We start from the raw sequence: 144,179 nt of genomic DNA on the forward strand, positions 1-144,179 counted from the left end.
TTTCTTCTTCTACAAAATCTGCATCACGGGGATGTCCTGCCTTGAATGTTGCCTAGACGTAAAACTTGCACACAAGCTTTTAATTTGGTTAACATATATTCATTCATTTTGGGAAACATGTTTGATCCATTATCCCTTCTTTGCTTCCTTAACCTCTCACAAATCTCATCATAATATGGTCGCTTCCCTGTTCTTGCATCTTCATCATAAATGTTTGTCAAGAAAATTTTAACTTTGGGAGAAAAACGAATTGTTGGACGGGTTTTCTTTAAATCCTTTATCAACAGCATCTTCTATGAAACATGCGGTACAAAATTGCTCAATTACTGTCTTGTATTCACTACCAATTGTGGTGCATTTGTCAACCCACATTTGCTTTACAACAAGTGTTCATGGCAATTTAACATACTGATGTGATCCTTTCAATATGTGCCTTTCAAGACCACTAGAAGAAACAAATTCCTTTTGACATCTTGGCTATGGACGGGCAAACCCACTGCTGTTCACACTTTCTGGTTCATCCTAATGACAAAAAAGCACTTTGGTCATCATGCACTTCAGTATTGTTTCATGATTGTTTTACTTATGTTGAAAAGCTGTATTTATATAAAATGTACAAATCCTACGTTTTCTTGTACATTCAATAAATTATAAATTGAAAGCGTGTCAGACACTAATTTTATGTGTAAATAATGTGATTCGTGGTGAAGCATATTGATATCAAACAAGCTGGGGTATGCAAAGATAACCTCTGTTTTAATGTTAAGAGCTGGAGTCAAATCAAATCAGATTGCAATATTTTTCTCATGCATATTTGCTTATTATGGCCTTCGTTTGTGTAAAAGGAAAACGGGCAATAAAGGGTCTAATTGGCCTACAACCGAAAATTAATCATGAAGTGCTGAATGATTTGATTTTGAATTTTGAAACTTCAATTCATTACAAAAGAGAAAACATAAAGACTTCTGATAATTATTGCAATGAACTGACAGAAAAATTGTTTGAAATTTACCAATATTCAGATTATGGCAAATTTTGTACTTTTTGGTCACCTTCTTGTCAAATTTTGGCCAAGAAACAACTTCATATTTAGCGAATACATTCACTGTTACATAGTTTACCATAATTATGTGAAATTATGGAACCTTACGTCCACATATTGGACCTTCAATAAGATGTATTTGAAAAAATATCTGCAAACGTTTAGAAAAAAAAGTCCGGAAAACTTATTTCTATGAAATATTTGAAATTGAAAGACGGTAATTTCTGTAAAAATCAAGGAAAGGAAACGAAACATTATCTGTAACTCATTAATATACAAATCACTTCAATATCTTAAGGCATTTAGAAAAAAAAAATCTCGAAAACTGGTCAAACAGTAATTTTACAAAATGTAAAGGGGCACAACTTCTTAAAAAACATCAACGAACCAGAACAAATTTCAACCTTGAACTGTAACTCATCAATATACACCTGTATACAAAAACAAATCAGTTCAATATCTCAAAGACATTTAGAACAAAAGTCAGGAAAACTTATGATGGACGGGTCAAAAACATTACTGATGATATCATCTGCAACTTTGTTGCTTGGGGTATAAATAAACAGTTGTTTCTTTGGTGTGGACGTAATTTTCTGGAATATGTTTGAATTTTTGTGAATATGTCTGACGAAAAAAAAAACCACACAATTTTCCATTCCATGCAGTTTTTGTTAAATGACGGAAAACTGTGGCACCATTATGATTTCATTACAATGAAATTATTTCTCATAATGTTTATATATTTTACTTTGTTATGAACAGCTTTTATGTTATTACAACAAAGTTAGTATTTAAAGCAATGTCCAGACTTGTAATACATTCTAATTGATTATTTAACACAGAGCTACAGTATGAATTATTGAAAACTTTTATGCTGAGAACATTCGGTATTTCACTGCTATCCATGTAATAAATGGAGGTATCTAGGAATAAAAGTTTCTTATAATAGTATTACTTCTTCATAGCGACATAAGTACGGTATAATCATAAATTATATTCATTTAAAATGTACAGTTTACGTTGGAAGTTGGAAGTTATATTTAAGGTGTTTCATGAACTTCGTGGCAAAATGCTTGACAAAATCAGAGAACAATTATTGATAATGAACAAAGCAAATTTAATATGCTTAAGCAGTGCCCTTATTGAAAAATAACCTATATCATTACCACCACAGTGTATAATAAGTGCTCTAGGTGTACCAAAACAGTGTATTGTAGTACTAAGAAATGGTACAACTGAAGTCCAGTGCAATCCTGGCATGTCAACTCAAACTATTTTAAAACCATGATTTTCTAGACCAAGGTGGTGCCCTGTGGCTCTCTTATTTGTGTGATGCTCAGCCTTTGCAAGAACCGAAGAACCAATTATCCAAATAGGTTGTTGTCCTGAAAATTGTTTCTCAATATTAACTCAAATTCAAATGATGCATCCTTATATAATTCAAGTAAGTATCAGACTTCCATCTTCCCACTTTTTTCAATATCATCATCAGATTTTCAAATCATTGCAAAAGAAGTTGCAGCACCATTGCGAAATGAATGAGTATTGTATTCCCTTTCATCACAATTTAAATACCTTAAATATGCCTTTAACATAACCGATACCTGATAACGAGTAAGCGTTTCACCATTCAAATGAAGAAACAGTGGACCCTTGCCAATAGATCTAGCCTTTAAATAATGTTTTAAGTTTTCTATTGGACAAATAACACCTCTTGAAAAAACTAAGAATAACTAATTCAGTCTTCAACCCAAACTGGTCAGTTTTTGATGAAGGTAAAAACAAAGAAACAGTAACAAAAGCAAATGAGCAACTTGGACTCTGCTTTTCTAGAAACACCCGTCGAGTTACTCATAAAAAAGTCCGGGGTAGACGAAAGAGAAAAGGAAAACTACGACAAGTTGAATAAATCAGTTTTCATGGCGCAGATGGATACACCGTAACGATCCACAAGTTCATGATGACGGCCATATAACTTTTGTAGTGATGACTTCAATCTTGTAGCAACATAACCCTGCTGCAGAAGCCTATTTGTTAGAATTCTAGCGATAAAAAAGTATGCGTAGTCTCGGCAAGCTCTGGCATAACATATGAGTTGTGATATGAATACTCCAGCAAGTAAAGGAGCACAATTTGTTCCCATTGGAATTCAGACCGTTTGTTGAAAAACGCGTCCACCACACTGGACAAAGATTGTTGTCGATTAAAAATTCCAGAATTTTGTAAACATCTTCCTCTGTATATTTGGAAGATGATTTGGAATTATTTCTCTACCAAGAACTGTATATTTGTATCTAAGTGTACCATCTTTTTTGGAAAAACAACGATGTATAATGTTTTTAAGTCGGGATTTTAACTGAGTATGTGGAATAGAAGGAAGGATACAGTGTTGACAAATCATAGGTTTTAATGCTATTATATTCTGATAATAGTCTTGAACCGATTGTCTCCAAAAGATTGTTGTGGTAGGATTGGAGACAAAAAACAATGTTGTTTTGGGCTTTGTCTGGTGGTACGACAACATATTTGTCATGTATAGTCGACAACGTTTTTGCTACATCAGGGTCCTTGAAAACTGTTGTAGCATTGGCAGTCATTGACCTACTTTAAACTTTCATCCGTTTCAAAATTAAAGACCTCACGGTCATTAACCACTCTGACAAAGAATCAATGTCTTCTTTTTCTCGTTTTATCCATTTCCTTGCGTAGTCCTCCACGGCTTCCATAAGAACTTTTAAAGTTACAATTCCAATTTATGGAGCTCGGTTCACGATACTTTGGGCATTTAGAGAGGATATTACGCAGAGATTCGTTTTCGGTGATGGACAAATCTCCCGTAACGACGTGACCGGAAGGACATATTTGAATGAAGAGTTTTTGCAAGAACAGTCGAAATTCTGCAATAGCCTTTTATAATTGAAAATTGTAGATGCAATGGGTGACGTATAGGAATATGAAATAATTGGTATAGATTTGTCTTTGAAATATGGGAGAATTTGTTGGTAACATTTGTGTGATGGAGGATGTTAACCAAATTAACTGCATCTATACCTTTGTTGACAAATGGTAGTGGAAGAAATGATCGTTTTTCTTCATCTTGACTTTTCACACAAATTAGTTTAAAGAATCTGTGTAAATTAATATATAAAATGATAGCAACATGTCTGTATAATGATGAGCATCAATCATCTTTAATAACCTTAGCAGCAGTGTATAGGATGACAAACATGCAGAAAATAAAGCACCGTCTTATACTACATTACATTTGCATTTGCAAATTATACAGGTACTGTTGATCAGTTTTTTTTATGTGGCACATGTATTTTGTACGCTAAAACAGAAGCGACTATTTTATGGCTAAGCTAGCCAAGAAATATTTTCACATTAAAGAGTATTCGTCCTTCTAAGAGACTGCCAGTTTTATTCAATTTTCAACTGCGTGTTGGAAAAAAATGGAGAAAAAAAATTATTAATTTTGTTTTTATAATTTCCTCGTTAGTTGGAAGTACGAACGATAGGAAATCAGTTTTTTTCTGATTGCATGTAGACTAATATCATAACGGTAGAATTTCAAGATAATCGTATATATTCATATATGGAAAATGGAAAAAACAACATGATAGTCAACATATTTCAGCAAAGTACGAAAAAAACTCTCTTCCTCGTAGTGGCCAACGCATTTATGCGTTGCTATTTGTGGTCAACAATCATGTATAACCATCACAGTTTAGCGTAATCATAAACGCACTTCGGTTTACTACCATCGCATTTCCGCGCGACTGTCTTACATTAATTAATATTAATTAACAAAATATTTGTGAAATTTGATACAGACAATATTGAGTGAAACATCTCAACAAGTGTGTCAGAGCAAGTTCAGATATTTTTTTTGCAAAGTCAGTCAATCTCTTATATGTACATGGCAGGAAAATCAGATTTTAGTTCAATTTGAACTAAGTAAAAATCATAAGTTTATAAAATTAGTGCTTTTTTTATTTTGTATAAAATGTAAGCTCACTGTATATAAGCATGCACAAGTTTTTGTGCAAGGTTTTATAATATTCTTTAATTGAATATACTTACTGAATATTATTTGAAGTCAAATCCATGGTCAGTTACATCCCCATGAAGTAACAGTCTCTGTAAAAATCAGGCAATAGTTGAAACAAAAAGAACACCACTTTGAAGTATGATTTTGACTTTTTGCACCAACAGAATATCACCAAAAATTCAGTGATGCTGAGATCAAAATAGTGTTTTTAATTAGTGAAAGCATCCTAGATTGGAAATATTTTTTTATTTCACATTTTGCCTGATTCTTACAATGACTTACAATTAATTATTCACTCATAACTCACCCCATTATTCACATCTTTGTAAGTAACCCAGTCTCCACTTAAAACCAACACTTTACTCACTGCTGAAACGACCTTTCCTCGCTTTAGGGTGTACTGTGATAGCCTAAAATATGGTATCTGCAATTCTATCATAGCATTTAGTATGACATCATCATTTTGGCTTTCCTCTATAGAATGGCCGCAAAAATAGCGGAAATTAATATGTTTATAGTATTTGTAACATTTGGCATAAGAAGCAATGAATAAAGGTAAAATGATTTATTATATCTTTGAAATACACAAACTTGAGAATAAGCTCTTGAATTATAAGGATGCTTTATTTATTTTTGACCAATTCATGCTCACATAACCAACTTTGGGGCAGTTTTACCTGATAATGAAGTATAAACTGTCACTAAGTAAAACAAATTAAAAACAACCCTTACATATTTGTGGATCTTATTAAGAATTAAGAAGATGCAAAGCTTGATCAAAATTCAAAATAATCCATATAATTTAATTTCTTTTTAATTCCAGTCATATTTAAGATTTATCCCTTCAACTTTAGCCTTATTAATTGTGAAATTATTTGAAATCACAACTTTGGATCAATAGACATTCATGACTTCACAGTACCAATGTAGTTTATGGAAATATTTGCCCTGAAAAGAACCATCAATTTAACGTGATTTTACATACAGTCTAAATAAGTACAATAGACTATAAGAAACTTTTCACACAACTTTAATTATGAACGTTTGCTGATTTTATGAGATATTTGATGTTCATACTAGAATAAATTATCATCTTAAAAGATTTTCAAAGAAGTGAAAGAAAGTAATATTCACTATTAATTTTAACTTCAATGAAAATGATTAGGATACGCATACAGACAAAGTTTGTTTGTTGTTGGGGTTTAACGTCCGAGCAGCAATATTTCAGCTATATTCAGACAATGAACATGAAATGGATGATAAAATGAACATGAAATGAAAAAAAAAAGAATGGGTCACAAGGATAATAGGGTCGACAAATTTTGATTGCCACTGGAAAAAAGGGGATGGGTAAGGTCGGGCAATTTAGCCTCCTGTGGCGGAGCGCAAAGGTTCCTACTCCTATCGAATACCACAGCAGGGTTCTTTAACGTGCGAGGAACGTGGCATCTTTCCCAACACGGTGCACCACTATGGTTTGCGGTCAGGTTTTCCGTATTATAGCCTGACAACCCCAGCATGTAACACGCCAGGGGTACCCCATTCCACCACCTGGGGCACACATCCCAGTTGCTCTGTGGGCAGAGCGCCTAGCCCCCGGCTAGGTTTCTGAGCACTATTTAGTCGCCTTTTACGACAAGCTTAGCGCTGCTGCATGCCTATTCTTTTAACACCCGGACCTGCCATACAGACAAAGAAAGGCATTTCCACTCAAGAGGGGGATATTATGTGATGAGAATGATATATCATGATGATTAATTATAACTACCAATCATTTTTAAGGTAGCAGAGTTAGAAACGAATAGAACAAAATAGCACATAATGCTTATCCAATGGAAATTTGCGTGTGTTTTTTTTTTGTATGAAGCATGACAAATTGGAATCACCTTGTCCGTTCATCTGTCTGAATTTTTGTCACAATTTTGTGGCTCCAAATTTTTGGATTGAATTCATACTTAGTGCGTGGCTTCATATAGATTTGCCTTATATTGTAAGCATTATTGTAATTGGGAACTGCTCAATATTTCCTAGTACCATGGCAGTAGCCAGAAGTAGAAAGATAAATAAGAAACTAATGATAATACAGATAAAATTTATTTTTTCGGAGGTCTTTTCAATATAAGCAGAAGTTATTTTACCCCTATACATCTCCTGAATATTTTTGGGACAGGTTTAAAGAATATTTTAATAGTAACATCAATATGTGTAAGGAGCAGAAAAACTTCGAAGCCTTGCATGCAATAGATCTAAAAAGACTGATGCAAAAGGAGAGAGGAACATGGTAAGACATTTTTAAACTAGAAAGTTTCATTTTATTTCCTTTTAATCAGCATTTAGATTAGTTGGTTCTCATTCGAGCAATATAGCGAGGTTATTAATAGAACAAACACTCTATATAAGCAGTCAAAATGTATTGGTTATACATTTATATGTGTTATACAGTCACCGACTGGACACAATTTTCTGTTATGATGTCAAAGACAATAACAGGGCACGGACTTGACAAAACCTTATACGGTCTCAGTCATGTATTCTTTGCCCCATGGGCTTCTATAGTGTACCTTGAATTTAATGATTTTTTTTTAAATAGACAACAAGAAGTTTCAATCTAACTTTTGACCGTGTTTTTCAATTAAGGAAATGTCAAAAATAATTGTTAGGTCCATTTTCGAAAATAAGTTACGAACTTTGTTTGTCTGTTTTCCATGTCTGGTCTTTGTTCCTGGATTATATTATTTTGATTACCGCTATAACCTTGGTTTCCTAGATTACTCTTTCACACCACTTGGTCGATACCTCTGCTAGTGGATTTTGCACCCCCCCCCAGGGTATCATCAAACCAGTAATACAGTTTTCAAATTAATGGTCTTAACATGAGGAATGAAAGAAAAACTGGCTCGGACGTTGCCCAGTAAAAAAATCTGAACCTGACAACAGATTGGACACACTATTGTGTTTTAAGAATGTGGTGTCCCCAGATGGGAATCTTCGCACGCTCACATCTGGTATGGAATGTGCCCCGACCAATTCAACTGAAAGTACCCAATCACACGTTCAGTCTGCAGACCATCTACTCCAGTACAAAAATTCTGACTATTTCAAAATGATCAAACCATGTTCCATCATTTTAAATATATAAATTGACTACAACGATGACGAACCACATTGTACCATATCAAAATGTGGTATTAAAAATTGCAAAACATGCAACATTCTTATAACCAACTCTTACTTCTCCAGTTCATTTACAAACAAAACCTTCTATAATATATGGCTTAGAATGCAACATATGTGGTTTAGTATACGTTGGAGAAACACAAGAACGATTAAACAAAATTATGTGCGGTCATCGTTCGGGAATTCACACCACCAAATTCCCGACAGTTTATTAACATTTTAATCAACAAGATCATTCAATACTCTCTATGAAATTTCGTATTTTAGAAAAAAAATACCATCCTACGAACAGTCCTTTTCTAAGTAAAAACTATCGTAGGAAAAGAGAGGAGTACTGGATACGCAGACTTGATACTGCAATACCTTACGGATGCAATGACAACATCAAAAGTATAGGAATCCTTTCAAGCCAATATAACAATAGCATAAATGTGATGAATTTAGTTGACGAAAATCCATGACGGGAAAGGAGTCATGGTCATCGCCGCTATTTGTCACCAAAGTTACATAATGTGTCCATAGATGGCCTCCTTCCATCATACAAAAACCTTTTGGACTTCTTCACTTTAGAACCAAACTTTATTCTGTACATCTCACTCTACTAACTTCCTTTACCAAACAAGTCTCACTCCTGTTCTTGACCCCACCTCATCATTATATCGACTTGTTGCCATAATTATGGAGATTGGTTTCCACTAAAACAGTTTGTTTAAAAAGTAATGATGAAGAAAAACGATTATGTCTTCCACTAGATGCATAGATGCAATTAATTTGGCAAACGTCCTTCATCACAAAAACGTTACAAAAAATAATTCCCCCATATTTCAAAGACAAATCCAAACCAATTATTTCATATTCCCATACTTCATCCATTGCATCCAAAATTTTCAATTATAAAAGACTATTGGAAAACCTCAAGATTGAGGACTTCGAGGCTAAACCACCTGATGGTTCTTGCAAAAAACTCTCCATACAAATATGATCCTTTTGGTCCCGGCGTTACAGGAGATTTAACCATCATCGAAAACGGATCTCTGCGTAATATCCATTATAAGGATCCGTGAACCATGCTCCATAAATTGGAATTATAACTTAAAAATTCTTATGGATGCCGTGGAGGGCTATGCAAGAAAATGCGTAAAACGAGAACAAGAATACATTAATTCTCTGTCAGAGTGGTTAAAGGCCATGAGATCTTTAATGTTGAAACGAATGAATTTTTTAAAAATAGGTCAATGAGTGCTAAGGCTACATCAGTTTTCAAAGACCCAGATGTAGCAAAAACAATGTCTACCATACATAACAAATATTTGTCGTTCCAAAAGACAAACGTTTTACATTCTATGATTATTATCAGAGGTAGACGAAGAAAATAATAGCAGTGATAAGATCTATACTGCTACTACCCTCTCCAAAGAAGAGATTGTCGAAAACCATAAATCTGTGCTATCCTCTTTTGGTCTCTCACGATGATTGTGATTTACCGTCTATGTACTGGATTCCTAAAATCCACAAGAATCCATACAAACAACATTTCATAGCTGGATCTGCAAAATGTACTACTAAACCTCTTTCAAAGCTTTTAACTTCTAAACTCACAACTGTCAAAGAGGGTCTGCAGTCCTACCGCAACACTTGTTACTCCCGTAGTGGTAATAATTCAATGTGGATTCTGAAAAATTCGAACGATCTTTTGGAGACAATCAGTACAAGACTATTGTCTAAATATAGTAGCATTAAAACTTATGATTTTTAAACACTGTATACTTCTATTCCCCATACTCAGTTAAAATCCCGACTTAAAAACATTATACATCGTTGTTTTTCGAAAAAAAATGGTTCACCTAGATACAAATATATAGTTCGTGGTAGAGATTCCTCATACTTTGTAAGAAATAATTTCAAATCAATTTCGAAATATACAAGGGAAGATATTTACATAATGTTGGAACGTTTTTGAGATGTTTTTCAAAAACGGCCGACATTTCAATGGGAACAAATTGTGCTCCTTTACTTGCTGACCTATTCTTTCATTCTTATGAGGCTGACTTATAGCTGATCTGATCCGAAAGAAAGAATATCGTTTGGCTAGATCCTTTAATCTCAGTTTCCGCGTTATATATGACTTATTATCTTTACGCAATCCTAATTTCGGTAATTTGATACATTGCATCTACCCAAAAGAACTTGAGATAAAGGATATTACAGACACTGTGATGTCAGCCTCATATCCTAACCTATACTTAACATCCATGTAAAGGAAAACTATTGACCAACCTTTACGACAAACTTGATGACTTTTCACTCAGAATTGTCAACATTCCTCTCATCTCTGGCAACATCCCTTCATCACCTGTGTATGGAGTGTTCACATCACAACTCATACGTTATGTCAGAGCTTGCCGATAATACGCAGACTTTTTTTTATCGCGCTATAACTCTAAGAAAAAGGCTTCTTGAACAGGGTTATGTTGCTACAAAATTGAAGTCATCACTACAGAAGTTTTATGGTCGTCATCATGAACTCGTGGATTTTTATGGTGTATCCATCTGCACCATGAAAACTAATCTATTCAACGGGTCATAGTTTTCTTTCCTCGTTTGTCTACCCCGACTTGACTTTTTATGAGCAACTCGGTGGGTGTTTCACATGTTTTGAACATGATGGTGTTTCACAGTATGGGGCGAATTTGATTGGCAGGAAATTACTTGTCGGTGAGGTCTACTCGTTGATCAGTAGTTTCCTCAATTTGACATGGATAGGTTAATGCTGAATTTACCACATTTCTTATTCGTTTTTTTTTTGTCCTTTTAAAGCTCTTAAATAGGGACTTCATTTTTTATTCGAAAAGGTGTCTACACTATATTGTATGACACATACATTTTTTTACACAATTGTAAAAAAAAATAACAGATTACGATTATAGCCATGATACAGAAATCTTGAATATACATAAAGCATAAATGATAATTGAACTTTTTTTTGTTGAGGCTCTGTACCCAAATATAGATATTATTGTGCATGCAATTTTACTGAGAGTAGTATTAGACTTTTAATATGGTTCTACCTGGGTACACACCAATAATGCCAATTAAAAAGGACAAATAAAGTACTTTCAGACAATTTGTTAAAAAAAATTCTCACAAGTAAACAAATACCCGTAAAGAGACCAAGTTTGCAATCTTTCAAGAGATTTAAACAAATAGCGGAAACTCAAATGATGCAATCTAGTACTGTTAATCTAATGTTATTGTGAATGTAAATAGTATACCAAAGTGACAATAACCAGAAAGCATAAACAACTTAGTTTCTTTTAAGGCATTAGAGATTTAATATTTTCTTGTTTTGTAAAATATACTTAGGCCCAGGCTTTTGTGCTACCGCTTATGTTACATTCTAGACCTCATTATCTTATTTTTTCTTTGGTCAAATTTCATTCTATTATGACAATGGAAAATCATGACCGTTAATATGGTAAGTGGAAGTTAATTTCATGAGAAAATGCAGTAAAATTAATTTTTGGTTCTTCTTTACTTCAAGTAATTGATTTACAGTTCAATTACTGATTCCATGTTAAACATGGATAAGTATGTTCAATATATGTCAAACATGTGTTTTTGATATACGTTTAACATATGTCTGTGTACACCATATGATAGATATATGTTTTGACATGCGTTAAACATATGTCTGACATACGTTTTGTTTACGCGTTTAACATGTGTCTAACATATACGTTAAACATACGTTTGATAGACGTCTGACATATGCTATTTTGAGACGTACGTTAGACATGCGTCTAACAATATTTGCATATAATGATTGAGTTTCAGTCCGGATGAATGCACCCCCGCCTCCGAAACGTATATGAAAGCCTATAAATTGGCATCGTATTATATTCAAAATTGTCACTCAGCAGAAACTAACCGCATCGATAGCTCAAATATTCACCATTCTCATAAATACTTTAAGGCACGCGCAGATGATGTATAAAAATTATTACATATTTCTTCAAACAAAATTAGGTGTCACAAATGTTTTTACGGGACTCATAAAAGTGAACGAAACTTTCAATCTCAATCGAGTTTTTCATAAGTTAATGCAAAAAAAAAAAAAAAAAAAAAAAAAAACACACACTGAAAGAGAAATTACTTGCTTTGACACATTTCCAAACCAAATGGTTATATCTAAGACTTTACACTATTGGTTGTCTTGCATTTTATGTGAAAGAAAACAATCAGAAAGAACGTTAACTCCATCGTATTCATTTGCATTTCAAGATACTGTGTAACTTTAGCATGATACATGTAGAATAAAAAAAACAAAATCAAATAAAAATGTGTTTTTGTACTATTCATATCACTTAAATTTATAGAAACGTAGAGAAAAGAACAATTATTTGAATTCCTTTTGAATGTATATTTATGAGGACAAGTTTTTCCGATGCGTATAAAGGGATTTAGTCACACTTTGCATTGACATCGCTTTGCAACTACACCATATCGAAGGTCATCTAATTCTAGTTCTAATTGAGATATTATACTTTTATATAATGTATGCTACATATAAGATTGTAGCCGACAACCTTTGCCTGTATGCAGTTATTTTCGCATTGTTTTCTGCCAATATGATATTAAAGTTGAAGCTGAAACAGTTTATTGAAAGGTTCATTTCTACTTAATAATTAGTACCGCATTTCATGTTTGTGAGGATGTAAGCCACAATAAAAATTAAATACTTGGCAATGCAATCAGAGAATCACCAGTGGTCGATAACCTGGCCAATAGACGAACAAGTTGCATTGCTTAGTACTGATACAACAAAAGCAAACAGCTGATCCTGTTCAGAACGACTATGTTGTTTTTCTAAGCTATTGGGATGTTCATTTTCCATTGCGAAACCTCTTGTTTCTGAGCGATTTATTAGAAATTTAACACGGACTTTTGTTGAGCAACTATGTTAAATTAGCTATTGCATGCCATGCTTTAACCAGCCTACTGAGGTTGCCAGTGGCTCTCGACCTTTTTTTTATTGCGTTTGTTTAGCTTCCGACAAAGGTATTCGTATTTGTGTGTTTGTTCAACTAAAGGGGGACCATCTTAAGTACTCTTACAATACCCATTTACACACTTTGGAAAAATTCAATCTTGTATGTACCTAAAAAAACCCCCACAATTTTGCTTATTGACCGATGAAAATGAAAAACGTTTAAGATATTATTGCTAGTAATCATTCACCAAAGTTTGAAGTATATCGATCAAAAAATTTCTTCAATTTCAATACACAAAGGTTAACGCTTTAATACCTTTTCCCGCGTTTCTGCGTTTCAAAAATAGCAATAAAGGGGCGAATCAACCACGATCATACGTTCTAAAAAAATATAGTTAAATTTGTTCTTTTGACGAAAACATAAGATTTAAAAAAAAAATACCGGTCGTTGGATGTGGAACCCCCCCCCCCCCCCACCCAAAAAAAAAAAAAAAATGTTTTTTTTTTTTTACAAAATGATGCGTTTGTAAACTCTAGAGAATTTTGGGAAGGTAACTGAAATTGAATTAAGGTTAGATTTAACTTGATATAAATATAATTTTAAAATATTGTTACTAATTTTTTGTGGTTTTTGCAGTTTTAAAACATTCTGACCAAGCAATTCTGAGTGTACGATAAAAGACCTTTTCAAAAAATATATAATATAGCCGTGTATTAGGTAGGTGCATCAAAAACCTCAAACGGCCTTGTTCGGATTTCGCCCTAAGGATCGGTTACCGTTTTTACACTTAGAACAGAAACATAGACCTATAATTTTATGATTAAATAATTATTTAATCTAATTACAGGTCTATGACAGAATGTAAAAAATATTACATGAAAACAATGATCATTTTGAACGATGAGTGACTGTGCCGTGATCGAGGAACATGAACAACGATCGAGTGATTGTAGGAGTATGATTAGGACCAGCTCTAACTGTATAATTGGAAATTCAATGTAAATTTTGAAATCAAAACTTATTTCTAATCAGATTTGCTAATTGTCTTTAGTCACAGGGTTTCCATTTTTAATCACAGACTTGCTGTTCTTAATAACGTCACATAGAATAGAATTATTAAGTGTCAGGAAATGTCCAAGTGTTTCTATGTGTGTGTTAGTAATGTTAACCCTATGAAGGTACCCGTTATATTTAACATGGGCCTAAAAGTATATAGAATGCGCCAGGTAGGAATGCTTTTATTGATTAATATTCTTTTACCTTTTTTAAACAGAGTTTATTATATATGTTTAAAATTACAAGTAAACTAACCAGTTATAACCTAACAATGCATAATTAATCCTATTGACAATAGCCATCAAAAACAAAGCAATAACCTAAATCTCATGCATTAACAGAATACATAATTCCCACCTATGAAAGTAATAAAAAATATTATAAAATAACTTACTTAAAGGTATATAAAATGTGGCAGGTAGGAATGCCTACCGAGTGCGGCGTTTGCTCCTTTTATATGATTCTAATGCCACGTCCCATCAGAATATTTTACAAACATGTTCACAGATGGGATGGCATTGTCATTATGAAGCACATAAAAAGTATACAACAAAACACACAGGCGACACTTTAAATCATTATTTTTTAAACAAAATCCAATTTTAAATCCAAAGCACGAATTTATACAATCATATAATCAATTAAATAGTCGAATAACTTGCGACTAAAATTCTCTGTTCCCTTTCTGATCCCTTATCTGCCAAAAACCCAATATGTCAGGTCATAATTAAGACTTGTTTATGAAAAAGAAACATTACCTAAACAATCTGACCTTATGATTGATGTCGTAAAGGCTAACAGCGAAAAAAAAAAAAAAACAAAACAAAAACAAAAGCAAAACAAAAAAAAAACCCCCAAAACAACCTAAAGACATCTAATGTAAACAATTTAATTATAAGACTGATGTTGCATAAGTTAATAAGATAACCCTTAAATAAAGTGTAAATTAACTATGTACATCAATCAAATATACTGATGCGGGATAATGTAGAGTATCGACTTTTATTGAAATAGTGTTAGTATACCCCAATTCTATGCTGAAATATTTTTGAATCAATCTCAAAAGTTACAATATTACATAGGGGTGTGAAAGTTTAGAGCGGCTTTTCATATTTCTTTGTCACGACCTACGACAGTTTCTTTCAGGACATGTCTGGGAATAGGGCGAAATGTGACCTGACCCAGGACAGCCTGTCAGGATCCATCAGACATCTACTGTCAGAAAGAGTTTTCCTGACATAGTCTGACAGAATTTAAGAGAGATTAGATGCGATCGTAACTGTATCTTAGCATTACATCTACTCCATTATTCCAGACAACTATTTCGTCGTCGTTTTTTGGTGTATGCGGAATTGAAGTAACTTATTTGACTGTTTTGCGTAGTCATTGAATTTCGGTATCTTTTTGTTGATTTATTATTCACCGTACTTATGCGATTATCACGGCCCACTTAGACTCCATCCTGTACTGCATACTAGATACATTTGTATATACTAGGTTATTATAATTTGATTTCTTGCGAGATGCTTCACAAATATAGTATATTTCATGTTACGTTAATATCATTTTTGTTCCTGTCCAAAAAGGACATATGTCGGGGAAGACAAAAAATGCCAAGGACACACACACACACAACAAATGAAGAACAGACAAAAAATATCACTGAGAACATCGAATAGCACAACCCCTAACTAAAATCAGGACACAAAGCTAATTCTTGGTTTGCAATTTATAGAGTTTTATAATGTTCTCAAATCCTACCACTAACTTATGCATAGAAAAATGCTACTACATTTGACAGTGCACTAGTGTGTGGCCTTTACAAAGGAACTAAATACAGTTAAACGTCATATATTTAATAAAAGCAATCGATATAACATCGTCTTCCATCCCTCTTTTATTTGTTGTTTTAGTTCAAGTGCTTGCAAGTAATTTATATTTTTGTTACCGGATTACACTGTTTCCTGCTATAGCAATGCTTATTTCAAGAGCTTATGTTGTGACTTTCCAAGTAACTGGCTATGTCTGTATGCTTTCATTCCTTTGCGATTTGTAACGGTGTCTCGTTTTTTTTTCCATTCAGAATATCAACTTTAGCTCCACTGAGAGTAAGTCTTTTAACACAACAGAAACTACCGACGTAACAAGCGACGTGGAGCAGAGTATTACCGTCAATTCCTTGTTGGTTTACACAGGCCTCCTTTTCGATAAGAAATTCTATAGTGTGATAATGTGCTCCTTCACTTTCTGCTATTAGACCTGCCACCCCGAACCTTGTGAGGGCATTTGCATCTGCTCTTTTATTTAGAAGTATTTGTAAGATATCTTTATAACTTTCACGACATGCATCATACATTTCTTTATTAACATATGCTCCGAAACGCAAAAGTAATTTTGTACAATTCATATTTTGTTTTTAAAAATAAGCTGTAAATATAGGTGTTTATCCATATAAGATTGTCTTACTTGTTAATCTTTTGGTCTTTGATTTATGAATTTGGGATCATTCTCAGATGTAAAATTAACATTGTAACCTTGTTGTTGACATGCATTTAAATATTCAAATTGCCTGAAGATAGAGAATGACACGCACTCTTTTTCAAGACAAATATCATTTAAATTTTCAACAGACAACTTGATGTCGCTGGTTAATTAACATAGGTTATTTCTGTCTTGTTCATTTTGAAATCTGCACCATGTTTTAATTCATTAGCCATATTAAATGTATAACAAAACATAGTCTGATATTAATCAGTAAACAAAAGAAATGGATGTGGTTTATTTAATAATAAGTAGGAGATATTGTGGTACCTTTTCCCGAGCAATTATAAAAGGCGTGTTGCCGTCGTTTGATGTTGCTTTTACATCTGCTTCTTGGCGAATACGTTAAGGTAAGTTACTATTTCCCAGTTTCCAGAATCAAAAGCTGCTAATAATGCAGTTATTCCCTTATCATTGACATGATTTATGTTTGGATGTGAAGTTCTCGAAAGAGGTTTCCCATTGCATAAGCAATTATAAGTGGAGTGTTGCCATCTTTAGATGTTACATCAATATCTGCTCCATTCCGAATAAGGTAAGTTATTATTTCCCAGTTTCCAGAATCACAAGCTGCTAATAATGCAGTTATTCCCTTATCATTCGCATGATTTATGTTTTGATGTGAAGTTCTCGAAAGCAGTAGATAACAAATATCAAAGTTTCCCATTGCACAAGCAATTATAAGTGGAGTGTTGCCATCTTTAGATGTTACATCAATATCTGCTCCATTCCGAATAAGGCAAGTTACTATTTCCCAGTTTCCAGAATCACAAGCTGCTAATAATGCAGTTATTCCCTTATCATTCGCATGATTTATTTTTGGATGTGAAGTTTCCGAAAGCAATAGCTCACAAATATCAAGGTTCCCCATTGCACAAGCAGATATAAGTGGAGTGTTGCCATCTTTAGATGTTACATCAATATCTGCTCCATTCCGAATAAGGTAAGTTACTATTTTCCAGTTTCCAGAATCACAAGCTGCTAATAATGCAGTTATTCCCTTATCATTGGCATGATTTATGTTTTGAAATGAAGTTTCCGAAAGCAATAGCTCACAAATATCAAGGTTCCCCATTGCACAAGCAGATATAAGTGGAGTGTTGCCATCTTTAGATGTTACATCAATATCTGCTCCATTCCGAATAAGGTAAGTTACTATTTCCCAGTTTCCAGAATCACAAGCTGCTAATAATGCAGTTATTCCCTTATCATTGGCATGATTTATGTTTTGATATGAAGTTCCCGAAAGCAGTAGCTCACAAATATCAAGGTTTCCCATCGCACAAGCAGATATAAGTGGTGTATTGCCGTCAGTGGACGTAACACCGATATTAGCTCCTCTTGCAATTAGTACCAACACCATTTCTCGGTTTGAATTTTCACAAGCGATATGTAGTGGTGAATTGCCTTTTTCATCTAGATTGTCGATAAAAGATGATTTTGGTGCAAGTAAAAGCCAATCTACAACACTTGCCATTCCGTGTTTTGTGCATTGTATTAATAGCAAAGGTCCTTTCTGTATCTCACTGTCAGATTTTGGTATTAACAACCGCACAGCCCTTTGATACCCATTTTTCAGAGCTATATCAAGCGCTTTATTGATATTTGCTCCATTTTTTATAAGATATTGAATGATACCTCCAAATCCACATTCACATGCAACGGCTAAAGGAAGATCGCCATCTAATGTTTCAATATTCACATCAGCTTTCGTTTCAACCATCGATCGTACATTATCAAAGTTTTTAAATAAACATTCTCTGTACAATGGTGGAAGAAACCCATCATTTATCTTCTTATCAAAAACGTGAAATGATTGAACCGTTCTTTTACATTTTGCAACTGATTTCATTTTCGTAACAATGTCTTCATAACCCTTGCTATCTGCAATGGCCATGGGACATTTATTATTTTTGTTTTTTATTTCGATCGATGCATTTCGGCATAATAACAATTCTACAATGTCTTCATAGCCATTACTAACAGCAAGGTGTAAAGGCGTTTCACCCTGCAAATTCACCATATCGACCTCTGCTCTATAGTTGAGTAACAATTCGGCAATTTCCAAGAACCCTTTAGAGCATGCCAGATGAAGAGATGTGTTACCATCATTATCAACCACGTGTAAGTCAGTGCTTTCATGGCTTACAATTCTTTTACAGAGTTCCCATATTCTATATTTAACAGATTTAATTAGAAATGTCCCTTTTGTTAAACTACTTGCATCTCTGACAACAGCTTCAAAGACATTCGGGATTTCCATTTCATTTAGTAATGTAAGAAAGGTTTTCATGTCGACAGTTTCAAAATTAAAGTTCGCTCCTTTATCTAAAAAGTACTGAACTACTTTTTCTTGTTTTGCAAGAAATGAAGCATTTAATATGCACTGACCATATTTGTTTGTCTTAGTAAAATCTGCTCCATTATCTATAAGCAATTTAATAATATCAATGGAACCATTGATAGCGGCTGTGAACAAAGGTGTTTCTCCGAAATTCCCGATGTGATTTACCGACGCCCCTGCATTTATGAGAAGTTTTACTACTGTGGCGTGCCCCCCGCGACAAGCAGCAGTAATTGGAATGAACCAGCCATTCTTTGCATTGATATTGGCGCCATGTTTTATGAAGAAAGTAACACAATCATCATATCCGTTTAGACAGGAAATAATGAATGGATTCATGCCATTGTCATTATTAATTTCCGACGCATTCCTTATCTCACTGCTTTCCATTTTGTTTAGAATATTCAAAAACTTTGACCTATATACTTCTACTGACATATGTTTATAGTCAAGCCAGTCATGTATTTTATCCTTCAAAACATCTTTTTTCACTCGTTTAAAAAACTCGTTTTCGTATTCAGAAGGAATTACAATTACAAAGGGATCTTGATTTTCTGCGACATATATTTCTAGTATAGTACGTTCACAAAGGAATCTTGTTTTGGCATGTCGTAAGATTGTGATGAGCTTGTTTTGACCGAAGTAACCACATAGAAAATCTAACACCTTATCATGAGCAACTTTTAAAAAAGTGTTTTCTCTTGTCAAATAAGTCCCACAACAGGCGTTCATTTTATCAACTAATTTATGCCGGGATGTGTCTCTACTAAGACGACAGGCGTCTAGTACACAGGTAAGCTTATAACTTAGTTCAGTGTCATTTTCTAATAGGTTGGAAGTATCAATTGTTCCGTTCTCAATAACGCATAGCAACAGTGCACAATACTTTACTTTATCAAATTCTTTCATTTTGTCTAGTTCTTTACACAATGTTTCATATGGACTGTGAAGGAACTCAGTAATATTGAATTCTGTTGATTGTGCGTGCAGTGAACAAACAAGTGGAGAGAAGCTGGTGCTCTCAGTAATTTGGAGCAAAAGCTTTTCATCTACATTCGGGTATTTTCTTGCTATAGCCATTTTATCTGTATCTGTGTAACGTTCCGAAAGATTTATTACTGACTGGAATAATGTTAAGTCTTTTTTAAATGCAAGTTCGTTGAAAACATCTAACCTACATGTGGCCAGGATTTTCGTCCTTCTATTCTGTAAGATGTTTACTAACGTATCATTAATTTGAAGCAAATGTTCGACCACTTCTTTCCTTATTCTGTACTTTCCCAATATGTCATCAATTAAAAATGTCTGCAATGTGTTTTCCTTGTATTTGTTAACTATATCAGACACTGATCGACAAGGAATTGTGTCGTAGTGTTCGTTTCTTTTAAGAATAAGGGCCAAATGTTGGATAGATACAGTCTTTCCAATTCCGGATACCCCTGTCACAAGAATGGCATGTCGACTCAGCACAGTTTCATATATTTCTTTGAACACCTCAGGTTCCACATAAAGCATGTCTTTCTCCATCCAAGATTGAGATTCAACTTTGTCAAAATCTGAAATAATTGAAATTGAAAATGGAATTAAACATATCTTCATTTTTCTAATGAAGAGCAGCATCTGGGACAAACGTTACATGCTAACCACACAACATGAAAACCATTGTCTTTTCAATTCTATTTCATCGTCGAATGTTAGTTAGTCTTAACAGTATTGTGCTGAGGATCGACAGATTCCGATTAAACGTTTTTAGCTTTTGCGTTTTCGTTACACTTGTTACCATAATTATAAGGAACACAAGTTTTTCTGACAGCAGATCGGACACTTTGTTGTCTTGTAAGAATGTGGTGTCCCCAGATGGGAATCTAAGCACACTCACATCTGGTATGGAAATTGCCCCGACCAATTCAACTAAAAGTACCCAATCACACGTTCAGTCTGCAGACCATCTATTCCGGTACAAATATTCTGACTATTTCAAAATTATCAAACCATGTTCCATCACTTTAAATGATATATTTGACTACAACGATGACGAACAACATTGTACCATATCAAAATATGGTATTAAAAATTGCAAAACATGCAACATTCTTATAACCGACTCTTACTTCTCCAGTTCATTTACAAACAAAACCTTCCATACAAGAAGTCACGATGACTTAGGTTGCAAATCAATACATAATCAACTTAATATATGGAATAGAATGCAACTTACATGGTTTAGTATATGTCGGAGTTAAACAAAAGAATGTGCGGTCATCGTTCGGGAAATAGCACCACCAAATTTCCGACAGTTTATCAACATTTTAATTAACAAGATCATTCAATCATCTCTATGAAAAAATACCATCCTTCCATTTCTTCCAATACCGTTTGTCAACAAAGGTATAGATGCAATTAATTTGGCTAACATCGTCCATCCTCAAACATGATGACTTCTCAATCAAAAGTGTCAACTTTCCTTTCATCTGTGGCAATATCCCTTCAACACCTGCGTATGAAGTGTTCATATGACAACTCATACGTGATGCCAGAGCTTGCCGAAACTATGCAGACTTTTTGTATCGTGCTGGAACTCTAACAAATATGCTTCTGACACAGGGTTAAGTTGCTACAAGGTTGAAGTCATTACTACAGAACTTTTGTGGTCGTCGTCATGAACTCGTGGATCGTTTTTGTGTATCCATCTGCGCCATGAAAACTGATTTATTTAACGGGTCATAGTATTCCTTACCTGGTTTGTCTGCCCCGGACTTAACGTTTTATGAGCAACTCGGCGGATGTTTCTAGAAAAGCAGAGGGCGCTTACCCTAGCGGTGCACCTGGTCCATGCCCCCATTTGTTAGTGGAGTCCGAGTTGCTCATTTGCTTTTGTTACTTTGTATGTATGATTTTAGTTACTTTATGTTCTTTGTTGTGTATGTCTGTTTTCCATATCTGGTCTTTGTCCTTGAATTCTTTCGATTACCGCTGTAACTTTGGTTCCCTTGATTACTCTTTTAGGTGAACACATTTTAAACATATTTGATTTTTATATCCTTACGCATAGTTTGTTTGAAGTATGACGTATGTTTGGATTTGAGCATGAAGGATCAAGTATTTCTGAAATTTTACACCTTATAAAAAATTTTAGAAAAAATAGTTCAGTATACTTTATTACCCATAACCTTACCTGGACATGTAATGATACTACCGCTATGATAATATTATAAAGTATCAGAATCTTTAAGAATCAATCTTAACAAATGAAGCACTATATTTATGAAAGAAAATATCAAGCTATTATTTAAACTCCCACATTTTTTTTTTATCTCATAAACTATTTTGCCTTGTACCTGTTAAATGCTGAGAGGCACTTGGAGTATTTTCTTTGAGTGAGGACTACAACAGAAATAAACTATTATTGATGAAACAAAATGCATCGATTTAAAATAGAAGGCATACCATAGCAAATTTTACTGATCTACTTACTATAAGTTAAGTAATGTTTTTAATCAAAAACTCAAAATGACAACACGAAACAAAGATAAATATACTCTGCAAAGCATATATTGAGTGAGGACTTAGGGGGCAGTACATCTTTGTATAAATTTAGATTAGTTTCTGAGGTTTTGTATTTTAAATTGGTTTTCATATTTGAGATAATTCGAAAAAAGTGTTTTAAAGAGATGAAAGACCAATGCTTTTATGACCAATGCCATCTTACTTTGTTTGAATTAAAGAGGGCATACATCCCATCAAAGTTGCCTTAGATAAATGTTGTAAAGGCTTTTTGTAACAGCAACGCTTAGTATAATACGTTCCATCACGGAACTCAAATATCATATTCAGTTTCTATATCCCCCATTATAGGAAAGTGGTTAAAAAGCACGCGATATTTTAACCATAGGATGATGATAAGACAATTGGGTGATATTTCCTGCCATGTAATTTTCCAAATTTTCTTGATTTTAAATTGTGTGTGCATTCATTATGGTTAAATCAAGACTTCAACATGTTTGCTTAAATTCGAATATTAAAAATAATATTTTTACAACCTCGGATATAGATGTTATTCAAATCAACCATTACTAAAAAAGTATATACATTTAATTGTAGTATTTTCAAAAGTTGTACATATTTGAATCATACGAACATTTCATACTAAAACCGAAAATTAGTAGAAAATGTATAACGAATATTTCTTGTTTTATATCATAATTTGACCATGTCTTTAGATTTTGCTGACTATGAATTACCCTCTTGTTTCGGTATTTTCATGCAGACAGTTGAAAAAAGAAGAATTTGACAAGAATCAAATGGGCTCTTCTTTGGTCCTTTATTCATACAAAAGTCATTAAACCAATCACCCAGTATTGTGTTACGGCGCATTTTGGTACAATGTCAAGAAATCAACAGGTTCTTACATACGTTGCAGAAAAAAGCCGTGAGATTTCTGCGCATCTTATGGCCCCTTAATCCTTAAACGTTTTGTCAATAATCCGTGAAAATAATTAAAGCCTGACTTTTAACATTAAAAATAGCGGCATATGAACAGCGTTCTTTAATTATGTATATATAATTGCGCTATACTTACTTCTAATTGTTTTATTCTTTGTTCAAACGATTGTAAGTACTGTACGATTCTACGCAGCTCAGCTTCTAGGTTTTTCTCACTGGCATCAGTATCGTGTTTTAATGTTTTGATACATTTGGCAAGAATCTTAGTTTTCTCTGTACAATTCTGTAATAAATCCAATCCCAGAGGCGTTCCCTTGAGAAAATCTTTGCCTTCAATAATGAAAAACAAAAGAATTGCATTATCTTAATAAAGCCCTATAGTACAATGCTTATATGTTTTTATTATTGTAGCTCTTAGATATTTATCGATTTTTTTCCCATCAAAAGTATAACAAAAATACCAATTATAATGCAAATTTCAGTATCCTGTACTCGTATTACAAGTAATGACCTCTCATCAGTATTAAACCAAATACCGAGAGATAGTTAATGAAAGAAGCACACATAGATTGGATACAAGAAGTAGTGTGAGTATAATCTGAAAGGTAAATTAAAGGAACCAGGATTAGATCGGTAAATTAAAAAAAGGATAATCAAACAAGGAAGAAAGACAGCCTAACAAAGAACACGAACTGACAAAAAACAACCCAACAAAAACAAAAGAGAAACTAAAACAAATCCAAACATAACACCCTGCCCTCCCCCCCCCCAAAAAAAAAACCAAAACCAAAACAAAACAAAACAAAACCGCACATAGATACAAAGTAAATAGGCCACCGGACTCTTCTTCAAACTAGAAGCATAAACCGTGAACTTGTAGCTTTAAGGTTTCTCTTTTTTCCTAGAAACAACTGCCGTGTTGGACCAGGTGCACCGGTAGGGTAAGCGTCCTCTGAAACACCCGCCGAGTTGCTCATAAAAGGTCAAGTCCGGGGTAGACGAAAGAGGAAAGGAAAAATATGACACGTTGAATAAATCAGTTTTCATGGCGCAGATGGATCCAGCATAACGATCCACGAGTTCATGATTACGACAATAAAACTTTTGTAGTGATGACTTCAATCTTTTAGCAACGCAAACCTGCTCCAGAAGACTATTTGTAAGAGTTCTAGCGCGATACAAAAAGTCTGCGTAGTTTTGGCAAGCCCTGGCATCACGTATGAGTTGTGATATAAACACTGCATACGCAGGTGCTGAAGGGATGTTGCCACAGATGAAAGGAAAGTTGACAATTTTGAATGGAAAGTCATCACGTTTGTCGTAAAGTTTGGTCTATAATTTTCCTTTACCATTTCTAAGTGTCGGTCAAGATACGAGGCTGACCTTACAGTGTCTGTAGTATCCTTTATCTCAAGTTCTTTTGGGGTAGATGAGATGAATCAAATCCCCAAAATTAGGATTGTTTAAAGATAATACGTCATCTTTATAGCGGAAACTCAGATTAAAGGATCTAGCTAAACGATATTCTTTCTTTTGGATCATATCAGCTATAAAGTCAGTCTCATAAGAGTGAAGGAATAGGTCAGCTAGTAAAGGAGTATAATTTGTTCCTATTGGAATGCCGACCGTTTGTTGAAAAACGCGTCTACACTGGACAAATATGTTGTCGATTATAAATTCCAGCATTTTATAAACATCATCTTCTGTATATTTGGAGGATGATTTGGAATTATTTCTTACAAAGTATGAGGAATCTCTACTAAGAACTACATATTTATATCTAGGTGTACCATCTTTTTTGGAAAAACAACGACGTATAATGTTTTTAAGTCGGGATATTGACTGAGTATGTGGAATAGAAGTATACAGTGTTGAAAAATCATAGGTTTTAATGCTATTATATTCTGATAATAGTCTTTAACTGATTGTCTCCAAAAGATCTTTCGGATTTTTCAGGATCCACATTGAATTAAAACCATTACGGTAGTAACAAGTGTTGTGGTAGGACTGCAAACTCTCTTTGATAGCTTTGAGTATAGAAGTTAAAAGTTTTGAAAGAGGTTTGGTGGTGCATTTTGTAGATCCAGCTATGTAACGTTGTTTGCATGGATTCTTGTGGAGTTTAGGAATCCAGTACGGTAAATCACAGTCATCGACCTTTGTAGAGAGACCAAAAGAGGATAGCACTGATTTATGCAGGATGATTAATTGACCTTTGTACGGTATTATGATCGTGTGTAAGAGCAAACTGAGGAATAATTTTTTACCCGTTGTCTGTCCACTATTCATTTTCGTAAGTCACAGATCCCTCGTGATGATTACACAAACATCAACACTTTTTCCGGACTGTTAAACCCCATAAATACTGACACTTTGTGTAACTCAGTATGATATGCTGTATTAAGTTAGTGATGTTGGTAATATTTATTACATAATTTTTTCTTCAGTCTTCAGTTTTTTAACTGAAGTTTTTGTAGGTTTCTTACTGATTATGTTTTCCTCAATGCAGTTTACTCCATTCATAGTATTATGTCAATAAAAAAAAATAATACAAGTACTGTGAATGAAAACGAGCAGCGAGTGATTAACGATAAGTTTCGGATGAACAATAATAAAATGCACTGTCGAATAAAACACCTGATATAACTGACATAAAATGTAATTTTCACATTATCATTATTAATTAACTTATTTTAACAATTAACACCCCAAAACTATCATTTGACCTGGCCACCAAAAATATGAATATTTTCATCTTTCAACTATCAACGACATTTTCTAAGAATTTGTTGTTTTTCACACTGTATCAGAGTATTTTTATATTTGATCAGTTAAAAAATGAAATGAAACACACGGCGCTTATTTTTTCTTTTGTTTTGGTTGTTAACCTTGATCTATATTACCATTTGATTTCCATTTATGTAATTCTCCAATAATATTCATCCGTTCGTCGACAGAAAACACAAATGACGCAATAAATGACTCCATCAATATGAATGATTCATTGTATTTTTTCAGATCCCATTCCGTAAAATCACAATGTGCCCAACGATTACGAACTTGATCTCTAACCTGAAAATTAAATACATATATAGTAGCTAGGCTGAAATTGCTTTAAATACATGCACACCTGTTGAATGTTGTGAAAATTTATAGTGTTTTTTTAAATCCTTTTCACCTCAGTTAATTAAAGGCTTGTTTGAAGTGATTTTTTTACAATGAAAGCAAAGAAACGATGCCTGATTTAAATAAAACAATGATTTTTAAATAACTCATGAAGTGAAATATTTTCATAAAAGTGGTGCAATTTGTCATAATGTGATTTTTAACATACTTTTCCCGATTCCGATTTGATTTTACTTTCACGATTTTGTCATTGCTGTCAGTTGGTTGACGAATCGCTACAAAGTTTACACGCATTTCCCATTTTCTTGATTTGTTCGCACCTTCTGATGCAAAACAAAAGCGTTTTGCGTTTGATTTTGACAAATTTTTTATTTGTAAAGACGAAACTGCCGAGAAACTTTGAAAGCATCAACATCGTTGATAGTTTGTTTCGTTCATCTGCTTTACGCAAAGATTCCATGTATTATGCTCTTGTCGATTTTAAGGAGTCTGATGTTTCCTAGGAGCCATACACAGTGCAGTACCACCACTCATGTGTTATATAGATGGCGTATTATCTTTAAACAATCCTAATTTCTGAGATTTGATACATCGCATCTACCCAACAGAACTTGAGATAAAGATTACTACAGACACTGTGAAGTCAGCCTCATATCTTGACCTACACTTAGAAATCGATGGTAAAGGAAAACTATTGACCAAACGTGATGATTTTTCGTTCAGAATTGTCAACTTTCCTTTCATCTGTGGCAATATCCCTTCGGCTCCTGCGTAGGGAGTTTCATATCACACATCATACGTTATGCCAGAGCTTGCCGAAACTACGCAGACTTTTTTTTATCGCGATAGAACTCTAACAAATTGGCTTCTGGAACAGGGTTATGTTGCTACAAGATTGAAGTCATCACTACAGAAGTATTATGGTCGTTATCATGGACTCGTGGATCGTTATGGTGTATCCAACAGCACCATGAAAACTGATTTATTCAACGGGTCATAGTTTTCCTTCCCTCGTTTGTCTACCCCGGACTTGACTTTTTATGAGCAACTCGGCGGATGTTTCTAGAAAAGCAGAGGACGCTTACACCCTTCCGGTGCACCTAGTCCATGCTCCAAGTTTTTAGTGGAGTCCGAGTTGCTCATTTACTTTTGTTACTTTATATGTATGATTTTAGTTACTTTATGTTCTTTGTTGTGTATGTCTGTTTTCCATGTCTGGTCTTTGTCCCTGGATTACATTCTTTTGATTACCCTATAACCTTGGTTCCCTTGATTACTCTTTAAAAGATACACTACAATTGTTAATGTGTCGAGTAATTGCAACTATTTGTAATTAGGTTGATTTTATAAGTCCATGAGGCACTGCATACAAAAATGCGTACAGAATTGAGTTTCATGTGTTCGTGTGGTACAATATAATATGTTAAAATTATACCGGAACATTCGAAATGGACCCTTAATTTCACGTGGATTTTAATTTTATACTGATATCACTCATTAAGTCACTCATGTCAAGGATAAAAGGAAACTGTTGACTTTTGAAGTGCTATTCGAATTTCAATTGGTTCCGGTTAAGTCGTAATGATAAAGGAAAAGTATTACTTGTGTTATAAATGAGCTCCAAATTTGATCTCTATAACAGTTTTGAATATATACATCTGTCCTGTAATAAGTAAAAAAAAACAAACAAAAAACAAATAACAAACAACAAAACAAACAAAACAAAAGAAAAAAATATTCCCAAATAATTTTCTATCCAACAGGAACATTTTGAAATATTTAATACATACTATAGATAATTTAAGGGTGTTTCACCAGTCTTGTCTGAACAGAGCGTCACGGAAGATGTCTTATAACACGCGTACATTGCTGATAAGTCTCGAAATAATGATGTTTCTTAAGGAGGGTTTTGTTTTGTTTCTTTTTTTTCCAAAACAAAAACATCAAACAACGATTACAATGGCACACACACACACACAAACACACAGACAGACAGACATGTCACATGTCATGTCATATTCGATAAAACAGATCGATCTCTGTTTCCGCTATACAGATGACGTACTATCTTTGAAGAATCCTAATTTCGGGGATTTGATACATCGCATCTACCCAAAAGAACTTGACATAAAGGATACTACAGACACTGTGAAGTTAGCATCATATCGTGACCTACACTTCGCAATCGATGGTAAAGGAAAGCTATTGACCAAACTTTACGACAAACGTGATGACTTTTCCTTCAGAATTGTCAACTTTCCTTTCATCTGTGGCAACATGCCTTCGGCATCTTCGTATGGAGTGTTCATATCACAACTTATACGTTATGCCAGAGCTCACCGAAACAACGCAGACTTTTTGTATCGCTAAAACTCTAACAAATAGACCTCTGGAACAGGGTTATGTTGCAACAAGATTGAAGTCATCACTACCGAAGTTTTATGGTCGTCATCATGAACTCCTGGATCGTTATGGTGTATCGATTTGCGCCATGACTTGACTTTTCATGATCAACACGGCGGGTGTTTCTAGAAAAGTAGAGGACGCTTACCCTACCGGTGCTCCTGGTCCATGTTCCCAGTTTAGTGGAGTCCGAGTTGCTCATTTACTTTTGTTATTTTGTATGTATGATTTAATTACTTATGTTCTTTGTTGTATATATAAATGTTTTCCCTGTCTGGTCTTAGTCCCTTGATTAAATTCTTTGGATTAACGCTATAGCCTTGGTTCCCTTGATTACTCTTTCTTACATGTACATTTACATTAATATGTATTTGCTTTAATAAACAGGTTCGATATACACACTGTCCATTTATGTTTCGATATAAAATAACTTTCATTTCCATTGTACATCATACGTTGCGAAAAACATTTTCATTGGTCTGGGCAAGGAGTTAAACATATATCAAAATGTGACATTGTTAAAATGCACGGAATCGTTCGTTTACCGTGCGTTTACACATGCTGGGAGCGTTTGTTTATCATTTAAACGCACGATAGAAGCGTTCGTTTATCGTGCGTGCGTGTGGTGAGCGTTTAGCGTACGTTTGGGTATCGTGCGTTCGGTAAACTTAAACGTGTCAAGAAGTGTACATTAATTTGTTTATAAAACGCTTGACGTAATGATTTTGATACATATAATTGATGTCAAATGAAAAGTATTGTTTTACATTTTTTTTTTAAAATACATTCTTAATGTTTTCAATGGTTTGGAAATTGTAGATTTACTAGACAAAAATAGACATTGTCCTGTGTAAGGAAATTCCAAATATTTCTTCCTGCCGACCTGATTCAACTGCAAATACCTCCTTACATTATATGATACAATTCATGGAACGGAAGGAAATGTTATATATTTGGTATTTGTTTACACAATATGACTCAAGTCAAAAATGGTCACCATATATCATGCAGAGAACGTCGGCATTAACAGTCACTATATAAAACTTTGATAATAAGTCAGTCTATGAATAGTAAATAGTTTGATATATGTTTGGACATAAGATAAAATACGTTTAATCGCACGATACAGTGTGCGTTTAAGCGCACGATTAACAAACGCTCCTAGCGTGCGTGCACGATAGACGAACGCTCACAACGTGCGTTTAAATGCATGATAGGTGAACGATGACAAATAATAACATTAACAAATAATGACGGAAAACAAAAATAGGATATTGAATTAATGAAAATATATAATTTTGTAATAGCAAATAATATAAAAATAACAGTTTAATCAAGGAAATAGTCAAAGTACAAAACTAAACGAACGCTTCTAACGTGCATTTAAACAAACGCTAGTATCGTGCGTTTAAACGAACTCTCCCATTGTGGGTTTAAACGAACACCCCCGTCATGCGTTGAAACGGACGCTCCTAGTTTTTGATGTTAATGACCATCCTATTCTGTTTGAATGTCTCCAACGTTCCTACGGATACAGGACATGCATTAGCACGGATACATTCTTATGTAAATATGTCAAACCATGAATATCGGCAATGCTCAATCATCCGAGAAAACTCTCTCCTTTTGACTTCCGCAGGGTTCAGTGTTGGGACCGAAACAAAATACTGTATGTTATCGAAGCCGATCGGGCAGATATGTAAAATGAACTATCACTGTTTCGCCGACGGAACCCAAGCGTACCTAGTGATAAAATCTATGGTTAACTAGACTGACATCGCTATTCGCATGAAGGCTTGTCTCACTGATATTAGTGCGTTGATGAAGTCAAATATGCTCAAACTAAATCAACATAAGACTGCTTTGATAATGTTTACAACGCACAAAGGAATTTCAGAAATTTACTATAAGCTTTGATGGTCTTCAGTTTAAAACCTTTAGTTTTTCTTTGACAAAATCGCAACATGGGAAGTCAAGTAAGTTTAATTTCAAAGTCATGTATTACTCAAATATAGAAGATAGGACGCATTCTATCATACATAACAGACGATGCCTTCAAAACATTAGTAAATTTACCTGTGACTTCATGCCTATGGGAATGCATTATTATATTGAATAAATGCAAGCCATAAATCTGTGCTATCCTCTTTTGGTCTCTCTACCAAGGATGATGATTGTGATTTCCCGTCTATGTACTGGATTCCTAAACTTCACAGGAATCCATACAAACAACGTTTCATAGCTGGATCTGCAAAATGTACCACCAAACTTCTTTCAAAACTTTTAACTTCTATACTCGCAACTGTCAAAGAGGGTCTGCAGTCCTAATACAACACTTGTTTCACCCGTAGTGTGATTAATTCAATATGGATTTTGAAAAAAATCGAAAGATCTTTTGGAGACAATCAGTTCAAGACTATTATCTGAATATAATAGCATTAAAACCTATGATTTTTCAACACTGTATACTTCTATTCCCCATACTCAGTTAAAATCCCGACTTAAAAACATTATACATCGTTGTTTTTCCAAAACAAGGTGGTACACCTAGATACAAATATATAGTTCTTGGTAGAGATTCCTCATACATTGTAAGAAATAATTCCAAATCATCTTCCAAATATACAGAGGAAGATGTTTACAAAATGCTGGAATTTTTAATCGACAACATATTTGTCCAGTGTGGTGGACGTGTTTTTAACAAACGGTCAGCATTCCAATGTGAACAAATTGTGCTCCTTTACTTGCTGACCTATTTCTTCACTCTTATGAGGCTGACTCTATAGCTGATTTGATCAGAAGGAAAGAATATCGTTTGGCTAGATCCTTCAATCTCAGTTTCCGCTATATAGATGACGTATTATCTTTAAACAATTTAAACCCTAATTTCGGGGATTTGATACATCGCATCTACCCAAAAGAACTTAAAGATAAAGGATACTACAGACACTGTGAAGTCAGCCTCATATCTTGACCTACACTTAGAAATCGATGGTAAAAAAAAGCTATTGACCAAACGTTACGACAAACGTGATGACTTTTCATTCAAAATTGTCAGCTTTCCTTTAATCTGTGGCAAAATCCCTTCGGCTCCTGGGTATGGAGTGTTCATATCACAACTCATACATTATGTCAGAGCTTGCCCAAACTACGCAGACTTTTTGTATCGCGCTAGAACTCTAACAAATAGGCTTCAGGAACAGGGTTATGTTGCTACAAGATTAAAGTCATCACTACAGAAGTTTTATTGTCGTCATCATGAACTCGTGGATCGTTATGATGTATCAATCAGCATCATGAAAACTGATTTATTCAACGGGTTATAGTTTACCTTTCCTCGTTTGTCTATCCCGGACTTGAATTTTTATGAGCAACTCGGCGGGTGTTTCTAGAAAAGCAGAGGACGCTTACCCTACCGGTGCACCTTGTCCATGCTCCCAGTTTTTAGTGGAGTCCGAGTTGCTCATTTACTTTTGTTACTTTGTACGTATGATTTTAGTTACTTTATGTTCTTTGTTGTGTATGTCTGTTTTTCATGTCTGGTCTTTGTCCCTGGATTACATTCTTTTGATTACCGCTATAACCTTGGTTCCCTTGATTACTTCTTCCAATGTGGAATGACTAGCACTTCGATTACTTGAAAAAAAAGAATTGACAGAATATCCAGATACGGATCTCCGCTCCTTTACTGCAGCTTTAGTTAAATTTTTCAAATAATACCAGTCAAATATGTCCACAACTGTACAAGCATGCTGCAGACACGCAAGCTGTTAACGAACATGATATATCCCAAGATCGCCTAAGGTGTTGTGTTTTTAACGATATAAATATTGCCATGCCATCTCGAATATGAACAATTTTGGTTAGTTCACATCCTGGCAGATTTGTAACAATTTCTCAATCCTTCTAAGGTTTATGAAGTAAATCAGTCATGCAATAAAGCTGTAGGTACAAATGGAGTCGATTGGAAATGACAATACAGACTCCACCTTTACGTTGTATATGTTTGCAAGTACCACGGCACGCCTCAAAACTAGTTCAGAGTTTATATGGACATCGAGTTTTCCCCGGATTGACATTTCAGCTTCATTTTTTTAGTCATGTCCTCAAATGTTTTAGCTTCGACCTCTAAATAAGCCAGTGAAAACTTCAGAATTGTCCTCAGAGAGAGGACACCTTCAATGAATGACTCAACCATTTTTTTTCTATATTCGATCAAAATGCTCAACCAGGACATTTTCTTGCTTTTCGTATAGACTCATTCCTGATGTCTTTGTTTCCTGATGGGAATTCACGCGGTTGTGTATCCATCCAGATCTTCCGTGCATTTTTGAGCTAAACTATATTTTCAAGCATTTTTTCAATAGCTGTCAAAAACATGTCCCAGTACTTATAAGTTGGAGATTGTTGGTAGCCCCATAATTTAAATCGGATTTGAAAAAAAAGGTCAATGTGAGTTTCATACAATAACATACATAACAATATCATAACTTCATAAATCAGTGTCAGACCACCAACTGCTCAGTTATATTGCTTAAAAGCAATCGGTCAACCAGCGTAAACGTCAGAGGCAACTAAAAGGTCCCGCAGTCCACCATCGGCCCACAATCTACCAAGTGTTGTAATAAAACATGATGAATATATTTACACAGCAATTTATATAGCTTTACGAGACATTCATTCCGACTACTTCTGTTTGGTAACGTAATATTCATATCCAAACATTATTTACTATATTTTAGTATTTTTGTGTTATTTATTTGACAAGGGAAATTAATAAGTAGCGTACATTATCATGCTAACTTAACGGAGATAACTAAGTTTAAAGCCTTTTGTTTTAATTACATAGTAATTTGTTTGGAACAGACTTCAACCAGCTTATCACAGACTGACACCACCTTAACATTTTTGGCACATGTCTGGAATAGACTGAACACGACTAAAATAGTTACGGCCAATAACAGTCTTTACAGCTACTGAACGACTGAATTAATCTAAAAAAGAATTGTTTAGACAGGTCAAACTTGTTCAGACCGATATAGCTGTTTGAGATTTAACTTTTAAGTACTAGTTTAGCTGGAACAAAGTATATCTAATGTCTTTTACAAGTTGATTACTTTTTCCGTGAGTGAATATATTATATGTTGGCCTTTATGTAAAGTTTTCAGATATAAACTTCACAACCATCAGATCCAAATCTGATTGGATTTAGAAGAAAAAAGTGTTGCTCGACGTTAACAGTTTTGTGATTGCATTGTATGTATTTTTTAGGTTTATTGTTCTTATAATTGTTAAGTGAAATATTCATTAAATGATGTATCCATATGTACCATGAAAAGTGATTTATTCAACGGGTCATGGTTTTTTTTCTTCGTTTGTCGGACTTGACTTTTTTCATGAGTAACTCGGCGAGTGTTTCTAGAAAAGCAGAGGAACCTTACCTTACCGGTTGACCTTGTCCCTGGATAACATTATGTTGATTACCGCTATAACCTTGGTTCCCTTGATTACTCTTCAACTTTATCGGGCACCTCAGATAATGACGGTAGACCTGGTCAATTCTGCCAGTTTTTGATGTAGTTTGAGTCGCTCATTTACTTGTGTTACTTTGTATGCATTATATTTGCTTTATTCTCTATGTTGTGTTTGTCTGGTTTCAAAATCTGATCTTTGTCATCAGATAACACTATTTTGATGTCTGCTGGATAATTCTGAATGTGAATTTTTCTCATTTCTTTCAATATTTATACCGCTTAATCGGTGTTGGAAAAATGTTCTCATCACTAGTGACTTTTTTTGTTCTCAGAGTTCGATTAGCTTAGACATCGATTTTCTTGGACTCCATCTTGAATCGACTCGATTGCCATTGTATTTATATTTCCGTAAAATGAGAAAGGTTTGGTGTTTTCTGATCTTAAATAAGACATAGGAAGGGACTCAGGAAAATTTGAAGTGAACAAAAATCGTCTGGTTTCTTTTGTTTGGAATCTTTGCATTTGTGTGACGTCAACATGTCTCCTATGAAACGGAATCATAACGTGTCGCGCTGTTTGTTTTCATGTTTTGGTAAATTTGACGATCCGGGCATTAGAGAAACGGAATATATACACAAAGCTTGTTGATTATAAATTTCGGACATCTGGTGATCAAAACTATAACATACATTTCACTCGATGTCAGAAATACCTTAACAAACTCGTTATCATTGTATATTCTATATTTAAGGAACCTTCCAGCTAGTTTGAAATGTATCAATATGTGCTTCAAGTCATTCGACCAAAAAGTAGGAATGTTTAGTTTCATGTTTAAATAAAACATAATTATACATGTTGCAATTAATAAACATGAAAAGTTTTAATTGAATAAGAACATCTAATGTACACGTATATGAATGAAGTAAATCAACTATGACAATGATGGAAATAAAACAAGACAAAACAACCATGTTATATCAAATGTCTAGTTTAGAGTGATATAAAGTGATTTGTAAAACACGTCACACTTGGAATTGCCATGATGGTAATGACGTACATAATGCGGAATATATTACACGCACACATGTTAATGTTGATCCTAACGAACACAGTTTATACTTGAAATATTTGTAAATTTCAATTGGTTCCAGTTTAGTGGTTATGTTGGAGTCATAGCAAGGACAAATATTTTTTGTGTGTGTTAGCAATATGTTCTTTATCATTAACTCCGGTTGTAACTGGTATTTCATCGTTGACTTGTGAGAATAAAAACAATTCCCCCGCAGGACAACCTGGGAATGACTTTGGTTTAAAGTGGGTGTGTGCGTTTTCAACAAGGACATACCGACAGTAAAAATGATATCACATGAATAAAAACATATTCAATTCAAAAATCTAAAAAGAAAACAAATGAACATAAAAGGAGAAGTTATGTATTTGTAATTAGCTGCATGCACCCCCCCCCCCCCCACACACACACATAGAGATCTTAGCAAATGTTAACTTCATTTAGTGCAGTCGCTAAATTAAGCTATTCCAAACCAATATTCTCCTGGATACGCTCTTAAACTATATTTGAAAGGATTGTATGTCAAAACTACAACGCATATTAGACAGTTTGATACAATGGAGTATTTATCCGCAAGAAGCACAGAAAAAGGTTCAAATTATCAAAATTTTGGAAAGAGAAACACTATCTGCTAATAAAGACTGTGCGATTACAAATCAGTTCGTAAGAATTATAAAACCCCATAATCATTCAAACATTAATAAATATCAACACATGATGAAAACAGAAGTAAAACATGAAGCACTAAAATATTTGTGTCCTCTTGAAAATATATACAGTTTAAGGTTCTCTTCACAAACAAACTATTGAAGGGAATGTGTAAATGTTACGTTATATACCCAAACAAATTTAACGAAATGGTAAAATGTTTTACCCATGAGTGTTTCTACATGTAATAACGATAGACGGTAAACTTGAAAATCACTAAATCGTCATACTTTCAATTGAAATCAACTAACATATATGTTCGAAAATATAAATTATTGTGATGCATTTTCATTAACTGAATTTCACATTCAATATACAACATCATATTTACTGTGTAACATTACCATACTTTCAGATTGATATAATTATTATCCGATGAATTGCTGTAGACATTATCTCTTTCACATTTGTCAGAGCGATCGCATGACTTATAAACATGTTGTGATGGTATATTTGTTGGCATGAGAGTATAAGGATTATCGTACCCATCTGTCGTCAATGGAACATCATTTCTAGAGGAATGTCGTCGTCGCTACTTAGATGGTCCTGTATTTCATTTTTGATAGTGTTGATATTTATATCATAAATCAAAGTTTCAAAAACAGTTTTGTCGACTTCCAAAGAAAAAAAAACCTCGTTCATATAGGCTAAAACTGTGACCTCTTCCAATAGTGAACCTCTAAGGTCATCATTTAATTCGAAGATATTTACATTTGTTTTCCATTGAAGAATGTTGTCCATTATATTAGATTCTGAAGGTGTTTCAGCTTGTTCTGGTTGACAAAAATCAACGTTATTATGAAAATCGTAGCATTTGTCTGTTGTATGCATATCATCATCATCTTGTCTTTCATTACTAGAAGACCGATTTAGAGTGCCTTCAATTTCATCCACAGATTCATTTCTAGTTATCAAATGTATTTCATCACTTATCGATAAAAGTTGTCCAGGGGGATTTCTGGTCTCTATAGCTATGGAACTTCCAATCTGGCTTTCGATGAAATCCTCAATGTCGCTATATTCATTAATTAGTTGATTGTCCCTACTTCCGGCCTCCCTTGGAGACGCCCTTCGACTGACTATGGTTGGAGGGTTGGTCAGGACGCGATAATCTAATGTACCTATTTCATCGTAATTATACACGTTTTCCCTTCTCTCATTAGTCACCATATCTCTATGTTTTATCGGATGCAAACAACACGACATTGCTGTAACTATGATAACTACAACTCCAACAAAGCTCAAGACGACACTAGCAAAGGAGTACTTGTTGATAATTATATGCTCCTCTAAAATAATAATATATGATGTGTAATAATGTAAATGTAGATTGTGTATCATTTTATTATGTTTTCCTTTTTGTAAACTTTATTTTCATTTGTATTTGAATGCTTTGATACACCGAAAGTCATTTCTGACTATTAAAATCCCTCAAAGAATAGTAATTGATAAAACCTTGATGAACTAATCATCGATAATGCATAAAGTAGATTGAAAGTGAACACAACGCAAGAAATACAGATACCAAAAATTCCTTACATGGGACAGAGGCAAAATAGTATTGCAGTATTTTGGCGTGATGAAAACCCTCCCCATGTTTTAAAATGGCTACGGTGGAAATGAGTATTACACCATTAAACAAAATACAAAATTAGGTTAAAAGGTCTGGATATTTGTTTAATACTCAATGCATATTCCGGACTCAGCCTATTACTGCTACCAATTAGGGTTGATGAGTTGTTTAGGCTAAACAATTTCATTAATCTCGCCTACCGATAATGCCACGTGCAGGTCCGGGGGTTAAAAGAATAGGCCTGCAGAAGCGCTAAATAGTGCCCAGAAACCTATCCGGGTCTAGGGCTCTCTGCCCACAGAGCAAATGGAATGTGTGCCTCAGGTGGTTGAATGGGTAACCCCTGGCGTGTTACATGCTGGGGTTGTCAGGCTATAATACGGAAAACCTGACCGCAAACCATAGTGGTGCACCGTGTTGGGAAAGATGCCACGTTCCTCGTCTGTTAAAGAACCCTACCGTGGTATTCTCCCGGAGTAGGAACCATAGGGCTCCGCCACAGGAGGCTAAATTGCCAGACCTCACCCACCTCTCCCTATTTCCAGTGGCAATCAAAATTGGTCGGTCAACCCCATTGTCCTTATGTCCGATCCCTTTTTCATTTCATCATCGTATCATATTCATGTTATCATTAATTTCGTGTTCATCGTCTGAAATATTGCTGCTCGGACGTTAAACCCCAAGAAACAAACAAACAAACCTATCGATAATTTTCTAAAAATTGATATATGTAATTATGTTATATATTATTCTGTGCATTATGTGTATTCCGTACTTTAAAATACCTTATCCGTAGTTTCTCGGAACCAGCGACCATTTCATTTTTATTTCGCAAAACATCTGATATTTCAGTTCATAGATAAAAGTGGAGCGTAACAAAGTCAGGAGACATTTGGTCTAGTATTAAAAAATGTCACAATCCAAAATCTTCAGTGTAACAATCCTTCCCAGTATAAATGTCATAGTAAATATGAAAACTAAGTTATTATAATTTAGAATGACACTGTCGTAACTGAGATATAACTCAAGGTATGCAAATAGTTGCTTTTGAAGGGAACAAAGTATATATCATACCAAATTGTGTATTGTGCATATATGGTTTGATATAATGCAACGGAAGAAATATCGTTATAACAGTTATCCACAGGGATTATTTTGACAAAGCAATGCCGGAGACACCATTTTGTATATATATAAATATATATATATATATATAACCTTGGTTCCCTTGATTACTCATCCAGAATAAATAAAATTATGAACATTTATATATATATATAAATGTTCATAATTTTATTTATTCTGGATGAGTAATCAAGGGAACCAAGGTTATAGCGGTAATCATACGAATTAAATCCAGGGACAAAGACCAGACATGGAAAACAGACATACACAACAAAGAACATAAAGTAACTAAAATCATACATACAAAGTAACAAAAGCAAATGAGCAACTCCACTAAAAACTGTGAGCATTGACCATGTGCACCGGTAGGGTAAGCGTCCCCTGCTTTTCTAGAAACACCCGCCGAGTTGCTCTTAAAAAGTCAAGTCCGGGGTAGACAAACGAGGAAAGGAAGACTATGACCCGTTGAATAAATCAGTTTTCATGTTGCAGATGGATACACCATAACGATCCACGATATATATATATATATATAGGTCTGAAAAATTCGAAACGATGTTAGAACTGTCAAATTTGCGATGCAAATTCATGGTCGTTTCCTCCGCGGGACTCGAACTCGTACTGCTGTGACACCTATGGCAACACCGACTGCACAAAGTCCAACGCCCTAGCTTGGCGATATTAAAATGTAGCTTTCGCTGGCCGGGTCATTCCTCCTCGTAGGATAAATTGATGAATGACGCGGCCAGCGAAAGCTATATTTTCACACACATGCCATAACCGATCAAGCAGTCAAAGGGATCGGTTTATACATTGTTATTTTGACTAATATGTGAGAATAAATTAGAAATCGGCAAAAATTTGTCAACTTTTTTCTCTATATATTGATTGACCACTGCCATATTGTAAAATATTTTAGGTAAAGGTCAATGATAATCGGTACTGCTGGAGTAGTACCAATAATTTCTGATGGTACGTCATGCAGTATCGTACCTTAAATTCTTGTCAAAAATTGAAAAAGGGTGATTTTTCTCGGTAACTGAATTAGACAGTTAGAAATTAGAAAGATATGTGATCACTACCCCTGATTTGGGGTGTTTTGCCTTTGTGGTTTGAGTATAACAAACCCGATGTCTGTATAGCATAAGCCAAAGATATAAAAATTGTGTTCCCGAGATCTTTTGTTTCTAAATTTGGACAAAAATAACACCTGTCCACAGGAGAAATAAAGGTCATGTAATTATACTTCAAGATAGAAATATCGTTCGTAGACCCAAAATTACTAAAGAAAAAGAATCTCGATAAAACTTGGTTTTATTTGCTTGTTTGTGGTATCTATTAACACATTATTTGTGACTAGAACACGCCGGCAATCTTCATGTCAATCTTCGTGTGCGTTTTGCGTTTTAATTGTTTTGCTTACATCATAGTGTGTGTGTGTGTGTGTGTGTGTGTGTGTGTGTGTGTGTGTTACATTCAATTCACAATTGGTGCGTCATGCGTTGCTACTAAAGTATCTACTATCATTAATTACAGTATGAACCACATCTTGTCCATGTTGGTATTCAAAGTGTTTCTCACATGAAAGTATTTTACAGACATCTTTGTTATATGTGGGGAAAAAAATGCAATTATTGTTACTCATATTCCTGCAAATCTCCGCTTCAGTAATATTAAGTGTGTTTAAATAGAAATGTTATACTTGACTGCCATAATAAAAATGCATGTACAAGTAATAATACGTAAATTTACAAGGAATTCGTTCCTTGGATTGTTGTATTGGTGATTAAAGAAATGATTGGTCCAAATGTGCAAACTGACTAGTCAAGTGATGTTTAAGGCTTATTTAATTATCTTGAAAAGGAAAGGAAAACAACAAAGAATAATACAACAAAGAATAATAAAAGGTAATCAAGCAGTAGAGTGGGCAGTATCAGAGGGCAGTAGCTACTCTAGTAACCAAATGTGATCTGACTAAAATTAACAAGCTCAAATCTTACTATGTTGTCCTATTTGTTTTAAACTCTGTTCATTGATTAAAACTCCACTAAAACAGATGGGCTCGATTTTTGTATTTGTGGAATTTTCGTAGTTATATTCTTTTTAAGATAAAAAACGTGTTTAGCATACACTTGAGTCGTTAAACGTAAAACCACATACATTCATGAATTAAGATATATGTAAGAGTAGTCAAGGGAACCAAGATTCTGACGGAAATCAAAAGAAATGAAATCAAAGACAAAAACTAGGCATGAAAAATATACAAAAACAACAAAGAACATAATGTAACTATAATAAATAAACAAAGTATCAAAAGTAAATGAACAACTTGGACTCAAATAAAAACTGGGAGCATGAACCAGGTGCACCGGTCGAGTAAGTGTCCTCTATTTTTTATATGTACCAGCTGAGTTGCTCATAAAAAGTCAAGGCCTGGATGAACGTTCCTAAGCAAGTAATGGGTATGTGGAAACACAAGATTTCGTAAACCATGTCGACTTAGTTCTTCATGTCCTGTCACCGTTATAGTGTTTCGTTTTTCAGGTGAATATTAGCCAAAAGACCTTTTGCAACAAAAATTGCAGAAATCCCCCCTTCTGTCGATTTTACAATAAGTAACACGTAAGTGAAGGTAACAAAAATGCGCTTATCCGATTCATAATCAAGTAAAGTCCAACATAAATCTGACAAGAAAGATATCACACCATCGGAGCAGCTGGAAACACAATGGTCCAGACTCTGTTTTAGGCATTTCATACGAAATGGTTGGTAAAATTTAAGTTTTAAAGGGCGCTAAACCCCCTCTTCATGCAGGAGATGGAAAAAATATTGCTCCAGAGGTAAGAATTAATTTTAATATTAAAATTGAAGGCTTCAATTTTATCAGAAGTTTTAGTGCGAAGATGTCCACTGTTGTCATATTCGAGATATAGGTAAAATGATGCAGAACAAGTTATTTCTATAGTCTCAAGAATCTCGAGCTCTGGGGGATATATATATACACGGTAACCAGTTACCAAAAGAAAGGCTGTTGATAGACATAAATATATCTGTATGTAAAAGTTCAGGATTTTGCTTCTTTTAAATTTGTATTTTCACGAGATTCTGAAGAAATTTTGTCTCGTATGATTACAAGAACAAATTGGACAGGAGACGAGCACAGTAAGTGCTCATTGGAATGCCAACTTGTTAAAATGTGACAGATATGTTATTAATGAGGATATCAAGCATATCGTAAATCTGCTTTTCGACACTTTTGCAATGTTTAAAAAAAAGTGTGGTATTGTAAATAAAAATTTAATTTTATAAAACAGCAAAAGATTTAAAGTCCTTTCAGTTGAGTTTTCAATACATCATGTGTTAACGTAGTGTAAAGAGTTAAGAATCAAACGTTTGAAAAGACCTTATTTCCGAAAAGCTACGGGGGTTAAGGTTTTGAAAGAGTAATCAAGGGAACTAAGGTTATAGCAGTAATCAGAAGAATGTAACCCAGGGACAAAGACCAGACAAGGAAAAAAAATATACACAACAAAGAACATAAAGTAACTAAAATCATACATACAAAGTTACAAAAGCGAATGATCAACTCGGACTCCACTAAAATCTGGGAATATGGACCATGTACACCTGTAGGGTAAGCGTCCTCTGCTTTTCCAGAAACATCCGCCGAGTTCCTCATAAAGTCACGTCCGGGGTAGACAAACTAGGAAAAGAAAACTATGACCCGTTGAATAAATCAGTTTTCATGGTGCAGAAGTACTCTTTTGAACTTTGAAGTATCCTCATATGACATATGATTTTAGTTACTTTATGTTCTTTGTTGTGTATGTCTGTTTTCCATGTCGGGTCTTTGTCCCTGGATTACATTCTTTTGATTACCGCTATAACCTTGGTTCCCTTGATTACTCTTGCAGAAACGGGACTATAAATGGCATGGAAGATGTTGAACGTTTTCCTTGCAATTACTATTTCGTCACAATGAATACATATAAAATAATTTGTATTAATATGTACACATCGTTTTTTATCAAGTGTCGTTCGGTTCCATCAATTTTCTTGACATACATTTAATAAGTGATGGTCATAGTGAGAAAAGTCATGTCAGTGTCATTAGCATATTAATTTGGAACCGAATTTATTTATGCAGCGCCGAGTATAGATAGGAGGTGTTTTATGCATTTGCGCCTGCCTCAGTCTTTGTATTTCTTGTTACGTTTTCACCTTTAGTTTATTTTTATATTACTTGAGTATATAAATGAAAATTCGTTCGCCATACCTTTGCATAATAATTTTATTTGGTCAGTTGCCGCCTGCCCTGCGAAATAAGGGTTTCCGCGTTGTTCATTGAAGTGCAATGTTTGTCATCCCGGTGAAATCGTTGTTTCTTTGACATATACACCATACACATTTTCGTTTAATGTAAAAACTTACTAGTTTCACCAAAATAATTTATCTTGATTTTTTTTATTTCTCTTTATTCAGAAATACCGACCGATCGAATAATTATAGATATTATTTTAATAACGGTAAAAATATTTTCGAACTTAAATACGTGAACACATAAAAATGTCTCTATAACTTAAATAGAGATGGGGTTGTATTTAAGTATTTGTCAACATTAAAAACAAACAGAGAGAGGAGGTGATTCATGCCTGTCAAATACGAACCGAATTTATTTTTTCATTTTTTTTATTTTTTTTTATTTATGTATTTATTTATGTATTTATGTATTTATTTATTTATTATATTTATTTTCCAATGAGGAGAAATATTGCATGCCGAAAACGTACAAAATGTATAATTTATTTTCTAAGCGACATCGACACGGAGGCCGCCATATTGTTTACAGTTTCCAAGGCAAAAAGTAGTTACCACGTTATTCTAAAAATCACTGCCCAACATCGATTTACAGTATTGGACAGGCAATATTGACAGAAAATGCGTCCTTTGCAGGATACAAAGATATTAAAGCCTAAAAACATTAACGCGGGTCATTCCTCATCGTAGGATTAATCTAGGACTATAACTTTGTATACGATCTATGGTAGTACGGGACAGTTCATCTAGGTGTTATAATGTAGAATAGAGGGCCAAATTAATGATGCATGTCACAACAAATCAATATTATACAAACGTCTCTGAATGTGACGACTATATTCGCTACACTGCTCGATCGGATAAAATTGATTCAGTGGAGATAATGTAAACTTAAAGAAGGGTCTGAAAAATTCCCAACGATGTTAGAGCGGTGCGTCGTTCCATCCGCGGGACTCGAACTCGAACCGCTGTGACATTTATGACATCTACCACCTAAGACGTTTGTATAATATTGATTTGTTGTGACATGCAACATCGTTACCACGTCTTGTGTACATAAATTATTTGGTAAAATTTTCATTATTGTTTATCACATTATGTGTTCTTTTTCAATTGTTTGTTAATTTTTACTCACTATATCCTTTCAGGTTAGTTGTAGATTTGAAACCAAACAAACCGAAAGAATATAAAAAAAACTTGCCTTAAAACATATACACCAAACCTTATCCCTGTGAAGCAAAAGAACTGTTAATCAACCGAATAACATCATGTATATCTTCAGAAGATATTAAGCAATGTTTATTATTATTTTTATAAATGGTACATTAATAACAGTCTTTTGAAAGATATATAGAACTTCAAGGTTTTTCATATAATGTCTGTCTTCCCTGACATCATAATGAGTTTAATATTATATGATATCAAATTTACTTCATGTCGTAATTATCATAATATTTATCTGGTTTCTAAAAACACATTTCCTTGAACATTGCAGTGAACAGTTTCACAATGTCCAAATAAATTAAAGGCTAAAAATTAATTCATAATAATTTTTATTTGCAATTGAATGATAGAAAACCATACAAATATTACAAAAGCAAATTACTCCAACATCAGCAAATTAAAAAAAGTTCCTCGGCACATTTCATAAAATTACCAGTATTCCAGCCCTAAATATAAAAATATAAAATCAAAAATGCATTCAGGCCAGTCGATTCCTGTTATTAATGTGGAAATAAATTTGGAATAATGCATAAACCAATTAATTCACTTGAACATACTGAAACAGACAAAATTAAGTCAATTTCCATTGTTTTGTTTTGTTTTTTTTTTTCTTGTTTTTTTTGTTTTGTTTGTTTGTTTTTTGTTTTGGTTTAATTATGAATATTACAGGCAAAGATTTTAAACAACGAGATAATTCCAATGGTAAGAAGGGAAAGCGTTATTAACCTCAAGGCTATGGCTCCAGAACCAAGATCATTTGAAAAACACAAAGTAAAATTATAGTTTTTTTTAACATTGTTTGTTACGAAATGCACTATAAAAGACACAATTTCAAAATATAAAAGTAAAACCAAAAACATGAGGTAAAGATGGGAGTGTTGCCAATCATTACGTTATATGTAAGTTTATCGTTTAATTTGTTCAATAAGTTCACCTTTTTTGTTCAATGTTTTTCATCGATTCATGTTTTTAATAATATACATGTATTTATTTTGGTTTTGACCGTTTTCGTCACGTATTATGATGTTTTTAACGTTGTCCCTTGGATTTCGATTTATAAAAATATATAAAACCCAAAATATTCGCGTCGACTTATATTAGGAAAAAAAAGACGTTTCATATTTATAGTCTTCACTTGAGAAGTTGAAAGAGTAAAGTCAATTTATTTATCGGTATATAACAAAAGTCAACATACTTGACAGCGAATCAGTTTTCTATGTAGACGTTGTCGATGAAGTAGTTGAAGTAGATGTTGATAGTGTACTTGTTGAGATAGTTGTTGATTGTTCAGTTGTATCAAAGTTATAGATAAGTTATGTATCACAACAGTCTTTATAATCTGTTCCACAACTAGCTACAGAACAGACTGTAACACGGTCGCCATATTCACAATCTATAACAGATGCAGTACACTTTCTTTACATTTATTGCTTATATACATCGCAAAAAAACTTTTTTTTCAAAAATGATATCAAACGTAATCAAGGGAATCAAGGTTATAGCGGTAATCAAAAGAATGCAATCCAGGGACAAAGACCAGACATGGAAAACAGATATACACAACAAAGAACATAGAGTAACTAAATTCATACATACAAAGTAACAAAAGTACATGAGCAACTCGGACTCCACTAAAAACTGGGAGCATGGACCAGGTGCACCGGTAGGGAAAGCGTCCTCTGCTTTTCTAGAAACACCCGCCGAGTTGCTCATAAAAAGTCAAGTCCCGGGTAGACAAACTAGCAAAGGTGAACTATGACCCATTGAATAAATCAGTTTTCATGGTGCTGATGGATACATCATAACGATCCATGATGACGACCATAAAACTTCTGTAGTGATGCCTTCAATCTTGTAGCAACATAACCCTGTTCCAGAAGCCTATTTGTTAGAGTTCTAGCGCGATACAAAAAGTCTGCGTAGTTTCGGCAAGCTCTGGCATAACGTATGAGTTGTGATATGAACATTCCATACGCAGGAGGCGAAGGGATGTTGCCACAGATGAAAGGAAAGTTTACAATTCTGAATGAAAAGTCATCACGTTTGTCGTAAAGTGTGGTCAATGGTTTCCCTTACCATCGATTTCTAATTGTAGGTCCTGTTCTTTATCGTTAATACTTTATCTTGATACTTAAGAGGTAGTCAGTAAGAATCATGCAAATTATGTAATATGTGAAAAACCCCAAAATAGGCTACACATTTTAATGTCTTATTAAAGCTGCATTAGCTGCCAAATTTATTCAGTTTTGATTCTACTTAATTTTGCTGATTCAATTAAATAAGTCTGTAGCAATGCAATTGAAGAAATAAATGTCGATAATACTTACGGAATATTGTGAAAACAACGTTTTTCCAATCAGAGCAGATTGAAAGCTCTGATCTATTTTTTATTCGTTTGGCCATAACTTCCGACGCTTGCCGACAGGACATTCACCTGGGTTAAAATACACTAATCTTTGCAACAAAAATAACAATAACGGATACACAGGTGAGCATGTGTCTTGTTTTCATTTCATTTCATCTTCTTCTTGTTAAGTTTCAAATAAGTAATTACCATAGTTGAGCCCCATTACACACAATACGTAAATTTCAAAATACATTTGCGTTATATTCGAGCTTTTACGGCTTAAGTCCGTCGGTCTTCCTTATCGTTGATGAACCACTTTTAATGAGATTTGTTATAAACAAAGCGGCCATTAAAGCACATTCGCGGATTAAGGCCACCATAATTCACATGCATACGAATTTATCTAGGTCAATGTTTTGTCTTTGAAGAAAACAAATATATAGACACATATTTTATGTATTTAAATTCATTTTATTTGTGGATATCTGATGAAGATATACAGATAAACTACAATTTAGTATAAATAATTCAAAGTTAAGGTATATTTCAGCAGAAACAAAAAATTACGAAAATGACAGCTAATGCAGATTTAAGTTGCTGAATAGGTCTTTATGATGTAATGTATAATTTTTCATTCAAATTTATGTGTTCTATGGTGATAAATTTCATTGAAAATCCGGCAGTCGCTATTGTAATTTAGTATCATTTACAGAGTTATCGCCCTTAATTTTGAGTTCTACAGTACATTCTATAAAATTAACATATTAAGGATTCAACGAAAAGCCAAATATTATTTTGTGTTTACTTAAGTATTTCACACAAAATATCAAAAATAAAAATGTATAGGCTTTCCAATCATGAATCACATTTTGCATGATTCTTAGCTGGAGGGCTACTTAAAAAAGATAACAATATGTAAAGATGTAAATAACTTCATACTGTCCTATTAGCTCCGTGTTTACCGAAGCACACGACTGACAACAACCACTTAGCACATTTTCGTCATAACACGTTCTAGAATTGTTTGGAACTAAAGTATTACAGTTCTTCCCACCAAACGTATAGAGAGGGTTGTCCCCAAAGAAGTACGTTTCTAACGAAAATATCACAATTTAAAATACATGCTTGGATGGACGACTAATGCAAGCAAGATAGATGTACCAAAGAAAAATCATTTTTGCAAAATGGTAAATATCATTGCCAAATATATGGTAATGGCTTTTTTAAGATACACACAAAAATCCGAGTTCGCATTAAAGTGGCCCAAAATCTATTTTCTTTTTCGACAATATGTTTTTCTTTGTTTTATATATATAAACGTCTCAGAATAAGACGACTCTATTCGCTACACTGCTCCATCGGATCAAATTGATACAGGGAAGATATTGTAAACTTATAGAGGGATCTGAAAAAATTCCCAACGACGTTAGAACTGTGCAGGTACGGGTGTCGAAAGAATAGGCCCGCAACAGCGCTAAGCTTGTCGTAAAAGGCGACTCCATTGTCCTTTTGTCCTATCCCATTTTTCATTTCATCATCATTTCATGTTCATTTTATCATCCACTTCATGTTCATTGCCTGAATATAGCTGAAATATTGCTGCTATGGCGTTGAACGCCAACAAACAAATCAATTTTTGCGAAGCAAATTTTTGTCGTTTCCACCGCTGGACTCGAAGTCCTACCGTTGAGACATCTATGGCAACACCGCCTGCACTAATTCCAGCGCCCTACACCACTCGAACAGCTAGGCTATATAAACATATAGCTTTCGCTGGCCGGGATCATTCCTCCTCGTAGGATTAATCTACGGCTGTAACTTAGTACACAATATATAGTAGTACGGGACAGTTCATCTAGATCCGATGGAGCAGTGTAGCGAATAGAGTCGTCACATTCTGAGACGTTATAAATGTTAAACTGTCAAATTTGCAAATTATATAAAAAATATAGCTTTCGCTTTTTTATATAGCCTAGCTGGCCGAGTGGTCTAGAGCGCTGGACTTAGTGCTCAAAGCCTAAATAACTCACCTGGTTCAATTGTTTGCCTTTCAATGGTAATAACTCTAATTTGACCCAAAAGACTTAGGTAGGACATATCATAATGGTTGTTTGATCAACTGAAAGTTTCTTTCCTTCTATTATAATTTTCAAGATATTAGCTGACAATTGCTACAAACATCATAAAGGGTAATAATTCTCTAATAAGAGACATGTTTGATCCAATGCAGACTTTGTAGGCATTATCATATGGATCATTTCAGAAATTGAAAGTTTCTATCATAGTTTTAAAGATATTGGCTAAAATTAAACTGTTAAAAAATTGCTGTTTGCCGTTTAAGGGCACTAACTTTAACAAGGGGTCGTCCCTTAAGTTTGGTCCAATGTACACTATTGTAGGCATTATCATACGGATCAATTAACCCACCATTTTGTGTGAAGTGCCTATACAAAATCAGGACCATTGCGGTACCAGCTGCTCCGATGGTGTAATATCTATTTTGCCAGATTTATTCTGGACTTGATTTCATTATGAATAGGATTAGTGTTCGGTATTTTTGTTTTACCCTCATTCAGAAATTAAAAGATATTGGCTAAAGACTGTTTAAAAACATCATTTTTGTTCCTTTTCTGAATAACAAATCTAACAAAGAGTCGTATGACATGTTTGATCAAATGCAGACTTTTGTAGGCCTTTTCATAAGGCTAATTTCGTCAATGGAAAGAATTTGGCTGAACCTAACGGTTTTGAGAAAAAATAATCTTACTTAAGCCGGAAGGAGACTAATAACATCAAAAACAGTGAAAAAGACGTTGATTGATTGATTGATTGTTGGTGTTTAACGCCAGAGCAGCAATATTTCAGCTTATTCAGGCGATAAACATGAAATGTCATAATTTGACTAAACCAAAAGGTTTGGGAAATATATGCGAATAACTTCTGTCCTTTGTTCTACTTAATTAACAGCAGCCATGTTTTTGGGCCGATAAAAAATTCCACATCAGTTCTCTGCAGAATTAGCCGGGTAACATTTATACTTGGTTTGGTTCTTGATTCAGTTGTTTCAGAGAGGAAAAGTTTAGAAAAAAATTTTGACGACAACAGACGATAAGTGATGGCCTATGGTTCCTACTCCGGGAGAATACCACAGTAGGGTTCTTTAACGTGCGAGGAACGTGGCATCTTTCCCAACACGGTGCACCACTATGGTTTGCGGTCAGTTTTTCCGTATTATAGCCTGACAACCCCAGTATGTAACACACCAGGGGTACCCCATTCCACCACCTGGGGCACACAACCCATTTGCTCTGTGGGCAGAGCGCCCTAGCCCCCGGCTAAGGTTCTGAGCACTATTAAGTCGCCTTTTACGACAAGCTTAGCGCTGCTGCAGGCCTATTCTTTTCACACCGGGACCTGCACTGGGCTAAAACTAAACAAAGCAATACATTGATTTTTATTGAAACCTGTTCAATACTTTAAAAACCTTAGGTTGGAAGTAACTAAAATATATATACAACAACTGAAAAATTATTGTGTAGTCAGGTATTTTTTATTTCTTAAGATTCATTGAGACAGGCTTCAATGTCAATTTGATCGGGGCACGAAAACCACGAAATTCAATACCTAATTAAAAATCGCTCTACATCGTATGCTTAATACTGAATGAACTGTATTTTCTATATACAAAATAGATCATGAAAATATTTATTGTGTACAGAAGCGTTTCTTCTACATTGATGTTAATACGAAAAGGAAACGGAACTAACTTCGTTCCCATCTGTACATGTACAATAAACATTGATGGCGAATGGCGAAAAAACACAGATGTAGGTAATGATTCTGTCTTTTACATACAATTATTCAATATTATCAGTTTTTTTATTCTTATGTGGTCTAGCAGTTTTAGGTTAACGAAAGACGAACTAAGTATTTTCAGACAAACCTTACGAACCATTTAACTAAGACCCTCCCTTCAATAATGAGTTCATTTCATCGAATCGTTAACAGTACAAGAAATAATTAGATAGAAATAAACTCTCACACGGTACACCAAATACATTTTTCATCTTTAAAATCATGATGAATAAATGGTTTTTGAAAAAAAAAACATATATCAATAGTTGATTAGTTTGACTTAAAAATTAAAAAAGGAATCTATCAAATGAAAGAAAAAATATTCATAAATAATAATATTGTAATAAATACAATAAAATACACCTTCAAACTGAAGAATCGGTGACATACCACGCTTTGTACCTACGAATCAATGTGAATTATTTCACAAAAAAACCCAAACAAAACAATCAAAAACAAAAACAAAACAAAACAAAACAAAAACATTGAGTTCGTTATAAGCTACATTATGACAGACTTTAAATTGGAAATCAAATTCAACAAATATAATAACATACGTAAAATTGTATAAGTATATAATCAAATATGCATTGTTATTTTCACACAATAACATGTACCACAGAACACAATGTTCACCATAATGATTACAATAATGGGTAGTATGTTAAGTATTTTTGATTTGTTTTTCATATTACAAATTGCAAAGCACATGTAATAGTTTTATCATATATATGTTATATCATTATTCTAACCCCAAAACAGGAAGTGTTTGGTGCATTTTGGTCCCGATAATAGTCATTCGACTAATTCAGTGGAGGTCTTCAGCTGGTAAATCAATGACTTCTAGTAGTCTTGCCTACTTGGGTAATAATGTCACTCATGTATGACGCATGTACCATAAAACACAAGTGAAACAGGTGTATCAAATGTGTAATACGCATGTTTCTTGCCACTCATGGGAAACATGCGTGGCTCACATACGTTAACATGCGTGTGCTACGAATGTGAAACGCAATTGTCAGAAAACAGAGGTATCACGCTTATGTTCGGAATACGCATGTGAAACATGTGAAATGTACATGTGTTATGCATGTGTTTGAAAACGCATATAATACATGTGTTAGGAAACGTATGTAATACATGCGAAATTTACATGTGTTACACATGTGATTAATGTATAAATGAGTGCTAGTCATTGTTTCAAGTTGTTATGAAATTGATGCTTAAATATTGTTAAAATAAATTCCGCAGTCTGTCCAATCCCATGATAAATGCTCATTTGCATTTAGATTTTTGTCTGTAGACCACAGACTGTGATAAGTTATTAATGGTATTAGTACATGCATGTCTTAATACAGGTGAAAAATGCAGGTGAAAATGCATGTACAGTATTCAGACGACCTAACAGACGAAAAAAAAATCTAATTACAGACAGTCTGTTTGTATAGGTTAATGGAAAACAAGCCTATATATATAAAGGTCTGAAAAATTCCCAACGATGTTAGAACTGTCAAATTTGCGATGCACATTTTTTGGTCGTTCCCTCCGGGGGACTCGAACTTGTATCGCTGTGACATCTATGGCAACATCGCCTGCACGAAGTCCAGCGCCTTAGACCACTCTGCCCGCTAGGCTATAGCTTTCGCTGGCCGGGTAGGATTAATCTAAGGCTGCAACGTATATTAGTACACAATGTATGGTAGTACAGGACAGTTCATTTAGATGTTATTATGCAGGATAGGGGATCAAATTAATGATGCATGTCACAACAAATCAATATTTTACAAACTTCTAAGAATGTAACGACTATTCGTTAAATGTGCTCACACTTATTGGGTTAAACAAGTTGCAAAATAAGTGTAAAAATTACATGATTAAATTAATGTAATTAAAAAAAAAAACCCTGAATCTGAATTAATTTGATGTTTATATGCACAAAATAAATGAATGAAATGTGTTGTGATGCAGGGGGGTATCAGAACACCTGCACCCTAATACATTCCATTCATTTAGTTTACGCATATAAATATCCAATTTCAATTCAATACCAGGCTGTAACAACTGAAAGAACAAAACAACTTTGCAAATAAATGAAAAACAAATCAAATATTTGAACAACCAGGCATGAAAAATTGGAATATTGACACTGCTATCTTTTAGAAAAAATTGTCATATGTATTGATTGCAATCTTAATTCAAGTAAAGAAGCATGAATTCTATATTTATAAGGAGTCTCTGTCATGGGCTGTTAATACGGCGAATTTCGTCTATACTACCCCGTCAGATAGTAATGATATGATAAAGTACTGAAGTCAAATTCAAGTAAAAAAACGTCCGTTTCAGAAATGGTATAACTAAATACCAAAAAAAAAAAAAAAATCTTCCACACCTTTTGTAATGGGTTTCTCTGCCCTATACTATAATACCCCTGTACAAAGCAACACCTAGATAAGCTGTATTGTACTTCCATCCATCGTGTACTAAGTTGCAACCCTAGATTTATACTACGAGGAGGAATGACCCGTCAGTGAAAGCTTTATCTTTTAATATTCTAGCTTGCCGAGTGTTATAGCGCCCTGGACTTAGCGCAGGCGGTCATGTCGTAAATGCACATTGACAGGTCTTACATCGTTGGGATTTTTCCAGACCCATATCATAAATGTATATATGTATATATAATAAAGTCTTAAGCAAGGTTGCAAATTTGCGAGGCAAAGTTGGTCGCTCCCTCAGCGGGATTCGAATTATTTCTCTTGTCTGACAACTATGGCAACAACGCTTGCACCAAGTCCAACGCTCTAGACTACTTGACCAACTAGGCTATAAAATATAGATTTCGTTAACCAAGTGATTCTTCCTCGTAATTTAATCAAGAGCACAAACATTAGCACATGATGTAAATGAATGGGACAACCTCTGATGGTATCTTGTAAGATAGTAGAGAATCTGCAACATTATACAAATACAACCACCTCAAGTATATTATACATAAAATCAGTCTAATGGGATGTAGCAACTCAACCATCTTACTTGCTATTGCATTACTATGTAGAAACATAGCATACGTATAGAATTTTAATACAAATACAATGGATGCATGTGTGTATATAATCAAGTCTAAGCTACACCCCAACTCTATGTATGTACGAGCTCGAGATCTGCGGAGGGAACGACCAAAACCTTGCTTCGCAAATTTGACATTTCTTACATCGTTGGCAATGTTTTCAAACCCTTCTATGCTTGCGTTATCTTCCCTGGATGGATCATTTGATCCGATAGAGCAGTGTAGAGAATTGAGTCGTCGCATTCTGAGACGTATATTTATACTAGAAATGTAAAGCATCACATAAAAGTGTACATTAAATTTTGAGTAGGCAGTTCTTTTAAATATTAATTGATATATTGACTAAAAATGAGGAAATTATTTGTTTCCGTTTGAAAGTTTGAATGTCAATATACTGTAGTACTTTGTAGCCTTGGGATTAGTTACGATGCACAAAAAACTCAGTTTTCTTTTTCTGATTGTTTATTGGATCGTTGGTAAGTCCATTATAATTGCATTAATGAAATAAGTATATTACATATTACCTTTAAGACAAGGGTGAAATGATCAATCTTGTACTTTCAATTAACGAGAAATGTGAATAAAGTTATTACGAAATGATGAAGAAAATGTCAAGGTAAAATTTTATCTGTACCTGAAAAATAAGGATTGAGTATTTGAATTCTACAGTATACTTTAATCGGTTTACACAAAAAAAAAGACTACAAAAAAAAAAATTAAAAAAAATAGTTGTCCTTTGTGATCCCTATGCCTACGCTGCAGTTTTGGACAGTCACTTGAAATTATTCTGTTATGATGAAGTACTTTATTCGTTATGTAAATACACATAATCGTTAGATTTATGTTAGTTTATTAAGTACTCCTCAATCTGAGAATCAGGCAAAATGTGTATAGAGTGTGACACATGAAGAAAAAATACACAGATTATTTATTGCATTAAACAAGTATTTATACCTCACAACCTCAAGAAATTACTGTCAAAGTATTTATAAAGTTTGCATTTTTATGATATTGATAGGTCAAATTTAGTTGAAAAGCAATATGGAAAAATGGCGGGAAGATTTGCCCGAAGTTTTTACTTATATAAGCAGTCAAAAATATCTATGACACCAATGCTTCAGTATAAATTTAAATAGTTTAATATTTGCTTTCTTGATGTATTTGAATATATTTGAGGCAAAAAAGATCAAATTGAGAATTACGATGTGCCACCCCTTGCCCGATTCTTACACAGAATGGTACTTGATAACATTACTTATAAAAATATCTTACTACATCTTTTTTTTTTATTGTTGATAGACTTTTAACCTGTTTGATATTTAGAATTGGAAGAAAAATTCTGACATACAACCAATGTATTTTAAATTTGTATTTTAAATGTGAAAAACGAAAGATTTATCTTCAGAATCATTAAAAACAGACAGGACAGAAAAAAAACACGCGTAAGGATTAATTTCTCTATATAACGTTATTGAATTTCATTTGGTTACTTATTTCGTCCTTGTTTATGTTTTTAAATGTTCGGAAACTATAAACTGCCCGATATAGTCATTAAAACTGTGAGGCAAAACCATTGGTCTGTGACGTGAAGTTTTAACAGTATGACCAGTCTGACATTATGATTAGTATTGTCTTGAATCGGAAACTTTGAGGTTGTGATGTGTCTTTATTTATTACGAAAGACCAGAAATGACACATCATTCTAATATTCAAAGTTTAATTAGCGTATAGATTTTTCATTTGAATAAAAGCAGGACAGAACAACTATTATTTTTATTATACTGGTGAAAATAGTTTTGAGTCTGTCAAATGAGTATTCAATGATGTCAACAAATTTCTGTTTTACGGATCATCTATTTAGAACACTTTTTATTATAGAATCAGAACCATTCAAACCAACAATCGTTTATGTAAATGATGGAGTAAATACTACACTCAACTGTGACGTAGATAATTATAGTGCTTCATCATGGTTTGGACCCTGTTTATCACACAATAACAGATGTTCCCCCAAAATTCCATATTATGATGGTTTGATAAGGGATCCGATGATTTCGAGTTCAATCAGTCTTCAAACGTCCAAAGGACAAGAAGAAGGAAGCTATAATCTACATATATCAAACGTTACTTCTAAAAACAAAGGCGATTATAAATGCTTAGGATTTAAAGGAAAATCAATACAAATTAAGAGATACGAACTGAAATTAAAAGGTAAGCATTTCCATTGGTATTGGTTTTTGATTTTTCTTTGGATTCTGCAATGGATTTTTCGCCTGTTCTTGAGCGATCCAGATCATCAGTAAATCTCTAAGCATACGACCCAATTGTCAACGTCACCTTTATTTTGCAGATCACTGCATTTACTAATGAAACATTTGTTGGGGATATTATCAATGACATTTCTGGTAGAGTTATTTTCTTAGGGTAACAAGTCGGGTGATGTCTTCAAGAAATTGCCAAAACCTTTTGCTGGTAGGTTGTTTTGTAGTGCGTACTGTGGCATTTTTATGTCGTATAGCTAAGATATATCTTATTATGATAAAATATTTATGTTCGTCGTCTTCGATAAGTATCAAACAGTGTCCAGGGTTGTCGTTGATATATTATATCGTATTAGACAATGCATGAAAGGTAAATGGTCGACTTTTATTATAAGACTATTTAAAAATATTTTTCTAAAAAGAACTTTATTTATGAATGCAATGTGAAATTTGATAGTACTTAGCAAGCATACGAAGCTATTAAACATTTTTGTTAAACAAAACCGAATATGATTGTGTCACAAAGATTTCCGGTTCTTCTCTGGGTTCAGTCTTTGAAAATAGTTTTGTAAATGTTTCTCTCATTACCATGCATCACATGTGTTTTAAAAGTATTTTGAGATGTAATCAGGAATGAAATATAAAAGAACGAATCTGTTTTCCTGCTTTTCGAGCAACGTCCAATAAAGCTACCATATTGTTGTTGTTTATTTTTTATTTGGTCTTACAATTTTACTTTAATTATAATCATTATTCCGTATTCAAACGTTTTAGTTAAACCATCAAACATATCAATTGACAACATCAGTTTTGACGGAAGTATTATCGGTACAGAGGGGAAAGATTTGGAACTTGTATGTTCAGTCATCAGTGGTGTACCGAAAGAGAACATGTCATGGTACAGAGGATTGTCTCTGGTCAAAACAGGAGGCCCTGGAAACATTTCTTACTCTTTTGTTCCTAAACGCGATGATCACGGTCGGACGTTTTCCTGTGCGGTTCAGAATGAAGTATTGAAAAAGCCGTTGAACAAAAAGGTTACTCTAAATATAAAATGTAGGTATTAACAGTGAATTTCCAATGCAGAATACAGTATTTAAAACACTACATGAGTCTTATATATATATATTTTTTTTAAATGTTGTTAACGGTATTTATGAAAAGGGTAAATAGAAAACATTGGTAGAAGATAAAAAAAAGAACTAAAGCTTACATTTTTACATATGATCATCTGGGCAAGATACACGACATCCGACCGAACCAAACCCCTTTTTGACTTAAAAATAGGCTTGGTTTCGACCAATAATCACTTTACCAAGGTACAAAATACACTTGAATTAATATCAAAGGACTTTAAAGAGTGTCTGGTTTTGTCAGCTTTCCGAAAAATTCAGGGATCTGCTTAAACAGAGGTTGGTGTACTTGCATTTGTGTGTCAGATAGTTAAAAAAAATACATCTATATTTTTATAACACTTTACAGACCTTCCAGTCGTTCAAACTCCCGCTAGAACCCAATCAGTTTCTATAGGAAACAACTTCACCTTACAGTGTCTGTCAGAGGGCAATCCACCTGCTTACTTGATGCGCATTCGAAACAAACGGACCATACTGAAAAGTTGTAACCATTTTACATGTAGCTTGACGCTGATTAGTTCACGTAAAAACAGTGGCAACTATACCTGTGAAGCGCAAAATGAATTAGGAATTGTAAATGAAACTGCATCAGTTAAAGTATTATGTAAGTATATAAGCAATGATCGTATATTGTATCAGCAATATAAGATAATTGGAAAACGTAAAAGTGGTACTGAACCCCATGCGGTAATTATGGGACTATGAATTTAAGCTACCACATATGTATACTTTCATAATTTTGGTGCTTGCCATCTGGCAATTAATACAAAGTACATGGTTTTCACCAAAAAGGGGTCGAGTGCTTAAATGTTAGCATTTTAGTTTAACTTTCACTCGGTCAGTAACAGGTCAAAAACGTAAGATATCTTAATTAGATATGAAACCTACTTATTGCTTATATTAATTAAACTCTTTCGTGAAGCCACATCGTTATTTAAATAACATTTTCATTTTGTTATCTTTAAGAATAATGCTACTACTACATCAATAAAAGTTAACAAATTTCGAAAAAATACATTTTCAATTACAATTGATTGAAATGATTGCTAACACTAAACTTTTTTTTATCGTGAAAAGGTTACAATCAATGTACATATTCATTACATGACACAGTTAATAAAAAGTAAAACGCAGATGGACAATAATTTCCGACAGAGAAGGAAAATGGGTAATTTAGTATTTTTTTTTCAATTTTAATTGTTATCTCTTTTCTGGCTAGTTAATCACTCTAATTTTGAAAACTATGGTTTCAGTGTTAGTATTCGTTCTTTCAAAGTCATTTTGAATAGTTTTTACCAATTTCATATAAATTTTTTCTCCTGAAGATCCACTTTGATGACACAGCCCAAGAGTTAAGTGTTAATGATGTAAAGATACACCAATACCACTTAGTCATGAATCAACTTATTTGAATATAAAACTTTCAGATTATTTTTCAGAATAAACGAACGTTTGAATCCTTAAAAAGGAAATAATATCTTGGTCTGCATTTTATTTTCTGTTACTGGATTATGAAAAATAATCAATAACATTTATCTTTGCTTTAAAGTGTTATCACTATACTCGCTGAGGGAGTATTGGATTTTGAGTTTATTTTAAACTGTATACCCTAATCCAACAAAAATTGTCCTTAAATGATGTTTGTTGTTTTTCTGAACTTTTGAAATATTTTTGTCCATATATTAAATTTGAGTTTCATAGTCTTCATTTATTTCATATGATACTGATAATGAAAAAAGAACAATAACTCAGTTTAAGATGAATTGAAAATCTGTGTAATATGCTAACATTGGTAAATACCTATAACCATTGCTTAATATTATAAAGATCGCCAATGATCCGTAGAAACATAAATATGAAACCTACTTAACGAAGTTTGAAGCACTATACTGTTTGTGCATAGCCCAATAAGTGATGGGTCATATGGAAACACGCTTGTTCCCCGCGGAATATACGGATAACTATTTTTAATACTTTAATATAAAATATCTAGATATATGGACATTATTTTCTTTTCTAACATGTTATCTAATCTCATTTAATTTTACGAGTTATACAATTTAATAATCCAAAATGTAATATTCTAAATAAAATCACTGTTTAGTTTTGTGGTAGGGATAGGTTTTTCACATTAACTGCCAGAAGACATTAGTTAATTTGATAAGGTTTGGATTCAACGTACAACATAAACGCTAGCGCATAGTTTAGGATAATCAAACTGCCATTTTAATGATTATTAATAATCAATAATGGTAAAAAATGATAAAAAAAACCCAAAATACCTGGATTTGCGGCAGTGGTATATGTTAAAGCAAACATTTTATACTTTGCAGTCATTGGAATTTGGCAAACAGGTCAATTCTCGTTCAATTTTAAGAATGTGTTATCGAAAATTTCACAGGGAGTGGGGTCACCTAGGGCATATGTTGCCAATGGACTAAAAGTTGAATAAAGTACTTTAAGATAATTTTTTTCATCAATACAAAACGAAACTTGTTAAATCATAAAAAATGATGGTATATATATAGAAAGGTCTGAAAAATTCCCAACGATGTTAGAACAATTTTTGGTCGTTCCCTCCGCGGGACTCGAACTCGTACCGCTGTGACATCTATGGCAACACCGCCTGCACAAAGTCCAGCGCCCTAGATCACTCGGCCAGCTAGGCTATATCAGAATATAGCTTTCGCTGGCCGGGTCATTCCTCCTCGTAGGAATAATCTAGGGCTGTAACTTAGTACACGATGTATGGTAGTACGGGACAGTTCATTTAGATGTTATTATGTAGGATAGAGGATCAAATTAATGATGCATGTCACAACAAATCAATATATATACAACGTCTCAGAATGTGACGACTCTATTCTCTACACTGCTCCATCGGATCAAATTGATACTTAGTACACGATGATTGGTAGTACGGGATAGTTCATCTAGATGTTATTACGTAGGATAGAGGATCAAATTTATGATACATGTAACAACAAATCAATATTATACAACGTCTCAGAACCATGTACTACCATACATCGTGTACACCCCTAGATTAATCCTACGAGGAGGATTCACCCGGCCAGCGAAAGCTATATTTTTTATATAGCCTAGCTAGCCGAGTGGTCTAGGGCGCTGGACTTAGTGCAGGCGGTGTTGCCATAGATGTCACAGCGGTACGAGTTCGAGTCCCGCGGAGGGAACGACAAAAATTTGCTTCGCAAATTTGACAGTTCTAACATCGTTGGGAATTTTTCAGACCCTTATATATATATATATATATATACTCGTTTAATTAAGAATTTTTCCTCTTTATGCAAGAAGTTACTGTTGATGTGAGTTTCATAAAAAAATGTCATTTCAACAACTATTATTTCAATGTTTATTCTCTTTTGGTTGATTTAAAGATCCGCCAGATGTTACAATTTCGACAACAAACAATCGTGAATTACGTTGCAATGCGGACGGGGAACCAAAGAACACAAGTTTTGTTGCATGGAAACATTTTTCCGAGCAGGAAACCTTACTAAGATTGTTCAAAGGTTCAGAAAATCTTAGTCTTTGCTCTTCCTGCAAAACATACGAGGTTAATGGAGTGTACGTATGTGAAGTGACTAACGGCATTCCTGGTTCTGTTGGCAATAAGGTCACATTCGGAAAAAAAATTGTTAAACTGCAAGGTAAGCACACATTTTTAAAGGAAGGTACATTTTGACATTTTTTCTGATTAATTATAATTTTCATTCAGTTTTCAAATGCAGATGGGCAACGTAAGTAATTTTAATTTTTTCCTAAAGTATCCCCGCTAGTTGTAAAGACTTTTATAAAATAAAAATAATCGTATCTTTTTTATACTGCTTTTTTTTAAGGAATTCCTGAAATTTTGCCTTCAACAAAAGAATTACAATATGGGAAATACATGGAATTTGCAGCAGTTACGATCTATATTTACAGCATTCCTGAAATAACTAGTAAAAAGATATTAAGAAATGATACAGTAATTGATGAACCTTTACTATTAGTAACACAAACTAACGTGAGTGTCGATATTCATGGGAAGACTGTCATGATCACCGGATATACAATTAGCAAGCTCATAACGTCTGTGCAAGAAAGTGACTTTACCAATTATACATTTGTAATATCAAATGCTAAGGGGTCTGTTCATTGTACAGTTATCTTAAAAGCAAAAGGCAAGTAATACCTAAAGTAGTAATTTTGTTACACTTTGCTGCGTTTTGTGTTATTCCAAATATTGCAAGAACAGAAAAAGGCTTATATCTAAGGATTACTTACTTGAAATGTCGTATTAATATTCTCTACTAAGTTGAACCTTGAAATTTACACAACTATTTCAATTTTCTATAAACATATTTAGTAGAACGGAAACGTACTTATGTTTCAATCGAAATTGTTACATGCATTAGACCGTATAAAGGAAATATTGTTTCACATTTAATATTTTTGATCTCTACTTTAAAAGTAACTTTCCAAAATTCAATTTGAATTATGTATTTGGATCCTTCCTGCAAAGGAAAAAAGCCGTTTTTATAGATTAACTATATAAAAAAATAATAGTAGGTACATGTATCTAGATTATTTAATCGTACATTTTTATCTTGGTTATTTTCTCATCATATTTGGTAGGAAACTACTGAATTAGGTGTTGCCGAAAATCTATGAAATAAAAAAATCCTAGTATGCAAACAACTTTGTCTTCGGAATAACAGTATTATTTGATGAATTGTGTTTAATATCGGAAATTAAAATTACTCAAAGATGAGTAATGTAAAAGATCGAAATACAGTTGGTTCATGTTTGAACTTTGAAACCATGGGGGATGGTTCTGTCATTATTAAAATAAAGTTACAGATTAAGATACAAATCATAGACAACAGCCTCAAAATTATCTTTTATCCAAACTGATGTGAGTAACTATATTTAGTACATCTCTTTCATCGTATTGACATAAAAAAATAATTATAATAAACGTACCTCTGCGTATAACCTTGTCCTTATATAATTTCTAAAGTTAAGTCACGCTTTTCGTCAGATGTCATACTCATTATTTGCATATTTTCATAAACTAGATAACAGCTTAATTATAATTGTATTTCTATAGTATCAAAAATAATATTTAATCACTACCATACCTTACAATGAAGTCGGTAGCGTCGGAGACACACACATTGCAGTAATGATAAGTAGAAACCTTAACGGCGGATCAGAAAATACTTTTGTCGTAGAATATTATAGCGAATCAATTATGAAGCTTTGCCGTCATCAATAATACGTTTGGCGGCACTGTAACATATCGAATACATAACCTTGAATATGACACTGAATATTGTATTCAAATATATTAATGAATTTCTATTGTAATTCGACAACGAAATGTTCTATAAAACGAATGGTTAGTCTACAAATCAAACATTTAGTAGGAAAAGAGTGTCTGCGATGTCCTGTAATTTAAAGAGGTAGGGGGTTCTTAAACCCGAAGGCTGATAATCATTTTGACGGAAAAGTCGTATGTAAATGGAAGTTTTAGCACAGACATAGAGGGGATGTTCTAAGAAGTCTCCCAGAATCTCTTTGTTCGGGACACCGTAATTAGTTAAATGAGACTTACTAATGATCAAATATATTGACAATATATTACAAAGCGTGGTCCGATTTACAGACCAGTTAAAATTTTGAACTTCTTGACTGTAAGTTTCGCTCTAGTCACATCTGGGATAAGCGACCTTTCTGTGAAGCGTATTAAACTGTCTACCTTTGGGGTATATATTTCCTTGGACATATTAAATATGAAATTGACAATTGATTCATTGTTCGGAAGAGAGGTCTAAGTGATGGTTTCCATGTCTGGTGGCCGATTGTGATAGTTTGTGATAAATAAATGGAGACATTTGCATGTTATAAGGTGACAATATAAAGCAACTAAATCATAGGCACATTGTCGAATCGAATAAGTATTCAAGTAACAACTTTAAAATTGTGCATAAAAAAGTGAGTCTTATTTGACCATCAGTGGTTTTTACTTTCAAAAGCTCATGGTTCTGAATTATTTTTTCCCCAATTCAAATGAAAATCCAACAGAAAAAATTTAAAAGGTCCGCATTAGTTAAATGTAAAATATGGCAAGTCCAGCCCTAGGCACATGAAAATTTAGTGGTCATTTATAAGAGGTTGAAGGATAATTGAATTTCACCTCAGTGCCTTTTAATATTTCCCAAACGTATGATTTGTACCAAACGAATACACATTTACAGAACCCGTTAATTTTATATTTTAGCGAAAAAACTGGTCTGAATTATGGCCGATGCGATTTTCGTCAATCCTGAAAATTGTGAATTTTCCATGAAATTTCACTCTGGAAGCCTTGTACGTGTATAACTCCCAGTAAAGCTATTTTGAATTGTTTTCTGCCAATTTAGGTAAAACAAGATTAAACTGCTAACATCTTTCTTTTTAATTTGTTATTCAATATAATACAGATCCTCTCAAACTTCACCATAATAGTGATTTTCAAGTTTATGACCACCTAAAGATCTGCTACATTGCTGCATTGCTAATTCCTAAATGACTTATCTGTCTATTAATGTAAACTCCTTTTAGATACCCAAGTCGCGTACACCCTATGTGGTAAAGCCCAACTTCTTTCACTCTTTTCCAAAAAATGCGTCTACAAGAAATCGCCCGTCCGTGACTTTGCGGAGTAATGAATAGTGCCTTATGTTTTAATAAGTCTTAATACTTTTCGGATCATTTTAACTCCTTAATTTTAATCATTTCAGTTTAAGCTCATACAAGCTTTTTAACTATATAAATATCGTTACTTACCTCTCCACTGTGAATTGATATGGTCGTATTATTATCTGAGCTTTTCCTTAAACTGTTTTGATCACTGTAAACTGTTATATTAATTTCATTTTGTTGGGTTGAATTCAGTCTTAAAGTATTAGAATGCATTGCATATACATAATTTATTTGTATCGACATATGTAAAGCAATCACCGTGGTCTCAGAGTAGTATGCTCTTATCGAGTGCTGGGAGTCAAGTCCCAAACCGAGTCACACCGAAGACTTTAAAATAAGTCTTCTCCGACAAACACGTAGTATTTAGGTTAAATCTTCATGTCAGGAATACTCAGAGTCACAATAATGTGTCCGAATGGGATGATATGCCTAGCTGTATGCTGTTGTTTCTGTTAGCTAACACAATAGTGATCAAGCTTAGCGCGCCCCATGTAAAACGATGTTCCAACTATTGTTCGATATTTTTTATAGTTTTATTTGGTAAGGTATTGATTCTAACAATATATCAATAAATAACATAGCATTAATTTCAGATGATTTCAAGGCCACAAAAACACCAGAGGACACATGGAATGGTACAATTAGTCGAGAGGCTTCGATTGCTTTATCGTTAGGATCAGGTGTTTTTGGAACGTTAATAATAGCAATGTTGTATCGTTGCTATATATTTCTAAAGAACAGATTAAACTCACATACAGTCTCTCAGACTGCAAACACAAACAATGAAGTCCAGTATGACGAAATAAACGAAATAGAGCTACGTGGTGATTCTGACTCCATCCGACAAAGGCTAGAAGATCATACCCTTTTCATGGAGTCAAGAGCAGCAGAGCAATCAAGTATTGTAATTCCATCCCATGTGGAAGACACAAGAGAATGTAGCACGAGGGATCTCAATGCTGACGATAGAGAATACATTAAAGAGGGGAACGAATGGGATCATGAGTGTTCTAGTTCAAATAGTGAGACATATAGCTATGAATCATCCAATAGCTACATAAATATAAAATCGAACGTACGAAGTACGTACGAATCTCTAATCGTACAAAATCGTAGGGAAAATGACACGGGAAGCTATGATCAGGTTACTAGGGAATCACAAAATAGCGCAGACTATCACAACTTACGTCTGTGAAAAAAAACTTGTTCCAGCTATTTCTCTGATTAAGACCCCCGCAAACCTTTTATTTTGTTTGAGGTTTATACACATTTTCTCTGCATTTTCATCATTTGCTCTGTCAAATTTGTATAATAATTTTATCAATGACCAAGGATTATTTACCAATATAATGTTTTTTGTTTGTACATATCAATATATCATCTGTTTTGTTTTGATTACTGTTTTTACTGTGCCACAGACATAGAAAGCAGACATACATTCCACTCTAGTTCGTGATGGCATTTGACCTTGGAGTCAAAGGTCAAGGTCAAAAGTCGTCATATCTTGAACATTACACTCTACCTTGATGTGATACGCTTAAATGCCAAAGGTCAGATATCTAAGTAAAAAGACCAACAAAAAAGTTATGGCAGAAAATATTATGTAAAAAAGTGGATTATTACCATTTTATAATTACAACTTGTGTTAATTACGCGGCCAACAAAGGAAAACTGACTGGCTATATAGCTTACCAAACTCATGTACAATAGCAATCCAAGATAATACTTTACTCAGCGCAATAGAAGTCCTTCGAATAAAGGAACGAAATTGAACACTTTACGGAAAGATTTATTCTCACTATGCGGTTGGTAATCTTCACAATTGACATTTTTCGGCCGTTTACATAAATAAAAATAAAAATACCTACACAAGTATGTTTTAGTGATACACATCAAACTCCAAGATATGCGAAGTCATTCAGTAGGTCAATCAAACACAATTCAGAGGTATGGCTGTCAAATTACAAAGTTCGTTGATTAACCTACACTCGAAAACCATTATAAAAATTCGCACCCCACGAACAATAATACTTGTACAGTTTTACTTGTTCTTCATTTATTATGTGTACTCTCCCTATCTAGTCGTTCTTCTTCAATTATAGCATTTGATTACGTTCAAATCCGGGTTCCCTTCATTTTCTTTTAAAAGTATTCTTAGATATTAAGTACCACTCCGGATAAGAATCTTGCAAATGTGATTCACATTTTCATTCTTTGATATTTTGCTTACAATGTTATAGAAAACAGAAATCAGCTCGTTGTGTTTCATATAACCCTTGTTCTTAGGAGATGAAAAACATATAGAATGTAGTGTAGAATTCAAAATTAAGGGTGTTAACTCTGTAATTGACACTAAAATACAATAAAAACTATTGGATTTTCAGTGTTGATTACCTCCTAAGAGCAGACACATTGGAATGATTTATTATACAATTCATATATAGACCTTTTAGGTAACTCTATACAAACATTAAAAGGTGTAGGTTTTTGGGGCGTATTACATATTAAAGAATTTGCATGATCCTTAAAAAGAGTACTTCTTAAATATGGTTTCTATTATGTAAATAAATTTGAAATTAAATAACTCTTTATATAGAAACATGTTCAATACACCCAGAATTACAAGAGCAGAAATGAGGCAATTTTTTCAATGTATAAGTGTGTAATGATGTTTTGGGGCCAGCTGCAGCCTGCCTCGTAGAATTGAGGGATTCCTTGTAATTCATTGAAGACCCTTTGGTGGCCCTAAGCTGACATTTCTTTTTATCACGGTGGGGTTGTTGTCTTTTTTACATATTCACGGTACTCATTCTCATTATTCAATTGTGTTATCTCAAACGGCGCATGCACAGCTGGATGAGTCAATCCCTCAGAAAATGCTTGTAACACCTGCAATTCTCATTCGCACACTAAAGAGCGTCCAGTGAAAAGATACAAAAAAGCAAGATAAACAAACAAAATAAAACTTATATACAGCTAAAACAAAAACGAAATACCCGAAAAGAAGAAACAAAAGCCGACATTGCTTAATCTATCACTCTATGTTTTATCTTTGAAACATTCAATTTTCTTGTTTAAAAAATGTGTATTTAATTTTAACATGCCACTGTTATCAAACCCCGATTGCTTCTTTTTCGTTTTCTTTTTTTTTTTTTTGTCATTATCAGCAAATTGACTAAATGATACTTATATCTGATGAAAGTAAGCAAAGTTTGATAAAAAAAAATATGGTAAATGGTAGGTTTGCAATAAAGATTCATAAAAGCTGACTCATTTGTCCATTTCGCTTGATTAATAACATCTTGTGTAGATAAACCAAGCCTTTTGCTTCATGTGGAAGCCGAACAGGTAAAACTGACCTTTGAAAAATGTAGACACATGTATTCCTGATTGTTCATGTTTTTTTCACCACCTTGTCACAGTAGATGTAACTCTGGGAATATGTTGTTTTACATAACTGAGAAGCCATCCTTGGCTAGTGCGATTGTTTCTCTGAATGGTTTAGTTTGTAGGGTGTAATCATTGCTGCAATTGACGACACACTACCCATATTCGCTTCTTGTGCAACTCTGAAGCTGTTTTATAAACCTGCAGCAGGATTATCTCCCCCGAAATTTTCACGTCATTAGATCAAGGACTCTGCCATTATCAATGGATATGGGTCCCCCTTGACAATAGAATATTTGAATATATTAAGTCTTGTTTCAAAATCTCCAATTACATTGGATACCATAGCTGAGCCTGCCATGCTTAACAACATTTCTATTTTTCTTCGAGGAGATCTTTGCGGCTGATTTTGTTAGCACGTTCAAATCCCCGATCTATATCTGTTGGTTTATAGCCACGCGATAACAAATGACCACGGAGTTCATCTAGACTTTTGTTGGTGGTATCGTCAGAAGAACAAATACGCCGAATTCGAAGTGCCTGACTCTATGGTATGCTTTTAGTACAATGTTTTGGATTACAACTATTGGGAGATAAGTATTGGTGACTATCAGTTGGTTTGCTGGGAAGATCCATCGACATTTCCCCGTCTTTTACAAACGTAGTAGTATCCAAAAATGTGATTTTAGTGTCAGAAATATCATGGGTGAATTTGATTGATGGATGAACATTATTGGCATGTGTGATAAAATTGTCTAAAATTTGTTTCGACTCAGTCCATTTCATGTCAACATCATCGATGAATCGAAACCAAGAGAGGGGTTTCGATAAAGATGTTGAGATTATTTGATTTTCTAATTTACCCCTGAAGATGTTAGCATACGAAGGAGCCATTTTGTTCCCATAGCTGTACCATTGATTTGGATATATATATATATATATATATATATATATATATATATATATATATATATATATATATATATATATATATATATATATATATATATATATATATATACGTTGACTTCCTGTTTGTTTCCAGATGGATGGCTGTTTGTACCCCCTTTTTAACATTTATGTGCCTTTCTTTTAGGCTTGTGATTATGAAATGAGGTTATTTCTATAATATTCATTATATCGGTTGTCTCATTTTGTTTAAATAGTACTTCAATTAAGAATCATTAAACATGTGATTCATAGAATGTTCTGTAGATTTCAAAAGTAAGGGAGACAACTCTGTAATTAAAATAAATAGAATCTATTAGAATATTGATGTTGATTATCTCCTAAGAGCAGACAGATTTGAATTAATAATTACACATTTCATTATATACACCCATAAAACATCTTAATAACAAAAATAAAAATATGTAGCCCTTTTTTTAGGTGTATCATATATTTTACAGAATTTGCATGAATCTTGCACAGACTACTACTTAATATCTTCTTTCACTGTAAATTTTCCCTCTTGTCATTTTTTAAAAAGAAATATTGATTGGATATTGTTTTAATGTTATTATTGCTCAGACAATACTATAGCCTGAGTCTGCTTACTAACAATCTTAAGAATGAGTATTGTGAAGGTTTCGCATTCCAACGGGAACAAATTGTGCTCCTTTATACAAAATGAAAAATTCCTTAATCTTACGAGGCTGACTTCATAGTTGATCTGATCAAAAAGAAAGAATATCGTTTGGTTAGATCCTTTAATCTCAGTTTCCGCTATATAGATGACGTATTATCTTTAAACAATCCTAATTTCGGGGATTTGATACATCGCATCTACCCTAAAGAACTTGAGATAAAGGATGCTACAGACACTTTGAAGTCAGCCTCATATCTTGACCCACACTTAGGAATCGATGGTAAAAGAAAACTATTGAACAACTGTAGGACAAACGTGATGACTTTTCCTCCAAAATTGTCAACTTTCCTTTCATCTGTGGCAACATTCCTTCAGCACCTGCGTATGCAGTGTTCATATCAAAACTCATACGTTATGCCAGAGCTTGACGAAACTACGCAGACTTTTTGTATCGCGCAAGAACTCTAAAAATAGGCTTCTGGAACAGGATTATGTTGCTACAAAATTGAAGTCATCACTACAGAAGTTTTATGGTCGTCATCAAGATCTCGTGGATCGTTTTGGTGAATCCATCTGCACCATGAAAACTGATTTATTTAACGGGTCATAGTTTTCCTTTTTTCGTTTGTCTACCCCCGGACTTAACTTTTTATGAGCAACTCGGCAGGTGTTTCTAGAAAAGCAGAGGGCACTTACCCTATCGGTGCACCTGGTCCATGTTCCCAGTTTTAGTGGAGTCCGAGTTGCTCATTTGCTTTTGTTACTTTGTATGTATGATTTTAGTTGCGTTATGTTCTTTGTTGTGTATGAATGTTTTCCATGTCTGATCTTTTGTCCCTGGATTACATTCTTTTGATTACCGCTAGTACCTTGGTTCCCTTCATTACTTTCTCATAAAGAGCACTGAGAGACTTTTGGTTTAAATGGAATATTAATGAAGTAGATACAATTTAATAGTTAAAAGCAGGGGTCCAAGTTTACTTCCTAGAATGGAAGGTCCTGGACTTTGAAATTTGAAATCAAAGGCTCACTTAAGGTAAACTAAAAATCCTTCATAAAGCGGCAATGAAAAGAGTTAAAGATCAAGGACCTAGGTAATGAAATTTTGAAAGGTCGTAGGTCCGACATTAAGAGTCCGGACCTCTAACCCTTGAAAAAGCTGTACTAAACTTGCAGAATATTTTACTTGCCAAAGTTATGAACTCATTATTATTAGAAATCTTTTAAATTGTTCATCATTTTATATGCAAATATTTCATAAATGCTTTTCATAGAATATTTTTATGTTATCTTGGAATTGTGTGAATGATGGTAATGTATTTTGTATTCAGAATTTAAATAAAAAATATTGTTTTAATTTCAGATTTGTAGAATTTTCATATGGAAAATGATTTAGACTAGAATGCATTAATGATTTTAATTCATGACATGCAATATATTTATGCATATTGTGTTAATTTTGTTTGTTTAGGAAATGAGATTTTGTAATAACAGTGGAAACCTGCCTAAACCAAATAGTCTAAGATTTGGTGCATTTTGCACCGTATGGACCTTTTCTGCATAATAATCATAACAAAATGCCATATATATAATATTATATTATATGGAAAAAGCTCTCTTATGATTATGATTGAAAAATATTTAAAACGTAAAATTGTTGCAATGTTATTTTGTTGTTTACAAAAATTGAAATACGTTGCTTTTTGAGTCTCCACTACAACATGTTCTGCAAAGTTTTTATTTTGTTTTTAAAAGAAAGGGCCTTTTACATAAATACGGTCAGTGCCTCCATTTGTCAATGTTTCAGAAAAAAAAATATTTCAATTGTATTTGTATATACATATCTATTTTTCATAATACATCATGCCATCTTAAAAACATATTATCATTTTTATTGTAGTATTTTAAAGATTTAAAGATTGTATTTATCACGGAAATTGGCATTTAAAGTATGTAGTACACGCATACAAGGCCATATGTTTGTTTAAAGATTTAATATAAAAAATGTTTGTAGGTAATTTCATTATCTTTTAGAAAATTAAATTATTGACTAGAAGATTGCTTATCTGGAAAGAATATTTTACTTTTACTATCATTTTTATTCAGCGAAATGCCTTAGGAAAGCATTAACATACATTTGTCTACATGAATTTATTCCTGCTCAATGAAAAAAAAAAACTTACTTTCCAGGCCTAATATATGCACTAGACATAAACACAGAATTTGTCATTCAGATATATAACAATAATATGCAATAATAACCCTTCTGAAAAGAAAAATGTTAATACCGATACTGTTAATTTGATATCTTCATATATGACCAGACATATGTTTGTCTATCCATCCATCCGTCTGTCTTTCTGTCTTTCTGTCTGTCCTTTACAGGTAGGAGTAAGTCCATATACAGATATAAGAATTATATTGTATTCCACAACTACCAATTGATTGTCAGGTTCATTTCATAGATGTTGTTTATACTTTAATAGGACAAATAGCATGTCATCAGCCCTCTCATGAACATTACTGATGTCAATCCTGCACAATTTTCCAAAACTGATGTCAATCCTGCACAATTTTCCAAAACTGATATAATTCTTTATCTTTGGCGACATCAGAGGTTATAATGGAGAATAATGCTGCTATAAGCACTAGGCAGTGTCACATGAAATATAAACATAAAATATAAATACATGTAACATGTTTTATTCACTGATTGCCTGATACAATTTTCTACCAACAGAAAGGTAGGAAAACATTCATCATTAGTGTAATACTGTGATATTAGGTATGGTAAATATATTAAAGAGACAATAACTCAACCTCGATGTTAACATATTGATACTTGTACATGGTTTTTTGCCCATTGCCCATGTTAGCAGCCCTCAACTGATATCACCCCTAGTGCTAAAACCTTCTTGGCAGATGGAAAGATGTTGGGCTTATAAGGAGAAAATGAAAAATATCATGTATCAATTGATTACCATTGCAACAGGGAAAATTCAGCAAATCCATACTACACCCAACGAAACATTATGGTTTCCCATTTTAGCGTTCGTTCGATAGGAGTACTAATATTTGGTTAAAGACAAATCCTTCTATTGTTTCTGCGCATAATACTGTGAGACATGCATTTTACAGATTTAAGATGCGCGTTAAATGCGTAAGGAATATATAAAGAAAATTCAAAATATTATTTGCAGTTTTAGATAGATGGATTTGCCTTGAAACGTGTGATAGAAGCTTTTATCCATTTTTGTTAATTCATTATTTTGTTAACTTTAATTTATATGCTTAGACTATTATTATTTTTTTTTTGTTTTTTTTTATCCAACCGCATTACTTTTTGTATCACATAACGTAACCTGGTATCACTGGTGAACTCTCGTGTATATGTGATAACTTTAGTAAAACGTATCCGATTTTTTTTAATATTTGTTTTACATATCGTTCCTAGGGACATGGCGGAGGGTCCCATAGTTTATGGAGTATGTTGCCCATCTCTTATGAATATAGGAAGCTGGACGAAATGTTATCATTAGAGTTAATAGAAAACGTATCCGATTTTAATTATTCATATGCCAATGTGTTCCATCTATTATGCCATTTTTGTTTTTAATTTTTTTACGGGGTAAACTTGTCTTGAAATGTTTTAGACTTATTATTGGTAGACTTTTTTCATTATTATTGTCATTGTCTCTATTACAAAAATCTTTATCAGTATGTTTAAATGATATAGTTTCGATTGATTCCCCAGTGTGCAGACTTTTGATAAAATTTCAATATCACAACTCATACGCTATGATGAGCTTGCCAAAACTTCACAGCAGTTTTGTACTGTGCTAGACTTCTTAAATTTAGGCTTCTCGAACATGCTTATCCAGGGACAAAGGCCAGACATGGAAACAGACATACACAACAAAGAACATAAAGTAACTAAAATAGTACATATAAAGTAACAAAAGCAAATGAGCAAGTCGGACTCCACTAAAAATGGACCAGGTGCACCGGTAGGGTAAGCGTCCTCTGCTTTTCTAGAAACTCCCGCCGAATTGCTCATAAAAGGAAGTCAAGTCCTGTTGTAAACAGACGAGGAAAGGAAAACTATGACACTTTGAATAAATCAGGTTTCATGGTGCAGATGGATACACCGTAACAATCCATGAGTTAATGATGACGACCATAAAACTTCTGTAGTGAGGACTTCAATCTTGTATATGTAGCAGCATAGCCCTAGTTCCAGAAGCCTAGCAGTAAAAAGTCTAGCGCGATACACAAAAGTGCGTAGTTTCGGCAAGCTCTGACATAATATATGTGTTGTGATATGAAAACTCCATACGCAGGTACTGAAGGGATGTTGCCACAGATGAAAGGAAAGTTGAAAATTCTGAATGAAAAATCATAACGTTTGTCGTAAAGTTTGGTCAATAGTTTTTCTTTACCATCGATCTCTAAGTGTGGGTCAAGATATGAGGCTGACTTCACAGTGTCTGTAGTATCCAATATATCAAGTTCTTTGTTGTAGATGCGATGTATCAAATCCCAGAAACTAGGATTGTTTAAAGATAATACGATTAAATGATCTAGCCAAACGATATTCTTTTTTTCTGATCAGATCAGCTATAAAGTCAGCCTCATAGGAGTGAAGGAATAGGTCAGCAAGTAAAGGAGCACAATTTGTTCCCATTGGGAAAAGCCGACCGTTTGTTGAAAAACACGTCCACCACACTGGACAAATATGTTGTAGATTAAAAAATTCCAGTATTATGTATACATCTTCCTCTGTATATTTGGAAGATGATTTTGAACTATTTCTTACAAAGTATGAGGAATGTCTATCACCTTTTCCAGTTGTAATTCTCGGAGTATGTATTTCTGTATATCTTTTTGATTACCCTTCTTATCTTGGTTCCCTTGATTTTCCTTTCAGTTTATTAATGTCAAATAGTATATAAAATTGTATTATAAATGAACTTGCTCATAACGAAACATTTGAAAAAAACAATGCCTTACAACAATTCCAAAACCAATAATACCGAGCTTTGAAAAAATGGAAATTTTCAATTTACCTTGCCACCATCATCGTCTACCTACGTCATGTAAACGTACGTCATAATTATATCTCATATCCAAGTTCTCCTTCTCTATAGACTATCTTGCATGACAACAACGACTTCCAAGTCTTCTCCCCCCCCCAAAAAAAAAAAAAATATAAATAAATAAATAAATAAATATAAAAAAAATGAGATAGGTTGTGAGAACTACCTATACATCTACTCCATTATTCTAGACAACATTTTCCTAAAGAATTTATCTTTGGTGTTTGGGAAATTGAAGTAACGTATTTGGCCGTTATTGTCGTGCGTGTTCGTTATATTGAGGTGGCTTTGCGGTGAATCATTATTCCCCGTACTCATGCGATTACTCTTTTCATGGTTTACTTTGACTCCATCTTGTGCTTTATACTGGATACATTTATATGTGTTTCAAGTCTAAGCGAGATCTCATCATATTGGCAACTTGTTCTATGAGCGCACTTGCAAGTTGTTTTTCAAGTATTTTGTTTTCATGTTTAAAGAAGCAGGTATCATAATAATATTATTACTAAAATATTTGATATCTATCATAATCATAAAAAATCCACAAATTTCAAATGAATATACAATTATATCAACGTTTTAAAAACAGTATATTCAGCATCAACGTGATATGTATAGGAGTAACAAGATGAATTCAGTTTCATCTATAGTACTCTAAATGACAGGTATAATTGATCAAGTGGCATTTGTTTGTTTTCTTTTTAACAAAATGCAAGGTAAATAAAAGAATGTTAAAAAAAGTTACGTTCTCAAATCTTACCACAACGATCCCGGGGATTTGCACATTTCATCTTGTAAAAAAAAGGAACATTATGTGACACAGATTCAGAAAGGTACAAATTCAACATCGTTATACATGAAACGTGTAGATATTCACAATCGTGCTTATTACAAATTATAATGAGAGATGAGTCATCGTGAAGATAAAAACGGCAAGACGAACTGATCGGGTGATCACCGCAAATCGGTAAATTGAAAAAAACTTATGAATTATGCAAATATACTTCAAAAAATGATTACTCCACAACAAATATGTAATATTGTGTTTGTAATCCAGGTATTTATTGGGTAAAAAAGGTGGGTTATGATTAAATCCAAAAAGTGTAACGAACTGTCCAATATAGCCATGTGTCCTTGCACGGTATATTAAATCATCCTCAGATGTAAAATTATTATCAAAACTTTTTTGAAAAAATATGTCATCGACCGATGAAAGAAGGTTGTCCTTGGCTTTACGATAGAGAATTTTATGTGGAAAGCATGAATAACTACATAATCCAGGACAAATATCATAACAGCTTTTCAAAGAACATTGTTTCTTAACTAAGTTTATTTCTGTTGTGAACATGGGTAAATTTTTTTGCCTACCATGTTTTAATTCATTGACCATATATTCTGTATAACCAAACTTAGTCTGATTTAGATTATAATTATTCGGTACTGAAATCGGATATTTTCGTCAATATTGAAAAAAAACAACCCTTAAATGCAATATGAAATCAATGTGAAAATGTAATGATTATACTAACATACATGATATACTTGTTGATACAACAACTGTTATTTTGATAGCAAAATATGAGGAAATGTTAAGAAGAAGTGTAAGAAAAAAAAACCAAATTGACATTTTTAATGACGAAATCGGTTAAAATATTGTCTTGTAACTGGTGTTTGTCAGTCAAAATAAAAAAAAAATAATTTGCTAATTTTATTTACAGAAACGAATACATTAACCAAGTCTTTCTTTACTTTTTTTGCCACGTCTTTGTTCGCTTTTTATTGCCACGTCTACAGTTGACATTTTTAAAAGTTATAGGAGGTAATTTTTAAAAATAAACAGCATTCATATCTATCATTACACCTTTAGGAGAATACTTTTTGTAAACGGTGTAATGCTGAAAAAAAGATTTATCCAATTGACATTAGCTTTGATTGGATCCATCAGGTCGCGTTGAAAAGCATTTACTATCCATAAGGTCGATGTGATGATCTCAACTTTTCTAAATAAACGAAAAGTTCAATTGCAATGGTTTACAAACTATACTGTATATTGAAAATCGTTTTGGTATGTTGATTTCAAACATTTTTATCAAGGTAGATATGCAGAAAGCTTAAGAGAATTGACAGTGTCAAAAAAGGTTTGTTTTTGGCAAGTCCAAAAATTACTGTAAAGGTACAAATTTTTGCTATTGTCGCGGTGGCCAAAGAACTGCGAAAAATAGTACACTCGAAATTGCCTTTTAACACTATATGACGCTAATCATTTTTTGAAACCGTGAAAATTGATACCCCGAATATGCTCTGTTGACAGAATCCGCGAAAATTAGCAACCTTGAATATTAATACGTTTAAATTTAACTTAAACCATCTCTATACACAAATATTCTCTGCTAATAAGTTAAAAACTAAGACAATTCGTCTTACATTAATACGTGACATAGAAGTTTGTTTCAAATTAAAAAACTATAATAGTGATTTTCAATTCTAAAATGCCCTATTCGATACGATTGATTTGCAATCCTAGGGAATTCGGCACAAATAAAAAAAAAAAGCCTCGCGAGCCTCGCGTTTAACACCATTTCTTAGTCTCATCCGTATATTGTTTTTATTTCAAAATGATGTTTCTTCCCAACGCCTTTTCTATTTTAACACATGCAAAATCATTTAAAAGGATGTTTACTACAAGGTCACAAACATCTGTCAAAAAAGACAAGTCAATACATTTTTAAAATAAAATAATTCAAATAAATATTTGAAAATACTCCTTGAGCCTGTCATGTTTTCTCAGAGACACAGTAATTTTTTTTATGACGATTGTTCTTTTTAAAACCTTATCCTCTATGTTCAAGACTGTTTGAATTTTAGGCATTTTTAATACCCATCACCGGCACCCAATGTCACTTCAAGTTGAGTTGGCTAGTGTCGAAGTTCCATGTGCAATGTCTTGTTTTTTTTTATCTCCAGTTTTCATATGTAATTGCAATTCTTTCCGTTCGTGAATGTAAATTGCTTTATTTCCTGTTATAACATTCAGAATATTGTTTTGGATTTTTATTTATTTTAATGCTCCCACTACTGCCGCATTGGTTTGTTTGTCGATAAAATAACTCGTTGCATACTTAATCATTTTTATGTAGAATTACGGTATATTGACCTGACCTTTCATGATACACAAACCAAATCTAAGTAGATAATTTGTGGTGCGAAAATCTTTGTGTTTCTTCACCAAACAAGATGCCTTCAACAACAAAGAAATTTGCATCTATAAAGTCCTACATTTACATATGAGCCTTATCAAGATATATATCCTTCGCAGTAATAAAGAGACCATTGGTGTCCATTGAATAAATGAAAGAAGCTTTAATAAAGTTATAATATCGTGTGAAAGAGTAATCAAGGGAACCAAGGTTATAGCGGTAATCAAAAGAATGTAAACCAGGGACAAAGACCAGACAAGGAAAACAGACATTCACAACAAAGAACATAAAGTAACTAAAATCATACATACAAAGTAACAAAAGTAAATGAGCAACTCAGACTCCACTAAAAACTGGGAGGATGGACCAGGTGCACAGGTAGGGTAAGCATATATGTTCTTTCAATATACGATGACCATAATCGTCTACATTAGTTGCATACTTTTTGTAGCTTATGGCTAGAACTGCCCTGAAAATTGTCAGGAAATATTTTGATACAGACTTATGAAAAATTCCTTCCATGTTTCATTTTCATATATCGTTCAAATTCATAATTTTCAGATATCTTATTGCCATAGATACTTGAAATGACAATATTATTGTATACGATCGTAAAATGTGTTCAAAATAAAGAGAAAAAACCATGTATTATGGGAAAGTTATATTACATAAGCAAGTAAAGAATTGCACAGCAGAACAAATGGTCGCAAACATGAAATAATTTCTTGAATTAGTTAAATTGATCAAGAAAGATATTCTTAGTTACAAGCGTTTTGGATTGTTATGTAGTCAAGTTGTCATATATTGTCATAATGTAACGTGATTACATCGTCAGAAATCGATCTTAAATTTGTCTATCCTAAACCGTCTTTGTAGAATTTATCATTCAAGCTAAACGTAATCATAAGTGGCTTAATCATAATTTTCCATTAAAGTCCTTTATCATCTGCGAAATTATTTATCGCTGTCTGCTTTATACCAGACAGCGGTTAACCTTAAATGCCTGCAATACATGCTGAAAAAAGCTGTAAAGCTGTGTACTGTTTACTACATAATCAATATATAGCACTGTGATTGGTAGAGATGCACAAGCCTTTAAAATGCCAATTGTTATATACTCACTGCAGGAGATAGTTCCTAAATTGTTTTGCTGACAATACACATTACCTCTGGATTTACACTGTATCAATGGTACATTGTATGGTATGTTGTTTTAGGTTGTTTTGTACGTTATTATTTTTCTTGGGGGGTTTTTAGATGATAAGGTTTTTACTTCTTTTGTCTGTATTTAGGGGAGCTTTATTTTTATATATTTCCTATTGCACTAGCCCGGAAGAAATACAATACTGGTAGATAGGTGCGAGGCTTAGTGGAAGGTATCCATAGTAAGTATCTTACCTTAGTTGTTGTGCATAGGACATCATAATTATGTCGTCGATCATGAAAGTTTTCGAATTTCAATTTCATATAGAAGATGGCACAGCTTCAAAATATACACTAGTGCGTAAGACAATTGTATTAGTTCTTGTATTCAATTTTCTATTTAATCTTGAAATTTCAAAGTTTCTAGAGCTAGTTCTGATATAGCTTATGAGAGTATAGTCATCGACACGTAATCAGCATTCTTACATTTGCTATGTTGATAAGTGATTGATATTTAGGATTGTTTATCAGTAGGTTGCTCAAATTGTTATGATACCTAAATTGTGATCAAGTGAATGAGTTAATTTCCTTTCTTCGATTTATTTTGATATGAAAAACCAATATAGTAGGTCTTCCACTGACAACATATTTGATTAAAAGGGAAACTTTTTTATTGTGTATTTCTGTTTTCCATGTCTAGTCTTTGTCCCTGGATTACATTCTTTTGATTACCGCTATAACCTTGGTTCCCTTCATTATTCTTTTACAATGATGACAAATACCAGTTTGATTTGTTTGTTTGTTTGTTGGGTTTAACGACCGAGCAACAATATGTCAGCTATCTTCAGGCGATGAACTTGAAGTGGATGATAAAATGAACATAAAATGATGATAAAATGAAAAATGGGATTGGACACAAAGATAATGGGGTCGACAAATTTTGATTGCCACTGGAAATAGGGAGATGTGTATAGGGTCGTATATTGAATGAATTCGAAGTGTAAATGCATTGAAAAATTCAAAATAATGATTTTTTAAACATAATACAAAACTTGTCTAACCAAAGACTAATGCTGTTTATATTTTGTATGTTGAAAGTATCATCGATGTCTGGGCATGAGGGCTACATCGTGGATGGGAGCTACAGTATGCCGACAATCCAACTACAAGTGCAAAGTGTACTATGTATAGTGTCCAGCAGCTTTAAGGGTTTAGAGAAGGTACGTCTGTCTGTCTTCTGTGTTGCTCCTGTATGCACCAAACTTGTAAGTGGTCTGGGCATGGATAAACAAATAAAACTGCTGTCTAATCTGACTTAGCCTTATGAATTAATTTAGAACATGTGTTTAATAAGATTTGTCTGCTATCCCCTTTGCATGTTTTTCGACAGACGACCGTACATTTCCTACTCTAAAGAAAATCGTCTTCAAAATTATAAAAAAGAAATGTAGTTTAACAGAGGTAATTGGATGGCATTCTTTATGAACCAATTTGATTGGTGAGTCTTCTGTAACATTATGACGACACAAAAAGTCGTGAAATGTTAATCTTGTTTCGATGCTCATTCTTGATGATGTACGCACTGTGTATTTATACCTCTTTCTCTATAATTTAAGACTTCAGCTGAATTATTAAACTGATATGCAGGATTATATGCAGGATGATATGCAACTGATTAAATGCAGTGAAAGTCATTTTCATATATTGCATTTATAACACATTATGAACATCAATAACACTGCAACGACCTTTCCAAACAATTTAGTAGAAACCCCAGAAAGCGTGTACACATACGGCCAACGTTGTTGATTGTTGGCACGGTTGGCAATTTGTTGACATTGGCACACCACCACCGGACCAACATTGGGCCAACGGGTGTTCGCCTACTGTTGTGTGTATAATGTTCGGCACTCGACACATGCCCAACAAGTTAAATTGTCTATGTTGGTCTAATGAAAGTCCAGTACGATACATGTCAATGGTTAGTATGATGTTGAGCAGACAACATCATGCCAACGGTCTATGAGGAAGTCGATACACATATCTCTACAAAACTACTCATCCATTTCAACAGCAATCGTCCTTCACGAGATACAAACAACTATAAATAAGTCGGATATGCAGCCGAAACCACATGCACAAATTCGATGGATACATGAAAATATATATAAACACATGTGGCAGTTATTTTTTAATCATACCATTGTTTATATTCTGGTTTATTAAATAACACATTGTAAGAATAATAATTTATATGTTATTTTTTTTATATATTTTCGCTCATCCTAAACTTTTCAAGTTTGCCAGTATAATTTCTTAAATATGTTTTTTTTGGGGTTCTTTTGTTTGTTTTTTTGTTTTTGTTTTTTAGTTTTTTTGTTTTTTTTTGGTTTTAAAAACTTAATTTATATTGTCATATTTTCATAAAGCAAAAAAAAAAGAAAAAAGTTAAAAAAGTTACCAATAATGTCCTGGTTACATATTGAACAATATTGTATATATAGAATAATACTTAAATTAAAAAAAAAAAAAAAATATATATAATTTTGTTTAAATGATTTTGATACTCCATCTGAAAACGAATACACCCTTTACCCAAAGGTTAATACCACACATGTCGATGTTGACGATTATTAGTTTGTACTGTCGCCTTCCAGTGTTTAGGTGGGATTTTAAATTATAGACCCGCCATCACCAGGGGTTCATATATCTGATTTATCATGACATTTTTAATCATTTTTGACGATGTCAGCAGATCGTCAATTTTTTTTGTGCCTTTAATATGTAAAGATAAAGTAGAGAATATTTATGACAGTCCATATCATATATGGATGAAGCGAGGTTACAAAAAGGGAAGATTTTGTTATGTTGTCACGACGTATTTCGAAGGAACAGAGAGGATTTACTCTAAATAACAGACGGAAAACATTGTAAGGGAATTTCTTTGGTTTTGACTAGTTCAAACCATGCATAAGAACATCCACCCAATTTCCATTTTTTCTCTTTCATCTCTTTCTTCTGACACCATATATATACATATATGTCCGTCTACATGTATTCCGTGTACCAGATGGAGTCCATCGTAGTGCTAGCACGTTGACGGGTGTATGGGGCATTCTACATTAAAATCATGTCAAAAACCATTTACTTCGTTTTACATCCTAAAAATCCTGTGGTACTTGTTTTCAGATACAGCAGTTTATTCAATATTATATTTTGCCAGAAAATGCATAATATTCTTCGTAGGAACTGGATTTGAGAAACATCAAGCATAGTTATATCGCCGATGTAATTTTCCAAGTTGCAGCGCCAAAGAGGAGGACTTCAAAAACATTGCTTTTGAAGATTTTGATTGAGGCATGGTTGGATGATCTCAAGTTGTGAAAGATAGTACAAGATCTTGTGTCTGTAGACATTCGAGCTTGTACATCTATCTACAAGTCTCCATCATTGATAATCATGCTATCATAATAAAAACAATTTTCAACTTCACCAACCATACGACCTGACAGGATAATTGAACCGTCTGCTCTGGTCGTCACCTTCACATGCTTGTTGTTTCAAACCTACTTTAGCAGATACTAGTTGATTGGTTTAATCCTGCATATCAGCGAAATCAATTCTTTCTAGCACTGTGTCAATGTCCAATTTCTTTTTGATGTTTGTTCTAAGTTATATCTTCCCATCATAATCCAATCAATAAAAACAGAATGGTACGATATGAGAAGCAGATATTATTGCTAAGCTCTGTCTTCCAATTATTTTACTCCGTCAGACTTGATCTAGAGATAACTTTTAAATGAAAAATAAACACAAACAATGTAGCATCTTTAAGATAGAGATGAGTTATCTGGAATTCCGTAGTGGCCACGAATTTTTGAAACGGTTTGGATGTTTACATATGGGTCATTATTACAGACATATCACCAGTACATTATTGCAGAACACCACGTAAATTGATATTATGGTACCAAATAACGTTGTCGAAATTCGTCAACGACCCTTCAGTGCAGTATGATATCATCATGAAATGTTATGATCTAACTCAAATATACATCAGATACAACATGTTAGTGTTAGTTTAGTTGCACAGTTTCGGGAAATGTTGAATATGATTGTAAGGGAAAATATACTGTTTAAAGAAAAAATGGTTAAAATATGATAACTGATGTTTGTCATTCGACAGTAGAGGAAATTTTTCTGCGTCTCTACTTTCTTTTTTTTTGCCACGTCTCTATTTTCCGTTGACTACTTTTTAAATTTTTAGGTTACGTTGCAGTATTTTTATTTTAGTATCCCACGCATCAGCAGATGTAGTATAGACATAAATATCCATGCAATTTTGGATTTCGAATAAAGATTGGTGGAAAAGGCAAGCAAAGTAAGTGTTTACTTTAAAATTGTATAATAAATTTTTCGTATTACCTTGTGCCTGCTTATCAATTTGCTATTTAGTTTAATGGACTTAACGTCTGTGTCCTGTGTTGGAACAGTGTCCATGTAATTTAAGGTGGAACATATGCCTTAGGATGTAAGCCTAAAAAAGTAAATACATAGTATAATTAATAATGAAGTCGTCATTTATGTCATTTCAATGTCTTTTTTTGCAAACCTTGCATAACATCTTTGAATTTTCTTATTCTTATCATCACTGGTCCCATACATTTGTTTTGGTATTCCTGGGGTATGTATATTTCAAACACCATTTTCCACACATAACTCAAGAATCATAAAACAATATTTGAGTTCATATATTATATTATTTTCAATTTTCAAGAATTTAAAAAAAATATTGAACTGTTCCTCATGGGAAATGAAAATGACAAGAATTTAAAGGACTTTACAACTAACAACGTATATGATTAAAATCAATACGTTTCTTTTGACTTTCTTGAAAGAATTTTCATTTAAAAATGTATGGCAGCATGACTTTCAAATTTCATATTTTCGCAAAATCGAAATCCCATACATAAAAACATTAAAATAGTAATTTGTAGAAAACTTTTGTATTACAAACACCAGATAGGCTATTTAGATAAATTTCATATCTTATTATTGCGTTGCCTATTATCCTTAGCAAAATCATGTGGGGTCTGATTCACATTAAGATCTTAACAAAGTCATAACATAGATACATACAGACTTATAAATTATAAATGCAAACATTTAAATTATTATACTAAGATAGAGGGGAGTGCAAATGGGATTTCTCATACCAGTATAAATTGATGTCTAATGATGTTTAGAAAAAATATATATATATATAGGAGTAATATTGAAAAGATATTCTGTATTAAAAATAACCTAAAACTCGAAGGAATTTAAAGTGATTGAACATGCATAATATTGACATAACAATTTATCTTATTCATGTTACCTATATTTGGGTCTATCAAGTCGCATTTAAGAGCTTTTATCTCACACAGGACCGCTTTTTCTACATTAATTGTTATGTTAAAAAATCAAACTTATATATCTAGATAATGTTGAGAAAGTTTAAAGAAAAGTTTTCAAAAGTAATTTTGCCAAATAAAAGAGTAATCAAGGGAACAAAGAGTCTAGCGAAAATCAAAATAATGTAATCCAGGGACAAATGAAAAATTTAATATACTTATATCTACATGTAGTGTTCGGTAAAACATTTAATTGAAGTTATTCTTTAGAAATTTGATAAACTTGATTTGTTTTATATATGTCTTTATTTACTTTGGTGGTAGAGAGGATCAATTGATATGGAGTTTAGTTTAAAATCTCATGTCGCTTTATAGCATTGTATATCTAGATAATGTTGAGAAAAATATAAAGAAAAGTTTTCAAAAGTAATTTTGCCAAATAAAAGAGTAATCAAGGGAACAAAGAGTCTAGCGAAAATCAAAATAATGTAATCCAGGGACAAATGAAAAATTTAATATACTTATATCTACATGTAGTGTTCGGTAAAACATTTAATTGAAGTTATTCTTTAGAAATTTGATAAACTTGATTTGTTTTATATATGTCTTTATTTACTTTGGTGGTAGAGAGGATCAATTGATATGGAGTTTAGTTTAAAATCTCATGTCGCTTTATAGCATTTATATCTAGATAATGTTGAGAAAGATATAAAGAAAAGTTTTCAAAAGTAATTTTGCCAAATAAAAGAGTAATCAAGGGAACAAAGAGTCTAGCGAAAATCAAAATTATGTAATCCAGGGACAAATGAAAAATAGACAAATACAACAAAGAACATACGTTACCAAACTAGTGCTTTCAAAGAAAGAAAGAAATGAGCAACTCTACCTCCACTGAAAATGGGAATATCGACAAAATGCACCGGTAGGGTAAACGTCATCTATTTTCTAGAAACTCGCACCGAGCTGCTCATTAAAAGTCAAATCCAGGATAGATAATAGAGGAAAGGAAACTATAACACGTTGGTTTTCAAAGTGCAGATGGATACACCGTAACGATCGACGAGTTCAGGATGAAGACCATAGTAGTGAAGACTTCAATCTTGTAACAACATCACCCTGTTCCAAAAGCATTCAAATAACTGTAAGAATAGCAATAAAGTCAGCATAGTAGAGAGCGCTGGCATAACGTATGAGTTGTGTTAAGAAAACTCCTTTTTGAATGGATGTTACCACAGATAAAATGAAAATTGACAATATGGAATGAAATGTCAATGCTGTTGGTCAATTGTTTTCCTTTACAATCGATATCTAAATGTAGACCAAGATATGAGACTGATATAACAGTGTCTGTTTTATCCCTCATTTCAATTTAATTTGGGGAAGATGCAGTGTATAAAACTCCCCAAACTAGGATTTTTTAACAGTAATACGTCATATATAAAGCGGAAACTGTGATCAAACGATGCCCTTTCCTTTGGATAAGATCAGCTATAAAGTATACCTCATAACAGTACCAAATTAAGTAACACTATGCCTATTAAACAAATCTATCCGCTAAAAATGTAAAAACAAAGAAATCTTAATGTGATTATAAATATTGAAGATAGTATGAAAATAAATACCTATCAAAATATTGTCTATTTTCTTTTAAATATCCAGTCAAATGAAAAAAAGATATTGTTTTGCAATCCTTGGTTAAATAAAATAAAGACATTGTCTGCATCAAAAACAAAAGGTATGAAAACTATCTTATAAACAAGTAGAAAAAAGAAAAATGTAAAACTGCTAAGCAGGAAAACCAAATCAATGATAACATGCATATCTATGTTATTGATTGTTTAAAAAATCGCATCACAAATCGTATTATTTGCACAGATGGTGATGTTTCAGCATAAGTTTCCTGTATACAAGTTCTTAAAAGCGAGTGCATTTTTATAATATTCACAACGTGTCAGATAGATGCATTACATTGTTCATAAACAATCTGTAAATTTAATATTCATGTAGTGTTCAGTAAAACATTTAATTGAAGTTATTCTTTAGAAATTTGATAAACTTGATTCGTTTTATATATCTCTTTATTTACTTTGGTGGTAGAGAGGATCAATTGATATGGAGTTTAGTTTAAAATCTCATGTCGCTTTATAGCATTGTATATGTATGTCTGCCTTTTGTAGACTGTGTCATTTTTATTTCTTTCATTATCTATAGCAATTGTCAGTAACCTGACGAAAAAATTCTAATTCATTAGAATCTTAATTCAGATGAAGACGTTTAAGACGTTAGCTGTCGTGCGACAATTAAGTACGCGATGACAAGGGCTATTGGCATTTTTTTGGTTTTGTGTTGTGTTTTTGTTTTTGTTTGTTTGTTTTTTTTTTCACAAAATTACTAAATGGATATACCTTTATTGCCGCCCTTTTATTTTTAAAAGCAATATGTTTCAATTTAAAAGAGATCATTACTGAATACACATATTACTAAAGGCTAAATAGATATTTAAAAAAAAAAATCTATTCAGTAGTTCAATTTTAGCTCGTAGTAATGTAGTGACAATACATTCATATCTTAACAAACATAATGTGACTGTAGGGCTATGCTATTGTTTTGTAGCTACTGTCGCAATCATAGATTTCTAAATCAAAACAAATCTAAACAATTTTGTGCAATACATTTTTATTTATGTTATAACTCTTCATGATTATTGACTTTAATAAATGGATATCATTTATCTGTTTTTTTTTCTCTAAAATCCCGTAGCACGATGCTGGGAAAATACCCACCAATGAACTTTCTGCAAAGGCAGAGGATATATTGAAAGTAAAATCATTAATCAGCTCTATGTATTTCCTTTCCATTTCTTATAATACACCGTTAACTAAATTACAACAAGTACTACGATATTATTGTGGTGACTCCTGGAAGTAGAATATCAAAATAGAACCTGTTTGGATTGTGCGTGTACATTTATATTGAGCCGTTATTCCGTATTGGACCTATATTTCCTGTTTTGTCCAGTTATTATTTTTTAAAGCATAGTTTCAATTATTATTTGTAAAACTGTTTATTGTTTGTTACGGTAGCTTATTAGATCTACCGTAAGATTGTCAGAAAATGTTCATGCGTCAATTTCACAATAAATGTGAAGACATAGCAATGATATTTTAGGTCGTGACGTCATTACGTAGTATCAACTTCACACTTACATCTTTTTGTGAAATCGGCACCAGAAGCAGAACCATTAAACATCATTTTAGGGGATTTTTTCTTCTATCATTCAAGTTCATTATTGTCAAATATCATTTAGCCATAAAGGTAGTTAAAACGACAAATTTGATAGTCGCAGGTTGTATGTATTATGTTATATAGTTAACGGTGTTTATAAGAAATCGATAAGAAATATATGGAGCTGTAGTACCCATAGCATAATCTTAGAAATGAAATTATTTTGTTGTATCATTGGTATATTGTATAATGCATTGTTTTCTGTTGTTTTCGTGTGCTTGTATTTTGTTTCGTTTTTAGATGATAAGATTGTTACTTTTTGTGTCTGTATTTGGGGGAGCTTTGTTCTTATCAGTTCGCCTTCGTTGTACTAGTCCGAAAGAAATACAAATCAAGACCCTAGTAGATGCAAGGCTTAGTGGAAAATATCCGAGGTATATATCTTAAATTTGTTATTGTGCATATGTTTTTGGGAACATCATTTATTGTCTTCCGCCATGATTGTTGAAAATATTTTAATTTCACTTATAAAAAGTCATTGCTACAGAACACAATAGTTCATAAGACCAATGTACTTGAATCTTTAATTTTCAAAGTATTTTGTTCGTATGCAGCCAATGAGAGGATACTCATCGAAACACGTCAACATCATACTGAAATTTGCAATGTTGATGATCAGTAATTGGTTTTTAGGATTTTATAACAGTTGGTTGTCCAAGCCGTCAAGAGACAAGTAAAAAAAAAACCATGATACTGGCACTTTAAGTTTAATTTAATCGTACAACTGTTTTAATCCAATGGAATGTTCAGCTCATTATGGTGCCATAGAGTACAGGGTTTGTTTTCCGTTTTGCAAAATCCATAAATGTAAATTAAAATGTATAACGATGAAAGAGATAAACACCATGCATGAACACCCACATAGTAAGTCTTCCATGGGCACCTTCTTATATTAAAAGGGAAAACTTTCAATATGCACATACATACCAACTCTATTTGTCGGTATGTTTTCTATAGAATAGATAAAGTCGTTTGAATACATATAGCATCTTAAGATTTGAATAAGTTGAAAAGGAAGTTTTTCGTAGGCATTCCAAGTCCCGTCCTTATGTTGAATAACTGTAAAAACAAATTCTCCATTCTATAATGTTAGTACTAAAACATATGTATACATTTACATGTTTTTATTATTTTAGTTCTACGCCAGCATTTTGCGATAAAAAAAAAGTTTAAGGTGTGATTTCCCTTAATTGGAAACATTAATTCATCAATTTTAAATTCAAATAGCACTTGTTAGAAACGAACATTTTACCGAAATATTTGCTTTGGTTTATAAACAATTTCATTTTAAACAGATGAGAAATTCATTAAAAGTATATGTATGGACGTAAAAAACTGGTTCAGACGAGGCTTACTATAAGTTTCAATGTACCCTTTTTTTTGCAGCAGTCAAATCAGAAAAGCTATTCGCAGAACACCAGGTGTTTTAAGTGCACTCCGTGCAGCACAACGAAGTACTTGTGACTGTTATAAGCACGTATCTTGTATCTAATAGTCCATTTTAAAATTACTGCACTCGCTCAGTTTGGCTTATCTCTTGATTACGAAACAAACTGTTATGTTTTTAACTTGAAATGAGTTCTGTTAAAGAAATGAACCTTTTTGGGAAAAAATACAATGAATATTAACTTTGAAATTTGTGTGATTTACATATACAATGTATTATATAGAGTTAATCACAGTCTTTTAAGAAATATAAAATATTACTGAATTACATACATACTTAATTTGTAATACGACATACATTAATCACAGTCTTTTGCTTATAAAAAGTACATATTTCCATTCAAATTAACTTTTGTGTCATAAAGTCTTCAATAGAGAAAGAGTTTTCAGTTGTGGATGATTGAAGTTTTCATTTTTTTTTTCTAGGGGTACACCAAGGCCTATCCTGAATATTACTGACTCACTATCTGCCGAAGAGAAACCCGTTTGGCCTCCTTTGGCAGTTAATAGAGATACATGCCCAGCCTACAATAGGGTTTTCTATTTTCCGAGGAGTGTATTGTACGGTGGTCGAAAATGTTGGGTTTTGTACCAATGGGCGGGATTGAAATGTCCCTATAAAAGATGCCGGTAAGTGTATTCCTAATGTTTACTACAAGCGAAAGTAATGTTGTACACGAAGGGAGTTCTAAGTTATCATTTGCTTATTGTCGTTACAATTTTGCACATTTTCTATGACAAAAAAAGGGTCCATCCCCAGAATATATTAAGATTTTTTTTTGCCTTTCCCAAATTAGGAGTTACTGGGGCTGTATGTATTGGTTGGTTTAGACTTTCAATTTACGTTTCTGTTGCTGCAAATGTATAGGGGCATTTACTTCAATGTACCTGAGGAAAATGTTCTTTTGGGTCAGATGGCAGCCTGCCCTGTGGTGTCATGTCGTTCATTGAATACAAAAGGGTAGCTTTGAGCTGACATTTTATTCATCCTGAACGGTTGTTGTCTTTTTAAATTATAAAAAAAAAATAAAATAAAACATTCATGATCAGAACCATATTTCCTCAGATTTACATTAAAGCTTTCTGATGTTTATCGTTTATCATAAAAACGTTTTTACACAGATAAAAGACACACAGCATCATGTTTGTAATGTTTATGTTAAAAGGTATGATCGTTGTCTGGGTGTGAAGGCTACATCGTGGAATGGAGCTGCAGTATGCCGACAATCCAACTACAAGTGCAAAGTGTACTATATATGGTGTCCAGGAGCTTTAAGGGTGTACAGAAGGTACGTCTGTCTTCCTAAGTGTTGCTCCTGTATGTACCAAACCTGTGATTGGACCGGGTAGTTGCCTGGATAAAAAATAAAGTAGCTGTCTTATTTGAATTAGCCTTATGATTTCATTAGTTTAGCATATGCGTTTGAATATAATAAGCCTGCTATATCCGTAGCTTGTTTTCCGACAACCTAGCCTAAATTGTCCCGGTTTGCCTAATTTGTATCCTAAAATGAACACTTTGGCGCAACCCTATAATTGAGCACGAATCTGTTGTCATCGAGGACAAGATGCAAAACCGTCGATTCAATGTCATAAATAAAATTTCATTAACAGGAATGTTTTCTTCAAAATTGTTTTCTATTTTAACACCGACCATTACAAGGCATTCTTTATGAACCCTTTGAATAGCGGGTCCTCTGAATTGTTTTCTGTTGTTATGACGATACAAAAAACTCATGAAAGGTTAAGGGTATTTCGATGTTGATTTTTGATAATGCAATTAGTGTGTATTTCTACATCTTTCAATGATAATATTTTTTGTATATTGACGTTAAGTTAGACAACAGTCAACAGGTTTGTATCCAATAGATTAAACATCGAGGAGCTCCAGCGTATACATATTTATATAAAACCATAAACTCTGTTTATCCATCCAACCATAGGTTGCAATTCGTGCGGCACTAAGAAATGTGAGTGGGTCCATAGACCCTTGATATAGCAATTTTCTTGTCAAAACACGAATCAAGAAATTACGGAAAACGGCTTTGTTATATTGATATAAAAATTCCAAGTAGATGTCGGATGTCGTTGAAGCCAATATACGACAACACCACAAGAAATAAATAGAACAAACAAACAAACAAATACAAAAACAAAAACAAGCAAAAACAAAAAACAAAAACAAAAACAAATAGAACAAACAAACAAACAAACCAAAATAAAAACAAAACAAAAACAAAAAATAAAAAAGGAAATACTCTAATTTTCAGTAGGAATGGCATTACTGGTACATGTATATTCTTAAATAGTTTTACATCGGATCTGTGAGAAATCAATACAAGACAGAAACCTATATCACACGAATACGAATCAAATCAATATTGCAACTTCCGATGTGCTTTATACGTATTTCAAGGAATATAGCAGTGGTGTACCGAATTTTTGATTACATTAACATTTAAAACAAAATATCAAAAATAATTATATGTAAACTTTCCAACCATGAATTCCATTTTGCATGATTCTTATATGGAGTGCTACTTAATTTTTCACAAGTTGGACATGGAAAGAACAAAACAAAACAAAACAAAAAAACAAAAATATCTTTCATATACTTAGGTTGTTTTACAACTGTATTGCACAGAACTCAATACAGTACATTTATATTGATATTGATATATTCATTTCTGAGATAATAAAAAAAAAACAACAAAAAAACACAAATTTTATTTTCACTAATCAGCATGGTAAAATGAATGAACTATTGTTTTTAAGTATGAAAATGTAAAACATAAGAATACGTTCTTAACTCACCCCGTCAAACAGTATTCCTATGTCCCTGGCACTTGAACTTTGAATCAACTCTTACTTCTACATAAAATCGAGTGTTTGACGATTGATTATATATTTATTGGAAAATCTGTTCCTTAAAGTTTCTTGTTCAAACTTATGATAATACTTTCCCGTGATCAGAGCTACTTTGCGTTTGTGCCAAACCTTTGATAACAAAAGACTATAACCAGAAACTTCACCTCTTAAAATGTAGGGAATAAATATTTTTGTTCAAAATCAATGGCTGAAATCAGAATCTATTAGAAAAGGACTGACACGTCAAAACATTGAAAAGAAAACATAATTATCATAAATAGTCATGTAGTAGTAAAACGAAGGAATGGATAAGTATATGATTGCAATTTATTATAAATGATGTTAAAAATGAACCTGAGCTATAATGATGCGTAACATTGAACCATATATTCATATAAGACAGTTAAAGAAATGGATAAGATTAATGTATATCAGCCACTTCACACGGAACTGTTCCTATTAAGTTAACACACTTAGATCAAATTCAAAGTTACGTCGTCTTTGTCAGTTGTGGTCTCCTCCTCTTCTCTTCTAATTTTTCTTGCCCCCTGACAAATGCCTTTAAGTCAAAAACTTGGGTCTTACTTATTTATTATTCACACTGGTATTTCTACTTGGTTTTTTTACTTTGTCACTATGGTTACACATGTAAGTGTTGTGAAACTTTTAATATAACATATCGCACAACGGTATAAAAATGGAAATGTGAAACAGATTCTATTATCGACAAGATCATTCATGTACAGGTAGGTAATACTATGAACATATGGAAATACATATTTTGATTGTATGTTTGGTGTTAGTTCGATTGTTGGTACATGTAAAAAGAATCCCATGTCAATTGCCAATTTGAGATGATAATTACTGGGTGTTCTGCAACGAAACTATGGAGAGAAAACAAGGTGTAGACTTATCTTTAAGATGATATCAGGCAAACAAACTACCAACATATCTGTATGTATAAGGATTAGAGGATATATATTTAAAATGAAACTTGTCGTTGATAACTGTATAATAGTTATAAAGTTATGATCGTCTGTCCTTTGCTCATCTGTAAGTTTGTGTACTTACTATGGTTTTCTTAACGCTAATGATTTCTTAAAACATGTTTCATTTCGTTGCGTTGTTTTAAATTAGAGGGCAGCTATTTAGTACTTAAACTATATTACCTTCAATAAACATTTTTGTGTGGCAGTGGTGTTATGTAATGAAAGTCTATCAACAATGATAGGACAAAAAAGAGTGGAAAATAACGGTGCTCATATATATACAAAAGGTGCATTGCATTTATTAATGAACACATTAATCTGTTGGTTAGAGGCGACTTTCAATCAGATACTATTTTAATGTATCAACCAAATGATGGGAGAACATCTTTAAAATTTCTAACACTAAGGTTTTTTGACTGCTTTCAAAGGAACGCTGTGCCTTATGGATTATACGATTTATTTTACTTAGAATCTGTCAGTTCAAGATATTAACCGGAATTCTGATATCTGTCCCTGTTTCACAGTTGCGTTTCCGTCGTACAGACAATCTATCCGTTTATGCTACTAATGTAAATCTATCTTATTTAATATACACTGAATTAAGCATTTGTGCTTTTGTAGTTGTAGTCAACATCTCCATAGGCGGTGTTATAGTTTTATTAAAAAAACGAAGTCTATCAATGGTTCTACTCTGCATTCTTGCGTTTAAGATATTCTGACATCATTAATGATACTTTTAATAGACGTGGCACCATATTTATCACTCTTTTACCGACAAAAATATCTTTTAAACGAATATCCATATTGCATGATACACCTATTATTCTCGGCTCTGAAATTGTATTTATCCGATATCAGTCTTAGTATGGTGCTATTCACACACACCCGAAAACAAAGTTTTTAGTTAATATGTCTACGGACTTTATCAATTATAACAAATTTAGTATTATCTTTAATGATTCTGAATGAGTTCAAATGAATTTCAATCTATAAACATGTCTGCTTTAAATATATTGTGATCTTTTTTCTTCGGTATCTACCTTATAACATTACATCTACATTTTCTCGCGTACAGTAGTTGTGATATGTAAACTTACCTCCCTGTTATGTTGACATGTCTAAGAAAACATAAGAAAACATCATAGAACTGAAGCAGTCAGAACACAAAGAAGAATAGAAATTCTGCATTGATTGTTGTTTGTATTTGCACAGTTTATCTATTTTCAGAAATTTTAAATATGTTAATGATGTCTAAATGGACGACACTTATAGATATCCGGTGAGGTTGGCGTTTTGTCAAATTGTGTATTATAAATTAAAATTGTTTTTAATTTGCATTTTTTTTTTATCAAAAGTATTTTTCTTTATTTATATGCCAAAGAGTAATGAAGGAAACCGTAGTTCTAGCGGAAATACAAAGAAAGCAATCTAGGGACAAAAACTAAACATGGAAAACAGACAAAGCAAATAACATTAAGTAACTTAAATAATACATACAAAGTAACAAAAGAAATGAGCATGACTTCACTAAAACTGGGATCATTGACCAGGTGTACCGCCAAGGTAAGCGTCCTCTGCTTTTCTAGAAACACCCACCGAGTTGCTCATAGAAAGTCAAGTCCAGGGTAAACGAAAGAGGAAAGAAAAACTATGACACGTTGAACAAATCAGTTTTCATGGTTCAAATGGATACATTGTAATAATCCACGAGTTCATGATGATGACCATAAATCTTCTGTAGTGATGACTTCAATCCTGTACATGTAGCAGCAAAGCTGTATTCCAGAGGCCTAGCAGTAAGATGTCTAGTACTATACACAAAGTTTGCGTAGGTACGTCAAGCTCTGGCTTAACATATGTGTTGTGTTATGAAAACTCCATACGCAGGTGCTGAAGGGATGTTGCCACAGATGAAAGGAAAGTTGACAATTCTGAATGAAAAATCATTACGTTTATCGTTAAGTTTGGTCAATAGTTTTTTTTTACCATCGATCTCTAAATGTAGGTCAAGATATGAGGCTGACTTAATAAAAGTATCATGTATTATTTTAAAATCAGCCTTACATCTGCTCCTTCAAGTAATTATATAATGAGCAGTCTTGTACAATTAAGTCTTATGGTAAATTGGAAACCTTTCTAAATGCAAAAGTAAGCAATATGACACCATAATTCATCAAAGGCCATATGGGTTTTAGAATGGAATTATTATTTAGTAAGTATGGTGTTAAACGAACATACTTTTTGTGAAAACAAAACGGCTTGACAAATATCTCATTATGTCCTGCGCAGTTTTATCTTCGATCTTGAGTAGAACCCTAACGGAATCAATCATCTTATGTCATGTTTGGCACGATAAAAATTTCAGGAACCGGATTAGGTGATACAACTCAATATTGTTTCTAATTTATTTTCAGTTTGGTTTCAACAGTCATTTTACATGCTAAACGTAAGAATTTACGATTCGGACTAACTTGAACCAAGATAAAAAAATATATATACATGTATATTCCATATGTAGATCATTGCACTGTTATATTAGTTTTAATATCTTTTGCCAATAAATATATTTTCTCCGCTTTCTTTTTATGAATTGCATTTATTACACTATTGCACAGTATTGTGTAAAAATATATGGTTCGGCTTTGCTTTTTTCACACTGCCACTTTTAGATACACTGCATACTGTTTACAATTTCATACTAATTATTATATATTAATCTTTTTGAATTGAATTTATATGCAGTTGTTAATTTAGAATAACTTGTAAAAATGACCATTAAATACCAGATATGATTCAGTTTTAATAATGATTTAGATTGATGAAAAGATTTATTTTTAGTCCCTGTACGGTAAATATTCCTAAAATGTATTAAAGTATGAGTGTACAGATTTGCAGAAAATTGAACTATGAAAAATTTTTAGGAGTACCCCAGGTCTACTACCCTAAAATGAATAATAAAACCATCAAATTGCAAATCATGGTGAACGTACATAATTACATCGACGTTATTCTTCAATTGGGTGTTGCCTTTAATTTGACATGACATTTTAATTTATCTTTTTCAAAAGCGATATAAGAAGTAACATTTTCTTTAAACGACGCATTTCCGAAAACTTCCTTATGTTTGATGAAATTACATACTTCAGCATTCGTTTATATTTATTATAATATTTATATCGTTGATTAGTTAGGTTAATATACCAGTAGTACTCAGCAGACATGACAAACAAGCAGCCTTTTTACTACACTAGTATGTAAAATGTCTACCCTTAATTAAAATTACTTATGTAGATGGCACAACTGTTCTTGTTTATTTTTCATAAAAGGCATATGGACGCAGCTTTCTTTCCATAAAACCGTTTACGAATAAATAAAATTGTGTTTCCAAACCAAAGGAAATGGGAAAATAAAATAATCGATCACATCGCAGATATAGATAAAAATATTCATACAAACATTTATTTTGTTTTCTAAAAGCACGTCGTTATCAAGAAAAAAAAGTAGTTATTTCAAGGTAGTAAACAAAGAAGATGCCTTGATTGTTTACGTGACGGAATTTTACGTGTATACCACCAATACATGTATACGTGGTAACTTTTAAAAGTTCTAAAATACGTTGACCATCTTAACACATTCATAAATCATATGCACGTATGATGGCTTAATCAAGGTCACTCAGTTTTGGGGTCCAATATTTTAATTCCTGTCCACAGAAAATCATTCAATTTTGAAAATATTAAATATTAATTGTTTTCCTAATGTTTCAGGTTATTACAAAAAATTCTTATTTTAGTGAAGGTAAATACCACGAACAATCCTCGTTTAAAGGGAAATATAACACTTACCAGCACTTTGCACTATACCGTTTAACGCAAATATCACTATTGGAAGGTTTATATATATATATATAAACACTTGTATACGAACGACGATCATCCGTCGTATTCTACCATATATTTGTTTTTTCTTATAAGGTACTTTTTGATATATTCCACTGTATTCTTATCTGCCAGGTTTTAAACAGATTTTAATTTTTCACAACCATTACTACCCAAAAAACTGCATCTGACCATGTAATCCTTTTCTGAACTATATCGACTGTGTTTTTTAAAGACCGGTAGTTCGGATTATTACTTAAAAGGTATATATACCAAATGAGTATTGTAGAATATGAAATTAGCTAATGTTTCATATGAAAGCTTGATAGGTTTCGGTAAAATTGAATATGGTACAAACATATCACAGGTAACAAGAGTTATGTCCCTTCCCATATGTCTACCTCCTTAACTGCCTTGAAATCATTTTATTGATGTTATGTTTAAAGTTCATAATTTAAAAAATAACGATTGAGGAAGAAACTCACAAGAAGCGCCTGGAACGCTATTAAGTAAATAAAATAGCATTTTTTTTTCACTCTTTGGCACTTATTTTATGGTGAGATCCCGCGTTAACCAAAAAGGATTGAACCTGAAAGTGTGCATTTATTCATTCTTGTAACAGAAAAAAAGTTTTTTTTTGTATCAAAGCTGGATCTCTATGTGCATTTAACAAAAAAAAAAAAAAAAAAAAAAAAGAAAAAAAAAATGCAAAAAATCACGCTTCAAATTGCTTCAAAAATGAATGTCCAACATTACTTGTACATGTATCACGTGACCTAGATAACTGTCACATGATTAAGCACCTGACCACCCGTGTTATATACACTGAAACCCTACTTACATTGTAGCAAGTGGATTAGATATATCAATTAAAGAGCTTTTATTTCAACTTTATACCAAAAAATGAAATAAAGTCTGATATAATCTTTGATTAGCTGTCGATTTCATATAGCCACTGCTATGAACGTGCATACATGTTCGTAAATGCACTTACTTAACACCGTGTCATTGCCTTACGTGAGATTTTTTCTATAGAATTAATTACCTGTACATGTATAACGTGATCTAGCTAACTGTCACATGATTAAGCACCTGACCACCCGTGTAATATACACTGAAACCCTACTTACATTGTAGATTTTTTCTATGGATTTAACATTTGAATTTAATAGTTTTCAATAATTGTTTACTGTAATATCTGTATCGATAAAAGCTTTTTCTACACCTGATTCACTTTTGCGTTGAATGTAGTACAAAATGAGAAGCTTTAAATCAGCTCGTATAAGCAATAGTGTATAGAAACCTGTAGCACGCTGTCTAAAGTTAAATTTGATTGTAATAAATGTCGCAACGCATGTTTTAACTTTTGCAATCCAGCAACGTTGGACGCACTGTTATAATTTCAATCGCGAATTAATCTTTATACTCGCTCTTGTTCTTATTTAAAGGTAGTGAAAAATAAAAACCATTTGCTTTGTTTGCCTGTAATATAAAAAATTCCAGGCTCTATGTAGTCATCAATGCAATAGCAAAGCACAGTTCTCTGTTACAAAGTTCTTTCAATACTGTTTTCCCGGAACAAATCTTCTCTTCTATACATATACAATTACAATGGCACATATCAAACATGTCTCTTCATATATTCGATATTGCAAAGTTAACATATGCATAATATATTTTTTTTTAATTATTTATAATTTCATTATACATTTGTGCCTCTATAACCAGGATTTTCTCCTCACCTTGCTACTATATGTATCAAACAGATAGTGTAATACAAAACACTAAGATGCAATTGTTTTTTGTTTTACTTTATTCAAAATATACTGATTAAATATGCATACAACTTTCTCTTCTTTAATTCAAAAGAAAATTGAACAATATAGAATTTATCGAAAGATAATTTAATTTCTTCTTGTAGGCACTACAACGCCTTATGTACCCTCATCCTTTACAGAATATATATATATATATATATATATATATATATATATATATATATATATATATATATATCATCTAGGCAGTAGTCAACGATAGTCAAAAAAAAGTCTAAAAGTAAAGTCCACATACAAAATGGAAATATCAGGTCATAAATCGGAAAGTTAGAAAAACACCGCAATGATACAGGCAAATCAAAATAAAAAGTAGGTTAAACAAGTTTATATACTTGATAAGATCGCTGAGATATTAAGTACCAGTCTACACAAAAAATTTAGACACTGCCAATAGTAAAGTGATTCATGGTGTTGAAAACACCCACCAAACAAACCATGCTTTTTCGTTTTACATATGCTATTATTTCACATAATGATAATTATTTCTGTATTTAGATCTGCACTTTTGAGAAAATCCTACATTCATATCCTACTAAAATCAACCAAATTAAGCCAAATGAGGAACCACATCTCTTAGAAAGTGACAATTTCATGTACAATTTATATCATTTTTATCTCAAAAGTGTAATGATCCAAAAGTAACAACAAAAACTGTCCTTGTCGGAAAAAAAGTCATTTAATTGAACCAAACACATAAACAATTTTATCAAAATAACGTTTCAATTATATAAAAAAAAAACATTTTCTTTATAGTTTTGAGTCTTCCAATTTTGTTCTCATATACCAGGAGTTAATATATATGATCTGTTTGAAAAGTTCGGGAAAAGTTGGATGCACTTATGCTGTTCCATGTCTCTACTAACTGTAGTCAAGAACCTTTCAAACTCGTAAAATAGATGCCTATTTCATATATATACATTGTTGATACAACTTGTACCTCACAAAATGTTAGTATTACCAATTTGATCGAATAAATCGTCCTTATTAAAGTTTGGGAAATTTTGTTACATGTTAAGTCTCCATTCACTGTAACATATTTAATCAATGTATAAAAAAATATCGGCCAAAAATTTTGTATAATTTTTATACTGCATGCAACGTAAGAGGAACTGTTGGAAAGTAATGTAAGGAAAAGGTTTAAGAATCTAAACACATATTTCTATAATTTATTAAACTATGCATAAAATCCAAGTGGAAAAAACTTTCTCATCACTGTAACTCATCGGAAGTTAAGAGAAATGTTAAAAATAAATTTTCGGGAGATTTCATAATAACGAATGTATTCTCCACGTCCTTTAGACGTATTATTTTTATGTTTAATATAAAGAAAATTAGCCGACAAAGATGTTTTTTTTTCCAATTTGATATTTAACACTTGATTAAATGCAATGTTATGAGAAAGTTGTGATATTATGGATATCGATCAGAGTAAAAAAAAGTGTTTTGGGGTATTTTACATCCAGCTTTATGGTATGGGTTTTTCCTATCATTGAAAACCGTGTGTTGACCTGTAGAAGTGCAATTGTTCGTGACTCTTTGTGGATGGCTGTCTCATTGGCAATCATACCCTATCATCTATTTTTATATTACATATGATTTATTGGAGCAGATAAATTCGGTTGGCAAAACTTATTACGATTTTTTCTCAAAACATTGCAAACCTGCTTTGTCTTACAATGTTGTGTTTCTGATAAAAAAGAGTCTTCAGATCCGAGATGAAGCTGAAAACAACTCTCGCAGTAATATTACATCTGTAGTATCCGACCCCATTTGCTGCTCGTTATTTTCTCACTGTTGAGAATAAATTAAATCAGTTGCAATCGATACTTTGTCAAGAACGTCATTTATCTAACATCCTATTGAACAATTTCTGAGAAAATCTCCAGTAATGCATATATCAAATAATAGTCTCTTCAAATCGAGAAAACAACCTTGAGCGAAATGTAATTTTCAGAACGGTGGGTTTTATACATGCATGATTCTGATCTTTTCAATTTTTATCATAATGGGCTCGTGGATCGTAACGGTGTATCCATAATTTATTTATATAAGTCGCCGATTTGTGCTTATATCTGTGCTCAAGAAAAAAAACCTTAAACAATCATACCAATAAACAAATTAACATAAAAATAGAACAATAAACAAACGAGAAACATAACAAAAATGAACATGAAGAAACATTTTCAGTAACAGGCAAAACTTTCCTCTGTGGTTTATAGCTTCGACTCAAGCCTTACATCTATAAAGTATGAATTATGATATCCACTGAGTTTAAATTATTTGCAGAATAGTAAACCTGGTAGCACCAGGTCCATGCTTCCAGTGTTTATTGGAGTTCGAGTTGCTCACTTACATTTGCTACTTTGTATGTAATATTTTGGTTATTTTATGTTCTTTGTTGTGTTTGTCTGTCTAATAATGATAATAATAGCCATTATCTTAACAGGATGACATATTTAATTACATAACAAGTTTACAATATGGTACTGTAATATGCACATATTATCAACATAATTTATGAAATTGAAATTAAGCCAGATTAAAATTACATGATAATATTACTTAAGAATGATACAGGCGATATTGACTTTAATAAACCAAAGTCCTGTTCTAAATATGACTTTTTAAAAGATTCGTTAGTTGAACAATGTTTTTTAAAATTATCCCTCGGCTCTTTACACGGAGAACTATCAGATATAATGAAAGAACTCTTAACACATTCTGTTTTACATTTTGGAGCATACAATACATTTTGATTACTCTGTCTGATTTAAAAAAAAAACAAGAGATTTATTGTACTATCCAAGTAATTACACCGCATATGCTCTAGAAATAATTATCAACGTGTTTGTAAAGTTAGCCTCTGTCAGATATTGAAATGTCAAGTTTAATTGAAATGCACCATGGAAAAATAGATTCCTGCACTTTCTCCTTTTATAAACAGTCAGAAAATATTTACGTCAAATAATTTTCAACAGCGTTTTGATTATTTTCAAGATATATGAATATATCTGATGCAAAAAAAGATCAAATTGTGAAAAATGACACACCACACATTGCTTTATTATTACGAAGAATGGTACTTGAAAAAGTCGAGCGAAAAAGTATTGATATAACTTTCCTGTATGCAAAGTACGGGACCTGTAGATAAGAAATGAAAGAAAAGGTTTAGACTGTCGAAACAGATGTTTCTTTATATAGATAAAATATGCCCAGAAATCCATAGCTAATGTTCTCTAATGATTGTATTTTTTAATTGTCAGGTAAGTGAAAAAAAAACCCAGAATTTTGGGAAATTTCATAGTGACGAATGCGTTCGCCACGTCTCTTATACATGGAATTTAGTTTTTGTTTTATTCAAACCTGCCGACAAATATGCTTTTAAAAAAAAAGTTTGTCACACCTAACGTAAATGCAGTTTCATTATAAATATTCGTGTTACTCAACATTTTGTGTAGGGCTATATTGGAATACAAAGATAAGCACAGTAAGTACTAGTAAATAATATATAGTTGTATTAAGGTTTGTCTCGATTTCTTGTACTTGTTACATTAGTCTGGAGTTAAGGTGTTGGTTCAATGGACATAATATATATATATGATTCTATATGTACAAATGTTCTGTACAGCAAAATCGGATTTTTTTCAATTATTTCATGTGTACTAATGGGAAATGATACATATAAAATCTTGTTTGCATCTCAGATATTTTTTCGTGTTATCCTACATTTGTATTCTCTTTGCGCTAAATGTGTTTTATAAGTTTGTTCGCTTATCTTAAATTTCGTCATCCCAAGTTTGACATGGTATGATTTGATTGTGTATATGACATTTTAATAAACATCGAGTAATGGTCTTCGGAAGAATATTGGCTATTCAATCGTCTCTATACCACTACAATTTTGCTATCACATATAATAATTTTGTATTTTATGTCCCGGAAAATTTGCTTCATTGAACTCGTTACTTTCATGGGAAATACAGTAATGAATTCATATAATTCAATACATAATGTACAAGACATAATAGTTTCAGTATGTCATGAATTTTCTCACAATAAATGATTTTATAGAGATTATACCGAAAGAAGTCAAATCAGAGCAGATAGTTTTATTGTAAATACTAATTTTGCGGATGCATTTTTTTTTATTTACACTTCCATACAAGTAAGAGACGGATACATTTTCGACGAGCATCTCTCTGTTATTGGTTCTAAATCAACCTTTTCAAGAATGTATTTTTTGTAAATTGTATTTGTTTTAGATGCTTAAATTGTTACTTCTTGTGTCTGTCTTTGGGAGAGCTGTTTTACTCATGAGAATGCCAACATGTTCTCTCCCACAAAAGAGAAATGTCGCGACACTGGTAGATGCTAAACTTACGGGAATATATCCAAGGTATGACTATATACATACTTATATACATACATATACGCATAGCATTCTATGGCTAATGGGTAATAAAGGGAAAAATGATGGTTTGAGTTAAATCGGCACCGAAATAATCAAATCGATACCTTTCTAAATAGATACCTCATGAAATCCACACCACTACTACATGTACATTTGTATGATTTGAATCCAGCATTATGACTAACAGAATGAAATGGTACAGCTTCCCATATACACTATATACCATTTCCCATTTTCTTCATTCCCATTATTTATAGATAATTCCCCGATCCCCCGTCGAAATGTTCCATTCTTCCCATAGAATCCCCCTTCTCTCAATTCCACATCTAAAATATACATATTATAGAATGGGAATTCTTAACCGCTCGACCAGGTGATTATAAATAATTTGATTCCCTTGGTGATTACAAAGTTTAAGAGTAGCCAAGGGAACCAAGATTCTAGCGGAAAAATAACTTAAATAATGCATACAACAAAAGTAAATGAGCAACTCGGACACCACTGAATACTGGAAGCATGGAGCAGATGCACCGGTAGGGTAAGCGTCCTCTGCTTTTCTAGAAACACTCGCCGAGTTGCTCATAAAAAGTCAACTCCGGAGTTGAAGATAGAGGAAAACGAAAACTATGACACGATGAACAAATCAGTTTCCATTGTGCACATGGATACACCGTAACGATCCATGAGTTCATGATGATGACCATAAAAATTCTATAGTGATGGCTTTAATCTTAAAGTTGTTCATAAATTGGCATGTACGGTATACAGGAAAGAGGAAAGAGAAACTATGACATGTTAAACAAATCGGTTTTCATGGTGCACAAAGATACAAAAAAGTCTCGTGCAGTATATTTTATTTCATAAGTCATATTTAAGATCATAACGTGCGAAATAGAACCATTGTTGAAATTTGCGTAGGAAAATATGATGAAAGGTTTGAATGGGGTATTTGACGGAAAAATCATAATTAAATTGTTTCAAAGTTGGACAACAGATACGCATTCAGATTGAGTGGATTATAAGTGATCATAATAAAAACCATATCATGAATCTATGTTCATATAAGGAATGCAGGATTACACAAAATGATAATTGCACAAATAACGTATTATGTTTTAGTATAAATCGATAATTAATTCATCTATAAGTTATAGTTCAAATATCGAAGAGATTACAAAAATAATGGATTTCGAATGGTAATGTAGTATTGTATTAGTGGAATATATAATGGGGAGAAACAGCATTAAAAAGAGAATGGGGAACCTTTGACATTAAATTGAGAATAAAGCAAAGAAAGATTGTAAATAATGCAGTTTGAATGTGTATATCGTGAAAGAGTTGCAGCAAAATTTATCAGGCTTTTATAACTCGCTATATGGCCTCCGCTGACTACCGATTTCGAACAGACGAACATGGAGCAGGTGATAAAACAATTATACAATTAGACTGTCTAAACCAAATCCTGAATAAATTAAACACATGACCTTACTAGGATCGCTTTTCAATCTCTTCTCAGCAATTAAACTATATTCCGAACTTTGACAAAAGGATACCTATCTTAACCGAACCAACTTCTTATTCCAAAATGTTTCGCAATTAACAACTTTCACTATTTTTCAAGGGAAACTAGTGTCAGTTTGACATGTAGTTTGACATTCTTTGTATTGAAGTCAATTGATTCAAAGAAAAGTGCATTTTAGGAAAACTACTTAATAATGACAGGTAAACAACTTGAATGTTTGCAAACCTTGTTCGATGAAAAAAGTTATAAAAATGGGTTATATCATTTCAAACTTTTAAAACCAACCCAGATGTCAGATGTGTAATTCTGATCTCAATGCAAAACTCCATTTTGCTGCTTTTTTTTGTAAGATCATAATGCTAAACCTAAACTCACTAATTATATATTTTCCTGAAGATTCAAACATATACTCAGTGACTCATTAATAAAAACAGATTCGTATTGATTGATTGATTGACTGATTGTTGGGGTTTAACGTCTGAGCAGCAATATTTCAGCTATATTCAGACGAAGAGAATCGTATTAAAAAGGTTCAAATCGTTAAAAATATGTTTAATTGTTAAATTATTCGTATTCATATGTTAGTTACAGTGTATCTGATTAATTACTTTTCAGTGCCCGAGTAAGTGATGCTTTATTGTCACAAAAAAGTATAGCCGATGGCTTTATCTCGGCACAAAAGACCACCTGCGACTGTTACAGGTACATGTTTGGTATTGTTCTGTATTAAACTACAGCATTATTTCTGATCATGTAGTCGACTCTGATGAAAAGCAGTAAAGCATCAAATAAAAAAGAGTTTATATTATTGTAAATATGTTTAAACTAAAGGACACAATGTGAAATATATTTATTTTGAATTGTCCTGCTTTCACTACATATATCTAATCAGTTGTTTGGTCAATATACAGAGATAGTTGCAATGTTTTTTTCAATCATAGCCAATAATCAATAATATACCAAATGAATAAATCATTTTGTTAAAAATCAATGTATGTTTTTATTCTAGGGGAAGACGAGCCGTTCACCAGAAAGAAGTAATACGTACTTCTTGGTGGCCCATAGTATACAATAGAGATACATGTCCAGCCACCAGTTGGACCTTCGATTTTCCAAGAAGCGTTAAGTACAGCGGTCAAAGATGTTGGGTTCTGAGTCCATGGGCAGGATTAAGATGTCCTTATAAAAGTTGCAGGTACATGATAATATGTCTGTTCCTAATAGATACAACAGTTATATACCAAATTCGCGAATAGGCAGCTATGGTATTTAAAGATTATACAAGTAAGTAAATACATAGAAGAAAAATGTATGGTTTTTTCCTTATTCGTCTTATCAATATAGGAAAAAAACATCGGTACATGTAAATAAGTTCAATAGTACAATAAAGTAGGTGTTCAGTGTGCAACTATAATTGGGATTGTATTCTCGTAGACACAACATATAACAACTGTTTCTCAATTGACTTCAACTATTTTATCTTTTTAAGATACCATAATTGTCAGGGTGTAAAGGTTACAGGGATGGGATTTGCATTTTGTCGTCCATCCAACTGGAAATGTAGGCCGTACTACATATGGTGTCCAAAGTTTTCAAGAATTTATAGACGACATTTCTGCTTGCCACAGTGTTGTTCATGTATGTATCAGCGATGTTACTGGTGGGATCACGTTCCGATTGTCAAACCATTGGCTTCCGTTGAATAAAAAAATGTATACTTTATATGTATAAATACAATATATATATATTGACCTTATACAATTTACCAAAATTTCAACAACAACGATAACAAGTTCAACTCATGTTTTATGTTATTTTCAAGGAAATATTCTAATTTATCAACCCCTACTTTAAACACTATCAAAACACTTTGTTATAAAATATTGCCAAAACTTTTTTGAAATAATGGTGTTAACAATTTGCAGAGTGATTAAATTTATGTGAGGTATCATAACGTTCAATGTTTGTAAGATTCGATTGATATGATATTAACTCTGCTACATATAAGAGGAAAGTTGTCACATTCAATTTCATGGTCATTTGACAAATCTAGTGTTTTCTATGCATTTCTTATAATGAATACCATGTATTTTTCAGTAACTAATGTCAAGATAAATACATTTGACATGTTCAGATATCATCGGTGTTTTGATTTTTTATTTGACAATATTCATATTTGGTTAGGCTCAATACAGACAAGTTGTTGATACAATGGGTACCTACTGTGTATCTCGCAAAGCTGATTTGTATCCATACTGTAAAGAATCACAATTCATGGTTAATTCCAAAATCATCATTTTAAATATGATATATTTCATCAACTTTATAATACTTCAGTAATCTGACGATATTGAAGCTGTGTACAATCTGTTCTGACAACTATGCCCAAGATATCTAACGAAAACTATCTTAGTCTGACAATTGTAATGCCCATACGCCTTTTCTTGATTTAGATACTACACTATAAAAGTGCTCCGATCATACTAAAAGTATATAAAAAAGATAAGACTGATTTGCTCTATTGTTCATTTTCCATTATTAGATAGTGGTTTTTCTGTAACACCCTCCCACGATATTTTCATTTTCATCACTTGTCCGATCCTCGACTTTGTGACGTAGTTCCCCTTGGGAAAGCTTTCGCATCAGGGCATGCGATTTGTCAAACATAGAAAAATATTAATAACACCGTTACAAAACTTTAATACAGAAATACAATACCTCTTCTTCGATATGTAAGTTCTTCAGTTCAATTTTGTTTTACAAAAAATAGTCTATTAAGCACAATCCTTCAGACAAAATCTGATGGGTTTATCAATTACTATTCAAATATTTATTCATAAAGGATGCAATTTTCAGTTTTCCCCTGTTCATTGAACATTATTTTCGCAGGTTGAAACATTTGACCCCTAATTGCATTCCAAGTAATGCTTTTAGTATGGAACTTTCACACTACATCAAAATTTGCCTATCTAGTACTATTATTAACGCAGTCTATTTAAATTATGGTGACCAACAATTTATAATTCTGGTAGTTTTGAAGGTATTGTTGTTCTTTAATAAGTTCTCTGGTAGCTTTTAATAACTGCAAGTAATATGTAAATCTCAGTTTGTGTTTATGGTGTATGTAAATATATCTAATGGCGATTTGAATGTATTATTTACAGAATTTCATGGTATGTGGATTTCTTGTTCTAGTTCTTATTTTTAACTTACTTAAAAAGGGGTGGCTAAGGCCTTATATAAAAATAGCTAACCCCAACGCAGATTTCATGTGCATGCCAATAACCAGACGATGTTGGTTGTAAATATGTTTTGAGTCGTTATATTACTTTCGTAACTTTGTTTTGAAGAATCGTCATTGTTCAGTTACCGTAAATTTTTTTGTAAGTGTGGCCTTTCAGAGCTTACCTTAATGTTGAGCACCTTTTGGTGACCACTGAAAATATTTACAATTTTGAATTTAGCTTGAATACGCACTTGTCCCATTTCACTATGCTCGTCCGTTTTCCGTTGATGTAAATTTGTTATCTATATATCTAGCCATGAATGATTACAAATCAAGTGTGCGAAATGTAATTGTATATGCAATGAAATGATGTGTTTGGCTTACATATTTGTCAAGTTTGAGTTGTTCATTTTCTGTTTACGGGTTATTTTGGTTTTTTGTTGTTCTTAGTTGTCTGTGTTCATTTCCCCTTGTCGTTGTAATTTGTTTTAATATTTAAATGATAACCATTTTAATGTTTCTTCCCTTGATTTCCAGTTATGGATATAAAAAGGCTTGATATTAAAACAATAGGTTCAGCATCTGCGTATAGGGTTTTCATATAACAACTCAATATATTATGCCAGAGCTTGCCATAACTACGCATCCTTTTTACATCGTGCTAGACTTCTTTCAGTTAGGCTTCCGGAATAAGGTTATGTTAGTACAAGATTGTAGTCATCAATACAGAAGTTTTATGGTCGTCATCATGAACTGGCGGATCGTTACGGTGTATCCATCTGCACCATGAAAACTGATTTGTTCTCCGTTCACAAAAACTCCAATTTGTTCAAAATGCTGCTACAAAATTAATATCACGAAAAAAAAGTCAATCGCGCCAGTTTTTAGTTCATTGCATTGTTTACCAGTTCAGAAATGTTGCTAATACAAACTTTTGATTTATGTGTTCAAAACAATACACGACAAACAATTTTAAAACTTATCTTTTTAGAATCGCTTAACTGACAGTTGATTTATGATTCATTTGGCATTTCATAAAATTTTGGTGTCTTAGCTTTCATTTTTCTTCACATTTTTATTGATTGTTCCCTTTCAAAACTTTATACTTTCTTAGTTGCTTTAAATATTTTTTGTTTGAGTATAAACACGAGTTTAACGGCAGTTTCATGGTTCCACTGCATTTTAGTCTTGCCATTTTGAATTCTTTATCACTGCTATATTTATATTGTATATCTGTTCATAGTTTCCATTTTTTTTATCATTTTGTATAAGTATTTTCTTATAGATTTTCGTTTGTAGTTGTATTATGGCAAGCGCTTAGAGTAATCCTTAATATTATTAAATGAACTATAAAAATATTGTATAGAAATAGCAATTTGACACAATGACAGATATATCAACAGCAAATATTGTCTCGCTTTTAACCCTGCATCTATTTTCGAAGCAACAGTTTGAGATACACTTTCAATTTAAACCTCAAAAAATAATTTTGTGTTTTGCTTGATTACCGTATATTTTCCTTTTGGCTTCTTTCCTCGATAATTGGGTTTGAAACTTTCTTGTATACAAGTTTTTTTTTGGATCCTCGTATATATTTGATTCTTGTGGTTAAAAACGTTTACAACATATCTAAATTTGAAATATATATGTGATTTGTATTGATTCATTCCCTTAACCAAATATTCAATGAACAACGAAATGTTGCAAATAGGGTAATTGAGTAGCTTTTACCCTGATGTTATATTGAATATGATATTTCATACAATCGCATATTATATGTTGCAATTAACAAAATAATTGATTAATGAATACAGGAGAGTAAAAAAATCAAACACAATGTTATTATATTATCAAATTTTAAACGCGTCTTGCCGGCAGCTTATAATACAAACGCAAATACCACTACAGAAAATAAATGATAGGAACTTTACCAATCTAATGAAGGCAATAACAAAATTAACTAATATAATATAGGCAGTAGTCAAAAGGAAAGTCCGTATAACATATGTAAATATCAAGGTAAAATTTGAAAAAGATGGATACAACCGTAGTGGTACTGACTTGGAACATGCATTTAAAAACGTATTCAATGTATAGAGTGTGAAAAGAGCACCATTTGTAGAATGCAAGTTTAAGACTTAATAGAACAAAATATAACGTTGAAATGCTAACATACAATTTTATGTGTCCTTAATGTGATTCAACAAATACCCTTGATATACGCCCAAATCCCAAAACATGGCCAAGAGGTGAATACACGAAACAGAGGCTAACTATATATATATTATGTAACACGCTGAATAAAATTAGATCATACAAACACAAATAAAGGAAAGAATAAGAAGACGTCACACAAAACGCTTTAGCGGTAGCAATATGAACTCCCACGAGAACCGGAAGTGACATCAGGTGTTACGGAAGACAAGGCTTGTCCTGTCTCACCAGTATTGTAAGTGAGTCAAGAATTGAGAACACTATACACGGGAGAAATTTTGACCAATCTTCTTAAAAGACATATCTGAAAACATTAATATTTTTGATCATATAACAATCAATGCAAATTCGTTTAGAATAATATTCCAGAATATCTTTTACTCAAATTTGCTGCTTGACAAGAAATTTTGAATATATGAATGTGACATAGTATTCATATCACATTTATCAAAGCATGTTTTAGTCTGTTTGATTAATGACAATTTTTTGAATGGACGAAATAGGCCGTCTTTAAATTCAAACAAGCAGTAAATAAACGAATAGATACAATTAAAAATAAACCTCCAAAAAATACGATTCTGTTTTAAATAAGGATAACAACAAAATAACCGAACACTAATTCGAACAATAATCAGGCCAAGTTGAACACAAATGTGGTAAATAGATTTTACATCACTGGCACAACGGGGTGCGGCAATGGTTCTAACAGGCATTTCAAACTGCATGGTAGGTTGAAGTTAGGTTTTATAGAGGGCTTAACCCCTAATTCCATGGCGGAGTGAATATACGGATAGTGATTAAGTAGCGTTTGCATTAGTTTCCTTCACAATTGGAAAACCAGCGGTCACACCAGCAAAAATTACAATTTACAAAGCTGAGTATTCTATCAATCAAGGAGTAATATCTAAAACAGACTTAAGTTTTTAAAAAGCTTTCACTTCCGATGTAATTTATTCAGTACATCATTGGAATTCATGAAGAGAATATAACACTTAACTAAACTTAATTTCCAAGACTTCCAAAAATAAGGTGGATACGTGTACCGCTTTTGAAAGTTTGGATTTTGTATATTAATGGAAAAAAGCATATTCAGGTTTTACATGCATTATCGAGAATTTTTTTAAATATAGAATTTTACATATATAAATAAAGCTTGGTTGCAAAGAAAAATGAAAATAGTTGTGGTACAAATGAAGCCAGAAAACAATCCTTTAGTTTTTTGAGTGGAGTCCGAGTTGCTCATTTGCTTTTTTACTTTGTAAGTATTATTTTAGTTACTTTATGTTCTTTGTGTGTATGTCTGTTTTCCATGTTTGATCTTTGTCCCTGGATTACATTCTTTTGATTACCGCTAGAACCTTGTTCCCTTGATTAACCTTTCAAGCCAATACCGTACAGTACAAACAAGATATCTCCAATATGCTCCTAACGTACTGTGTTACTTCTTGAAGTGGAGTATAAGGTTTTGGAAATAGGCTATGAAAGTTTTGCACTCTGTTGACGAAAATTTTGAATATATGAAACATTTTTCATTTCATTATACAGAAAAAGATAAAAATGTAATTTGTTATGTTGTTATATAATTGTACAAATCCGTAGTCGGCCTGTTAGTCTATAATATCTCAATACGGTTATGAGCTATTAGCAAAAACGATATTTGAGTAAAAATGGCTATGCCCCCAAAAGGTAAATCATAAAATCATATATGATAAACAAATGTTACTCATGTACCGATTTTGCTCGTTTCATGTATACATGCACATTGGACAAAACTGAAGCTGCCTTTTTATTTTTTACGTGTCTGTCCGACAATTGTTCAGTACAATGTCAAAACACTGTCCTACAATGTCCTACAAAGCGTACAGTATTTACCTCAATACATGACAAAACATAAAACGTGTTCATTCATCATACATTTTCATTTTAAGTAACACCTGCAACCTTTACATGACCTATTAACAGACACTAAAGACGTGGCATGACCTATATGAATATCATATACTTACAACATACTTGTATTTGACCGACTACCTTTATGATACAACATCGTTTATTCCATTCAGGTGACCTCTTCTGAAAATTTACATATTTCTACCGTTTATGTAATTTGAATATATGATTTCAGTGTTTCTTTACAGTAACATTAGAATGTGCATATTTATATAGTATTGGAATTTTGTGAGGCGACAACAGTGAACTTCACGTTCCAAATACCTGTCTAATTCTTAAATGCAAAACTGTTACCTTCCTTATTTTATAATAGAAATTTGTACTGTACTATCAAATTAGTGAAAATAAACAGAAATGTTTACATTAAGTAACTAAATAATAGTAATCAGTATGCATCTTATTGTGTTCGTTGCATTTATTTTTTGTGTGTATTTAAAATTGAACTTCTATCAAAAACCATTTTGCAAACCATAGACCATTAAGGTCATGTCAACATACAATGACCTCCTTCGAAAATCAACAAAAGCAAACCAAATAAAGAATGATAGCACTTGCAAAAGTCAAACAGCACTCATAATATAAACCGATATATGATGTTTATCTCGAAAATGAAAAAAAATAATGGATCAATTAAGTCTGAAGAGGTATTATATAAATGTCTTTGAATTAAGTGGAAGTGTGGGTTTCTCCGAAATGAATGTTTGATAGACGCGTATGCATGAATATAAAACATCGGGAAGATGTTTTAGTCGGTTACCATGTAGTATAAAATTTGTTAGGTATAAATAATTCGACAAAATGATACATTGGACAGATAAATTATTTTAATGCTGAATAGATAAATTTATTATACCCGATACAATGGGAAATATATTCAAATCGCAAAAAAATGTTGAATTAACCCAAAATAAAAAAAAACAACCGAAAAATATCATTAAAAAAGGAATTATTTTAAAATTGATTTTTAAGACAAATTATTTGTTTATTAAGATGTGCTTAACATTAGAAAATCACGGCATTCATATTTAAAAAGATTTAAAAAAAAAAGATAATTTGTTAGACAAGAAGTCCAATCAATAAGTGTTAAATCACTGTACAATCGTAAAACAAAATATATTTGCTAAAACCAATGGAATATATGTTTTCATCAACACATAAGGAAATACTGAAACTACAATACTAAGAGTAAATGAGATAATTAGTTCATTTAAGAGTTAATTCTGAGTAAAATGCTTTACGATGAAAAAGACAAGTAAATTATCAATTATTGTACCTTTATCCAGCTTTTCAAACTAAAACTTAAAAAAAATAGCTGATAAACCCATTCCAAGGGAATATGATTTAACCCGTTTTTTGTCAGCAATTATCATATTTTGCAAACTGGGTAATCAATAAGCTCAGCAAAAGAGGTCCAAAATACAAATTATATTATTTTTTGCAATATCGATAGGGTCGATTGTTTACCAATGTGTTTTCTTATTACGGCGTTTCATTGGTCTATTGCAACCCATCGAAAACACCTTTTTAAATCATATTATCATAGAGCGGGAAAATCATAATTTTAATAATAATAATAATAAGAGAATTTTATTATGATAATTAATAGTTTCCAATAAAACATGACATATTGATAATGATTATTAAATGCTACGAACAAATTTGCATTTTATTTCAACTTTACTTTATTTTAAGTCCCAAACTTTGATTGAACTCAAAGCAATTTAAACACGCGGAAAGGCATCAGAACAAAATAGCATTGACTTTAATTTGACAGTATCCTTGTACTTAACGATTTATATATAGGACATTGATTACATTTATTCAACGTTTTCCTTGTTTTGTTTATGACATGAGACTATATAGGTTCATTAATCTTAAAAGTATTGAAACTCAAACTTAATATTTCTTCATAGTTTCTGGTTGCAATATGTATACAATAAACTGGCGTATAAATTAAGATATCTTAAATCGCTCTCATCTTTGGTCAAAATTTCCAAATTTATAATTAAAAAAGCTATAAAACAACCGAAAACAAAGCAAATGAAATGAAAGGTAATAATACAATTAACTGAAAATTATAGGCAGTAGTCAAAAGGAATAGTCTTAAAGGAAAGTCTGTATAACAAAGGGAGATATCAGGGCAAAAACAGGAAAGTTGGAAAACCGCCGATATGGCCTGCTTTGGTACAGGCATTTCAATATGAAAGGTGGGTTGAACCAGGTTTTATAGCACTCTTAACCTTCTACTTCAGTTACAGTTAAGTGTTTCCGTTACATTTCAGCCATATACAGACAAATTATGTAAAACTAGAATTCAAAACAGTACAGAAGATAAGAACAAAAATACAACGTTCTATTACAATTAGTATTATATGAATGCTAGTCAAGAATTCTTTGTTTAGAAGGTGTAGTTCAAGATGAAATAATAATGATAACAAAGTAGAAACTATAGAACATTAATTTGTAGACATCATGAAAATCCAACAAAAGTTCAACGTATCATTTTTCCTTTCCTCTTTCGTCTACCCCGGATTTGACATTTTTGTGAGCAACTCGGCAGGTGTTTCTAGAAAAGCAGCGGTCGTTTACCCCTACCGGTGCGCCCAGTCCATGCTCCAAGTTTTTAGTGGAATCCGCGTTACTCATTTGCTTTGAGTGGAGTCGGAGTTGCTCATTTGGTTTTGTTACTTTGTATGTATTATTTTAGTAACCTATGTTCTTTGTTGTGTTTGTCTGTTTTCCATGCTTGGTCTTTGTCCCTGGGTTACATTCTTTTAATTACACTAGAGTTTTTGTTCCCTTAATTACTCTTATAATACAAAGGTGTAAATTATATTAGCAAAGTATGATTTAATGTTTGTTACTTATTAAAACAAAACTCTGATAATTACTTTTTTATTTGGATTTCCATATATAATGTCCCTGAAACAAAAACCAAATCAATTGGAATACAAATACATCAGAAGAAAAAAAAAACAACAAAAATATGCGCTAGCCTGACATTCGTTAACGACAATTTTAACTTTCAAAGTCACTATTCATTTCATTAACATTCAATAATCCAAGTTTATTAGACACGAATCTTAGAGGACCCATTCCTGTGATTGTTTTGTATAAATCCTTTTCAAGCCACTCGCAATCGTGAACAAAGTCATAGCCAGCTTTATACAGTTTTTGACACACTGATATCGACGGGTCACTAGATCTATGGGTTGATAGGTAGAGGGCGCTTTGTCCATCACTGTCAACAATGTTTACGTCACATCCAGATTTTATCAAATAACAACTGATACGATCACACCCTTCCAATAATCCATTTAGTAAAGCTGATCTTCCAGAATCATCAACATCGTCTAAATCAGCACCTGAAGGAAATACATATGAATCATTATTACATTAATCAATAAAAAAGCACCACTCTAAAATGTTTTTACACCACATTGAAGACAAATATCATTAAAAAAACCTGCAATTGTTGATTTTTAAGGAAACAGTTTCGACATGAATTGTACCTAAACATTGAATTCTAACATTTAGCTCAAAACATTTTTCTGCTATTCAATATTGATTGTACATGAATATTTCATCTACATTTAGTTTGGTATTTGAATGTTAACGTCTGCAGACACATGCTGCATTCCTTCCAATATTCTTTACACTATATGTTTGCTATTTATTATAAGACTAAATGTAAATGAGGTGAATTAATGCACGTTTTTATTGTCATATTTATTATATGCATAAAGTGTATCATAAGTATTATAAGTAATTAAGCTTACCTGCTTTAACTAATGTTTTGACTGCTTCAGAATCAGAAAATAACGTGGCCCTTATCAATGGTGTCTGTCCCAACAGGTTTTTGCAGTTAATGTCACATTCTGAAATACAATTAAATAATACCTCAGTAAACTCATGTTAAATTAAAAACATTGATATAAATTATGGCATTTCGATATATAACTTGGCAATTTGTTATAGTAATAGCATACTTATAAAATGGATAATGTTTCATTGGCAGCCTCTTTAATTTAAAGGATTAGTGTTTGATTTGTTTTCTTAATGCATAAACGATACAAACACATAATTTTATAAAAATGAATGTATAATCATAACATTCAGTTATAATATGGATAACGTAAAATATTTGTTGTCCATTAAAGTGATATCAAGTAAAACTTCTATATCATTGATTCTGCTTACCATTATCTATCAGTAGATTTAAAATATCCATATTTCCGTTATCAATCACGTCATGAATTGGATAAATCAGCTTATTATCCGGAATGTTGGGATCGGCCCCTGATTCTAGTAATTGTTTTACCAATTCAACATCACCCTGCTGCGCTGCGTTGAATAATGCTGTTCTTCCATAATGATCGGTTTGATTAATATCATACAATACGGTATTAACACACGCAGTATCAGACACAAAACTACATATAAATTGCTTCTTCTGGTCCTTTTTCGAGGTTTTGTTAAGTCTTTTGCCGATCTGAAACTTCATTTTAACTCTTGTATCCAACTGTCTTACTTAGTTCATTCAAATATGAGTGATATGAATTACCGATCTAGCCTTTTATACTGTTCGAAAGTAGGTAAGTGTAAACCGCACATTATAAATTCAAATAAATGTAAATGAATGTAATACCTGTCAGTACATGTCAGAGGGGACCTCGTGCAGGACAAGGTGATCAGGAATTTCAAATTCATTTTTAGAATCTGATCCTTATTGTCGTATCTAACCAATGAATGAAATCAAATAAAAACAATATAGTCGACCAATCAAATATTTGTATCCTGTGGTGACGAAGGAAACAGACAAATATTGATCGCAAATACATTTTAGAGATTTCTCAATTTTGTCTTATTGTTTATATTTTGCTTGTTTAAATACAAAATATCTTGTAGGACGTTTTAGTATTCCCAACACTATTTCTAGTTTTTTTTTACTTGTTTAATTTACCATTGTTTTTGATGGGATGTGTAGCTAAAGATATTAAACTATTCACCGACAAATGTCCAAGGTTAAACATATATTTGTATTTTAACATAAGGATAATAAATGATCTACCATGCAATAGGAAATTCATTAATTTCAAGGCATATATAAACAAACTTGCTTGAATAAACAAACTTATATGTGTTACTACAGGACGCTTACATAACCGATGCACCTGGTCCATGCACACACTTTTTAGTGGTGTCCAGGTTGTATATTTACTTTTGTTTCTTTGTACGTGTTATTTTGGTCATTTTGTGGTCCTTGTGTGTGTCCATTTGTCTTGTCTAGTCTTTATGCTTGAAAAATATTCTTTTAATTTCTAGTCGTGATTTTCTTGATTTTACTTGCAGAGAATGTCACTCTGGACCATCACTAAACAATGTTTGCACATGTGTGTAATTGTACGATGCGTGTGCTTGTAAATGAAAAGTTTGTACTCAAAATTGAAATGACATGTCAACTTACGAATGATGTAGAGAGTACCTTAAATATTATTTCAATTTCATGTCGGCGTTCATTTTAATATATACATAAGAAAACCCATTTCCACGCGCTGTCTATCACCCTATTACACACAGAACAGAACAAAAATACTTTTAAGGACAGTAGTTGTGAAATGTATTTTTCTGCTGTTTTTTTTTTTTATTTAGTGATAATTACACTCTGGTCTTTATGGAAATCGTCTGTCTAGAGTATAGGTACTTTTACCAAACATACGTACAAATTTCAAGCGTGGATGAATAATAGTATTTGTAATTTTATGATCGACAAACGATTAACTATTGATTTAATACAATTCAATAGAGGGTTTTGAAAATGCATGACTTGTGCAAATGTAGAAAAAGACAAAAAAAGTTATCCCTGTTTCTTTCTGATTTGTGTGTGTTTAGAAACCCAGTATAAACATTATAAAAGCTGAACGTTTTGAAAGTTAATTTTTTCAACATATAGGCCAATTCCACTATTACTGGACCATTTGAACTTTTTCGAGGCATTCGTCAGACAAGAGGCCAGCCTTTGAATCATATCAATGATTATCTATCATAATATGCAGTTACATTAAAATTCAACATATGTGATTACATTCCTTGTTTGCACATGATATATTTTCTCGGCATTGCATTTGGATTCTTACTATGAATGTGCATATGGATTTGATTTAGAGAATTAAACAAAGAAAAAAAATGACATTTATAACTTTTAAAACATGTATACAACATGCTATAATTATCAGTATTCATTTTTGATTTGTACAATGTTTGAAGAAAAATCGACTGGGTCGAAGCCAGTAGAATTAGAGTGGAGGTTCCGGCAATATTAGCCATGTTTTGCAGGTTCAAAATCGCGAACTCGGATCTGTTAACCAGTATTAACAAACTTAAGCAAGAGTATTGATTTGCAATTGCAGAGTTATATTATATTATGAACAAAAAACTCAAAGATATGAAGTATAATATTAAAATCGAACTATTGTCTTAAATACTCGAGACCTCTGACATTGCAAATTTTACTTTTAAAGTTATTACTCTATGTTTATCATAATTTACTACCAATATTTAAAAGTGTCAATACTTGAAACCACACAGCATTGTCGGTTGATTCGCCAAGAGATTGACTTTGGTCTTGTCACGCTACTTATTCAGTGTGCCTAATCAATCAATGATAAATTCTTACTATGTTTTACAAATTGTATATTCTATCATTCTTCCTGGAAGGTTTCAACTGAGAAATGTACTGACATTTATGACTTTATTTGCATAAAATTGAATTTATGGTTAGTCTTTGAAGATAACTTGGTTCTCACGTAATAAAACTTGCATTTATCAGGCCATTTATGTCTATCGTGCATTACTGTTATATGACTTAATGCTTTAAAGTGGTATTATTGCCTTGTATAAATTTTCGATGGTTGTAATCGTCAGGTTATTAACAAATACTGAAGGAGGAGACATGTTGCTCTTAAAGAAACTGTGGCCCTTTTCACAAAAAAATTGTGAGTATAAAATTAGTCATCATAATATTATCGTATAATCAAATTTATTTCATGATATATATTTCGTAATCAAATTATTATTTGACGATAAATTATTTTTTTACACAATTAAACAAAGTGATCAAAACGACCGACCACCTCAGTCAGTTCTTCCCCCAGCATCGACATCGAATATAATCTTCAACTTCTATCAGGAATGATCTTTGAAATCCGCTTGTTTTTTTTTCCCGTGAAATTACTTTCTACATGTTGTCCCTTAGATTTATCGAGCATTTATCCCCCCTCCCCCCGCACACACACACAATTATGCATTCTGTAAAGAACCTTTACTTATTTCGTTATTGATGAGATGATTTCAGTTGAACAAAAGAAAACTGCATTTGTCATTTTAAGTGCGATTCCGATATAAATAAGCCATTGTTTATTAAATATTCAAATTAATACCAGCTCAGTTAATTGGAAGTATATTAAAAGAAATCTTTTTATGCTTGTTTCTAACGCCTTGCTATTCTATAATCAAGTACATCTTCAATAACGGAAAGGTCATTTTTTATGTTTGACATCTACTTTGTCTTTTTCAACAGCACAAATCAAATGGAAAGTCTGTATAGCAAATGGCAGTATCAGTTAAAAGCCGGGAGTATGAAACCAATGCAATGGTCTTGTTTTCAATATAAAAGGTCGGTAAAACCAGGTTTTAAAGCGCGCCAAACCACTTTCATTACCGTCAATAACTGAACATAATTGGTATTAAGAAAGTCCAAAAACACGAACAACAAATAAATCTTGATTTAAGCGTCAAAGACGCGCCAAGTTCAAGATTAAAATAATGATATGCAAGTAAAAACTGTTGAAAAGCAATTCGTTTATAATACGAAAATCCATTGTCTATAAAAGAGCTCTGCGAAATAAGATGGAACTAAATAACAGTAATTAATACAAAAACGTCTACATCAAAAGCAGTAAATCAGGAATAGAGACTAATTTAAACAAATGCTCGTTAATTCATATGGAACTTGCCGCAAAAACAAGGTAAAACATTGCGAGTCGATGCAAGTGGTCGCATTAAACAGCGAACTGGACAAAGTAATCCTCATGAGAACAGAGGCAGTCACGCCTAGCAACTTGTCCGACCCAAAGACACTGTCAAGTTAGGTCATTTGAATATGTGTGGATCGATAACAGAACCTAAACCCGGAACTAGTCGATCAAGTAAGCGACTCAAGCTTGAAAGATCATACTGGAGTGAAACTTTAACAAATCTCTGGAAAGTAGTTTGTCAGAAAGGGAAGACATTTCTTCCTGTCATCGGTAGTCGAAACATTAGAACAGCATTGAGACGTGATTACTGTGAATCGAGAGATACTTTTAACTAAACTTTACGACGAAGTGAACGAGAATTTCGAAGGACGGTGTCAACAGAGATCGAGTCTATCTCAACAACAAGTCCGAATTATTTTTTAGATATCCAAAAACTAGGACCCCGTACCGGAAAACAAATGACAATGGAGGTTGTTACCAAAAATGGCGGCGTAACGAGAGAGGAACACGTTGTACTTGATAGAGGTGGACAAGATTTTGAAAGTTTTTATAATGGAAGTAACAGTGATGAATTCGAAACAGAACATTACGACAGATCAGTGATCCATAAACATTTACTAGAGTCTAATACGTTATTCGAAGCGAACGAAGAATTGAATTGTAACATTTCTATTGATGAAACAACAAGTATAGTAATGAATGCTACGTCGAAATCAGCATATAGCTATGATGAAATACCGTATTGCGTTTTGAAATATCAACTGGTAATCTGGTAATCGATGCTATACATGAACTATTGAAACTCCTGTTTGACACGTCAATCATCCATTTATTTGGTGCAAGGCTATTATCTCTCCAATTTTGAAGGACCCAGTGTCGGTTTTTTGTTTGTTGTTTGTTTGACTGTTGAAGTGGATGATAAAATGAACATTAGATAATGAAGAAATGAAAAATGGGATGGGACACAAGGATAATGGGGTCGACAAATTTTGATTGCCACTGGAAATAGGGAGAATTGGGTAGGGTCGGGCAATGTAGCCTCCTGTTGCGGAGCCATATGGTTCCTACTCCGGGAGAAGGGTTCTTTAACGTGCGAGGAACGTGGCATCTTTCCTAACACGCTGCTGCAGGCCTATTCTTTTGACACCCGGACCTGCAGTTTCGGACTTTCGACTGCCATTGAATTACAGAGGGATCAGTCGTTTGTCATGCGTAAGCAAACTTAACAGTGTTTTTTATCAGTAAACGCCTGGTAGCTTATCTTCAAAACAATGATAAATTGGCGGACGAGGGGGTTCAGAAGGAATAGATCGTTTGAAGAACCAGTCTTTTCGTTAAATACATAGTATATTGAGAAACAAACAAATCGGTATATGCTCTTTTATATGATTTGATTTCATAGATAGAGATATGATGTTTACAAACTACTACTTAATAATGTGAATGGGAAACTATACAACTCCATTAAATGTGTGTATCTAAGATCAGAAATCTGTGTGAGGCTCAACAGAAATTTGACATCATGGTTCAGTTGTAAAACGGGGATCAAACAAATCTGTCACCTACGCTTTTCCTATCTTTATTAATGATTTCGTGTCCGTTATAAATAACCTCAACATAGGCCTAGATTTAGGCGGAAAAAATATCCACTCTTCAATACGCTGATGACATAATTTTACTTGCAAATTCGCTTGAAAATCTAAAGTGTATGCTAGCCCATGGTGTAAACAATGGCGTGTTTTAATAAATACTGACAAGTCAAAATACATCCACTTCAGAAATGCAAGAGCGAAACAAACAGAATTTGTATTCTCCGTGGGGGCGATATACCCAAAATTGGTGACAGCTTTAAAGACCTTGGTGTAGTATTTACTTACAGCGGTGATTTCACTACTAATGCTGAAAGAGTAATCAAGGGAACCAAGGTTATAGCGGTAATCAAAAGAATGTAATAAAAGGACAAAAACCAGACATGGAAAACAGACATACACAACAAAGAACATAAAGTAACTAAAATCATACATACAAAGTAACAAAAGTAAATGAGCAACTCGGACTCCACTAAAAACTGGAAGCATGGACCAGGTGCACCGGTAGGGTAAGCGTCCTCTGCTTTTCTAGAAACACTCGCCGAGTTGCTCATAAAAAGTCAAGTCCGGGGTAGACAAACGAAGAAAGGAAAACTATGACCCGTTGAATAAATCAGTTTTCATGGTGCTGATGGATACACCATAACGATCCACGAGTTCATCATGACGATCATAAAACTTCTGTAGTGATGACCTCAATCTTGTAGCAACATAACCCTGTTCCAGAATCCTATGTGTTAGAGTTCTAGCGCGACACAAAAAGTCTGCGTAGTTTCCTTGCCAAAGCTGGAGGACGGGCACTTGGACGCATTATATCTTCTATACATAATTTTAAAGACTTTGGATTTCAGTCATATGAGAAACTTTTCGTATTATGTGTTGTACCGATTTTAGATTATTCACCAGCAGAATGTTCCGAAACTGAGGATTTATAAAACTTTGAAAATCAAACTAGACAGTTATGTGACATTGAACTTAAACGAATCAGAGCGATCTCATTTAGCGCAATTTCGCTTTGATATTTTACCACTCCGAATCGAGACAGGACGTTATATTGGCGGAATGAGGATCGGCTGTGAAATCAACGGACCGTGGAGTCAGTGACCCGTTTTCTATTAGAATGTGATCTTTATAATAATATTCGAAATAACACGTTTCATGATATTTTTAATTTAATTGAATATACATTCATGAACACTATTGCTAAGATGAATCTTTTAATGTATGCACATGCAAGGAAGTTAGCAAAGTTTATTGTCCGAACCGAGCTTCCAATTTAAGATGTTCTCACATATACAAATATTTGATCAACTGATAACGTTTTTTTTAATACTTATATTTTTTCAACTTCCTTTTTTTCATTTTAGTCATTACGTTCAATATGTTCTACTAAAAATCCGTGATTATCTCATTGTTTCTATCTAAAATTATTTAAATATAAGGTGACTTATAGGTCCAAAGGGCCGGGTGTTTGATACCGTTCACTTATTTGATGTAACACATTTATCATATATGTTAACACAGGTCACTATAATAAAATAATTACTTACTTACTTACTTGGTATGTTCCTGGAAAACAAAATATTTCTCTTATTGTATGCCTGGGTGTCAGAAACATTACTTTTTATCTAGCGTAAGAGACGTATTTTCCTATATCCTATTTCAAAAGCCTGTCTCTCAGGACATGATGGCGCTTTAAGAAATCACAATGATGGATACTGGCTCTTGCATGCATTAACTACTGAGAAATATAAACACCATTTGCAGGGATGCTGTACAACTGTTAAGTGTAATTTATAATTCTATAATCACAATCGACTCGTTTGTTATATATTTTTTAACAGAGAGTCAAGTTCGAGGTTAAGGTCCGAAACTGAAGCGGAGGAATCTATGTCATTAGATTCTTTAATGTCTAGTTGTGGTGTAATTTCAATTTGAAATATACATAATTAAGTTAGGTCGGTACACATAAAGCATATGTTGTCAGTGCTCATCGGATAAATGTAGATTTAATGTTAATTCTCGAAAATATAGGTCAATTTATTAAGTACAGGACTATGCTTAAAATCTAAATTGTCACCTAAACGTTATTTTTAAGACATTCACACACAAAAATGGGGACAATTTGAAAAAAAAGCATGCCACCAAAACTTTACTTTAAATATCCTTAATCCTGATTTTTTTTTATCTCAGCATCATTTACGAAACATGAGTTTAGTATTTGTTAATGCGATCTTGACTTAAGAATAAGATGCAATTAAAAAATAAAAAAATAAAAATTGTTTTATTATTATTATTATTACTATAAAACTCATAAACGATCATATTTTTTTCGAATAGAAATTTGACAAATATGTATTTAGTTTGATAGATGAGTAACAAATGAAACTAGGACACCCAGAATGAAATATTTCTACCATCTTTGTTAATTATGTACCTCTTGCTCGTCTATTGATTTCAATGTATAATAATGTCACAGTATGATGGACATAACGTGGAATCATAACCTTTACACAAACAGATCTTTTTTTCTCATGAAATTCACGTGAACTGCACATGAAGTTAACGGGACATTCACATAAAATTCACTTAACATGGATCGAGTGCGAACAATTCACGTGAATTTTTCTTGGAGGCTCGACTCACCCGAATTTCATGTGAACTCTGCCGGAAAGTTCGTTTGCTCAGTTCGGGTGAAAATCAAGTGAAATAGTTTCGCATGCATAGTTATTATTAATGTATTACGCTATCGAAAATTTAAATTTGCAAGAGGTACTCGGTACATCTTTTCATAATATGACAGGTCGTTCACGTTAAAAGTGCAAGGTTGCCCTTTGCATGTTCAATGAACATGCCTTGTAAATACAGAGTGATTTAAATGTGCCGATATTTGTTTGCTTTTAAGGCTGGATTGATATACTTGATATTGTCATTTGTGATATTGACTTCCATTTCGAAAAGTTCTTTTTTGCATACACCTAGAGTTTACTATTGTAAACAATCACAAAGGTCCAGTTAATCAAATATCAAAACACAGCTTTTTCCTTAATTTTTATTTCAGAAACAATTTAGTTATACATTATTAAATCATAAAATATGAAACGACGCTTTATTTTTTTGAAATACTTGCAAACTTATACAAAAGTTAGATACCTCAAATTTTCTGAAAACATATTTGCAATAATGTATCTTTGTATATTTATTCAAAACCACAAGATACAATTATATGATAGGTCGACTGAAATGTTTTGATTTCGTGTAGTTCATTGGTTAAGATACAACAATAAAAATCAAAAATTGATTGATAGATTTGCAGGTTGTAAACGTTTTGTGCTGCACAGTGTCCCCTCTAATATGAACTGACAGGAACTTCATTCATTTACATCTATTTACATTTATAATGTGCGGTTTACACTAACCTATTTACGAACAGTATAAAAGACCGAATCTGTAGAACACAGAATTTATAATTGAACCACCTTCGAAGTAGGAGAGTTGACTTGAAGTGTAAAAATGAAGTTTTCAATCGGCAAAACGATTTGCAAAACCATGACGAATGACCAGAAGAGTGATTATAGAAAAACGGACAATTTTTTATCTGCGTGCACTAATAGCTGTTTGAAGGATATTAACCAAACTGATGTTTATGGTAGAACAGCACTTTTCAATGCAGCGCAGCAAGGTGATTTCGAAAAAGTAAAACAATTACTTGACATTGGAGCTGATCCCAACATTCCAGATAACGAGTTGACTTATCCGATTCATGACGTTATTGATAACGGATATCTGGATATTCTAAATCTACTGATTGATTATGGTAAGTTTGCTCATGCAGATAATATGTTAAATTTGAAATAATTGAAATGAGGTATAATACATGACCAATGAAAGTTGAAATGACGAAGCTTTTATATGCAATTTAGAGCTTTGTTTAATATTATCTTACCAAAACCCGAAAAACAAAAATATACACATGACACGCTTTCTGTATTTGAATCAACACAAAAAAAAAAATCAAAACAACATTTTGATTTTTAAATATAACTGTTTTTATAACGTAGTGAGAGCTTAGGGTAAATTGTATTTGAATTTTCCGATGATCATCTACTCATTATATTACAGAATCTGATATAAACTGCAAAAACCTGTTGGGACAGACACCATTGATAAGAGCCACGTTATTTTCTGATTATGATGCAGTTAAGACCTTAGTTAAAGCAGGTAAGATATACAATGTCGACAAATACGTGTATATTGTAACAATAAATATTAAAACGTGTCTTCTTTTCACCTCTTTTTGTGTTATTGTGTCATAAATCTTATTACCAATGTATAAAACTCAAATGCTTGCTTACAAGCAGTAACATTTACATTGGAAAAGAAACATAAACAATGTTACATTCAAACTAGAAAGGAAATATACTGGTCAATGTAGCACATTTTCTATCTGTAAAATTACTTTCCACTTGAGTTTGGAGTTAATGCTTGTTTAAGTATTTATATGCTGCAAAAGTTGCAGTCTATTATTTTTATTCGTTTTTGGTGCTAAACGTACTCAATTAAATGACATATTAACAAAACCTAAATTGTATCTTTCAGGTGCTGATTTAGACGAAATCGATGACACTGGACGATCTGCTTTACTAAACGGATTACTGGAAGGTTGTGATCGTATCAGTTGTTATCTATTAAAATCCGGATGTGACGTAAATATTGTTGACAATGATGGACATAGCGCCCTCTACTTAGCAACACATAGATCTAGTGATCCGTCAATATTAGTTTGCCAGAAGTTATATAAATCTGGATATGACTTTGTTCACGATTGTGATTGGCTGGAAAAGGATTTATACAAAGCCATCACGGAAGTGAGTCCTCTCAGCATCGTGTGTATAAAACTTGGACTGTTGAACATTAGTAACATGAGTTGTGACTTTGATGAAAGTTAAAATCGTCTTTGAATAATATAAACTTATGTTTGATCGAATCAAAATATTACCAGTTGAACTGCTTTTATTGATATTTTCTTTTGTTGTGGAGAAATCCTACTAGTGTATTGAAATCCAAATAAAAATTTATTTTCAATACATTGTGTAATTTATTTATTCATTCTTGTATAAAGGGTTCAGTAAAAACTCAAAAGACAAGGTGAAAAAAAAAACACACACACACGCACACACACGCACACACACATGTATATAGATATATTTGAAGGCAAAATGTACACCTGTCATATGTGTTTTTCACAACGCAAACGAATAATAACTTCGTTCATTACTATTTTTTAAATGAAGGGAGAAATTGCTAATCAAGATTTACAATATTTGATATACATATATTCACACTGTAAGTCATTTTATGCCGCTCTGTTACTTTTAGTGCAGCTTTCAATTTGCAAAAGTGAAGTATTTTTTTTTTCTTATCGATGAACTTAAAACTTAAAGGGCTAATTTTGAAAAAAAGGAAGTGAAAATGAAAAGAAAATTTGCATAAATTAAATATTTGTAACATAAACTGTTCTTTGTGTTTCATTCAAATACTGCAGACATAACTGTATTGTATTCGGAGTTATACAGGCTTCTAATACCGAGGTCGCAATTGAATATTTCTGAAACACATTAATGCAGTCAGAATAAGTTCTGTATAACTGTCAGACACCCTACAAATATGTCACTACAAATGATGAATAACAATACGTGTTATTTTAATCGAGAATTATTTGATACCTTAATTTTCAATAAAGTTGCTGTTAATTCTGTTTTTACTAAATCACATAAAATTGTCTTTTGAAACACAAAGTATTTCTATCATTATTGACATTACCTTTTCCTGCTGAATCAAACTGAGACAAAATTAAATTTATTGTTACAATATTTCGCGCCAAGAGTATCGTTTATACTGCTTATTAGCTCTTATTGATATTAGTACATGGAAAATATATTCATATAAAATTTCAGTTAAGACTATAAAGATGTCTGGTGTAACATTCGTACTCATATTATAATTAATAGAAAACTTAACGTAGTATGTCAAACAAAATGCTTGGCTGATGCTTAATTTATATGTATAATGATAATCAACCATACACCTTTCTATAAACATACTGAAGCTGAAAGCAAACCTTCAAATTTAAATAAAGTATTTTTAAATTAAAGCCAAATTTAAAGTGACAACAATTTTACAGTAAATGAAGCAGTATATGTCCATGTCAATATCACAACAAGGAAAATATTGAACAAATTATGGCTAATTTTCTGCAGATAAATCGTGTAGTACAAGAATACTGTCACATTATTTTCAAAGCCAAAATTATTTTTTGTGGTTTTCCGTGTTTGTTTATATTATTACAAGGAATTCAATTAAATTTTAAGAACAAAAACAATTCAACGCATAGGAAAATAATACAAGTAGTAATAATTTATAAAAAAATAGAGAAAAAAAGGGATTTTGGTTTTCAATTTTATCAGGTGAATAAATAAGGTGAATAAATAAGGTGAATATGCAAAAGAGACAACAACCCTGTCAGGATGAAAATCAAGGCCATCCATAGATATTCGATTAACGACGAGGAAACACTCACAGTTTCCAACAGCACCATGAAAAACTGATTTATTCAACGGGTCATCGTTTTCCTTTCCTCGTTTGTCTACCCCGGACTTTTTATGAGCAACTCGGTGGGTGTTTCTAGAAAAGCAAAGGACGCTTACCCTACCGGTGAACCTGGTCAATGCTCCCAGTTTTTAGTGGAGTCCGAGTTGCTCATTTGTTTTTTTACTTTGTATGTATGATTTTAGTTACTTTATGTTCTTTGTTGTGTATGTCTGTTTTCCATCTCTGGTCTTTGTCCCTGAATTACATTCGTTTGATTACCGCTATAACCTTGGTTCCCTTGATTAATCTTTTACACCACTGGGTCGGCTGTAGCCGATCCCAAAAACAACACAATACATAGAAACAGCGATATATTTGCATCTATTTATCAAATAACGTAGAATATTTTAAAAGTTCTAAACAATCCAAGACATACAGAGGCCAAAATTCCTGACTAGGGACAGGCACAAAAAATGCCTCGGTGTAAAAATACTTTTGCGTGATAACAACCCTCCCTTTTTTAATCTACTCACTGTAAAAAAAATATTACACACTCAAACAAATCTAAAAATCAATTCAAAAAGGTCTGAGTTCTTTGTTAAAACATAAATATAGAAACTGATTATATGTTATCCAAATGTACAAAAAACAAAGGACTAGCGGTTTACTGACATGCCAGTTCCAGATCAGTTTTAACCTACTAAAAGTCGAGCCCTCATCGTATGTTTGTAAAATCGATTTTAAGTGTCCTCGTGTGGGATTGAGAACCACGCCACAACATATGTCATACAATAAGGACTCAACCCATGTTATGCCGAAAACTGTCTTTAATAATCTTTCAAACGTAATGTGTTAGTTTTTATGTAAAGACCCGAAAGAACGAACCAGTGCTAATACAAAAAAAAATATTATGCTATCTTCAACGAGTTGACAACAATATCACAACATTATATCTCACGAATTGGCCTATTCAATGGTTTGGACAATTAATTGGTCGGGTTATGAGATTTCCGTACTTTATGAAGAATATTGCCATTGAACATAGGTTGGGAGATACCCTTACGTATTAATTGCACAAGTACATCTGCATGCTAGAAATAAAAAAAAAGTATTGAAGTCGTCGCTATAAAGAGGAAAATATCCTCCAAATTTCTGAAGATATTAAATTTGTCTACCAAATGTTGTTTGGCAGGTTCTTCATTCATTCTACTAGTTGTTTGAATTAGAATGAAAGTACTTGTCTAATCAATTTACAACATTGGCCCATTGACACGATTTCCGTACTTTATGAAGAATATTGCCATTGAACATAGGTTGGGAGATACCCTTACGTATTAATTGCACAGGTACATCTGCATGCTAGAAATAAAAAAAGTATTGAAGTCGTCGCAGTAAAGAGGAGGATATCCTCCAAATTTCTGAAGATATTATTAAATTTGTCTACCAAATGTTGTTTGACATTTATTCTATTAGTTGTTTGCATTAGAATGAAAGTATTGTCTAATCAATTTACAACATTGGCCCATTGACAGGATTGTTTTTTTTTAAGGTAAAAGGTTGATTGACTATACAGTATAGTTACTGACTTATACAAGATGAACGATCAGGTCAACAATCTATTTTAAACATATAACGTGTTATACACGACTGTCAAAAGAACTGTTATTCTTTTTTAATCGGCATATTCAACCAGCTTTCACCGTTGGCAGATTTAGTTGATGGAACATGTGATATCGTTTGAATGGTTCTAAAACTAAATGTCGACATTAAAAAAACTGCCTGTTTTGTGAAATGATGCACATTTGTTGTGAATTTGTTAGCGAATACATTTTAATGATATTAACTATAACCTTCACCACTACACTTCGTGGAATGAAGGCTGAATGCAGGAAAACGGTTTAATATTATTTGTACGATTTAACACATTTTTTTACTTTCTTAAAATTGCCATTTTTGAATTACCCTATTGCTGAAGATTCGGTATTTTTTGCAGATATGTCCCTGTATAGTATTTGCCAGTATTTTTTGTAGAAAGGGTTACATCAAACTATTTTTGTTGTCGAATACATTTACTATACATTTTAAAGATATTACGAGGGTGATGACCTATCTAACAGGATTATTTTGTCTTTTGAAATACACCCAAAAGTAAGAAAGAGATTAATTAGAGGTGGAAGTTCACGACAGAAAATTAGCATAAAACGAACTGTTTAACTACACCTGTTGAATGCCACGATCAAGTTTATTATATCAGTCATAAATATTTCTTATGTTCACATGGTAGTTACGTGCTTGTTTCCATATAAAACGGAAGGATTTGACCATTAAGAAAAAAAATAAAATTCTAAAGTACAAGACTTTGTCATATAAGGGTTTTTAGATTAGAAAGTGATCGTCTGCCTGATCTAAGGGTTCCTGCTTTTCGTTTTCTTTAAGGTTAGGAATAAAACAAATACTTTAAAGGTAAAAAAATAATAACAAAAGTAATAGCAAAATTTGTATTCAGTAAAAATTGATATTTTTGGACTCCTAAAAAAACGCATTACGTTTTCACTTGATTGAGAGTTTTTTTTTTCTGTCAATAGTATGTAAAACACAGTAACGAATGAAATACATGGCTAGATTAGGTACTTATATCATTAGTCCTGTATGTTTTATAATTTAGTATACTTTTTTAAGTTCTACATTGTACATGTAAAAGTAATGAATGAAAAATGCTCAAGTACCCACACAATTAAATACGTCTAATGTTTTAGTGTACATTTCCATGTAGCCATCTACTTAAACATATTTCTTGTTGTTTTTTTCTTAGTTCCCGAAGTTTCAGAGCGATGGAAAAAGCGTGAAATACATACACAATAAAAAAGTTCAATAATTCATGACGGGAGTTGCAAAAGAGTAGATGTGTACAAGGTACGCAGTACAATTATGTTAATTCTGACATTTTGAGTATTCAATTGCACACTTTAAACAAGTGCATGCATTTGTATTCGCAGTTAAGGTGAATGAACTCACAGGATTATGTAACATTCATGCCTTTTAACTTGATACAGTATCTAAATAGGGTGAACTCATATTTTCACTCAACAGAGCATAGAATGATAGGGAACAAGATATTAAATACATGAAAATGGGGATGGGGCACGGAAAATGAAGAATATATACATTCGGCACACGCTGATAATAACAAAATCATTTCCTTACTCATATAGGTAAACAATTGTATTTAAAATGCATTTATTTAGTTTTATGTATCTTTTCTATTTATTTCACATGACGCATTAGGAAGGGTGCTTACCAACTAGGGCTACAACAGGTTTCAGGATTGTTTCAATGCTTTTTTTGCAGTACCGCATTATTCATGCGGAATATATACAGATTCTCATACCTGGTACGGTCTTTAAAAAGTGCGTTTTCTTGACCATGTTTTCAGTTTTTGTCATCAAAATGTATACGTTATAAAAAACGTCCTGCATAAAAGACATGAAAATTTGTTTCCTCTGGTTGGTATTGACGAGGAGTTCCACGCAAAATTATCTAACGTTATTGATAGATGATGAAGTATAAAGGATGCATTATGCTTTACGTTGATCACTCTGTATCCCTAACAATACTTCATCATCAAGGGATTATTTTTTAGCGAATGGTGTCAATAAATTTGCTTAAGATTTTGGTGAATGATACTGGCAATCTAATTCTGGTTGGCGAAATGCAATATTTTTGCAAAGTTTATTGATTAGATATGACTATAAAAGTCTTAATTGATGGAAAAACTTGTATTGGTCGAAACTGTTTTCCTTGACAGAATTATTTCTAACATGTTGTGACATTAATTATTTTAATTAACATATTATGATTCGTGTCTTACCTGTCCTTCTGCCCTACACTATTTAAGTCATGATTTCTACATTTTACATTATTCATATTTATGCTGACTTAGGAGTCGTAGAGTATTAAGTGCATTGATAAGATGAAGTTTCCCATTGGGAAAAATGTAAAATCTTTCGAAGACGTGCAAGGAAACAGATTATGAAAATTGGATATTTTTAAACAGATGCTTCATTTGTTGATACTTTTTTGATGATGTGAAGCAAACCGATGTTTATGGAAGAACAATACTACTTATTGAAGCGAAAGGGGGGGGTATTGACTTCATGGACCTCATCTAGATATTGGAGCTGATAACATCAAATTGCAATGTTACCTAGTTTACATATCCTTTCCATGAACTTATTATTATGTTTATTGCTTGATTTTCTGAAAGATCTAGATCAGAGCAATAATATATTCATGTTCTAAAATTGTTTCCACAATTTTACTTGTTAGTAAAACGTGGACTGTATTATTTTTCAAACAAAATACAATGCATGCGATTCGGGAATTCATTCTGGTGACATAAATTAACAAGTTCTGGAGAATAATTAAAATACAACTGTGAATACATGTACATAAAAATGAAACACACTTGCAATAACGTCTTTTACACGTTTTGTAAGCTGCTGTCGTTTTCTGTTAGTAATCTTAAAATTAGATATGATGAACTATTTTGCAATTGTTATTCTCTTTATGTGTGTTATATTGAATGTGACTTTAATTGAAAAACCCCGTTTGGGCAGGCAACATTAATCAGATCGATGTTGTTTTCTTATTCTGAAGCAGGTGGGTTCAAAATCGCATTACATGCACAACAATAATAAGCGATAAATTAACAATTATAGACATATATTACTAGTTAAACGTGCTCGAATGTCATCTCCTGAAGTCATCTGGTATATAAAATGCATGTTTTACAAAATTACACGTTTTAAGTCATTCAAGATAATTTAAATTTAAATGCAGAATTATATACACACAATATGAATTCAGCTTATCTAAATTGTTTTAAAACAATTACATTATAGATTGATTAACTGCAAAGCTCAGGTCGTATTCATGTGGCACTTTCACTTAAAATCTTAAGAATAAAAAGATTATTCTTTTCTCTATAAGTCAACGACCGTAGATTTGTAATGTGTCTTGTTTTCATTGAGAATGTCTTTTAAAACTATTTCATATATCCACCATGTAGTCACATATGTGTTTTACAGATAATATCTATTGTCTTAAGTATTGGTAAAATCAAACAAAATTATAACTATCATGTGCTGATTAAGACCAAGCTGATGACTATGGAAGAGTAATCAAGGGAACCAAGGTTATAGCGGTAATCAAAAGAATGTAATCCAGGGACAAAGACCAGACATGGAAAACAGACATATACAACAAAGAACATAAAGTAACTAAAGTCATACATACAAAGTAACAAAAGTAAATGAGCAACTCGGACTCCACTAAAAACTGGGAGCATGGACCAGGTGCACCGGTAGGGTAAGTGTCAATCTATATTGAACATAAATGAAATGAGTTGCTTCTTAAAAGACGATGCTTTTTTACAGTCAAACTGCTTTAACAAAATAAAAACAGACAGACAGCCAAACAAATAAACAACTATCTATGAAAATACTCCATCGAATAACCAATAAAAATGGATAGTTTTGTGTTAATGTTTAATACAAAATTTTTATGTTGATCACAAAAAATCAAATGTCTATATATTTTTTATTGACTTCTTATATTTTTAGAAGCAATATTTCTATATTGGTTCTTGCTCTCCATTAGGAATAAGGTGATTCTTTATCCCAAGTATTCCGTGAAAGTGCGTTAAGCCAATAATCGATTTCCTAAGCAACACAAAGGTTCATACCGGACAAGACATCTAAAAAGATCATATTTCATTATGATATCGGTAATACATGAACAATTAGCATTGAACAAAAATGTCTTATTTCTTCCGTAAAATTATCAAACGATCATAAATGCTTGTCGATTTATAATTTGCGGTAAAACCTCAGTGTACAAACCTTTGATTAGTCGACTATATTGTGATTTTTCTCAGTTCATTGGCTATATTCTACAAGATAATCAAAATTTGATTGACAAATTGTAATGAATGCTTGATCACTTTATCCTGGACGAGATTTACACTGATTTGTACTAACATTCAGTGTTTTAACTTAAATTAATTTGCATTTATAATGTGCGGTTTACAACACCTAGTTTCAAGCAGTGTGAACGACTGGATGTCTTATAATATCACTTAAATGTAAACCGACTATGATGTAGGAGAATGAACTTCAAGTGTAAAATGTAGTTTATGATCGGCAAAATAATTTACAAGAATACAAAAAACGACCAGACAACTGAATATAGGAAAATGTTCGGCGTTAACAAATTTTTGAGGATATTTAACACACTGATTTTTATGGCAGAAGAACAATTTTCAACGCAGTACAGCTGGGTTATTTCTTACCAGTGAAACGTTTGATAGACAATGGGGCTGATTCCAAATCTTGGATAACTAGTGGAATTATCCGGTCCATGACGTTGATGATATCGGATATTTTAATATTCTAAATTACTGCAAGAGTACGGTTAGTAAATTCCATTATATAAAAAAGACGTTAAATGTGAAATTTAATATATGTTTTGTTAATGTCAAATATAAAATGTGTTCATGCAAATGGAAACCTGCAATGATATAATAGAGTTTAATGTCATCTCACTGAATACTTATAAATATATGTTCGTTTTTTAATACGCGATATGTAAAGTTTATTTTCACCTAATAATTTAATATTACAATTCAACTGTTGGCATCAAATATTGAGAGATTATTTATTAAGAAAAGTATATCTTATCACCTTCATTAAAATGCACTAAAACATCTTTTTATTATATTACAGAATGTGGTATTAACTTAAAAACATGTTGGGACAGACACCATTGAACAGAGCCACGTATTTTTAAAATTAAAAAAAAACATTCAAAATATTAGTTGAAGCATGTAAGAATTTAGATGTGAATAGATATCTTTGCAAATGACGTTTATAACTTATTATTCATAAAATTAATATACAAAATGTACCTTAATGCCACCTGGTATAGAGATAATAATTAATATTAAACAATGCAAAACCAAATGTATACAAATACATGGATGCACACAGTAACATTGACATTGCAAAAGGTATATGAAATATAAACACTGTTTTTACAAACAATTTATAGTTTTTAAATTAGTTTTTTTTCTACTGTGTTTTATTGTTCAGGTTAAGTAAATATAGCTATTTTCTCTTGCGTCATAGAGTGATTTGTGAGTCAACTACGTAAATGTTCTGAAAATAAAAAAAAATAAAAATAAAATAAATAAATAAATAAAACAGTAATATTGTTTGGTATTCTGCTTGTATTCGTATTACTCTAATACAGATTTTCAACCGTCGATTTTTAAATTTTTATTAGAAAATGTATTTTATTTAATGGATTAATAGCAAAACCTAAATTGTATTTTTCAGCTGTTGATTGGACAGAAATAGACGACTATGGAATATCTACTGTTTTGAATGGATTACTTGAAGGATGTGATCGTATCAGTTGATATTTAGATGTGAAGTAAACACCGTTGATAATCGGGGATATAGCGCACTCTATCTAGCAACACATAGAGATCCAATTAATCGTCTATATCAGTATGTCAGAAGCTTTATAAAGCCGGCTATGATTCTGTTCACAACTGCTAGCTGCTTGAAAAAAAATACATAAAACCATCACAGAAATGAGTTCACTCAGCTTAGAAAACCTGGACTGTTGAATATTTGTGACATGAGTTGTCACTTTGGTGACGGTTAACATCTTCTTAGAATGATATAAACGTACTTATATTTAACGAGAATATCTCCAGGTAATTTTTTTTTAAATGTTTGTTTCAGACACACCCTTCATTGAAATCCAAATAAAAATGCGTTCACAAAATGTATGTTATTTATTTATTATTGTTAGAAATTAATTGATATGCTTTTTTTTTCAATTTGTATATATCATAAAAATTAAAATCAAATTAGAAAAATAAAAGATAATGGTTCACAAACAGCGACACTTTTTATTAAAAAAATCAAGAGGCATAATTGGACATATAAATATCTATTATAAGACAAAACCTAAGTTGTTTCTGTGTACCTTATATAGTACGTCCATATTAGCCGAGCGGCGGATAATTACAATGTAAAACGTCGTCTTAATTAAATAAAAAAAAGTTAGATGGAAGTTTATTGTTTTAGAAAAACATTTGGTTATTCAATTTTCATATCATGAAAAGTCTCAAAAGTGGTCCCTTCAGTTATTTAAATAAGAATTAAGTGTAACTCCCTATATGAGTTAACGGCCCATGCCCGATTCGACAATTTTTTTTTCTTTTGGATTATCGTTTTGTTTTTATTCAAAACCTGTTAATACACACATCGGAATATTGTCTCGTTAATTTGTGAAAGGAACACTTACATAATTAAATACATGTCCACACCTGTCGAAAGTTGTGTATATTTAAAGTTTTTTTTTAATCCTTTTCACCTCGCTGACATTTTTAAAGGCTTATTGAAAGTGATATTTTTACGATGAAAGCAAAGCAACGATGCTTTATTTAAAGTAAAACAATGACTTTTAAATAATTCATGCAGTGAAATATTTTTATAGAAGTGGTGTGATTTGTTATAATGTGATTCCGAATAATGTAAGTACTTTTCCCGAATCCGATTTGATTTTACTTTCAAGGTTAAATCTTGCAATTTTGTCTTTGCTGTTTGAAGTCAGGTGGTTGACGAATCACTACGAGTTTATTCGTTTTCATTCGCTTAATGTGTTTTCATATTTCCGTCTTGTGTGTTTTTTTTTTTTTTTTTTTTGGTTGTTTAAGTTGTACTTTGGCGATAATTATCGTTGTTGTTCGGTGTTTGTACCTTTGGTGCGTTTGATTAATACATTCATTTTGATGGACAGTTTTGATACCCCTTTGAAGTTCGCACCTTCTAATGCGAAACGAAAGCGTTTTGCGTTTGATTTTGACGAATGTGTTATTTGAAAAGACGAATGAGGAACTTTTGAAAGCATCAAAACCTGGGCGTGATAGGTTGTTTCGTTTTTCTGCTTTACGCACGGATTCCTTGTATTAGGCTTTTGTAAATTTTAAGGAGTTCGATGTGTTTTCAGGGCCATGCATTATGTAGTACCACCACTCATGTTTCAAAGGATTCACCAGTAATTAAAATACTGGATAATTAAGGCTCCATTCAAATAAAATAAACGAACAAAAGCTTGCTGTTGGTGGAAACCCCAGTTCTTTTGAATCGTTAGCCAATTATTAGAAAGTAATACTTATTGCTTGATATGTAAGAGGAAAACTCACAACAAAGTAAAACATTACACAAACTGTTTATGATGAGAGAATGAATGGTCTTTAAGGTTAAATGATAAATGAATGTTGTTCAGGATTTCTAATAAATCCTTACTTGGTAATGATGTCTATCATTCTGCCTGTCTGACCAGCTATTTGACGGTAAATGCTTAAGCAAAACCTTCGGTACACGATTTTGCATTTGAAAACCTTACCAAAAATTTAAGACCAAGATTAAAAAAAAACTTTTCACATGGCTACAATTATGAAGATTTATCAGTCTTTCCTACCAGACGGTGTAAGTGTAAGTTCGTATGTCTGCGTTCGTTGAAGGTCAGATGGCTTCTGACTTTCTTCGAGATCCTATTACCTCATGCAAGGGCATGAAAGCATGTTTAAGCACATGTTTTAGCAAAGAGCAAGAGATGACGACTTGCTCTGTCTTATATTCATGTCGAAATGATGACTTCTGTAACAATATCAATACACTTGAAAAATATATAACTGAACCTGAAGACGGTGATATTGCTGAGTAATTATCGCAAAATACTTCATCAATAAAACAATATTTAATCAAACTAGTTCCGGATATATACTCCCAGAAAGTTCCCATTGACCTCAAAAGCTTCCAAAATCAAAATTAAAAAAAAAGTTCGACCGGCGACCATTTTTTAAATTTCAATATCGCCGACCAAAATCTTTTGTAATCTGTATGATTTTACCCCTATTCATTATGATTTTTTCCTGGTGGTCATTTTGAAAAGGCGGTTATGTTAGAGTTCTTAGTATGACATTGCAAAACTTCAAATGGTAGCCAATTTATGTCGGTGTGCGCAAAATTTGGTTCCATTCCATTTAGTCACTTCTCTCGAATAAAAGTTTGGGAGAAAGAAGAAAAAATATTAGAAAAGAAACAAACAAAATAATATAGTCCTTCACTTCGTTTGGAGAACTTAATAACAAGTGTTTTTTTTTATGTACGTGACACCAGCTTACTCCTGAAAATTACTAAATCTCCTCTTTTTAAGCACGAAAACGTGGAAATTTTCAAAAATGAAATGGTTTCATTGCCAGTAAATAGTGTGCTAGAGTCAATATTTCAGCTTTTTTACACATTTTATTTGAAAAAACATTGTTTAATTATTTCGTAAATAACTATAGATCTATTATATATATAATAAGTGTTTAAAAATATGCTTTTAAAGTGCAAGTTTAAAGGTTCAAGTACAATATTGAAAAATGCACTTGATCTGCCTTCGGCGGTGTGATGTGCTTTTTTCGAGAAAAGCGTTTTAGTAGAAAACTCAAACTTTAGGATAAATCTTACCTGAATATATATGCCACGAATGCCACATTTCACATGAATTTCACGTGAAGGCTCAATTCACCTGAATTTAACGTGCACTCTGTCACAAAATTAAATTGCTCAATTCAGGTATAATTTATGAGCAGTTCGTGTGAAAATCATGCAAAAAATTATAGCAATTAAGTGCGGCTAGTTATTTTTTACTTAATCAAATAATTGGGTCATTGAATATATTCATATGTTTATACAAAGCTACACTTTAGTGTGCTTAAAATAAATCAACATGATTTCTTCGAAAATACTCACTGTGAATCCTATGAATATTAATATGTTATTGGACATTATTTGAGCCAAATCAAGATTCAATTCAAATATAATTAGAAATCAACCGTACCGATATATAAATCATATAAATCATAGATTGAAATACATATTATAAAGGTGTCTCGTCAAGCTTTAATATAAGACTAACATATCATAATGGTGTCTCGTCTCGTACTTTCATAAAGTGTCCGTTTCTGTAAGAATCATGCAGTAAATGAAACATGAAATGAAAAAAAACAAAACAAAACAAAACAAAACATCATTTTGACTAATTGCACCATCAGAATCTAGGAAAAAAGACACTATTTTCCATATCATATTGATGCATTGAGTTATGATTTCATTGAAATTCATAGAAAATGAACATATAAAGGGCAGGAAACTCTTTCAAAACCCTCATTTTTCTATCATTCTATTGCGAAATATCTGAACAAAGCCTGTGATGTTGAGAATAACGGTCTTCTGAAATAGAGAAAGCATCCTTGAGTGATATTACATTATCAGATCGGTGGGTTTTTGACATGCATATTTCTGTTTTTTTTTCCTACAAACACTTTCAATTAATTATTGCTAGAAAGCTTAATAAATAGCTAAAACAAAAAAGAAATTGGCTGATGGAGGATTAATATATATTCCATCAAATAATTAAACACTATTTTAATAAACATAACAAACAAATGAAACCTTAAAACTTAGTATGCATAAAATTATATTTAAGTTAAGAAAGGAAACAATTTAACAGTAAATGAACCAGTTTGTGTCAATGTCAATATCACAACAAGGAAAGACAAAAACGAAATATGATCAATTAACTATAGATAAATCATATAGTACAAGGATTCTGTCAAGTTATTGTCGTTTCCAAAATTATTTGTTGTGGTTTTCCGCGTGTTTTTTGTTAATATTACTACCAAGAGTTCAATTCAAGTTTAAGAACAAAATGAATTTAAGATAAAAATGCAATAAAATAAAGACAAGACATACCAAAAAAAAAAAAGACACATACAACAAAGAATACAAAGTAAAAAAAGTTAATGAGCTACTCAGACGCCATTTAAAACAGGCAGCATGGACCAAGTGCACTTGTAGGGTAAGCGTCTTCTAATTTTTCAAGAAATACCCGCCGTGTTGTTTATGAATAGTCAAGTCCTGGGTAGACGAAAGAAGAAAGGAAAACTATGAAACGATGAACAAATCCGTGGTCATGGTGCAGATGGATACACCGTCGCAATCCACAAGTTAACGATGACGACTATAAATTTTTTGTAGTAATGACTTCAAGCAAAATAACCCGGTTCTAAAGGCCTAATTGAAAGTATTTTAGCGGGATACAAAACATCTGCGTAGTTTCGACAAGCTCTGGCATAATGAATGAGTTGTGAAATGAAAACGCCATACGCGGGTGCTGAGTGGATGTTGCCACATATAAAAGGAAAGTTGACAATACGGAATTAAAAGTCATCGCGTTTGTCGTGAAATGTAGACAATAGTTTCCCTTTATCATCGATATCTAAGTGTAGGTCAAAATATATAGTGTCTGTAGTTTCCTCATGTTCATTGGGGGTTTGCAAAACAAGGATTGTTTAACAATAATACGTCATCAGAAATGGAGATGAAAGGATCCAGCTAAACCATGTTCCTTCTCTTTTTTTTATCCGATCGGCTATGCATTCATCCTTATTGGAGTGGAGTATTAGGTTAGCAATTATAGATCCATTTGTTCCAGTTGGAATGTAGACCGTTTGTTGAAAAATGCGTCCACCACACTGGACAAATTTGTTAGCGATAAAAAAATTCCACCATTTTGAAGACATCTTCGGCATATTTGGAAGATGACTTGAAATTTTTTTTTTCAAAGTAAGGTCATTTTTTCATCAGAAACTACATATTTGTATCTAGGTGTACTGTCTTTTTCTTAACGATGCATAATGTTTTGAGTGGGATTTTAACTGAATATGGGGAATAGAAGTACATGTGAATAAAGAGTTGAAAAATCATAGGTATGAATGCTATTGTATTCTGATGATAATCTTGAATTGAGCGTTTCCAGAAATTCTTTTAGAAAACCACATTGAATTAATACCACTACGGAAGTAACAAGTGTCGTGGTAGGACTGGAGACCCTCTTTAACAGCTATGTGTACGAAAATAAAAAGTTTTTGAATAGGTTTGGTGGTGCATTAGCAGATCCAGTTATGTAGCGTTGTTTGTATGATTCTTTTGCAATCTAGTGTATAGACAGTTTATCACAATCGTTGTCAAGATCTCAATTGTAGACCAAAAACAATAACAAACAACCATAGAGTTACACATGAAAGGTCACTTCCGGAGTGGACGAAAGAGAAAAGGAAATTATTACACGACGAACATATCGGTTTTTACTGTACAGTGGGTTATGCCATATCGTTTTATAATTCGAACGTGTTATCGCTTTAGAAAAACAAATAAACAAAACTGCCGTCAAATCAATTTTAGAGTTTTCGTGCAACGTAAAGATTGCTTTAAAAAAACGTAATCACTCTAAAAGCGTGATTGAGTTCCTGTCATTCGCAAAAAAAATCCCGATCAGTTTAACAATCCATTTTCAATATAAAACGTGTTATTCAGAACTGTGCATCATATTTAATCTTTTCATTCAGCTATCAACATTGATATCATTTTGTCACAGCCTGCAACCGAAATTTGCACTCGTACAGCTTTCTTACGTTGGTCAAGGCATATAATAGGTAAATGGTTGTCCATTTATTTTTTTAAAAATTCAACGTGCCAAACTTAGGTAACAAGTATATAAATCTGTTTTATTTAGTTTTTTTTTACTTACATATATTAATTCATTGTCAATTAAAAGGCTACTTTCAAAGTTGAATTTACTTCCCTTACCCATTTCTGCGGGAATGTCTGACACTTATTCTGGTTTGACTGAATATATATCGTTAGCCTCGCATGCGATGCTCAGTATTCGTTGACGAAGAATGCCAAAATGTCTAATTGGTCAAAATACAAAATTGGAAAGATAAATAAAAATTCGATATTAAAAACTATTTTAAACGATGGAACCTGTGTCTGTAAGACTAACTGGTGTTTGTCTTTGCCACAAAATAAATATTTAAATGTTTATGAGTATAGGGATTAGCCAACTGGTATTTGATACAATACATGTTATAAATAAATCAGTTAGTTTTCTTGTAAGATACGTGTTCTTCTGAACATATTTTCTAAATTTTAGTCAATTTTTTAAAATGTTTTGAACTTTTTTTACAATTACTTTTATGCCATTTAAAAATTCATATAATTTTAACTTTTACTAGTATACTTTGTGGAAAAAAAGCTGCACATTCCTTTTGTATAGGGTTGAACTCATTGTTTTAACTTACATAATGACTGCACGTACCGTTTTGCAAATACTGTAATATTTGCCAGTCTTCTTTGTGGAAACAGGGCCGCGTCAAAACATTGTTTGATATGTTTTCGTAAAGTGCCTAATACATTTATTATGCATTATACCGAGATACCAAAGGTGATCTAATTAATACTTTAATTCTCGTCGCTTGATCTAAAGGTGAGAATGAGGTTACTAAAACGTGTATGTTCACGACATTGAATTATCATAAAACGTTACACTACACATGTCTAATACCACCAAAAAGTTTATGATATCAGTTATTACCATCTCTTATTTTCACCTGGCGTAGGTGCATGTAAGTTTTCATTTATAAAACGGAAAGAAAATGAAGACCAAATTTGACCAATCAGTAATTATTTAATCGTCAGGAAAAATACTCCAATGAAAGACGTTTAGTTCGAATGTGATAGTCCACATGATTTTGGTCCTCTTGCTATCACGCTTTGGGGAGAAGGGCTTCAAAAGGCAAACAAGTGATAAAATAAATTGTAATAAGTTAATTGAACTTTTTGGGTATTTGATCAAACAGCATGTTTTAATTTTATTAAGCTTTCCTCGGTTGTAAGTTTACATCATACAAAAATGAATAAAATGCATTGCTAAATCAGGCCCTTATGATTTTGTATTTAATATCATACCATCATAATATTGTTTTTTTTTCAAGTAATACATCAGTTTATGGGGTAAAATTAGCATGAAAAAAAAAACAATTTTATAAAATGTACAAGTGCCCTCCGCGATTCTTTAATGCATTTTATTTTTGAGTTGCCAGCTATATGTAGCAATTGATACAAAACACTTATTTATTGTTCTTTTGTTTTTGTTAATGATCTTGTTCTTCCCAAAATATTGTTACTATTGAGAGAGATGGACTTAACGTGAAAGACATACACACTAAACGACAGTTGTTAGATTAACGACGGAGGTTGATAAGGACTTGAACTGTTGAAGGTACACGGTACGATTATTTTAATTCTGGAATTTTGAATATAAAAGTACCCACTGACAACAAAACATGCATTTGCATTCGTGTTTAAGGCAAGCGAACTCGACTTGCCATTTTACATTAATGGATTTTTGATGAGTACCCTAATGGGATTAACTTACATTTGTTTTCATAAGACCATGCGAAAATGAGGTATGGGGCAATAGGGAATCGGTTATTAGGTTCAAAGAGTGTGGTATGAGACACAGGAAATAGCATTTAGCGATAAATCAGGCACCACTGATAAGAACATTATTTTTTTAATTGATATATTCCTTTATTTTGATTAAAAAAGTTTTACATTCATTAAGTAACATGTTTATTCCGTGTTTATTTTTATGGCGTGATGCCTACTGTGAATTGGGATAAAGATGAGATAGATGTTTACCCCATGGAGCTATATCAGATTTATTATTACATATGTGCTTTTGCTTGCAATACCTCGTTATTCACGTATAGGATATATAAATTTACATTGATCCATGTATTCCGTCAGTTTGTGGTTCGATTAATGTTGTTTTTTTGTAGTATATCTTTTTTTTGGCCAGGCCATGTATTGCAATTGTTCATTAAAGTTTTAAAAACATTTTGTATAAGTTTCCAATGTAAAACGTGTGACAGTTTAAATGATATTTCCCCTCGTAGATATTGACAAGCAATATTCCCTGCGCAGTATACATGTACGTTTTTCATCGGTGAATAGAAGCTGTTATCATTCAATAAGGTATTACGCTGTAATTTAAGTCACTGTGAATCACGTGTAATAATCTATCATCAAGTTTATGCTTTGTTACAATTGCTTTAAATGGTTTTATCATTTCAAGTTTAACTATTTGCCACAGATTTAACAATAAACTGGCGTGATTCTTAAACTTGCTGGATGTAATGCTTTGATTTTACCATTTTTTATATTGATTGAATAGGACTATAAAACCAAAATTTCATGGATAAAACTGTACTGTTTGAAATTGTTTTCTTGCACAGAATTATTTTTGACATGTTTTGACATTAATAGTTTTAATTAACATAATATAATTCGTGTTTTACCTGTTCTACTTTCCTACACTATATAAGCCAAGATATATGTACATTTCAAATTATTCCTATTCATGCAAAGTTAGAAGTTGTAGAGTTTAACTGGTATGAAGTTTCCGATCGGCAAAAAGATTTGC

The 144,179-nt window shown here is 32.6% G+C and overlaps 6 protein-coding genes and 2 long non-coding RNA genes across 11 annotated transcripts in view; 5 read left to right on the forward strand and 3 right to left on the reverse strand.

Annotated features, from left to right (window-relative positions):
• Window positions 1–14,483: 14,483 nt before the first annotated feature.
• On the reverse strand, window positions 14,484–26,910 carry LOC148599568 (uncharacterized). 2 transcript variants are annotated; one of them, XM_088557481.1, is made up of 4 exons: window positions 26,549–26,910; window positions 23,782–23,975; window positions 22,541–22,586; window positions 14,484–20,758 (listed from the first exon to the last, which is right to left on the reverse strand). In XM_088557481.1, the coding sequence occupies exons 1-4, from the start codon at window positions 26,631–26,633 to the stop codon at window positions 17,283–17,285; spliced, it is 3,801 nt and encodes a 1,266-aa protein (XP_088413607.1). In that variant the 5' UTR covers window positions 26,634–26,910; the 3' UTR covers window positions 14,484–17,282. The 2 variants fall into 2 exon arrangements, with proteins under 2 accessions (XP_088413607.1, XP_088413608.1); XM_088557482.1 differs by lacking the exon at window positions 22,541–22,586.
• An 18,070-nt stretch (window positions 26,911–44,980) lies between these two features.
• LOC148599569 (uncharacterized) lies at window positions 44,981–57,807 on the reverse strand. Its single transcript, XR_015917837.1, has 3 exons — window positions 57,676–57,807; window positions 45,860–46,057; window positions 44,981–45,110 (listed from the first exon to the last, which is right to left on the reverse strand). It is a non-coding gene; the product is annotated as an uncharacterized LOC148599569 (long non-coding RNA).
• On the forward strand, window positions 54,285–65,450 carry LOC148599570 (Fc receptor-like protein 3). Of its 3 annotated transcripts, XM_088557951.1 has the most exons (7): window positions 54,285–54,406; window positions 55,809–56,141; window positions 56,966–57,247; window positions 57,674–57,931; window positions 60,726–60,998; window positions 61,188–61,511; window positions 64,671–65,450. In XM_088557951.1, exons 1-7 carry the CDS (start codon window positions 54,358–54,360, stop codon window positions 65,270–65,272), a joined length of 2,121 nt encoding a protein of 706 aa, XP_088414077.1. In that variant the 5' UTR covers window positions 54,285–54,357; the 3' UTR covers window positions 65,273–65,450. The 3 variants fall into 3 exon arrangements, with proteins under 3 accessions (XP_088414077.1, XP_088414080.1, XP_088414078.1); XM_088557954.1 differs by lacking the exon at window positions 61,188–61,511; XM_088557952.1 differs by lacking the exon at window positions 56,966–57,247.
• A 19,405-nt stretch (window positions 65,451–84,855) lies between these two features.
• Window positions 84,856–90,000, forward strand: LOC148599571 (uncharacterized). Its single transcript, XM_088558027.1, has 5 exons — window positions 84,856–85,022; window positions 87,407–87,540; window positions 88,553–88,639; window positions 89,039–89,242; window positions 89,779–90,000. Exons 2-5 carry the CDS (start codon window positions 87,407–87,409, stop codon window positions 89,960–89,962), a joined length of 609 nt encoding a protein of 202 aa, XP_088414153.1. The 5' UTR covers window positions 84,856–85,022; the 3' UTR covers window positions 89,963–90,000.
• A 24,373-nt stretch (window positions 90,001–114,373) lies between these two features.
• Window positions 114,374–116,083, reverse strand: LOC148599572 (neurogenic locus notch homolog protein 1-like). The gene is made up of 3 exons (XM_088558662.1): window positions 115,709–116,083; window positions 115,288–115,386; window positions 114,374–114,873 (listed from the first exon to the last, which is right to left on the reverse strand). The coding sequence occupies exons 1-3, from the start codon at window positions 116,010–116,012 to the stop codon at window positions 114,527–114,529; spliced, it is 750 nt and encodes a 249-aa protein (XP_088414788.1). The 5' UTR covers window positions 116,013–116,083; the 3' UTR covers window positions 114,374–114,526.
• An 8,506-nt stretch (window positions 116,084–124,589) lies between these two features.
• LOC148599573 (uncharacterized) lies at window positions 124,590–126,204 on the forward strand. The gene is made up of 3 exons (XM_088559112.1): window positions 124,590–124,950; window positions 125,256–125,354; window positions 125,733–126,204. The coding sequence occupies exons 1-3, from the start codon at window positions 124,647–124,649 to the stop codon at window positions 126,080–126,082; spliced, it is 753 nt and encodes a 250-aa protein (XP_088415238.1). The 5' UTR covers window positions 124,590–124,646; the 3' UTR covers window positions 126,083–126,204.
• Window positions 126,205–133,792: 7,588 nt separating this feature from the next.
• Window positions 133,793–135,583, forward strand: LOC148599574 (uncharacterized). Its single transcript, XR_015917938.1, has 3 exons — window positions 133,793–134,194; window positions 134,507–134,607; window positions 135,119–135,583. It is a non-coding gene; the product is annotated as an uncharacterized LOC148599574 (long non-coding RNA).
• A 7,943-nt stretch (window positions 135,584–143,526) lies between these two features.
• LOC148599575 (uncharacterized) overlaps window positions 143,527–144,179 on the forward strand; it is a 2,330-nt gene continuing 1,677 nt past the window's right edge. Inside the window, exon 1 of the mRNA XM_088557343.1 lies at window positions 143,527–144,179. This exon is cut by the window's right edge and continues 280 nt beyond it. Within this exon, the coding sequence (XP_088413469.1) occupies window positions 144,150–144,179 (30 nt within the window). The 5' untranslated portion in view covers window positions 143,527–144,149.

This window comes from Perna viridis, chromosome 13 (genome assembly GCF_037379345.1).
Source record: "Perna viridis isolate PV_CMFRI_1.1 ecotype Kerala chromosome 13, ASM3737934v1, whole genome shotgun sequence".
NCBI lineage: Eukaryota > Metazoa > Mollusca > Bivalvia > Mytilida > Mytilidae > Perna > Perna viridis.

Bases quoted from the DNA above. Each gene is read 5' to 3' on its own strand.
- LOC148599568 (XM_088557481.1), bottom strand. From the start codon at position 26,633: ATGGAGTCATTTATTGCGTCATTTGTGTTTTCTGTCGACGAACGGATG. The intron at 23,976-26,548 runs GTAATATAGATC...TCATTATTGAAG, and splicing joins ACATAAATGGAAATCAAATG to GCAAAGATTTTCTCAAGGGA. The intron at 22,587-23,781 runs GTAAGTATAGCG...TTTCTGTTGTAG, and splicing joins AAAGAATAAAACAATTAGAA to TCCTCACTCAAAGAAAATAC.
- LOC148599570 (XM_088557951.1), top strand. From the start codon at position 54,358: ATGCACAAAAAACTCAGTTTTCTTTTTCTGATTGTTTATTGGATCGTT. The intron at 54,407-55,808 runs GTAAGTCCATTA...TTTTTATTATAG, and splicing joins GATTGTTTATTGGATCGTTG to AATCAGAACCATTCAAACCA. The intron at 61,512-64,670 runs GCAAGTAATACC...CATTAATTTCAG, and splicing joins AGTTATCTTAAAAGCAAAAG to ATGATTTCAAGGCCACAAAA.
- LOC148599571 (XM_088558027.1), top strand. From the start codon at position 87,407: ATGATAAGATTGTTACTTTTTGTGTCTGTATTTGGGGGAGCTTTGTTC. The intron at 87,541-88,552 runs GTATATATCTTA...TTTTTTTTGCAG, and splicing joins CTTAGTGGAAAATATCCGAG to CAGTCAAATCAGAAAAGCTA. The intron at 89,243-89,778 runs GTAAGTGTATTC...TTATGTTAAAAG, and splicing joins TGTCCCTATAAAAGATGCCG to GTATGATCGTTGTCTGGGTG.
- LOC148599572 (XM_088558662.1), bottom strand. From the start codon at position 116,012: ATGAAGTTTCAGATCGGCAAAAGACTTAACAAAACCTCGAAAAAGGAC. The intron at 115,387-115,708 runs GTAAGCAGAATC...ATTGTATTTCAG, and splicing joins AAATCTACTGATAGATAATG to AATGTGACATTAACTGCAAA. The intron at 114,874-115,287 runs GTAAGCTTAATT...TATTTCCTTCAG, and splicing joins CAAAACATTAGTTAAAGCAG to GTGCTGATTTAGACGATGTT.
- LOC148599573 (XM_088559112.1), top strand. From the start codon at position 124,647: ATGAAGTTTTCAATCGGCAAAACGATTTGCAAAACCATGACGAATGAC. The intron at 124,951-125,255 runs GTAAGTTTGCTC...ATTATATTACAG, and splicing joins AAATCTACTGATTGATTATG to AATCTGATATAAACTGCAAA. The intron at 125,355-125,732 runs GTAAGATATACA...TGTATCTTTCAG, and splicing joins TAAGACCTTAGTTAAAGCAG to GTGCTGATTTAGACGAAATC.